Source organism: Bombina bombina, chromosome 3, assembly GCF_027579735.1.
Source record: "Bombina bombina isolate aBomBom1 chromosome 3, aBomBom1.pri, whole genome shotgun sequence".
Taxonomy (NCBI): Eukaryota; Metazoa; Chordata; class Amphibia; order Anura; family Bombinatoridae; genus Bombina; species Bombina bombina.
This window is the reverse complement of record NC_069501.1, coordinates 603527571-603671749: the sequence shown is the minus strand read 5'-3', so window position 1 is coordinate 603671749 and position 144179 is coordinate 603527571.

The window sequence follows — 144179 nt, the reverse complement described above, 5'->3', positions numbered from 1 at the left end:
ACGTTCACTTAACCTGTTAGCCCTCACTGAAACTTGGCTCTCCTCCTCTAACACAACTGCTGTAGCCTCTCTGTCCTATGGCGGCCTGCACTTCAGTCACACTCCCAGGCCTGGAGTCAAACAAGGAGGAGGAGTAGGAATTCTCCTGTCTCCACACAGTACCTTTCACTGCATTCCTTCGCCCCCCTCTCTTTCCTTCTCATCTTTGAAGTTCACGCTATCCGCCTCTTCTCCCCTATAGCTCTTCGTGTTGCAGTTATCTATCGGCCCCCTGGCCCAGCATCACAATTTCTGGACCACTTTGAAGCCTGGCTTCCACATTTTCTCTCTTCTAATGTCCCTTCTCTCATCTTAGGGGACTTCAACATACCCCTTGATAAGCCTAACACGCCTGCTGCCTCTAAACTTCTATCCCTTACCACCTCTTTAGGCCTGTCCCAGTGGACAACATCTCCAACACACTGTGAAGGCAACTCCATAGACCTGGTCTTCACAAATCTCTGTGCTGTTTCCAACTCTCTTAACTTCCCCTTTCCTCTCTCTGACCACCATCTATTAACATTCTCTCTCACTCTACCTGCTACATCTTTGCAAGCCCCCAAAAAACTGCTACCTCACAGGAATTTAAATGACTTGGATCTCACAGACTTTTCCACTCAACTGAGTCCTCTGCTCTCTGACATTTCATCCCTCTCCTGCCCAACCCTCGTGAGTCTACAGTATAATTCGGCACTAAAATCAACACTTGACAAAACTGCACCCTCCACTCTTCGGCGTACATCAATCACTCGACGGCAACCGTCGCACACTAAACAGACCAGATATCTTCAGCGATGCTCACGGGCCGCTGAACGGCAGTGGAGGAAATCACGCACCTTTGCTGATTTCCAACATTATAAATTCACCCTTAAGTCCTACAACTCTGCGCTCAGCCTGGCAAAACAAGTCTATTTCTCCTCCCTCGTGTCATCCCACGCATCCAACCCCAGAAAACTGTTCTCAACCTTTAACTCCCTTCTACGTCCGCCTGCCCCCCAGCCCACTACCAACCTCACTGCTCAAATTATTGCTGATCACTTCAAAAATAAAATTGACACCATTAGAAAAGAGATCTGCACCTCGCACCCCGCAAACCCAGCGATCCTACCCACCCCTTCTATTAACAAAAATCTATGCTATTTCCCTCCTGTAACAGAGGAAGAAGTCTCTGCACTCCTATCCTCGGCTCATCTCACAACCTGCCCACTTGACCCTATTCCTTCACGACTTATTCCCCTTCTCTCTGCTTCACTAACCCCTACCCTAACTCATCTCTTTAACCAATCCCTCACTGCTGGCACATTTCCTGACACATTCAAGCATGCGTCAATCATACCAATCCTAAAAAAGCCCTCGCTTGACCCCTCCACGCCTTCTAACTATCGACCGGTCTCCTTACTTCCCTTTGCTTCAAAATTATTGGAACGACTAGTCTATAATCGGCTAACTCAATTTCTCACAACTAACTCCTTACTTGATCCACTACAATCTGGTTTCTGCCCTAAACACTCAACAGAAACCGCTCTTGCTAAAGTAACAAATGACCTGTTATCAGCCAAAGCAAAAGGCCATTACTCATTACTAATTCTTCTTGACCTGTCCGCAGCTTTTGACACAGTTGACCATCCTCTCCTCCTAAAAATACTACATTCATTTGGCATCCGAGACACAGCCCTCTCCTGGTTTGCATCATATCTTTCAAACCACTCGTTTTCAGTTTCCTTTAACAACATATCTTGTGATCCTATGCCTCTCTCAGTTGGAGTACCGCAAGGCTCTGTCTTGGGTCCCTTGCTTTTCTCTCTTTATACATCCTGCCTTGGAAAACTTATAGCCTCCTTTGGATTCCAGTACCACCTATATGCTGATGATACCCAAATCTATCTTTCCTCTCCTGATATCTCTCCCTCTTTACTCAACCAGATTTCTGACTGCCTCTCTGCAATTTTCTCTTGGATGTCTTCACACTACCTCCAACTCAATCTGTCCAAAACTGAGCTGCTTCTTATTCCCCCCTCTTCGAGACATCCGACACCTGACATTTCTCTGATGGTTGGAGACTCTATTCTCAACACCTCACCCCAGGTCCGCTGCCTTGGGGTCACACTAGACTCAGAACTCACATTCAACCCACATATACAAACGCTTACCAAATCCTGCCGGTCACACCTACGCAACATTTCCAGAATTCGTCCCTTCCTTACTCAAAATACTACAAAAATACTTATTCATTCCCTCATCCTGTCACGCATTGATTATTGCAATCTACTCTTAAATGGCCTTCCAAAACACCGCCTCTCCTCCCTCCAATCTATTATGAATGCTTCTGCTAGACTCATCCACCTAAGTCGACGATCTACATCAGCTGCTCCGCTCTGCCAGTCTCTACACTGGCTCCCCATACACTCCAGAATACAATTTAAAGTATTAGCCCTAACCTACAAAGCACTCAACAGTCTAACTCCCAACTATATCTCCTCTCTCATCGTGAAATACTCCCCATCCCGTCCTCTTCGATCAAACTCTGACCTACGTCTCTACACTCCTGTTATCTCTACATCCCACTCCCGCCTCCAAGACTTTGCACGTGCTGCCCCTGTCCTCTGGAACTCTCTACCCCGCTCCATCAGACTGTCTCCAACCTTGTATAGCTTCAGAAGATCCTTGAAAACCCACCTATTCAGAGAGGCTTACCATCTCTCCTCCATCCCGCATCCGAACCAAGCTAATACATGTACATGAACTGCCTTACTCACTGCTGCAAATACAACCAATGTAACAAGCTACCCCAACCTTATGTCTCTGCACCCTAAACCTATAGACTGTGAGCTCTCCGGAGCAGGGTCCTCTTCCTCCTGTGCTAGATTTGTTTAGTCTTGTTATGTTTTGTATTGTATCACAGATCTTTGTCATTGTATACCCCCATCGTTGTACCCAGCACTACGGAATTTGGCGGCGCTATACAAATAAATGATAATAATAATAATAACAGACATAGCCTTCTATTTATCTAGTTTATTTGCTGTAAACTTGTGGTATCTGTTCCTCCAGCTGTTGTTTGTAATGAATGCCATGACAAACTTGTTAATGCAGATAATATTTCCTTTAGTAATAATACATTACCTGTTGTTGTTCCATCAACATCTAATACTCAGAGTGTTCCTGTTAACATAAGAGATTTTGTTTCTAAATCCATTAAGAAGGCTATGTCTGTTATTCCTCCTTCTAGTAAACGTAAAAGGTCTTTTAAAACTCATTTTTCAGATGAATTTTTAAATGAACATCATCATTCTGATAATGATTCCTCTGGTTCAGAGGATTCTATTTCAGAGGATTCTGTTTCAGAGGTTGATGCTGATAAATCTTCATATTTGTTCAAAATGGAATTTATTCATTCTTTACTTAAAGAAGTCTTAATTGCATTAGAAATAGAGGATTCTGGTCCTCTTGATACTAAATCTAAACGTTTAAATAAGGTTTTTAAATCTCCTGTAGTTATTTCAGAAGTTTTTCCTGTCCCTGATGCTATTTCTGAAGTAATCTCCAGGGAATGGAATAATTTGGGTAATTCATTTACTCCTTCTAAACGGTTGAAGCAATTATATCCTGTGCCATCTGACAGATTAGAGTTTTGGGACAAAATCCCTAAGGTTGATGGGGCTATCTCTACTCTTGCTAAGCGTACTACTATTCCTACGGCAGATAGTACTTCCTTTAAGGATCCTTTAGATAGGAAAATTGAATCCTTTCTAAGAAAAGCTTACTTATGTTCAGGTAATCTTCTTAGACCTGCTATATCTTTAGCGGATGTTGCTGCAGCTTCAACTTTTTGGTTAGAAGCTTTAGCGGAACAAGTAACAGATCATAATTCTCATAGCATTGTTTATCTTCTTCAACATGCTAATAATTTTATTTGTGATGCCATCTTTGATATCATTAGGGTTGATGTCAGGTATATGTCTCTAGCTATTTTAGCTAGAAGAGCTTTATGGCTTAAAACTTGGAATGCTGATATGTCTTCTAAGTCAACTTTGCTTTCCCTTTCTTTCCAGGGTAATAAATTATTTGGTTCACAGTTGGATTCTATTATTTCAACTGTTACTGGAGGGAAAAGGAACTTTTTTACCACAGGATAAAAAATCTAAAGGTAAATTTTGGTCTAATAATCGTTTTCGTTCCTTTCGTCACAATAAGGAACAAAAGCCTGATCCTTCCCCTACAGGAGCGGTATCAGTTTGGAAACCATCTCCAGTCTGGAATAAATCCAAGCCTTTTAGAAAGCCAAAGCAGCTCCCAAGTCCACATGAAGGTGCGGCCCTCATTCCAGCCCAGCTGGTAGGGGGCAGATTACGATTTTTCAAAGAAATTTGGATCAATTCAATTCACAATCTTTGGATTCAGAACATTGTTTCAGAAGGATACAGAATAGGCTTCAAGATAAGGCCTCCTGCAAGAAGATTTTTTCTTTCCCGTGTCCCAGTAAATCCAGTGAAGGCTCAAGCATTTCTGAAATGTGTTTCAGATCTAGAGTTGGCTGGAGTAATTATGCCAGTTCCAGTTCTGGAACAGGGGCTGGGGTTTTACTCAAATCTCTTCATTGTACCAAAGAAGGAGAATTCCTTCAGACCAGTTCTGGATTTAAAAATATTGAATCATTATGTAAGGATACCAACATTAAAAATGGTAACTATAAGGACTATTCTGCCTTTTGTTCAGCAAGGGCATTATATGTCCACAATAGATTTACAGGATGCATATCTGCATATTCCGATTCATCCAGATCACTATCAGTTTCTGAGATTCTCTTTCCTAGACAAGCATTACCAGTTTGTGGCTCTGCCGTTTGGCCTAGCAACAGCTCCAAGGATTTTTACAAAGGTTCTCGGTGCCCTTCTGTCTGTAATCAGAGAACAGGGTATTGTGGTATTTCCTTATTTGGACGATATCTTGGTACTTGCTCAGTCTTCACATTTAGCAGAATCTCATACGAATCGACTTGTATTGTTTCTTCGAGATCATGGTTGGAGGATCAATTTACCGAAAAGTTAATTGATTCCTCAGACAAGGGTAACCTTTTAGGTTTCCAGATAGATTCAGTGTCCATAACTCTGTCTCTGACAGACAAGAGACGTCTAAAATTGGTTTCAGCTTGTCGAAACCTTCAGTCTCAATCATTCCCTTCGGTAGCCTTATGCATGGAAATTCTAGGTCTTATGACTGCTGCATTGGACGCGATCTCCTTTGCTCGTTTTCACATGCGACCTCTTCAGCTTTGTATGCTGAACCAGTGGTGCAGGGATTATACAAAGATATCGCAATTGATATCTTTAAAACCGATTGTACGACACTCTCTGACGTGGTGGACAGATCACCATCGTTTAGTTCAGGGGGCTTCTTTTGTTCTTCCAACCTGGACTGTGATTTCAACAGATGCAAGTCTGACAGGTTGGGGAGCTGTTTGGGGGTCTCTGACAGCACAAGGGGTTTGGGAATCTCAGGAGGTGAGATTACCAATCAATATTTTGGAACTCCGTGCAATTTTCAGAGCTCTTCAGTCATGGCCTCTTCTAAAGAGAGAGTCGTTCATTTGTTTTCAGATGGACAATGTCACAACTGTGGCATATATCAATCATCAAGGAGGGACTCACAGTCCTCTGGCTATGAAAGAAGTATCTCGAATACTGGTATGGGCGGAATCCAGCTCCTGTCTAATTTCTGCGGTTCATATCCCAGGTATAGACAATTGGGAAGCGGATTATCTCAGTCGCCAAACGTTACATCCGGGAGAATGGTCTCTTCACCCAGAGGTATTTCTTCAGATTGTTCAAATGTGGGGACTTCCAGAAATAGATCTGATGGCTTCTCATCTAAACAAGAAGCTTCCCAGGTATCTGTCCAGATCCAGGGATCCTGAGGCGGAAGCAGTGGATGCATTGTCACTTCCTTGGAAGTATCATCCTGCCTATATCTTTCCGCCTCTAGTTCTTCTTCCAAGAGTAATTTCCAAGATTCTGAAGGAATGCTCGTTTGTTCTGCTGGTGGCTCCAGCATGGCCTCACAGGTTTTGGTATGCGGATCTTGTCCGGATGGCCTCTTGCCAACCGTGGACTCTTCCGTTAAGACCAGACCTTCTGTCGCAAGGTCCTTTTTTCCATCAGGATCTCAAATCCTTAAATTTGAAGGTATGGAGATTGAACGCTTGATTCTCAGTCAAAGAGGTTTCTCTGACTCTGTGATTAATACTATGTTACAGGCTCGTAAATCTGTATCTAGGAAGATATATTATCGAGTCTGGAAGATTTACATTTCTTGGTGTCTTTCTCATCATTTTTCCTGGCATTCTTTTAGAATTCCGAGAATTTTACAGTTTCTTCAGGATGGTTTGGATAAAGGTTTGTCTGCAAGTTCCTTGAAAGGACAAATCTCTGCTCTTTCTGTTCTTTTTTCACAGAAAGATTGCTAGTCTTCCTGATATTCATTGTTTTGTACAAGCTTTGGTTCGTATAAAACCTGTTATTAAGTCAATTTCTCCTCCTTGGAGTTTGAATTTGGATCTGGGGGCTCTTCAAGCTCCTCCGTTTGAACCTATGCATTCACTGGACATTAAATTACTTTCTTGGAAAGTTTTGTTTCTTTTGGCCATCTCTTCGGCTAGAAGAGTTTCTGAATTATCTGCTCTTTCTTGTGAGTCTCCTTTTCTGATTTTTCATCAGGATAAGGCGGTGTTGCGGACTTCATTTAAATTTTTACCTAAAGTTGTGAATTCTAACAACATTAGTAGAGAAATTGTGGTTCCTTCATTGTGTCCTAATCCTAAGAATTATAAGGAAAGATCATTGCATTCTTTGGATATAGTTAGTGCTTTGAAATATTATGTTGAAGCTACTAAGAATTTCCGAAAGACTTCTAGTCTATTTGTTATCTTTTCCGGTTCTAGGAAAGGTCAGAAGGCCTCTGCCATTTCTTTGGCGTCTTGGTTGAAATCTTTAATTCATCATGCTTATGTCGAGTTGGGTAAAACTCCGCCTCAAAGGATTACAGCTCATTCTACTAGGTCAGTTTCTACTTCCTGGGCGTTTAGGAATGAAGCTTCGGTTGATCAGATTTGCAAAGCAGCAACTTGGTCTTCTTTGCATACTTTTACTAAATTCTACCATTTTGATGTGTTTTCTTCTTCTGAAGCAGTTTTTGGTAGAAAAGTACTTCAGGCAGCTGTTTCAGTTTGATTCTTCTGCTTATAATTTCAGTTTTTTTCATTATAAGATTTAAACTTTATTTTGGGTATGGATTATTTTCAGCGGAATTGGCTGTCTTTATTTTATCCCTCCCTCTCTAGTGACTCTTGCGTGGTAGATCCACATCTTGGGTATTCATTATCCCATACGTCACTAGCTCATGGACTCTTGCTAATTACATGAAAGAAAACATAATTTATGTAAGAACTTACCTGATAAATTAATTTCTTTCATATTAGCAAGTCCATGAGGCCCACCCTTTTTGTGGTGGTTATGATTTTTTTGTATAAAGCACAATTATTCCAATTCCTTATTTTTTATGCTTTCGCACTTTTGTCTTATCACCCCACTTCTTGGCTATGCGTTAAAATGATTTGTGGGTGTGGTGAGGGGTGTATTTATAGGCATTTTGAGGTTTGGGAAACTTTGCCCCTCCTGGTAGGAATGTATATCCCATACGTCACTAGCTCATGGACTCTTGCTTATATGAAAGAAATTAATTTATCAGGTAAGTTCTTACATAAATTATGTTATCCCATACGTCACTAGCTCATGGACTCTTGCTAATATGAAAGAAATGAATTTATCAGGTAAGTTCTTACATAAATTATGTTTTTCCTTTATTAAGACACTCTCAGCTATGGTTTGGCACTTTATATGTAAAGTTCTAAATATAATGTTTGTACTTCTATTTGCCATGATTCAGGTTTATCAGTATATTTCCTTTTTGCAGACTGTCAGTTTCATTTTGGGAAATGCACATGAAAAAATAAAAAAAATTCTTATTTGAAATTTTCAAATTGACTTTCTTTTCTAAATTGCGGGCTGCAAAATGCTATAATTTATTGCGTCATTCTTGGCACGACTTTTTTGGCACGAGAATTACGTTTGTTGACGTAATTTCATCATTTCCGGCGTCTTAGTTGGCGCTGAGAATTTTCACGAAGTTGCGTCATCTATGACGCTCATGTTTGTTGCAGACGTTTTTAGCGCCAAAAATATTTTGTCAGTTGTGGGTGTCATACTTGGCGCCAGACTTTTGACATTATTTAAGTCTTCATTTATTTTTGCTTCTGGTTTCCAGAGGCTTATTTTGTTTGCATTTTTTCCCATTCCTGAAACTGTCTTATAAGGAAATTGAGAATTTTGCTTTATATGTTATTTTTTCTCTTACATATTGCAAGATGTCTCAATCTGATCCTGTTTCAGAATCCACTATTGGAATCCTGCTGCCTGATGTCGGTTCTACCAAAGCTAAGTGCATTTGTTGTAAACTTGTGGTAACTGGACCTCCGGCTGTAATTTGTGATAGTTGTTATGACAAACTTTTACATGCAGACAATATTTCCATTAGTAGTAATCCATTACCTGTTGTTATTCCTTCAACATCTAATGCTCAGGATATTCCTGTTAATGTGAGAGAAGTTGTTTCTAATTCTATTCAGAAGGCTTCTTTCTCTCACACATTCCAGTGAACCCAGAAAAGGCTCAGGCTTTCCTGAAGTGTGTTTCAGACCTGGAGTTATCTGGGGTAATTGTGCCAGTTCCTGTTCAGGAACGGGGTCTGGGGTTTTATTCAAATCTGTTCATTGTCCCAAAGAAGGAGAATTCTTTCAGACCAGTTCTGGACCTAAAAATTTTGAATCGTTATGTGAGAAAACCAACATTCAAAATGGTGACTATAAGGACTATTCTGCCTTTTGTTCAGCAAGGGCATTAAATGTCCACAATAGACTTACAGGATGCATATCTTCATATTCCGATTCATCCAGATCACCATCAGTTCCTGAGGTTCTCTTTTTTAGACAAGCATTACCAATTTGTTGCTCTTCCTTTTGGCCTAGCGACAGTTCCAAGGATCTTTTCAAAGAGTCTCGGTGCCCTACTCTCTATAATCAGAGAGCGGGGTATTGCAGTGTTTCCTTATTTGGACGATATCTTGGTACTTGCTCAGTCTTTACATTCTTCAGAATCTCACACGAATCGACTAGTGTTGCTTCTTCGAAAACATGGTTGGAGGATCAATTTACCAAAAAGTTCTTTGACTCCTCAGACAAGGGTAACCTTTTTAGGTTTCCAAATAGATTCAGTATCCATGACTTTGTCTCTAACAGACAAGAGATGTCTGAAATTGGTTGCAGCTTGTCGGAACCTTCAGTTTCAATTATTCCCTTCAGTAGCTATGTGCATGGAGGTTTTAGGTCTCATGACTGCAGCATCGGACGCGATCCCCTTTGCTCGTTTTCACATGAGACCTCTTCAGCTTTGTATGCTGAATCAATGGTGCAGGGATTATAAAAGGATATCACAATTAATATCCTTAAATCCCAATGTTCCACTATCTCTGACTTGGTGGTTAGATCACCATCGTTTAGTTCAAGGGGCCTCTTTTGTTCAACCTGGATCGTGATCACAACAGATGCGAATCTTTCAGGTTGGGAGCTGTCTGGGGATCTCTGACAGCGCAGGGTGTTTGGAAATCTCAAGAGGCGAGATTACCAATCAATATTTTGGAACTCTGTATGATTCTCAGAGCTCTTCAGTTTTGGCCTCTTTTGAAGAGAGAACCGTTTTTTTGTTTTCAGACAGACAATGTCACAACCGTGGCGTATGTCAATCATCAAGGTGGGACTCACAGTCCTCAAGCTATGAAAGAAGTATCTTGGATACTTGCTTGGGCGGAATCCAGCTCCTGTCTAATTTCTGCGGTCCATATCCCAGGTATAGACAATTGGGAAGCGGATTATCTTAGTCGCCAGACTTTACATCCGGGAGAGTGGTCTCTTCACCCAGATGTGTTTTTTCAGATTGTTCAGATGTGTGGGGGCTTCCAGAAATAAATCTGATGGCTTCTCATCTAAACAGGAAACTTCCCAGGTATCTGTCCAGGTCCAGGGATCTTTAGGTGGAAGCAGTGGATGCCTTGACACTTCCTTGGAGTTATCATCCTGCTTATATCTTTCCGCCTCTAGTTCTTCTTCCAAGAGTGATTTCCAAATGGAGCGTTCTTTTGTACTGCTGGTGGCCCCAGCATGGCCACACAGGTTTTGGTATGCGGATCTTGTTCGGATGTCCAGTTGCCAACCTTGGCCACTTCCGTTAAGGCCAGACCTTCTATTTCAAGGTCCATTTTTCCATCAGGATCTCAAATCATTAAATTTGAAGGTATGGAGATTGAACGCTTAGTGCTTAGTCATAGAGGTTTCTCTGACTCAGTGATTAATACTATGTTGCAGGCTCGTAAATCTGTGTCTAGAAAGATTTATTACCGAGTTTGGAAGACTTACATTTCATGGCGTTCTTCTCATAAATTCTCTTGCCATTCTTTTTTACAAATCTCTGCTCTTTCTTTTCTGTTTCACAGAAAAATTGCTAATCTTCCTGATATTCATTGTTTTGTACAAGCTTTGGTTCGTATCAAGCCTGTCATTAAATCAATCTCTCCTCCTTGGAGTCTTAATTTGGTTTTGAAAGCTTTACAGGATCCTCCGTTTGAGCCTATGCATTTTCTGGACATTAAATTACTTTATTGGAAAGTATTGTTCCTTTTGGCAATCTCTTCTGCTAGAAGAGTTTCTGAATTATCTGCTCTTTATTGTGAGTCTCCTTTTCTGATTTTTCATCAGGATAAGGCGGTCTTGCGGACTTCATTTAAATTTTTACCTAAGGCTGTGAATTCCAACAACATTAGTAGAGAAATTGTTGTCCCTTCATTGTGTCCTAATCCTAATAATTCTCTGGAGAGATCTTTACATTCTTTGGATGTGGTAAGAGCTTTGAAATATTATCTTGAAGCTACTAAAGATTTCAGAAAGACTTCTAGTCTATTTGTTATCTTTTCTGGTTCTAGGAAAGGTCAGAAGGCTTCTGCCATTTCTTTGGCATCTTGGTTAAAGCTTTTGATTCATCATGCTTATTTGGAGTCTGGTAAATCCCTGCCTCAGAGGATTACGGCTCATTCTACTAGAGCAGTTTCCACTTCCTGGGCTTTTAAGAATGAAGCTTCTGTTGATCAGATTTGCAAAACAGCATCTTGGTCTTATTTGCATACTCTTCTGAAGCAGTTTTTGGTAGAAAAGTACTTCAGGCAGCTGTTTCAATTTGATTCTTCTGCTTATAATTTCAGTTTTTTTCATTATAAGATTAAAACTTTTGATTTGGGTTGTGGATTAATTTTTCAGCGGAATTGGCTGTCTTTATTTTTATCCCTCCCACTCTAGTGACTCTTGCGTGGAGTGCCACATCTTGGGTATTTGCTATCCCATACGTCACTAGCTCATGGACTCTTGCCAATTACATGAAAGAAAACATAATTTATGTAAGAATTTACCTGATAAATTAATTTCTTTCATATTGGCAAGAGTCCATGAAACCCACCCTTTTTATGGTGGTTATGATTTTTTTTGTATAAAGCACAATTATTCCAATTCCTTGTTGATGCTTTCGCTCCTTTTTTTTATCACCCCACTTCTTGGCTATTCGTTAAACTGAATTGTGGTTGTGGTGGGGGGTGTATTTATAGGCATTTTGAGGTTTGGGAAACTTTGCCCCTCCTGGTAGGAATGTATATCCCATACATCACTAGCTCATGGGCTCTTGCCAATATGAAAGATAACCAACCAAGGATTTCCGTCAAACATATTCTCTGTTTGTTGTCTATTCTGGAAAGCGTAGAGGTCAAAAAGCTATGGCTACCTCTCTTTCTTTTTGGCTGAAAAGCATCATCCGTTTGGCATACGAGACTGCTGGACAGCAGCCTCCTGAAAGGATTACAGCTCATTCTGCTAGAGCAGTGGCTTCCACATGGGCTTTTAAAAACGATGCTTCTATTGAACAGATTTGTAAGGCTGCGACTTGGTCTTCCCTTCATACCTTTTCCAAATTTTACAAATTTGATACTTTTGCTTCTTCGGAGGCTATTTTTGGGAGAAAAGTTCTTCAAGCAGTGGTGCCTTCTGTTTAGGTATCTGTCTTGTCCCTACCGTTCATCCGTGTCCTGTAGCTTTGGTATTCTATCCCACAAGTAAAGGATGAATCCGTGGACTCGTCGTATCTTATAGAAGAAAAGTAAATTTATGCTTACCTGATAAATTGATTTCTTCTATGATACGATGAGTCCACGGCCCGCCCTGTCAATTTACGGCAGATTATATTTTTGATTTAAAACTTCAGTCACCTCTGCACCTTTTAGTTTCTCCTTTTTTTTCCTATACCTTCGGTCGAATGACTGGGGGGTGGAGTCAAGGGAGGAGCTATATAGACAGCTCTGCTATGGTGCTCTTTGCCACTTCTTGTTAGCAGGAGGATAATATCCCACAAATAAAGGATGAATCCGTGGACTCGTCGTATCATAGAAGAAATCAATTTATCAGGTAAGCATAAATTTACTTTTACATGAATAAAAGTGAATACATATGAATATGAAAGTGCATTGCGTGACACTAAATAAATTAATTGATCATAAATATTAAAAATGTGATCCTTAAATATAAGTGATACATATATAATATAAAAAATAGAAAAGATAGAAAAAATTGATAGAAAAAAATCCTCAGTCTAATAGAAAAGGTGAAATGTCTAACTCTGAATTGAGGCCAGCAGTTGGGCTCCATGTACTAAGCAGTCAGCGAGCTACCCGCAACAAATCTCGCGTCCAAACTCGCAAACTGATATGTACAAAGCCGTCAATTGTGTAAAAACTCGCATCTTTAAAATTGCGAGCGTACTTATCCGCCATACCTCGCTACCTCTCCATTTTTTACTGTAATTAGACACATTTGACCACCAACTCGCCAAAAACGAATGTACTAAAAAAATCTATTTGTCCGCTCGCGTCAATCTCCGCCCCCACCTCGTTATTTTTGCCTCGCCACCTTTTAGGTGGCGGGCAAGGTACAAAACAATAGGAAAGCCACTAGACGCCAGTCTATACATATATAAAAGGCAGTAATATCAGCATTGTACTTACATTGTTCATTTCAGCAGCTATGGAGAGAATTCTGTTTTTGTTTATTCTCCGTTTGATGCAAATCCGGGCTAGAAGACAGAATACTGGAAATGTAGCTAATCGTATCATTAGAAGAAGGAGAGTTCGTGTCCCCCGTGTATTCCTTCCACGGGTTGGTTTGCACGGCCTTTCTGACCGAGAGATCATACAAAGATTCCGGCTTGATCGTGAATCGATATTACACCTGTATCGAGAGATTGAAGATCATTTGGAGCCGATGACGGCTCGTTCACAAGCTATTCCGGGACTTCTGAAACTATTAGCTGCATTGCATTTTATGGCAACAGGCTCCTTTCAGGCAGTTTCTAGCGTCATTATTGGAATGAGTCAATCTGCTTTTTCACGACACTTATCCAAAGTAATAGGGGCTATGATGGTTATTTTTCATCGATATGTTTGTTTGCCATCTACCCCTGAAGAATGGCAATCTATCAAGTCAAATTTCTATAGGATGGCTGGGATGCCCAATGTCCTAGGTGCCATAGACTGTACCCATGTTGCTGTAAGACCACTTCAAGCTCGTGAGGAGATCTATAGGAATAGAAAGCATTTCCATTCCTTGAATGTCCAGATGGTCTGTGACCCCAACATGAGGATTATCAGTGTCCGTTCTAACTTTCCTGGCTCCTGTCATGATTCTTACATTTTAAGGCAGACTGGGTTATACCGGAAGTTCGAGGACGGAAATATGCCTGACGGATGGCTTCTAGGTAAGCATAACTGGCGTCTAATATGTCTCTCATTTCAATGTACCAAAATTGCGCCCAATTTGTCGACTGTAATCTGTATAGTTTAATTGTATTGTATAGTTCTGAATCTTTATAATTATTCTTATATTAATATTTATATTTATTATATCTTCTATTAGGAGATGGATGGTACTCATGTACAGAATGGCTGTTGACTCCCTATAACAACCCACAGACCAGAAGTCAAGTACGTTTCAATGAAGCTCACCGATCTACCAGGGGGATTATTGAGAGGACTTTCGGTCTTTTGAAAATGCGGTTTCGATGTCTTGATCGTTCTGGTGGTGCTATGCAGTATGCACCAGAGAAAGTTGCAAAAATTATATTGGTTTGCTGCATACTGCACAATATTGCAATTAAAAGAGGCTGTCCATTAGAAGATGAAGATCCAATAGATGCTGATGATTTACCAGAAGAAATATGTGTAGAACAAGCTAATAGGCGTGGAAATGCAACAAGGGACATGGTTTCAGAACAATATTTTGTGTTTGAGGATTAAAGTTTCAGTTGATCAATAAAAAACTTTCTTTATTAACTTGTCTCCATTTTTTTTTAAGAATTAAGGTTATTAAAAATCACTCATGATAAACAGTTAAATACATAACAGTTGTTGCTCTTCAATTATCAAAGGTTTCAAATAAATAAAGTTTATGATCAAAGTTATTACAGACAATATATTATAGGTAATACATTGTCTTTGTGACATCACACTAGTGTCTACAGCTGCTCTCACTCTTTTACATATGTGATTATTGTAATGTAATCCCTCCATAGCTGATGCTAATTCATTGTATTGTGTCATTGAATTGTAGCTGTAACAAGCGACAGTATATTCAACAGTGCTTTGTTATCAGATTGGATTTTTGAGTTAAAAAAGACTTGCTAATTTTATTTCTTTTATTCTAACCTCTATTTTTAACAGCTACTAGGTTTTCCCATATTCAAATAAATACCTTAAGGGCTTACTCTTAGCACTTATTTTCTTAACCTTTATAATATATTTTTGCATTCAAGATTTGTTAAAAGAATAGTGGCATATAGAAAATAATGGCAACATAAATTATTTTATTAAAAAATTATAATCTTTAAACATTATATATTAACAATTGTAAACCAAAGTAACTTTTTAATACATATAAACACATCTGAAAAAAAAGGAAATGTTTAGAAACCAAATAACAATTGTAAACCAAAATAAATTCTAATACATATACACACATATGAAACAAAGAAAATGTTTAGAAACAAAATAACAATTGTAAACCAAACAACATTTTAATACATATAAACACATCTTAAAAAAATTAAATGTTTAGAAACAAAATAAAAATTGTAAACCAAAATAAATTTTAATACATAAAAACACATCTGAAACAAATAAAATGTTTAGAAACAAAATAACAATTGTAAACAAAAGTAAATTTTAATACATATCAACACATCTGAAACAAAGAAAATGTATAGAAAACAAATATCATTTGTAATAACTATCAACATCGATATTTACAAACCTTCCTAAAATACATTAATCTACATATACATTATATTTTTCTCTATTTTTCGGGGATACATATCTATATCAATGCGCTAATGATTGACATAACGATTAATCACGTCATCGTCTAACATGTCGCGTCCTGAACCTTTTGGTGCTGGAGAATTGGTGATATTAGTTTATGCCATAGATAAATATTTCCCTAAACGGATTGGTGGTGTGAGGGGAGTGAGACAGGAATGCAGAGACAAAATTATATACGAGATGCTGAGAAGAATGCATCGTATTTCAAAAATTAAAAGAACAAGACGACAGTGTCTTAGAAAATATAGTGATTTGAAGAGAAGAGAACCGAAGTACTATAAATCGATTCGAAGATTGATAAGGACATGTAAGTTTCAAAATTATATATGAAATAATTTTTAATAATATAAAAAAAGGGTTTATTTTTGAACTGCGTCATCATTGACGAATCCAGGAAAATAATATTTGAGTGTTACTTTGACTATATTAGTATATACAATTGCAAAAAGTTACAAAAGTAAGCATGCAGAACTGAGTTAGTAGATTAAAATTTAACTATATTACTATATACACTTAAAAGGTTAGAAAACTTAGCATACAAAAATGAGTTAGTAGAGTAAAATATAACTATATTAGTATATACACCATTGAAACATGCAGAACTGAGTTAGTAGAATAAAATATAAATATATTACTATATAACATTGAAACATGTTAGAAAAGTAAGCATGCAGAACTGAATGTTTTGAAAACCAAAAATTACTTGGAATAATTAATTAAAAAATTTTTATTAAAATTTTTTATTATATATATGTTTATAGATATGAGAAGTAGGAGAATGAAGTGTGCACACCCACCACGCTACTTAAGGTCAATGTTAGTGCAAACACCCAGAAGTGAAGCTCTTTCTCCACCTTTGCCAATAACACTATTGGATATTGAATTATCTCCAAATCCATATGAAATTTGTCATAAAGAGACACAGACAGGTAATTACTTATTATTTAAATTTTAAATAATATATTTTAGGTTTTTGCTTAAAAAGTTTTAGCATGCAATATTAATCAAGTTGCTAATTGACTTCTATTATCATTTTTTTCCTCATTAACTTTCTATCTTTATTTGAAAAAGAAGGCATCTAAGCTAAGGAGCCAGCCAATTTTTGGTTGAGCACCATGGACAGCACTCTTTGATTGGTTCTGTCCAATTAGCAAGTACAACACAGTTGGTTCACCAAAAATGGGCTGGCATCTAAACTTAGATTCTTGCTTTTCAAATAAAGATACAAAAAGAATGAAGTAAAATAGAAAGTATATTTAAATTGCATGCACTATCTGAATCATGAAACTTAGAAATTGGTTTCTATGTCCCTTTTAATGATTATTATTATTATTGTTTTAAATAATATATACAAGGTTTTTGAATTAATAGTTTTCTATCTTTATCTTTGTAATTTCGTTCATAGATATTACCATGGAAGACATGGAAACTAGTATGGAAATGGAAGAATTTCAAAATCCTGATAGTGTGACAATATTTGAAGCATTGACTTCAGATGATACTCAACCAAGGATAGAAGTTTTACCAACAATGATGTTAGATAAAGGTATGTTTCATACTCAGTAATCTTAAATCTAAGAAAATCCAAGTTTTAACTAATACATATTGTATATTTCAAATAGGAGTTGGCTCAGATGAAAGCTTTAAAGGAGTGGACATAAGTGTAGAAGCTAATATAGTAGATAACTTAGATAACAGCACATCAGGAGGTAATATTTGTGATGAAAAACCCTATCATACATTGAATATGTATATGAAAATTGAATTAAAATTTGCTTTGCATTTATTTTTCTACAGATTTATCTTCAACATCAACTATTGAAACTGCAGACAAAAGTACTCAGAGTTGTCTAGAAGATCATGTTAAACTAAAAATTTCTAAAATTAGGGCAACTTTGGGAATGTTAATGGAGCAAGTAGATTTTTTATACCGTAAATATGTAATTTGATTTCATTTTTTGTTTTGTCATGATTAATAACTGAGAAAAACTTTTGTGTTGAAGAATCAAAAGTGAGTTTGAATTTATGTAAATAAACGTTTTTTTTGGCCATAAAAAAAATTTGTCTTTATTAAATAATAACATTTTAAACTTAAAGGGACACTGTATCCAAATTTTATCTTTTGTGATTCAGATAGAGCATGCAATTGTAAGCAAATTTCAAATGTACTCCTATTATCAAATTTGCATGCTCTATCTGAATCACAAAAGAAAAAATTTGAGTACAGTGTCCCTTTAAAATACACAAAAAATAACTTAGTAAACAATATACAGATTAAAAAAATGAACAGTGAGTAACATTTTAAACGTAAAGGGACACTGTATCCAAATTTTATCTTTTGTGATTCAGATAGAGCATGCAATTTTAAGCAACTTTCAAATGTACTCCTATATTATCAAATTTGCATGCTCTATCTGAATCACAAAAGAAAAAATTTGAGTACAGTGTCCCTTTAAAATACACAAAAAATAACTTAGTAAACAATATACAGATTAAAAAAATGAACAGTGAGTAACATTTTAAACGTAAAGGGACACTGTATCCAAATTTTATCTTTTGTGATTCAGATAGAGCATGCAATTTTAAGCAACTTTCAAATGTACTCCTATTATCAAATTTGCATGCTCCATCTGAATCACAAAAGAAAAAATTTGAGTACAGTGTCCCTTTAAAATACACAAAAAATAACTTAGTAAACAATATACAGATTAAAAAAATGAACAGTGACTAAATAATACAAAATGTTCACTCCAGACGTGGCCTCTTTGGGTCTGTTGTCGCCTCCCTTTCACTGACAATAGCCAACAGAGATTGTAATGTCCTTTCGCTGATGGTTAAAGCTCTGTTAATTTGATGGTTTTTCTCTTCATCCATCTGCCTCTGCCACTGGAACATCTCTCTTTGCAGCTGTAATTTCTGCATCTCTATCTCATTCCTTTGCATTTCTATTTCCACATTTTTTTCTGACAGAGCAGCCCAGCGTTCAATATTTGTGTTAATAATATTTTGCATTTCTCTGTGGTCCTCTCTGTATTGCCTTGCCAGTGTCAACATTTCCCTCAATGCAACATCGCCCAATAGTCCTTCTGCCGGTGTATTGTCAATATTTACACCACCTGTTTGCAGTGCAATTGGTGGTGCCTGTGTTTCAACAGGTTCCTCAATGTTTTCTGGTGTGTGAATTTCATCCGGTTGCGCATCTCCCAAATCTTCAAGAATATCCGGAGTCTCACTTCCATCATGCCCTCCTGGTGGTTCATCTTGAATGGGATTTTCCACTATCGGCATGAGATTGATAGTGATCTCCCTTGATGAGTTTTCTTCTTCTAGATCAAGACATAACAAATTGTTAGTAAATAAAAATAAAATGTTATAAAAACACTTGCAGAAATAGAATAGAAGGAGAGAGCAGATACAACCGTCATACACCAATTTAATTTATATTATATATTTATACATATGTGATACATTCCATCAAATAATGGAGATGAATGTCCAGTCAATCGCTGGAAAAGACGTCCCAAATCACCTATAAAAAAATAAATAACATAAAAATAAATAAATAAAATGTTTTTTTGTCAATGTAACGATATATTCAAAATTATTAATGGAAATGTATTTTGCAATTAACTGGACACTGAAGCAAAAATAATCTTTTTGAGAATAAGATATATTGCATGGAATTTCAATCAGCTTTCTTATGTAATAAGAAAAAAAAAATGTAAAAAAAAAAAAATGTAGATAAAAGAGATAAAACACACAACATTGAAATTATTCATTTGTAAAGTACTTACCAGTTGATCTACCAACACCAGTTTGTGGAGTGCTGGTCCTTAGATCAGGAAGTGTGTCCGCCGAGGAAGTTGTGTGTGTAACATTAGATGATGAGCGTATTAATTGTCCATGTGTAAAACTGGCCGAAGGTCTGGAAACAGCTGCACTGGGTGGTCTTGAAACCGCAGAAGATGACGTAGAACAAGTGGGCACTTCGTTACTCCTCACAGGCTCTGCTTGTGTTGTTGGCATCGCTTTAAAAAAAAAAATAAAAAAAAAATTAGGTTTATTTTGTATTTCTAGTTGAAACTGAAAGCTAAAAGTGTTAATAATAATAATTACATCAGTGAATGCAGGCTCAATCATTAAAGGGGCATGCCAACCACCTTTTTTTATGATTTGGAAAGAGAATGCAGTTATAAACATCTTTCTAATTTACTAATATTATCTAATTTGTTTTATTCTCTTGATATTCTTTTTTGAAAAGCATTTGATTAATGCACAAAGAAGCCTCGTGTGATTGGCTCAACATGTGTATTTATTTTTTTGGCGTCAACTATGTGCATAGCTATATCTGAAAAAAAGTATGTTTATAAAGCGGAGAACAATTTGGAAAGATGTTAACAATAATATTCTATAGTCAAATAACGCAACATGGAAGTCAATAGATCAGAAATTTAAGAAGGCATGTGATCTGGGGTTAGTCTCATGATTAATGTCGGACATACAATATTATTTTAATAGTTTCAAATTACATTATTTCTATTGTCATTATCTCTTTAAGGTTTCTATGCAATACTGGTTTGAAAATAAACACATGGGTGTTATCTTTAGGGATCACTATATTAATAATCAACAAATCTTTAGTTCCGTTTAGACCATTAAAAAAAAGGCAGTATAACAACACTATTATTGTACAATACCTTATACATATATGCGACATAAATGATTACAGTATTTGGGGCCTAAATGGCTTGTACAATCCCTTATACATATATGCAACATAAATGATTACAGTATTTGGGGCCTAAATGGCTTGTACAATCCCTTATACATATATGCGACATAAATGATTACAGTATTTGGGGCCTAGATGGCATATAGGATACTGAAGCGTAAGAAGTCAGATAATGTTATTTTAAAGAACTATATTTTGGAGACAATGACCTATCATAACTTTAAAAAAAACATTTACGTCAACTATGTTGTATATTTACCTCTTAAATCACTGTCACAATCATCGGTTATGCCAGTGATGATCTCCGGTCCCAGACGCTGAACAAGCTTCTGCTCATAATCATTGAGGTCTGCCACATATGCTGGTCCACCTCCGGTAGCACGTGCCGAATTTTTCTCTCTGGCCAATTTAGCTTTGGCGAAGCGTTTAATGTCGTTGTAACGCTTCTTCAGCTGATCGACATCCTTTTTTCCTAGACCCTGGGCACTAACAGCGTCGCTGATCCTTTGCCAGATCTGCTTCCTTCTAGAAAAATTTGTCTGTTTGACACGACATCCAAACAAATAATCATAAGAGTCAATAATCATATCAATCAAAACGACGTTTTGCTGATGAGAAAAGTGAGGATTCTTGGATTTTGAAGCGGTTTCAGATCCAGATGAAGCCATATCGAAATTGTAAATAAAGATCACAAAAACGAGCGCTCTGTAATTACTCTCCAAAAATTTTGGAACAATAATACAGTTGTTTAGAAAAGTTGTCCATTTATAGGAGCAAAATTCTATTCCCGCTTCTACTATGACGTTCATGACACCTTACATGTCACGTGTTAACAATTGGCCAGACAATTGAACTGAAAGTTAAGTACATCAGCTTATTCGCGGCGAGCGAGGCGTCAAATTTATCAATATTCCGCCACTGCTCGCGGCGGGTTAGACGTGTCTATTTATTGTGTGATTATTAGTACATAGCTACAGCGGACACCATTTCACCCGCGGCGAGTAACTGCGAGTTTAGCCGCGTCTAAAATGACGGATGAATTGACGGCTTAGTACATGGAGCCCTTAGTATCATTTATAAATATACTCTGCCTCCTTCAAACGTAAATATTTATCTATATTACCCCCTCCAATTTAGTTTAACATGCTGGATACCCCAATATTTCAGATCCTTAGTCCTCCCATTATGGACTTCTTTAAAATGTTTGTAAAGCCTCGTGTCTTCTACATTTTTTTCTATATATAGGAGATGTTCCCTAATCCTATCCCTAATCATCCTTTTGGTTTTCTACAAAATATAGCAAATTACAGGTGCACTGCAGTACATAAATCACCCCTTTAGTTGTACATCTAATGCAATCCTTAATTAAACTGTCTTCTCCTGTAGTGGGGACATTAAAAGGACACCTTTTATAGCTATGTTGACAGGCTTTACAGGAGTAATAGGGGAAGAAACCGGATGTCTTTTCCCCAAGTAAACCCTTTTGAGTTTGGATCTGTTTCTTATTGTCTTTTTATGCACTAGGTGCCAATATTGATTTCAAATTCCTTGATTTTCGGAATATTAATTTTGGTTTAGATGGAAGCTTGTCCCCTATCACAGGATCGGCTTTGAGTATGCCAATGCTTATTTAATATTTTTCTCATAAGGCCATGATCAGTACTAAAATCAGTAATGAAAGGTGTATTGATAAGATCCTGATTCCCTTCGGTGTCCTTTTGTCTATAAGAAAGTAAAGACCTTCTGTCAGTTCCCCTTGCCCTTTCTACTGCTTTATTAATGAGCTCCTCCTCATATCCTCTATCCTTGAATTTTTCAACTAGGACTCAAATTTGGCTCTCAGTCTGATAACCTCGAACAGTTTTTCCTAATCCTCAAACTCTGACCCACAGGGATATTGTCCTTCCATTGTTTCAGATCTGAAGAAAAGTGAGCCTTCCAAATTTAATAAATTGAATAAAGTAAATATGAGCAAGAAAGACAGATTGACTCTAGACACTTTAAAAAGGAATCATAATGTGACCATCAAGCCCACCGATAAGGGTGGCGGGATTGTGGTCATGGACACCAGGCCTTGATCTGATATGCAGCGTCGCCCGCAAAAGCGGGCGACGCCAAATTTTGCGCTGGTTTGGTATCACATATACGGCGTAACATAGAAGAAATCTTACTCCATTTTCACCTCGCCACAAATTGCAGGCGTAGTAAGCCTTACGCTGTCTATTGGAGCCCCGTAACTCCCTAAACTAGCTGCTAAATAAAACCTAACACCTAACGCATGCGCAATGTCTATCTACCTGTCAACCGCGATCCCCTGACGCAATCCCTAATAAAGTATTTAACCCCTAAACCGCCGCTCCCGGACCCCGCCTCCACCTACATTAAATGTATAACCCCCTAATGTGAGCCCCTTACACCACCGCCACCTACATTACCTACCCCCTAATGTGAGCTCCTACCCCGCCGCCAGCTATATTAAAATTATTAACCCCTAATTTAATCCCCCTACACCTCCATCAGCTATATTAAAATTATTAACCCCTAATTTAATCCCCCTACACCGTCGCCAGCTATATTAAATACATTAACCCCTAATCTAATCCCCCTACACCACCGCCAGCTATATTAAATGTATAAACCCCTAATCTAATCCCCCTACACCGCCGCCACCTATATTAAATTAACCCATAATATACTAAAATATCCCTACCACTAAACCTAAGTCTAACCATACAAATGGCCCTGAAAAGGGTTTTTTTTGTGTGGCATTGCCCTAAAGTAATCAGCTCTATTGCCAGCCCTTAAAAGGGCTTTTTGCGGGGCATTGTCACAAAGTAATCAGCTCTTTTGCCTCTAATCTAAATCCCCCTACACCGCCGCCACCTATAATTAATGTATTACCCCCTAATCTAATCCCCCTACACCGCCGCCACCTATATTAAATACATTAACCCCCTAATCTAATCCCCCTACACCGCCGCCACCTATATTAAATACATTAACCCCCTAATCTAATCCCCCTACACCGCCGCCACCTATATTAACTATATTAACCCTAATTATATTAGGGTTAATATCGTTAATATCGTTATTATATTTTATATATATATAAAGTATAATAACCCTATCTAACTCTAACACCCCTAACTAAATTCTTATTAAAATAAATCTAATTAATATTAATATTAATTAAAATATTCCTATTTAAATCTAAATACTTACCTATATAATAAACCCTTAGATAGCTACAATGTAATTAATAATTGCATTGTAGCTATTTTAGGGTTTATATTTATTTTACAGGTAACTTGGTATTTATTTTAACTAGGTACAATAGCTATTAAATAGTTAATAACTATTTAATAGCTACCTTGTTAAAAAAATTACCAATTTACCTGTAAAATAAATCCTAACCTAAGTTACAAATACACCTACACTATCAATAAATTAAATAAACTACAAATATCTAAACTAAAATACAATTAAATACACTAAACTAAATTACAAAAAAAAACCAAACACTAAAATACAAAAAATAAAAAAAGATTACAAGAATTTTAAGCTAATTACACCTATTCTAAGCCCCCTAATAAAATAACAAAGCCCCAACACCAAGCCCCAGAAGATCTCCCTACCTTGAGTCGTCTTCACCCAGCCGGGCCGAACTCTTCATCCAATCCGGGCGATGTCTTCATCCAAGCGGCAAAGAAGAAGTCTTCCATCCGGGCAATGTTTTCATCCAAGCGGCAAAGAAGAAGTCTTCCAAGCGGCATCTTCAATCTTCTTTCTTCGGAACTCTGACGCGGAACATCCAGCTGGCCCGACGACTGAAAGACGAATGAAGTTTCCTTTAAATGACGTCATCCAAGATGGCGTCCCTCGAATTCTGATTGGCTGATAGGATTCTATCAGCCAATCTGAATTAAGGTAAGAAAATCTGATTGGCTGATTCAATCAGCCAATCAGATTCTAGTTCAATCCGATTGGCTGATCCAATCAGCCAATCAGATTGAGCTTGCATTCTATTGGCTGTTAAGATCAGGGATAGGATTAGGGAACATCTCCTATGTATAGAAAAAAAATGTAGAAGACACAAGGCTTTACAAACATTTTAAAGAAGTCCATAATGGGAGGACTAAGGATCTGAAATATTGGGGTATCCAGCATGTTAAACTAAATTGGGGGGGATAATATAGATAAATATTTACGTTTGAAGGAGGCAGAGTATATTTATAAATATGATACTTTATATCCTGCTGGCCTCAATTCAGAGTTAGACATTTCACCTTTTCTATTAGACTGAGGATTTTTTTCTATCAATTTTTTCTATCTTTTCTATTTTTTATATTATATATGTATCACATTTTTAATATTTATGATCAATTAATTTATTTAGTGTCACGATGCACTTTCATATGTATTCACTTTTATTCATGTAAATTTAGTCATCTGATTATGATATGTACATATGACTTTAGTATATTCACACTGAACTATATTTCACTTGTAGGGAGTTTTTTCCCCCTTTCCTATCCCTCTATCCACTATGTATACATCAGTAATAATAAGTTGTTACACATCCCTAGTTTAGGAGTTATGAATTTTTTGATACTATTATCTGTTGCTTATATGACCACATTGTTGCTAAAACCACTATATCTACAATATACCACCTTTAGGATTCATCAATTTGGCTTAACCAATAAGAAAGCCGGATTACCTTTTAAAACACGCCTAGCTTCATCTTGAAAAAGCCGTGCAAAGGGAGAAACGCGTTGATGTGTTTGGCTTGCTGTATTGACTGTTTTTAACCTGTCTATGGACTTTTACTTATGACACGAAGTTGCCGTGGTGCGGATTGACAGCTCAACAGAGGCATATTGGAAGCCTAAGGAGCCAACAGAGTGATACTAACACCTGGCGCTTTGTATTGCATATAACTGCGGAATGGATTGCAGATAAGTTGTGCAGTGATCTGTTGTAATCGACACAGACCATCTTTTGGAGACTTACATATTTTCCCAAAACTTCAGGTATCCTGCGTGCTGTGTGCACTTAAAGAGTGGATACAATATCGACATCAGAATCGGCAGAATATACCATTCGGCTGAGAGCACTGACCGGACCAATAGGATTCAAGCTACGAGACAGCTCCCACATACTGTGACATTAAGCGGTCACGTGAGTGTGTTTGTATGGAGGTGCTACGGCTGTTAGCCATCAGAGTTTGATCATTATCCGGATAAGTAAGGTAGTAGACATTGTGTTACCTTGAATCTTTTCAGGAGTTCTTTCTTCATTGTTTGCTGGAACTTTTATTTATATTTTTATGTGGTGGCAACTTTTATAATGGAGACGTCCGTTTTTATTTCATTTATCCGATTTTATGCTATATGTATATTTCTTGAATGTGTAATTAAATTTGGCATAGCCATTGTTTATATATTTTTGGTTATAATTGATTCCCTCTGTGAGATTTGATAATTTATCTCTTACACTGACACACCCACCTTCAGCTGTAGCGCTCCTATTTTTTCATTTTTTTTAGTGGTCCCTCCATCCAGATGTGTTTTTTCAGATTGTTCAGATGTGGGGTCTTCCAGAGATAGATCTGATGGCCTCTCATCTAAACAAGAAACTTCCCAGATACCTGTCCAGGTCCAGGGATGTTCAGGCGGAAGCAGTGGATGCGCTGACACTTCCTTGGTGTTATCATCCTGCTTACATTTTCCCGCCTCTAGTTCTTCCAAGAGTGATCTCCAAAATCATCATGGAACAACCGTTTGTGTTGCTGGTGGCTCCAGTATGGCCACACAGGTTTTGGTATGCGGATCTTGTTCGGATGTCCAGTTGCCAACCTTGGCCACTTCCGTTAAGGCCGGACCTACTGTTTCAAGGTCCGTTTTTCCATCAGGATCTCAAATCATTAAATTTGAAGGTATGGAAATTGAACGCTTAGTGCTAAGTCATAGAAGTTTCTCTGACTCAGTGATTAATACTATGTTACAAGCTCGTAAATCTGTCTCTAGAAAGATTTATTATCGAGTTTGGAAGACCTTCATTTCTCTTGTAAGGTGTATCCAGTCCACGGATCATCCATTACTTGTGGGATATTCTCCTTCCCAACAGGAAGCTGCAAGAGGATCACCCACAGCAGAGCTGTCTATATAGCTCCTCCTCTCCCTGCCACTCCCAGTCATTCGCTTGCAGCTCTCGACAAGAAAGGAAGTAGTTAGAGAGATGTGGTGTAATTTAGTTATTTTTTCTTCAAATCAAAAGTTTGTTATTTTCAAATGGTACCAGCATTCTTTTATAATCCCTAGAATTTTACAGTTTCTTCAGGATGGTTTGGATAAGGGTTTGCCTGCAAGTTCCTTGAAGGGACAAATCTCTGCTCTTTCTGTTTTATTTCACAGAAAGATTGCTAAACTTCCTGATATTCACTGTTTTGTACAGGCTTTAGTTCGTATTAAGTCATTAAATAAATTTCTCCTCCTTGGAGTCTTAATTTGGTTTTGAAGGCGTTACAGGCTCCTCCATTTGAGCCTATGCATTCTTTGGACATTACACTTCTTTCTTGGAAAGTGTTGTTCCTTTTGGCTATCTCTTCTGCTAGAAGAGTTTCTGAGCTATCTGCTCTTTCTTGTGAATCTCCTTTTCTGATTTTTCATCAGGATAAGGCTGTTTTGCGGACTTCATTTAAATTTTTACCTAAGGTTGTGAATTCTAACAACATTAGTAGAGAAATTGTTGTCCCTTCCTTGTGTCCTAAGAATTGTTTGGAAAGATCCTTACATTCTTTGGATGTGGTGAAAGCTTTGAAATATTATGTTAAAGCTACTAAAGATTTCAGGAAGACTTCTAATCCTATTTGTTATATTTTCTGGTCCTAGGAAAGGTCAGAAGGCTTCTGCTATTTCCTTGGCTTCTTGGTTAAAATTTTTGATTCATCAAGCTTATTTGGAGTCTGGTCAGACCCCGCCTCAGGGAATTACAGCTCATTCTACTAGATCAGTCTCCACTTCGTGGGCTTTTAAGAATGAAGCTTCAGTTGATCAGATTTGCAAAGCGGCAACTTGGTCCTCTTTGCATACATTTACTAAATTCTACCGTTTTGATGTATTTGCTTCTTCAGAAGCAGTTTTTGGTATTAAAGTTCTTCAGGCAGCTGTTTCAGTTTGATTCTTCTGCTAATGTTTTAAGTTTTTCTTGTCATTAAAGAATAAACTTGTAATTTAGGTTGTGGATTATTTTTTCAGCGGAAAATGGCTGTTTTTTATTTTATCCCTCCCTCTCTAGTGACTCTTGCGTGAAGTTCCACATCTTGGGTATTGATATCCCATACGTCACTAGCTCATGGACTCTTGCCAATTACATGAAAGAAAACAAAATTTATGTAAGATTTTACCTGATAAATTCATTTTTCATATTGGCAAGAGTCCATGAGGCCCACCCTTTTTTATGGTGGTTATGATTTTTTGTATAAAGCACAATTATTTCCAAATTCCTTTGTTGTTGCTATTTACTCCTTTCTTTATCACCCCCACTACTTGGCTATTCCTTAAATTGAATTGTGGGTGTGGTGAGGGGTGTATTTATAGGCATTTTGAGGTTTGGGAAACTTTGCCCCTCCTGGTAGCAATGTATATCCCATACATCACTAGCTCATGGACTCTTGCCAATATGAAAGAAATGAATTTATCAGGTAAATTCTTACATAAATTGTTTTCTTAGACCTTGAAGGCCGCCACTAATCTGAATGCATTTTAACAGTTTTTCACCACTAGAGGGCAATAGTTCATGTGTTTTAAATAGATGACATTGAGATCATGCACATGAATTTACCATGGAGACAGCTCTGATTGGCTAAAATGCAAGTCTGTCAAAAGAACTAAAGAATAAATTATGTTCAAAGCGCCTCAGGTGGGCTAGGTGTCAATGGGATTGATAAAATGTAAAAAGCAAGTTAAATTTACAAACCTGTCAGTGCACAAATGGATTAAATTCCTGGTGGTGAGAATCCAACCGACGGTACTTGGGTGTCCGTCGGTTGAATTCTCACCACCAGGAATCACAAAAGAGTTTCATCATCAGGAATACAAGGTTACTTTAAAACTTCATATAAACTATTTTTTATTTTTCACCCGGACTAAGTGCAAGCCACTAGTCTTTTGGATTACAATCACTGACTTTGTTCTTTTTTCCACTTTTTAGTACTTTTTTAAAGTATTTTTTTTACATATTTTTCACACATTTTTCTATTTTTTTGACTTGTTTCAAGTGCAGCACTACTTCCCATCCTTATTTTGCGATTTTGTTGTGTTCCACAAATATACCACAATTTGTTTTATAACAATCCACACCATTTAGAGGTGCATACATAGCACAATTTCACATTATCACTCGAATTTTACAAGCTAACACTTGTAAGCCATCCAGCATAGGTCTCCTTTTTACCAATTGGAGTCTCAACCTTCACCACATATATACATTGCAGACACATTGTTTGCACCGTTCCAATTGATTTTAATTTATTGTTTATTCAAGATGTTTTATTTGTGAGATTGTGGATCCACATCTTATTGTATTAATTGTATTTTAACAGCATTTGCACTCACCATTGCTATGATTTTATTTAATTTGTGAACAGGTGTGTCAATTAAACTTGCTTGCATTTTACTACATTTTACTGCATTTGCACTCACTACTGTTAGAATTTAATCCATTTGTGCACTGACAGGTTTGTAAATTGAACTTGCTTTTTACATTTTATCAATCCCATTGACACCTAGCCCACCTGAGGTGCTTTGAACATAATTTATTCTTTATAACCTCTCTTTAGGCTAGCTAGTCAGCCTCTGTTCAGAGCCATAGGTGTTTTCTGTCTTTTGGCGCTAATCTCACCAACACACACTCTGTCAAAAGAACTGAAATATGGGGGCAGTGTGCTGAGGCTTAAATACAAGGTAATTATAGGTAAAATGTGTATAATTATAACTGTGTTGGTTATGCAAAACTGGGGAATTGGTAATTAAGAGATTTCTCTTGTAAGGTGTATACAGTCCACGGATCATCCATTACTTGTGGGATATTCTCATTCCCAACAGGAAGTTGCAAGAGGACACCCACAGCAGAGCTGTTATATAGCTCCTCCCCTAACTGCCATATCCAGTCATTCTCTTGCAACTCTCAACAAGCATGGAGGTAGTAAGAGAGAGTGGTGAAATATAGTTAGCTTTTTTTCTTCAATCAAAAGTTTGTTATTTTTAAATGGTACCGGAGTTGTACTATTTTATCCCAGGCAGTAAATAGAAGAAGAATCTGCCTGAGTTTTCTATGATCTTAGCAGGTTGTAACTAAGATCCATTGCTGTTCTCACATATGTCTGAGGAGAGAGGTAACTTCAGCGGGAGAATGGCGTGCAGGTTACTCTGCTATGAGGTATGTGCAGTTACAATTTTTTCTAGAAATGGAAATGCTAGAAAATGCTGCTGATACCGGATTAATGTAAGTTAAGCCTGAATACAGTGATTTAATAGCGACTGGTATCATGCTTACTCTCAGGGGTAATACCCTTATAAAATTGCAATATAAAACGTTTGCTGGCATGTTTAATCGTTTTTATATATGCTTTGGTGATAAAACTTTATTGGGGCCTAGTTTTTTTCCACATGGCTGGCTTAAATTTTGCCTAGAAACAGTTTCCTGAGGCTTTCCACTGTTGTAGTATGAGAGGCCTATTTTAGCGCTTTTTTGCGCAGTTAAAATTACAGACTGAGACATCCAGCTTCCCTCAGAAGTCCCCTGAATGCTATAGGACATCTCTAAAAGGCTCAAAGGCTTTCCAAAGTCGTTTATTGGGGAAGGTAGGGCCACAGCAGAGCTGTAGCAGTTTGTTGTGACTGTTAAAAAAAAGTCTATCGTTTTTTTGATCCGTTTTTTGAACTAAGGGGTTAATCATCCATTTGCAAGTGGGTGCAATGCTCTGTTAGCTTATTACATACACTGTAAAAATTTCGTTTGATTTACTGCCTTTTTTCACTGTTTTTCAAATTTTGACAAAATTTGTTTCTCTTAAAGGCACAGTACCGTTTTTTATATTTGCTTGTTAACTTGATTTAAAGTGTTTTCCAAGCTTGCTAGTCTCATTGCTAGTCTGTACAAACATGTCTGACATAGAAAAAACTCCTTGTTCATTATGTTTAAAAGCCATGGTGGAACCCCCTCTTAGAATGTGTACCAAATGTACTGATTTCACTTTAAGCAATAAAGATCATATTCTGTCTTTAAAAAAATTATCACCAGAGGAATCTGACGACGGGGAAGTTATGCCGACTAACTCTCCCCACGTGTCAGATCCTTTGACTCCCGGGACTCACGCTCAAATGGCGCCAAGTACATCTAGGGCGCCCATAGCGATTACTTTACAAGACATCACCCCAGTCTGTGGGTGATGTTTCTGACTCAGGAAAGATACCTGATTCTGATATTTCTACATTTAAATTTAAGCTTGAACACCTCCGCGTGTTGCTCTGCGAGGTTTTAGCTGCTCTGAATGACTGTGATACAATTGCAGTGCCAGAGAAATTGTGTAGACTGGATAAATACTATGCAGTGCCGGTGTGTACTGATGTTTTTCCAATACCTAAAAGGTTTACAGAAATTATTAATAAGGAATGGGATAGACCAGGTGTGCCGTTCTCTCCCCCTCCTATTTTTAGAAAAATGTTTCCAATAGACGCCACCACACGGGACTTATGGCAGACAGTCCCTAAGATGGAGGGAGCAGTTTCTACTCTAGCAAAGCGTACTACTATCCCTGTCGAGGACAGTTGTGCTTTTTTAGATCCAATGGATAAAAAATTAGGTTACCTTAAGAAAATGTTTATTCAACAAGGTTTTATCCTACAGCCCCTTGCATGCATTGCTCCTGTCACTGCTGCTTCGGCGTTCTGGTTTGAGTCTCTGGAAGAGGCTTTACAGGTAGCGACTCCATTGGATGACATACTTGGCAAGCTTAGAGCACTTAAGCTAGCCAATTCTTTTGTTTCTGATGCCATTGTTCATTTGACTAAACTAACGGCTAAGAATTCTGGTTTTGCTATACAGGCGCGCAGGGCGCTATGGCTTAAATCATGGTCAGCTGACGTGACTTCAAAATCTAAGCTGCTTAACTTTCCCTTCAAGGGGCAGACCCTATTCGGGCCTGGTTTGAAGGAGATTATTGCTGATATCACTGGAGGAAAAGGTCATGCCCTTCCTCAGGACAGGTCCAAATCAAGGGCCAAACAGTCTAATTTTCGTGCCTTTCGAAACTTTAAGGCAGGTGTGGCATCAACTTCCTCTAATGCAAAACAAGAGGGAACTTTTGCTCAGTCCAAGACGGTCTGGAGACCAAACCAGACTTGGAACAAAGGTAAGCAGGCCAAAAACCCTGCTGCTGCCTCTAAGACAGCATGAAGGAACGGCCCCCTATCCGGTAATGGATCTAGTAGGGGGCAGACTTTCACTCTTCGCCCAGGCGTGGGCAAGAGATGTCCAGGATCCCTGGGCGTTGGAAATTATATCCCAGGGATATCTTCTGGACTTCAAAGCTTCCCCCCCAAAAGGGAGATTTCACCTTTTACAATTATCTTCAAACCAGATAAAGAGAGAGGAATTCTTACACTGTGTACAAGACCTCCTAGTTATGGGAGTGATCCATCCAGTTCCAAAGGAGGAACAGGGACAGGGTTTTTACTCAAATCTGTTTGTGGTTCCCAAAAAAGAGGGAACCTTCAGACCAATTTTGGATCTAAAGATCTTAAACAAATTCCTCAGAGTTCCATCATTCAAGATGGAAACTATTCGTACCATCCTACCTATGATCCAGGAGGGTCAATATATGACTACAGTGGATTTAAAGGATGCTTATCTTCACATTCCGATACACAAAGATCATCGGTTTCTTAGGTTTGCCTTTCTAGACAGGCATTACCAGTTTGTAGCTCTTCCCTTTGGATTAGCTACAGCCCCAAGAATCTTTACGAAGGTTCTAGGGTCGCTTCTGGCAGTCCTAAGGCCGCGGGGCATAGCAGTGGCCCCTTTTTTAGACGACATCCTGATACAGGCGTCAAACTTCCAAATTGCCAAGTCTCATATGGACGTAGTACTGGCATTTCTGAGGTCGCATGGGTGGAAAGTGAATGAGGAAAAGAGTTCTCTATCCCCACTCATAAGAGTTTCCTTCCTAGGGACTCTGATAGATTCTGTAGAAATGAAAATTTATCTGACGGAGTCCAGGTTATCAAAGCTTCTAAATTCCTGCCGTGTTCTTCATTCCATTCCGCGCCCTTCGGTGGCTCAGTGTATGGAAGTAATCGGCTTAATGGTAGCGGCAATGGACATAGTGCCGTTTGCACGCTTACATCTCAGACCGCTGCAACTATGCATGCTCAGTCAGTGGAACAGGGATTACACAGATTTGTCCCCTCTACTAAATCTGGATCAAGAGACCAGGGATTCTCTTCTCTGGTGGCTATCTCGGGTCCATCTGTCCAAAGGTATGACCTTTCGAAGGCCAGATTGGACAATTGTAACAACAGATGCCAGCCTTCTAGGTTGGGGTGCAGTCTGGAACTCCCTGAAGGCTCAGGGATCGTGGACTCAGGAGGAGACACTCCTTCCAATAAATATTCTGGAACTGAGAGCGATATTCAATGCTCTTCAGGCTTGGTCTCAGTTAGCAACTCTGAGGTACATCAGATTTCAGTCGGACAACATCACGACTGTGGCTTACATCAACCATCAAGGGGGAACAAGAAGTTCCCTAGCGATGTTAGAAGTTTAAAAAATAATTCGCTGGGCAGAGATTCACTCTTACGAGCAGAGAAAGGAATATTTGAACCTTTTTATATTGATAGAGCTTTATGGTTACTCTTATAGTGTTTTGTAATATTGTCTGTTATATATATCAGTGAATCATATTAACCACTATAGGAGCAGTGCGTAAGCATAGGGATACAATTTAGTACTGTTTATGACTACTACTGCTGTTGAGGCAGGTTAGTCATTAGAAAAAAGAATGCTTATATGCACTGTTATAACAGTGCATATAGAGATTCACTCTTGCCACCTATCAGCTATCCATATCCCAGGTGTAGAGAACTGGGAGGCGGATTTTCTAAGTCGTCAGACTTTTCATCCGGGGGAGTGGGAACTCCATCCGGAGGTGTTTGCACAATTGATTCATCGTTGGGGCAAACCAGAACTGGATCTCATGGCATCTCGCCAGAACGCCAAGCTTCCTTGTTACGGATCCAGGTCCAGGGATCCCAAGGCGACGCTGATATATGCTCTAGCAGCGCCCTGGTCTTTCAACCTGGCTTATGTGTTTCCACTGTTTCCTCTGCTCCCTCGACTGATTGCCAAGATCAAGCAGGAGAGAGCATTGGTGATTTTGATAGCGCCTGCGTGGCCATGCAGGACCTGGTATGCAGATCTAGTGGACATGTCATCCTTTCCACCATGGACTCTGCCTCTGAGACAGGGCCTTCTACTTTAGGGTCCTTTCAACCATCCAAATCTAATTTCTCTGAGACTGACTTCCTGGAGATTGAACGCTTGATTTTATCAAAGCGTGGCTTCACCGAGTCAGTCATTGATACCTTGATACAGGCACGAAAGCCTGTCGCCAGGAAAATTTATCATAAGATATGGCGTAAATATCTTTATTGGTGTGAATCCAAGGGTTACTCATGGAGTAAGGTCAGGATTCCCAGGATATTATCCTTTCTCCAAGAAGGTTTGGAAAAAGGATTGTCAGCTAGTTCCTTAAAGTGACAGATTTCTGCTCTGTCTATTCTTTTACACAAGTGTCTGGCAGATGTTCCAGATGTTCAGGCATTTTGTCAGGCTTTAGTTAGAATCAAGCCTGTGTTTAAACATGTTGCTCCGCCATGGAGCTTAAATTTGGTTCTTAAGGTTCTTCAAGGAGTTCCGTTTGAACCTCTTCATTCCATAGATATCAAACTTTTATCTTGGAAAGTTCTTTTTTTTGTAGCTATTTCCTCGGCTCGTAGAGTCTCCAAGTTATTTGCCTTACAATGTGATTCTCCTTATCTGATTTTCCATACGGATAAGGTAGTCCTGCGTACCAAACCGGGGTTTTTACCTAAGGTGGTATCTAACAAGAATATCAATCAAGAGATTTTTGTTCCATCCTTGTGTCCTAATCCTTCTTCAAAGAAGGAACGTCTATTACACAATCTGGACGTGGTTCGTGCCTTAAAGTTTTACTTACAAGCTACTAAAGATTTTCGTCAAACATCTGCTTTGTTTGTTGTCTACTCTGGACAGAGGAGAGGTCAAAAAGCTTCGGCAACCTCTCTTTCTTTTTGGCTAAGAAGCATAATCCGCTTAGCCTATGAGACTGCTGGATAGCAGCCTCCTGAAAGGATTACAGCTCATTCTACTAGAGCTGTGGCTTCCACTTGGGCCTTTAAAAATTAGGCTTCTGTTGAACAGATTTGCAAGGCGGCGACTTGGTCTTCGCTTCATACTTTTTCAAAATTCTACAAATTTGATACTTTTGCTTCTTCGGAGGCTATTTTGGGAGAAAGGTTTTACAGGCAGTGGTACCTTCCGTTTAAGTACCTGCCTTGTCCCTCCCTTCATCCGTGTACTTTAGCTTTGGTATTGGTATCCCACAAGTAATGGATGATCCGTGGACTGGATACACCTTACAAGAGTAAACACAATTTATGCTTACCTGATAAATTTATTTCTCTTGTGGTGTATCCAGTCCACGGCCCGCCCTGTCATTTTAAGGCAGGTAATTTTTAAATTTAAACTACAGTCACCACTGCACCCTATGGTTTCTCCTTTCTCGGCTCGTTTTCGGTCGAATGACTGGATATGGCAGTTAGGGGAGGAGCTATATAACAGCTCTGCTGTGGGTGTCCTCTTGCAACTTCCTGTTGGGAATGAGAATATCCCACAAGTAATGGATGATCCGTGGACTGGATACACCACAAGAGAAATAAATTTATCAGGTAAGCATAAATTGTGTTTCTTTTAAAAACGACAAAAATTCTGGTGCTGACTGTCCCTTTAATGTTGCTTAAAGCTTTGTGATGCAGTTGTGAAAATGGTTTGCATTATATATATATATATATATATATATATATATATAATATATGTGTGTGTATTTATATATACACACTTTGGCCTTGATGCTGTCATAGCCACTATTACTGGAGGTGAGAGAGCTTGCTTGCCACAGGATAAGAAATCTAAGGACAAGCAGAACATTTTCACTTCCATTCTGCACTCCAGATCTCAAAAGCCTCTTCCTTAATCATGAAGATCCAGCTCCTCCTGGAGCAGACCAGAAAGTCAATTTCTTCTTCCAAGTCCATTCAGCATAAAGCTGTGTGACCCCGTCAGGATTCTCCTCCTGGGGGGGGGGGGGGGGACAGATTGCAGACTTTTCAGGATGGTCATTTTAAGATTCCTTTAAAATAGCTTACAAAGCAATCCACTTTTATGCCCCTATGAATATCAAATAGCCCTTAAAGGTAAAGTCTACACCTTAGATATCTTAAAGTACTACTTTAGATTAAGCTTCAAATATCCTCATGCACCCTTTCTATATCATGCAGCAGTAACAGTAAAAAAATTTTTTTAAAATGACTTGTTTCTGGTCACATTTGAAATGGCTGCCAAGCTCTGCCCACTGATTGCTTTGTGAGAGATTTTAAAGGGACAGTCAACACCAGAATTTTTTTTTTTAAAGGATAGGTAATCCCTTTTATTACCTATTCCCCAATTTTTCATGACCAACACAATTATAATATACGTTTTACCTCTGTAATTAAATTGTATCTATGCCTCTGCAAACTGCCCCATTATTTCAGTTATTTTGACAGACTTGCATTTTAGCCAATCAGTGCTGACTCCTATGTAACTCCATGTGCACAATGTTATCTATATGACACACATGAACTAATGCCCTCTTGTGGTGAAAAACTGTCAAAATGCATTCAGATTATAGACGGCCTTCAAGGTCTAATTAATTAGCATGAGCCTACCTAGGTTTACCTTTCAACTAAGAATACCAAGAGAACAAAACAAATTGGTGATAAAAGTAAATTGGAAAGTTGTTTAAATTACATGCCCTATTTGAATCATGAAAGTTTATTTTGGACTTGACTGTCCCTTTTAAGTGACTGAGGGAGTGTTAACATAGTGTATACGGCTATCTGCCAGGTGTTCTCTGTATTACTTCTTATATAGGGTGTCATTGCATACTTTATTATAAGTAACACTATTGTCAGGGTATCTGTGAGTAACATTAAAGGGACACTGAACAGATAGAGCATGCAATTTTAAGCAACTTTCTAATTAACTCCTATTATAAATTTTCTTCATTCTCTTGGTATGTTTATTTGAAAAGCAAGAATGTAAGTTTAGATGCCGGCCCATTTTTGGTGAACGTGGGTTGTCCTTGCTGATTGGACATCACCAATAAACAAGTGCTGTCCATGGTCTGAACCAAAAATTAGCTGGCTCCTTAGCTTAGATACCTTCTTTTTCAAATAAAGATAGCAAGAGAACGAAGAAAAATTAATAGAAGTAAATTAGAAAGTTGCTTAAAATTGCACGCTCTCTCGAAAGTATTTAAATCTTTGTCAAGAATTGATCTCATGTTAACAAGTTATAGTCTTTATCAAATTGGTGCTAAAGCTTCAATATCGGAAATCTGTATTTTGGATCACGCTCCCATAATGCTGGATATCCCATATGAGAAAATTTGCCCACAGGGGTCGTGTTTTTTTTACCCAAAATATCTTAGCAAAAATCTAAAATTTAAAAACTGGGTAAAAGATAAAATGGACGAATTCTTCCAATTTAACAGTGGATCAGTTCCAAGCGTCTCGATTATCAGGGAGACTGCGAAAGCGGTGATAAGAGGAGATATTGCGTACATGGCAAAAGTTAAGCGAGATTCTCGATTAAAAGAAAGACAGGTGATAGCCGCCATAACCAATGCGTATAATAGATATCTGTTTTCCTTCGGAGGATAATTGGAAAAGATACATCAATGTAAAGAGAGAACGAGATACCTTCTTAACCTACACAGTATGTGCAGATTTAAAATATCAAGCAAGATTATATAAATTCGGCAATGAATCAGGCAAACTATTATCCAAGTTAGTGAAAAATTCCAGATAATCTTCGACAATTGAATCCTTACAGGTTAATAAGAAGCTATTTACCTCACCTGAAGAAATTGCTGAATCTTTTTTTCAATATTATAAAACAATTTACTCTTCTTATTCGGAAATGTCCGCATGCGCAAGATTCTGGGATGACATGCCTATCACAAGCTGTAGCTCTGAATTTAATCTTAAACTAAACTCTCCAAAAATCAGAGATAGAAGTGAATCAAGCTATCCAAGCGCTAAAATTGGACAAAGCCTCAGGCCCGGACGCATTGCCAACTTAATTTTATAAGATTCTGGCGTCGTCACTTATTCCCCACTTAACTAAACTTTTTAACTATTTTTACAGTGAGAATGCTCAAATTCCTGTCAATTTCTTAGCGTCGCTTAAAATTCTTATACCTAAGTCAGGAAAAGATCTGTGCAACAGAGAATCTTATAGGCCTATTGCCCTCCTAAATACTGACTGCAAGCTTTTTGCTTCCATCTTGGCTAAGAGAATTCAGGAAGGGTTATCGGAGATTATCCACAGGGATCAGGTGGGGTTTCTTCTTAATCGCAGCTCAACATCCAAAATCAGACAACTCTTATTGCTTGTTGATTATTTTAAAAATGCAGAGAGAACTTCACTGAAAGACTATCCTGATGCTGCAGTGTCAGCGATCGACGCTGAAAAAGCGTTTGATCGCGTCTGCCATGAGTATCTGCTGGATACATTATATCATTTTGGGCTCAGGAATAACTTTCTCAATCTAGTTAAAAATATTTGCACCCAGTCCTCCACTAGCTTATTTATACATGGGCAGGAGTCAAATACAATTAAACTGGAAAAAGGTACCCGGCAAGGCTGACCGCCTTTGCCACCTTTATTTGATCTTGAACCTTTAGCCATTAAAATTAGAGAACAGATTGAAGGCATCAAAATATATACAAAAGAAGTGAAGCTTGCCCTATACACAGATGACTTACTGATATATATGTCTAATACCCATACAAATATTCCAAAGCTTATGGACATAATCAAATCATTCGGTCAATTTTCAGGTTACAAAGTGAATAAACTGAAGTCTGAGCTGCTATGGTTAAGAAAAACAAAGAATTTGCAGATAGACCACCCCTTTAAGACAGTCTCTAGCTCATTCAGATATCTAGGGATTTTAGTGTCAGACAACCCCAAAGACTGGTATGCTTTGAACATCTCTCCAATTCTTCTTCAAGCTATTTATTACTCATATGAAAAACTGGCAGAACCTTCCCCTTTCAATATCAGGTCGTATTGCCCTCTTTAAAATGGTGATCCTGCCTAAAATTCTTTATATATTACAAAATCTCCCTATTATGCTGAAATTTTACAATATCAAGAAATTTAACACCACACTTCGTTGTTTTATTTGGCAGTTAAAAAAAACCCTAGAATATTTCTTCAGAAACTGTCTCTTCCTAAGCAATTTGCTGGTCTTGCTCTTCCTGACTTATATTTCTATAACATAGTTTTTCTTGCCCGCACTGCAATTGACTGGATTACGGAGTCCGATTACTTTACAGATAACGGGCTAGAGTTTAATATGATATACCCATTTTCGCCAGTATCTTTGCTTCATGTTCCCTTTCACTCAATTCCTAAACAAGCGAAACTACTTAAAACAATCTACACGGTAATACAGGCATGGAGTAAGACTGGAGTACGAGCTGAAGTAAATATTAACATTCCCAGATTTCAAACCTTTCTAGGAAATCCAGAATACCAAGAAGGTACACAATCTTTATTACTGCAAAACTGGCATAGGCATGGGCTTTACTTGGTATCACAGCTCCTTGACTGAAGAGCTGAAACAAGAGTTTGATCTCAGCAATCGCAATTTTTTTGGTAAACTTGCAAGCCAGACACTATGCTATGCAGTTAATCAGTAAATTCCCCTGGAGATAGTCTTGGGGCAAACTTGATAACTGGCCAGTTTTTTCCAAAGCAGGGCATTTCTTTCATGTAATTAGCAAGAGTCCATGAGCTAGTGACGTATGGGATATACATTCCTACCAGGAGGGGCAAAGTTTCCCAAACCTCAAAATGCCTATAAATACACCCCTCACCACACCCACAATTCAGTTTTACAAACTTTGCCTCCGATGGAGGTGGTGAAGTAAGTTTGTGCTAGATTCTACGTTGATATGCGATCTGCAGCAAGTTGGAGCCCGGTTTTCCTCTCAGCGTGCAGTGAATGTCAGAGGGATGCGAGGAGAGTATGCCTATTTGAATGCAGTGATCTCCTTCTAAGGGGTCTATTTCATAGGTTCTCTGTTATCGGTCGTAGAGATTCATCTCTTACCTCCCTTTTCAGATCGACGATATACTCTTATATATACCATTACCTCTGCTGATTCTCGTTTCAGTACTGGTTTGGCTTTCTACAAACATGTAGATGAGTGTCCTGGGGTAAGTAAATCTTATTTTCTGTGACACTCTAAGCTATGGTTGGGCACTTTATTTATAAAGTTCTAAATATATGTATTCAAACATTTATTTGCCTTGACTCAGAATGTTCAACATTCCTTATTTTTCAGACAGTCAGTTTCATATTTGGGATAATGCACTTGAATTAATCATTTTTTTCTCTTTTTTCCCTGTGGGCTGTTAGGCTCGCGGGGGCTGAAAATGCTTCATTTTATTGCGTCATTCTTGGCGCTGACTTTTTTGGCGCAAAAAGCATTTAGGCGCCAAATAATGTGGGCGTCTGATTTGGCGCTAAAAAATATGGGCGTCTCTTTTGTCTCCACATTATTTCAGTCTCATTTTTTTCATTGCTTCTGGTTGCTAGAAGCTTGTTCTTTGGCATTTTTTCCCATTCCTGAAACTGTCATTTAAGGAATTTGTTCAATTTTGCTTTATATGTTGTTTTTTCTCTTACATATTGCAAGATGTCTCACGTTGCATCTGAGTCAGAAGATACTACAGGAAAATCGCTGTCTAGTGCTGGATCTACCAAAGCTAAGTGTATCTGCTGTAAACTTTTGGTAGCTATTCCTCCGGCTGTTGTTTGTATTAATTGTCATGACAAACTTGTTAATGCAGATTTCTTTCATGTAATTAGCAAGAGTCCATGAGCTAGTGACGTATGGGATATACATTCCTACCAGGAGGGGCAAAGTTTCCCAAACCTCAAAATGCCTATAAATACACCCCTCACCACACCCACAATTCAGTTTTACAAACTTTGCCTCCGATGGAGGTGGTGAAGTAAGTTTGTGCTAGATTCTACGTTGATATGCGCTCCGCAGCAAGTTGGAGCCCGGTTTTCCTCTCAGCGTGCAGTGAATGTCAGAGGGATGTGAGGAGAGTATTGCCTATTTGAATGCAGTGATCTCCTTCTAAGGGGTCTATTTCATAGGTTCTCTGTTATCGGTCGTAGAGATTCATCTCTTACCTCCCTTTTCAGATCGACGATATACTCTTATATATACCATTACCTCTGCTGATTCTCGTTTCAGTACTGGTTTGGCTATATGTAGATGAGTGTCCTGGGGTAAGTAAGTCTTATTTTCTGTGACACTCCTAGCTATGGTTGGGCACTTTGTTTATAAAGTTCTAAATATATGTATTCAAACATTTATTTGCCTTGACTCAGAATGTTCAACTTTCCTTATTTTCAGACAGTCAGTTTCATATTTGGGATAATGCATTTTAATTTAACATTTTTCTTACCTTAAAATTTGACTTTTTCCCTGTGGGCTGTTAGGCTCGCGGGGGCTGAAAATGCTTCATTTTATTGCGTCATTCTTGGCGCGGACTTTTTTGGCGCAAAAATTCTATTTCCGTTTCCGGCGTCATACGTGTCGCCGGAAGTTGCGTCATTTTTTGACGTTATTTTGCGCCAAAAATGTCGGCGTTCCGGATGTGGCGTCATTTTTGGCGCCAAAAAGCATTTAGGCGCCAAATAATGTGGGCGTCTTATTTGGCGCGAAAAAATATGGGCGTCACTTTTGTCTCCACATTATTTAAGTCTCATTTTTTTATTGCTTCTGGTTGCTAGAAGCTTGTTCTTTGGCATTTTTTCCCATTCCTGAAACTGTCATTTAAGGAATTTGATCAATTTTGCTTTATATATATGTTGTTTTTTCTCTTACATATTGCAAGATGTCTCACGTTGCATCTGAGTCAGAAGATACTACAGGAAAATCGCTGTCAAGTGCTGAATCTACCAAAGCTAAGTGTATCTGCTGTAAACTTTTGGTAGCTATTCCTCCAGCTGTTGTTTGTATTGATTGTCATGACAAACTTGTTAAAGCAGATAATATTTCCTTTAGTAAAGTACCATTGCCTGTTGCAGTTCCTTCAACATCTAAGGTGCAGAATGTTCCTGATAATATAAGAGATTTTGTTTCTGAATCCATAAAGAAGGCTATGTCTGTTATTTCTCCTTCTAGTAAACGTAAAAAATCTTTTAAAACTTCTCTCCCTACAGATGAATTTTTAAATGAACATCATCATTCTGATTCTGATGATTCCTCTGGTTCAGAGGATTATGTCTCAGAGGTTGATGCTGATAAATCTTCATATTTATTTAAAATGGAATTTATTCGTTCTTTACTTAAAGAAGTACTAATTGCTTTAGAAATAGAGGATTCTGGTCCTCTTGATACTAATTCTAAACGTTTAGATAAGGTATTTAAAGCTCCTGTGGTTATTCCAGAAGTTTTTCCTGTTCCTAATGCTATTTCTGCAGTAATTTCCAAAGAATGGGATAATTTGGGTAATTCATTTACTCCTTCTAAACGTTTTAAGCAATTATATCCTGTGCCGTCTGACAGATTAGAATTTTGGGACAAGATCCCTAAAGTTGATGGGGCTATTTCTACCCTTGCTAAACGTACTACTATTCCTACGTCAGATGGTACTTCGTTTAAGGATCCTCTAGATAGGAAAATTGAGTCCTTTCTAAGAAAAGCTTATCTGTGTTCAGGTAATCTTCTTAGACCTGCTATATCTTTGGCTGATGTTGCTGCAGCTTCAACTTTTTGGTTGGAAACTTTAGCGCAACAAGTAACACATCGTGATTCTCATGATATTATTATTCTTCTTCAGCATGCTAATAATTTTATCTGTGATGCCATTTTTGATATTATCAGAGTTGATGTCAGGTTTATGTCTCTAGCTATTTTAGCTAGAAGAGCTTTATGGCTTAAAACTTGGAATGCTGATATGGCTTCTAAATCAACTTTACTTTCCATTTCTTTCCAGGGTAACAAATTATTTGGTTCTCAGTTGGATTCCATTATTTCAACTGTTACTGGTGGGAAAGGAACTTTTTTACCACAGGATAAAAAATCTAAAGGTAAAAACAGGGCTAATAATCGTTTTCGTTCCTTTCGTTTCAACAAAGAACAAAAGCCTGATCCTTCATCCTCAGGAGCAGTTTCAGTTTGGAGACCATCTCCAGTCTGGAATAAATCCAAGCCAGCTAGAAAGGCAAAGCCTGCTTCTAAGTCCACATGAAGGTGCGGCCCTCATTCCAGCTCAGCTGGTAGGGGGCAGGTTACGTTTTTTCAAGGAAATTTGGATCAATTCTGTTCACAATCTTTGGATTCAGAGCATTGTTTCAGAAGGGTACAGAATTGGTTTCAAGTTGAGACCTCCTGCAAAGAGATTTTTTCTTTCCTGTGTCCCAGTAAATCCAGTAAAAGCTCAAGCATTTCTGAAATGTGTTTCAGATCTAGAGTTGACTGGAGTAATTATGCCAGTTCCAGTTCCGGAACAGGGGATGGGGTTTTATTCAAATCTCTTCATTGTACTAAAGAAGGAGAATTCTTTCAGACCAGTTCTGGATCTAAAAATATTGAATCGTTATGTAAGGATACCAACGTTCAAGATGGTAACTGTAAGGACTATCTTACCTTTTGTTCAGCAAGGGAATTATATGTCCACAATAGATTTACAGGATGCATATCTGCATATTCCGATTCATCCAGATCATTATCAGTTCCTGAGATTCTCGTTTCTGGACAAGCATTACCAGTTTGTGGCTCTGCCGTTTGGCCTAGCTACAGCTCCAAGAATTTTTACAAAGGTTCTCGGTGCCCTGCTGTCTGTAATCAGAGAACAGGGTATTGTGGTATTTCCTTATTTGGACGATATCTTGGTACTTGCTCAGTCTTTACATTTAGCAGAATCTCATACGAATCGACTTGTGTTGTTTCTTCAAGATCATGGTTGGAGGATCAATTTACCAAAAAGTTCTTTGATTCCTCAGACAAGGGTAACCTTTCTGGGTTTCCAGATGGATTCAGTGTCCATGACTCTGTCTTTAACAGACCAGAGACGTCTAAAGTTGATTACAGCTTGTCGAAACCTTCAGTCACAATCATTCCCTTCGGTAGCCTTATGCATGGAAATTCTAGGTCTTATGACTGCTGCATCGGACGCGATCCCCTTTGCTCGTTTTCACATGCGACCTCTTCAGCTCTGTATGCTGAAGCAATGGTGCAAGGATTACACGAAGATATCTCAATTAATATCTTTAAAACCGATTGTTCGACACTCTCTAACATGGTGGACAGATCACCATCGTTTAATTCAGGGGGCTTCTTTTGTGCTTCCGACCTGGACTGTAATTTCAACAGATGCAAGTCTCACAGGTTGGGGAGCTGTGTGGGGATCTCTGACGGCACAAGGAGTTTGGGAATCTCAGGAGGTGAGATTACCGATCAATATTTTGGAACTCCGTGCAATTTTCAGAGCTCTTCAGTTTTGGCCTCTTCTGAAGAGAGAATCGTTCATTTGTTTTCAGACAGACAATGTCACAACTGTGGCATACATCAATCATCAAGGAGGGACTCACAGTCCTCTGGCTATGAAAGAAGTATCTCGAATTTTGGTTTTGGCGGAATCCAGCTCCTGTCTAATCTCTGCGGTTCATATCCCAGGTGTAGACAATTGGGAAGCGGATTATCTCAGTCGCCAAACGTTGCATCCGGGCGAATGGTCTCTTCACCCAGAGGTATTTCTTCAGATTGTTCTAATGTGGGAACTTCCAGAAATAGATCTGATGGCGTCTCATCTAAACAAGAAACTTCCCAGGTATCTGTCCAGATCCCGGGATCCTCAGGCGGAGGCAGTGGATGCATTATCACTTCCTTGGAAGTATCATCCAGCCTATATCTTTCCTCCTCTAGTTCTTCTTCCAAGAGTAATCTCCAAGATTCTGAAGGAATGCTCGTTTGTTCTGCTGGTAGCTCCGGCATGGCCTCACAGGTTTTGGTATGCGGATCTTGTCCGGATGGCCTCTTGCCAACCGTGGACTCTTCCGTTAAGACCAGACCTTCTGTCACAAGGTCCTTTTTTCCATCAGGATCTGAAATCCTTAAATTTAAAGGTATGGAGATTGAACGCTTGATTCTTGGTCAAAGAGGTTTCTCTGACTCTGTGATTAATACTATGTTACAGGCTCGTAAATCTGTATCTCGAGAGATATATTATAGAGTCTGGAAGACTTATATTTCTTGGTGTCTTTCTCATCATTTTTCATGGCATTCTTTTAGAATACCGAGAATTTTACAGTTCCTTCAGGATGGTTTAGATAAGGGTTTGTCCGCAAGTTCTTTGAAAGGACAAATCTCTGCTCTTTCTGTTCTTTTTCACAGAAAGATTGCTATTCTTCCTGATATTCATTGTTTTGTACAAGCTTTGGTTCGTATAAAACCTGTCATTAAGTCAATTTCTCCTCCTTGGAGTTTGAATTTGGTTCTGGGAGCTCTTCAAGCTCCTCCGTTTGAACCTATGCATTCATTGGACATTAAATTACTTTCTTGGAAAGTTTTGTTCCTTTTGGCCATCTCTTCTGCCAGAAGAGTTTCTGAATTATCTGCTCTTTCTTGTGAGTCTCCTTTTCTGATTTTTCATCAGGATAAGGCGGTGTTGCGAACTTCTTTTGAATTTTTACCTAAAGTTGTGAATTCCAACAACATTAGTAGAGAAATTGTGGTTCCTTCATTATGTCCTAATCCTAAGAATTCTAAGGAAAAATCGTTGCATTCTTTGGATGTTGTTAGAGCTTTGAAATATTATGTTGAAGCTACGAAATCTTTTCGTAAGACTTCTAGTCTATTTGTTATCTTTTCCGGTTCTAGAAAAGGCCAGAAAGCTTCTGCCATTTCTTTGGCATCTTGGTTGAAATCTTTAATTCATCTTGCCTATGTTGAGTCGGGTAAAACTCCGCCTCAGAGAATTACAGCTCATTCTACTAGGTCAGTTTCTACTTCCTGGGCGTTTAGGAATGAAGCTTCGGTTGACCAGATCTGCAAAGCAGCAACTTGGTCCTCTTTGCATACTTTTACTAAATTCTACCATTTTGATGTATTTTCTTCTTCTGAAGCAGTTTTTGGTAGAAAAGTACTTCAGGCAGCGGTTTCAGTTTGAATCTTCTGCTTATGTTTTTCGTTAAACTTTATTTTGGGTGTGGATTATTTTCAGCAGGAATTGGCTGTCTTTATTTTATCCCTCCCTCTCTAGTGACTCTTGTGTGGAAAGATCCACATCTTGGGTAGTCATTATCCCATACGTCACTAGCTCATGGACTCTTGCTAATTACATGAAAGAAAACATAATTTATGTAAGAACTTACCTGATAAATTCATTTCTTTCATATTAGCAAGAGTCCATGAGGCCCGCCCTTTTTTTGTGGTGGTTATGATTTTGTATAAAGCACAATTATTCCAATTCCTTATTTCTTTCATGTAATTAACAAGAGTCCATGAGCTAGTGACGTATGGGATATACATTCCTACCAGGAGGGGCAAAGTTTCCCAAACCTTAAAATGCCTATAAATACACCCCTCACCACACCCACAAATCAGTTTTACAAACTTTGCCTCCAAGGGAGGTGGTGAAGTAAGTTTGTGCTAGATTCTACGTTGATATGCGCTCCGCAGCAGGTTGGAGCCCGGTTTTCCTCTCAGCGTGCAGTGAATGTCAGAGGGATGTGAAGAGAGTATTGCCTATTGAATGCAGTGATCTCCTTCTACGGGGTCTATTTCATAAGGTTCTCTGTTATCGGTCGTAGAGATTCATCTCTTACCTCCCTTTTCAGATCGACGATATACTCTTATATTTACCATTACCTCTACTGATTCTCGTTTCAGTACTGGTTTGGCTTTCTACAAACATGTAGATGAGTGTCCTGGGGTAAGTAAGTCTTATTTTCTGTGACACTCTAAGCTATGGTTGGGCACTTTATTTATAAAGTTCTAAATATATGTATTCAAACATTTATTTGCCTTGACTCAGAATGTTCAACTTTCCTTATTTTCAGACAGTCAGTTTCATATTTGGGATTATGCATTGAATTATCATATTTTTCTTACCTCAAAAATTTGACTTTTTCCCTGTGGGCTGTTAGGCTCGCGGGGGCTGAAAATGCTTCATTTTATTGCGTCATTCTTGGCGCGGACTTTTTTGGCGCAAAAATTCTTTTCCGTTTCCGGCGTCATACGTGTCGCCGGAAGTTGCGTCATTTTTTGACGTTATTTTGCGCCAAAAATGTCAGCGTTCCGGATGTGGCGTCATTTTTGGCGCCAAAAGCATTTAGGCGCCAAATAATGTGGGCGTCTTATTTGGCGCTAAAAAATATGGGCGTCGCTTTTGTCTCCACATTATTTCAGTCTCATTTTTCATTTGCTTCTGGTTGCTAGAAGCTTGATATTTGGCATTCTTTCCCATTCCTGAAACTGTCTTATAAGGAATTTGATCTATTTTGCTTTATATGTTGTTTTTTCTCTTACATATTGCAAGATGTCTCACGTTGCATCTGAGCCAGAAGATACTACAGGAAAATCACTGCCTGCTGGATCTACCAAAGCTAAGTGTATCTGCTGTAAACTTTTGGTAGCTATTCCTCCAGCTGTTGTTTGTAATAATTGTCATGACAAACTTGTTAAAGCAGATAATATTTCCTTTAGTAATGTACCATTGCCTGTTGCAGTTCCCTCAACATCTAAGGTGCAGAATGTTCCTGATAACATAAGAGATTTTGTTTCTGAATCCATAAAGAAGGCTTTGTCTGTTATTTCTCCTTCTAGTAAACGTAAAAAGTCTTTTAAATCTTCTCTCTCTACAGATGAATTTTTAAATGAACACCATCATTCTGATTCTTTGGACTCTTCTGGTTCAGAGGATTCTATCTCAGAGATTGATGCTGATAAATCTTCATATTTATTTAAGATGGAATTTATTCGCTCTTTACTTAAAGAAGTACTAATTGCTTTAGAAATAGAGGATTCTAGTCCTCTTGATACTAATTCTATACGTTTGGATAAGGTTTTTAAAGCTCCTGTGGTTATTCCAGAAGTTTTTCCTGTTCCTAATGCTATTTCTGCAGTAATTTCCAAAGAATGGGATAAATTGGGTAATTCATTTACTCCTTCTAAACGTTTTAAGCAATTATATCCTGTTCCGCCTGACAGGTTAGAATTTTGGGACAAAATCCCTAAAGTTGATGGGGCTATTTCTACCCTTGCTAAACGTACTACCATTCCTACGTCAGATGGTACCTCGTTTAAGGATCCTTTAGATAGAAAAATTGAATCTTTTCTGAGAAAAGCTTATCTGTGTTCAGGTAATCTTCTTAGACCTGCTATATCATTGGCTGATGTTGCTGCAGCTTCAACTTTTTGGTTGGAAACTCTAGCGCAACAAGTAACAAATCGTGATTCTCATGATATTATTATTCTTCTCCAGCATGCTAATAATTTTATCTGTGATGCCATTTTTGATATTATTAGAGTTGATGTTAGGTTTATGTCTCTGGCTATCTTAGCCAGAAGAGCTTTATGGCTTAAGACTTGGAATGCTGATATGGCTTCTAAATCAACTCTACTTTCCATTTCTTTCCAGGGAAACAAATTATTTGGTTCTCAGTTGGATTCTATTATTTCAACTGTTACTGGTGGGAAAGGAACTTTTTTACCACAGGATAAAAAATCTAAAGGTAAAAACAGGGCTAACAATCGTTTTCGTTCCTTTCGTTTCAACAAAGAGCAAAAGCCTGATCCTTCGTCCTCAGGAGCAGTTTCAGTTTGGAAACCATCTCCAGTCTGGAATAAATCCAAGCCTGCTAGAAAGGCAAAGCCTGCTTCTAAGTTCACATGAAGGTACGGCCCTCATTCCAGTTCAGCTGGTAGGGGGCAGGTTACGTTTTTTCAAAGAAATTTGGATCAATTCTGTTCACAATCTTTGGATTCAGAACATTGTTTCAGAAGGGTACAGAATTGGTTTCAAGATGAGACCTCCTGCAAAGAGATTTTTTCTTTCCCGTGTCCCAGTAAATCCAGTGAAAGCTCAAGCATTTCTGAATTGTGTTTCAGATCTAGAGTTGGCTGGAGTAATTATGCCAGTTCCAGTTCCGGAACAGGGGATGGGGTTTTATTCAAATCTCTTCATTGTACCAAAGAAGGAGAATTCCTTCAGACCAGTTCTGGATCTAAAATTATTGAATCGTTATGTAAGGATACCAACGTTCAAGATGGTAACTGTAAGGACTATATTGCCTTTTGTTCAGCAAGGGAATTATATGTCCACAATATATTTACAGGATGCATATCTGCATATTCCGATTCATCCAGATCATTATCAGTTCCTGAGATTCTCTTTTCTAGACAAGCATTACCAATTTGTGGCTCTACCGTTTGGCCTTGCTACAGCTCCAAGAATTTTCACAAAGATTCTCGGTGCCCTTCTGTCTGTAATCAGAGAACAGGGTATTGTGGTATTTCCTTATTTGGACGATATCTTGGTACTTGCTCAGTCTTTACATTTAGCAGAGTCTCATACGAATCGACTTGTGTTGTTTCTTCAAGATCATGGTTGGAGGATCAATTTACCAAAAAGTTCTTTGATTCCTCAAACAAGGGTAACCTTTCTGGGTTTCCAGATAGATTCAGTGTCCATGACTCTGTCTTTAACAGACAAGAGACGTCTAAAATTGATTACAGCTTGTCGAAACCTTCAGTCTCAATCATTCCCTTCGGTAGCCTTATGCATGGAAATTCTAGGTCTTATGACTGCTGCATCGGACGCGATCCCCTTTGCTCGTTTTCACATGCGACCTCTTCAGCTCTGTATGCTGAACCAATGGTGCAGGGATTACACGAAGATATATCAATTAATATCTTTAAAACCGATTGTTCGACACTCTCTAACGTGGTGGACAGATCACCATCGTTTAATTCAGGGGGCTTCTTTTGTGCTTCCGACCTGGACTGTAATTTCAACAGATGCAAGTCTCACAGGTTGGGGAGCTGTGTGGGGATCTCTGACGGCACAAGGAGTTTGGGAATCTCAGGAGGTGAGATTACCGATCAATATTTTGGAACTCCGTGCAATTTTCAGAGCTCTTCAGTTTTGGCCTCTTCTGAAGAGAGAATCGTTCATTTGTTTTCAGACAGACAATGTCACAACTGTGGCATACATCAATCATCAAGGAGGGACTCACAGTCCTCTGGCTATGAAAGAAGTATCTCGAATTTTGGTTTGGGCGGAATCCAGCTCCTGTCTAATCTCTGCGGTTCATATCCCAGGTGTAGACAATTGGGAAGCGGATTATCTCAGTCGCCAAACGTTGCATCCGGGCGAATGGTCTCTTCACCCAGAGGTATTTCTTCAGATTGTTCAAATGTGGGGGCTCCCAGAGATAGATCTGATGGCCTCTCATCTAAACAAGAAACTTCCCAGGTATCTGTCCAGATCCCGGGATCCTCAGGCGGAGGCAGTGGATGCATTATCACTTCCTTGGAAGTATCATCCTGCCTATATCTTTCCGCCTCTAGTTCTTCTTCCAAGAGTAATCTCCAAGATTCTGAGGGAATGCTCGTTTGTTCTGCTAATAGCTCCGGCATGGCCTCACAGGTTTTGGTATGCGGATCTTGTCCGGATGGCATCTTGCCAACCATGGACTCTTCCGTTAAGACCAGACCTTCTGTCGCAAGGTCCTTTTTTCCATCCGGATCTGAAATCCTTAAATTTAAAGGTATGGAGATTGAACGCTTGATTCTTCGTCAAAGAGGTTTCTCTGACTCTGTGATTAATACTATGTTACAGGCTCGTAAATCTGTATCTAGAGAGATATATTATAGAGTCTGGAAGACTTATATTTCTTGGTGTCTTTCTCATCATTTTTCTTGGCATTCTTTTAGAATACCGAGAATTTTACAGTTTCTTCAGGATGGTTTAGATAAGGGTTTGTCCGCAAGTTCTTTGAAAGGACAAATCTCCGCTCTTTCTGTTCTTTTTCACAGAAAGATTGCTATTCTTCCTGATATTCATTGTTTTGTACAAGCTTTGGTTTGTATAAAACCTGTCATTAAGTCAATTTCTCCTCCTTGGAGTTTGAATTTGGTTCTGGGAGCTCTTCAAGCTCCTCCGTTTGAACCTATGCATTCATTGGACATTAAATTACTTTCTTGGAAAGTTTTGTTCCTTTTGGCCATCTCTTCTGCTAGAAGAGTTTCTGAATTATCTGCTCTTTCTTGTGAGTCTCCTTTTCTGATTTTTCATCAGGATAAGGCGGTGTTGCGAACTTCTTTTGAATTTTTACCTAAAGTTGTGAATTCCAACAACATTAGTAGAGAAATTGTGGTTCCTTCATTATGTCCTAATCCTAAGAATTCTAAGGAGAAATCGTTGCATTCTTTGGATGTTGTTAGAGCTTTGAAATATTATGTTGAAGCTACGAAATCTTTCCGTAAGACTTCTAGTCTATTTGTTATCTTTTCTGGTTCTAGGAAAGGCCAGAAAGCTTCTGCCATTTCTTTGGCATCTTGGTTGAAATCTTTAATTCATCTTGCCTATGTTGAGTCGGGTAAAATTCCGCCTCAGAGAATTACAGCTCATTCTACTAGGTCAGTATCTACTTCCTGGGCGTTTAGGAATGAAGCTTCGGTTGACCAGATCTGCAAAGCAGCAACTTGGTCCTCTTTGCATACTTTTACTAAATTCTACCATTTTGATGTATTTTCTTCTTCTGAAGCAGTTTTTGGTAGAAAAGTTCTTCAGGCAGCGGTTTCAGTTTGAATCTTCTGCTTATGTTTTTCGTTAAACTTTATTTTGGGTGTGGATTATTTTCAGCAGGAATTGGCTGTCTTTATTTTATCCCTCCCTCTCTAGTGACTCTTGTGTGGAAAGATCCACATCTTGGGTAGTCATTATCCCATACGTCACTAGCTCATGGACTCTTGTTAATTACATGAAAGAAAACATAATTTATGTAAGAACTTACCTGATAAATTCATTTCTTTCATATTAACAAGAGTCCATGAGGCCCACCCTTTTTTGTGGTGGTTATGATTTTTTTGTATAAAGCACAATTATTCCAATTCCTTATTTTATATGCTTCGCACTTTTTTTCTTATCACCCCACTTCTTGGCTATTCGTTAAACTGATTTGTGGGTGTGGTGAGGGGTGTATTTATAGGCATTTTAAGGTTTGGGAAACTTTGCCCCTCCTGGTAGGAATGTATATCCCATACGTCACTAGCTCATGGACTCTTGTTAATATGAAAGAAATGAATTTATCAGGTAAGTTCTTACATAAATTATGTTTTTATATGCTTTCGCACTTTTTTATCACCCCACTTCTTGGCTATTCGTTAAACTGAATTGTGGGTGTGGTGAGGGGTGTATTTATAGGCATTTTGAGGTTTGGGAAACTTTGCCCCTCCTGGTAGGAATGTATATCCCATACGTCACTAGCTCATGGACTCTTGCTAATATGAAAGAAATGAATTTATCAGGTAAGTTCTTACATAAATTATGTTATTTCCTTTAGTAAAGTACCATTGCCTGTTGCAGTTCCTTCAACATCTAAGGTGCAGAATGTTCCTGATAACATAAGAGATTTTGTTTCTGAATCCATAAAGAAGGCTATGTCTGTTATTTCTCCTTCTAGTAAACGTAAAAAATCTTTTAAAACTTCTCTCCCTACAGATGAATTTTTAAATGAACATCATCATTCTGATTCTGATGACTCTTCTGGTTCAGAGGATTCTGTCTCAGAGATTGATGCTGATAAATCTTCATATTTATTTAAAATGGAATTTATTCGTTCTTTACTCAAAGAAGTACTAATTGCTTTAGAAATAGAGGATTCTGGTCCTCTTGATACTAATTCTAAACGTTTAGATAAGGTATTTAAATCTCCTGTGGTTATTCCAGAAGTTTTTCCTGTTCCTAATGCTATTTCTGCAGTAATTTCCAAAGAATGGGATAAATTGGGTAATTCATTTACTCCTTCTAAACGTTTTAAGCAATTATATCCTGTGCCGTCTGACAGATTAGAATTTTGGGACAAAATCCCTAAAGTTGATGGGGCTATTTCTACCCTTGCTAAACGTACTACTATTCCTACGTCAGATGGTACTTCGTTTAAGGATCCTTTAGATAGGAAAATTGAATCCTTTCTAAGAAAAGCTTATCTGTGTTCAGGTAATCTTCTTAGACCTGCTATATCATTGGCTGATGTTGCTGCAGCTTCAACTTTTTGGTTGGAAACTTTAGCGCAACAAGTAACAGATCATGATTCTCATGATATTATTATTCTTCTTCAGCATGCTAATAATTTTATCTGTGATGCCATTTTTGATATTATCAGAGTTGATGTCAGGTTTATGTCTCTAGCTATTTTAGCTAGAAGAGCTTTATGGCTTAAGACTTGGAATGCTGATATGGCTTCTAAATCAACTCTACTTTCCATTTCTTTCCAGGGTAACAAATTATTTGGTTCTCAGTTGGATTCTATTATCTCAACTGTTACTGGTGGGAAAGGAACTTTTTTACCACAGGATAAAAAATCTAAGGGTAAAAACAGGGCTAATAATCGTTTTCGTTCCTTTCGTTTCAACAAAGAACAAAAGCCTAATCCTTCATCCTCAGGAGCAGTTTCAGTTTGGAAACCATCTCCGGTCTGGAATAAATCCAAGCCTGCTAGAAAGGCAAAGCCTGCTTCTAAGTCCACATGAAGGTGCGGCCCTCATTCCAGCTCAGCTGGTAGGGGGCAGGTTACGTTTTTTCAAAGAAATTTGGATCAATTCTGTTCACAATCTTTGGATTCAGAACATTGTTTCAGAAGGGTACAGAATTGGTTTCAAGATGAGACCTCCTGCAAAGAGATTTTTTCTTTCCCGTGTCCCAGTAAATCCAGTGAAAGCTCAAGCATTTCTGAATTGTGTTTCAGATCTAGAGTTGGCTGGAGTAATTATGCCAGTTCCAGTTCCGGAACAGGGGATGGGGTTTTATTCAAATCTCTTCATTGTACCAAAGAAGGAGAATTCCTTCAGACCAGTTCTGGATCTAAAAATATTGAATCGTTATGTAAGGATACCAACGTTCAAGATGGTAACTGTAAGGACTAGCTTGCCTTTTGTTCAGCAAGGGCATTATATGTCCACAATAGATTTACAGGATGCATATCTGCATATTCCGATTCATCCAGATCATTATCAGTTCCTGAGATTCTCTTTTCTGGACAAGCATTACCAGTTTGTGGCTCTGCCGTTTGGCCTAGCTACAGCTCCAAGAATTTTTACAAAGGTTCTCGGTGCCCTTCTGTCTGTAATCAGAGAACAGGGTATTGTGGTATTTCCTTATTTGGACGATATCTTGGTACTTGCTCAGTCTTTACATTTAGCAGAATTTCATACGAATCGACTTGTGTTGTTTCTTCAAGATCATGGTTGGAGGATCAATTTACCAAAAAGTTCATTGATTCCTCAGACAATGGTAACTTTTCTGGGTTTCCAGATAGATTCAGTGTCCATGTCTCTGTCTTTAACAGACAAGAGACGTCTAAAATTGATTTCAACTTGTCGAAACCTTCAGTCACAATCATTCCCTTCGGTAGCCTTATGCATGGAAATTCTAGGTCTTATGACTGCTGCATCGGACGCGATCCCCTTTGCTCGTTTTCACATGCGACCTCTTCAGCTCTGTATGCTGAATCAATGGTACAAGGATTACACAAAGATATCTCAATTAATATCTTTAAAACCGATTGTTCGACACTCTCTAACGTGGTGGACAGATCACCATCGTTTAATTCAGGGGGCTTCTTTTGTGCTTCCGACCTGGACTGTAATTTCAACAGATGCAAGTCTCACAGGTTGGGGAGCTGTGTGGGGATCTCTGACGGCACAAGGAGTTTGGGAATCTCAGGAGGTGAGATTACCGATCAATATTTTGGAACTCCGTGCAATTTTCAGAGCTCTTCAATTTTGGCCTCTTCTGAAGAGAGAATCGTTCATTTGTTTTCAAACAGACAATGTCACAACTGTGGCATACATCAATCATCAAGGAGGGACTCACAGTCCTCTGGCTATGAAAGAAGTATCTCAAATTTTGGTTTGGGCGGAATCCAGCTCCTGTCTAATCTCTGCGGTTCATATCCCAGGTATAGACAATTGGGAAGCGGATTATCTCAGTCGCCAAACGTTGCATCCGGGCGAATGGTCTCTTCACCCAGAGGTATTTCATCAGATTGTTCAAATATGGGAACTTCCAGAAATAGATCTGATGGCGTCTCATCTAAACAAGAAACTTCCCAGGTATCTGTCCAGATCCCGGGATCCTCAGGCGGAGGCAGTGGATGCATTATCACTTCCTTGGAAGTATCATCCTGCTTATATCTTTCCGCCTCTAGTTCTTCTTCCAAGAGTAATCTCCAAGATTCTGAAGGAATGCTTGTTTGTTCTGCTGGTAGCTCCGGCATGGCCTCACAGGTTTTGGTATGCGGATCTTGTCCGGATGGCCTCTTGCCAACTGTGGACTCTTCCGTTAAGACCAGACCTTCTGTCTCAAGGTCCTTTTTCCATCAGGATCTGAAATCCTTAAATTTAAAGGTATGGAGATTGAACGCTTGATTCTTGGTCAAAGAGGTTTCTCTGACTCTGTGATTAATACTATGTTACAGGCTCGTAAATCTGTATCTAGAGAGATATATTATAGAGTCTGGAAGACTTATATTTCTTGGTGTCTTTCTCATCATTTTTCTTGGCATTCTTTTAGAATACAGAGAATTTTACAGTTTCTTCAGGATGGTTTAGATAAGGGTTTGTCCGCAAGTTCCTTGAAAGGTCAAATCTCTGCTCTTTCTGTTCTTTTTCACAGAAAGATTGCTATTCTTCCTGATATTCATTGTTTTGTACAAGCTTTGGTTCGTATAAAACCTGTCATTAAGTCAATTTCTCCTCCTTGGAGTTTGAATTTGGTTCTGGGGGCTCTTCAAGCTCCTCCGTTTGAACCTATGCATTCATTGGACATTAAATTACTTTCTTGGAAAGTTTTGTTCCTTTTGGCCATCTCTTCTGCCAGAAGAGTTTCTGAATTATCTGCTCTTTCTTGTGAGTCTCCTTTTCTGATTTTTCATCAGGATAAGGCGGGGTTGCGAACTTCTTTTGAATTTTTACCTAAAGTTGTGAATTCCAACAACATTAGTAGAGAAATTGTGGTTCCTTCATTATGTCCTAATCCTAAGAATTCTAAGGAGAAATCGTTGCATTCTTTGGATGTTGTTAGAGCTTTGAAATATTATGTTGAAGCTACTAAGTCTTTCCGAAAGACTTCTAGTCTATTTGTTGTTTTTTCCGGTGCTAGAAAAGGCCAGAAAGCTTCTGCCATTTCTTTGGCATCTTGGTTGAAATCTTTAATTCATCTTGCCTATGTTGAGTCGGGTAAAACTCCGCCTCAGAGGATTACAGCTCATTCTACTAGGTCAGTTTCTACTTCCTGGGCGTTTAGGAATGAAGCTTCGGTTGATCAGATTTGCAAAGCAGCAACTTGGTCCTCTTTGCATACTTTTACTAAATTCTACCATTTTGATGTATTTTCTTCTTCTGAAGCAGTTTTTGGTAGAAAAGTACTTCAGGCAGCGGTTTCAGTTTGAATCTTCTGCTTATGTTTTTCATTAAACTTTATTTTGGGTGTGGATTATTTTCAGCAGGAATTGGCTGTCTTTATTTTATCCCTCCCTCTCTAGTGACTCTTGTGTGGAAAGATCCACATCTTGGATAATCATTATCCCATACGTCACTAGCTCATGGACTCTTGCTAATTACATGAAAGAAAACATAATTTTTGTAAGAACTTACCTGATAAATTCATTTCTTTCATATTAGCAAGAGTCCATGAGGCCCGCCCTTTTTTTGTGGTGGTTATGATTTTATATAAAGCACAATTATTCCAATTCCTTATTTTATATGCTTTCGCACTTTTTTATCACCCCACTTCTTGGCTATTCGTTAAACTGAATTGTGGGTGTGGTGAGGGGTGTATTTATAGGCATTTTGAGGTTTGGGAAACTTTGCCCCTCCTGGTAGGAATGTATATCCCATACGTCACTAGCTCATGGACTCTTGCTAATATGAAAGAAATGAATTTATCAGGTAAGTACTTACATAAATTATGTTTTTTCTATCTCTCCTTGGTACTCTTATCTGGCTTAATATAAGGGAGGAATTAATTTAGGAAATTTAGCCGAAAAATGGACAAACCTAACTTTCGTTACTATCGATCAAGAGCTATACGTGTTGCGCTCCCTATCCTTGCTTTTCTGCGCTACTATAGCGGAGACCTGGAGGGAATCTCACATAAAATTAATATATCAAACTTATTATACCCCAGATAGAGGCTACAGATGGAACAATAATAATTTTAATGTCCAAAATGTAGTTTACCAGCTGCAGATCTAATGCATATGATTTGGGCATGTCCCAAACTATAGCAGTTTTGGAGTATATTAGAATTTCTCTTGTAAAGGTGTATCCAGTCCACGGGTTCATCCATTACTTGTGGGATATTCTCCTTCCCAACAGGAAGTAGCAAGAGGACACCCACAGCAGAGCTGTCTATATAGCTCCTCCCCTAACTGCCACCCCCAGTCATTCTCTTGCAACTCTCGACAAGAAAGGAAGTATCAAGAGATATGTGGTGACTTAGTGTAGTTTTACCTTCAATCAAAAGTTTGTTATTTTTAAACGGTACCGGCGTTGTACTGTTTTACTCTCAGGCAGAAATTAGAAGAATTCTGCCTGGAGGTTTGATGATCTTAGCGGTTTGTAACTAAGGTCCATTGCTGTTCTCACACATAACTGAAGAGTATGGAAAGAAAACTTCAGTTGGGGGGACGGTTTGCAGATCACCTGCTTTGAGGTATGTTCAGTATATTTTTTTCTAGAGAGATGATAAGGTCTAGAAAATGCTGACAGTGCCTGGTATATTTGAGGTAAGCCTGATACAGTGATTTAACAACGACTGGGATCATGCTTACAAGATAAGGGTAATATTTATGTTAATTCTCATATTACTTAGTGTAAAAACGTTTCCATGACTTACAGAAAAAAACGTTTTTTCTCTGAGGGTGATTAATCTTTATTTGGGGCCTAGTTTTCCACATGGCTTGTTAGATTACTCCTAGGAGTACATTTTTAAGGCCCTCTGACATTGAGTGCATGGTGGGAGGGGCCTATTTTCGCGCTCTTTATGTGCAGTTGATATTCAGACTGAGACATCCAGCTTCCCTAAAGGAGTCCTCTGGCATCTAGGACCACTATAGAGAGGGTTTTTTTCCTGCAAAAATCATGTTTAAGGGCAGGTAGGAGCCACAGCAGAGCTGTGGCAGTGTGTTTGACCGTTTAACGGTTTTACCGTTTTTCTAATCCGGTTTGGGGCCTAAGGGGTTAATCATCCATTTGCAAGTGGGTGCAATGCTGCTTTCGTCTCTTATACACACTGTAAAAATTTCATAAAGTTTTATACTTTTTAACACTGTTTTGCAGTTTATGTGGTAGTTTTTTTCTCTTAAAGGCACAGTACCATTTTTGTTTAATTGCTTTTTCATATTAAAGTGTTTTTCAAGCTTTCTGGTCTCATTACTAGTCTGTTAAACATGTCTGACATAGAGGAAACTCCTTGTTCATTATGTTTAGAAGCCACTTTTGAACCCCCTCTTAGAATGTGTACCAAATGCACTGACCTTTCTATAAGTTATAAAGACCATATTATGGCTTTTAAAGATTTATCACCAGAGGTTTCTCAGACTGACAAAAGGGAGGTTAAACCACCTAGCTCTCCCAATGTGTCAGAACCTATATCTCCCGCGCAAGTGACGCCAAATACATCTGGCGCGTCCAATGCGTTTACCTTACAAGACATGGCGGCAGTTATGAATCATACCCTCACAGAAGTATTGTCCAAACTGCCAGGGTTACAAGAAAAGCGAGACAGCTCTGGTGCTAGAACAAATACAGAGCTTTCTGACGCTTTAGTAGCTATGTCCGATATACCCTCACAATGTACAGAAGCCGAAGCAGGAGAGCTTCTATCTGTGGGTGACATTTCTGATTCAGGGAAGGCGTTACTTCAGTCTGACTCTGAAATGACAGCATTTAAATTTAAGCTTGAACACCTCCGCTTGTTGCTCAGGGAGGTTTTAGCGACTCTGGATGACTGTGACACCAGGTGTACCGTTCTCTCCCCCTCCTGCTTTTAAAAAGATGTTTCCCATAGATGCAGCTACACGGGACTCGTGGCAGACGGTCCCTAAGGTGGAGGGAGCAGTCTCTACCCTAGCTAAGCGTACAACTATCCCCATCGAGGACAGTTGTGCTTTCCTAGATCCAATGGATAAAAAATTAGAGGGTTTCCTTAAGAAAATCTTTATACAACAAGGTTTTATTCTCCAGCCTCTTTCATGCATTGCCCCAGTCACTGCTGCAGCACCTTTCTGGTTCGAGTCTCTTGAGGAGGCTCTACAGGTGGAGACCCCGTTGGATGATATCCTAGACAGGCTTAAAGCTCTTAAGTTAGCCAATTCATTTATTTCTGACACCGTTTTTCATTTAACAAAGCTAACGGCTAAGAATTCAGGTTTTGCCATTCAGGCGCGTAGGGCGCTATGGCTTAAATCCTGGTCAGCTGACGTTACTTCAAAATCTAAGCTTCTCAACATTCCCTTCAAAGGGCAGACCCTATTCGGGCCTGGACTGAAGGAGATCATTTCTGATATTACTGGTGGAAAAGGCCACGCCCTTCCCCAGGATAGGTCCAACAAAACTTCAAGAGTGGCGCAGCTTCAACTTCCTCTACTGCAAAAGAAGAGGGAAATTTTGCCCAGTCCAAGCCAGTCTGGAGACCTAACCAGGCTTGGAACAAGGGAAAGCAGGCCAAAAAACCTACTACTGCCTCTAAGACAGCATGAAGGAGTAGCCCCCGATCCAGGACCGGATCTAGTTGGGGGCAGACCAGGCTTGGGCAAGAGACATCCAGGATCCCTGGGCTCTGGAGATTGTTTCCCAGGGATATCTTCTGGATTTCAAAGTCTCATCTCCAAAGGGGAGATTTCATCTCTCACAATTATCTGCAAAGCACATAATGAGGGAGGCATTCTTACGTTGCGTTCAAGACCTTCTGGTTATGGGAGTGATACACCCAGTTCCAAGGGAGGAACAGGGGCAGGGATTCTATTCAAATCTGTTTATAGTTACCAAAAAAGAGGGAACTTTCAGACCAATCTTGGATCTGAAGATCCTAAACAAATTTCTCAGGGTCCCATCCTTCAAGATGGAGACTATTCGAACCATCCTACCTATGATCCAGGAGGGTCAATATATGACTACCGTGGACTTAAAGGATGCTTATCTCCACATTCCGATACACAAAGATCATCATCGGTTTCTCAGGTTTGCCTTCCTAGACAGGCATTACCAGTTTGTGGCTCTTCCCTTCGGGTTAGCCACAGCACCAAGAATCTTTATGAAGGTTCTAGGGTCCCTTCTGGCGGTTCTAAGAACACGAGGCATAGCGGTGGCTCCTTACCTAGACGACATTCTGATACAGGGGTCGACTTTTCAAATCGCCAAGTCCCATTCGGACATTGTTCTGGCATTCCTGAGGTCTCACGGGTGGAAGGTGAATGAAAAAAAGAGTTCTCTCTCCCCTCACAAGAGTTTTCTTCCTAGGAACTCTGATAGACTCAGTAGAAATGAAGATTTTTCTGACAGAGGTCAGGTTGTCAAAGCTTCTAACTTCCTGCCATGCTCTTTATTCCACTTCTCGGCCGTCAGTGGCTCAGTGTATGGAAGTAATCGGCTTAATGGTAGCGGCAATGGACATGGTTCCGTTTGCCCGCCTACATCTCAGACCACTGCAACTTTGCATGCTCAATCAGTGGAATGGGGATTACACAGATTTTTCCCCTCTGCTAAATCTGGATCAAGAGATCAGGGACTCTCTTCTCTGGTGGCTATCTCGGGTCCATCTGTCCAGGGGAATGAGTTTCCGCAGGCCAGAATGGACCATAGTGACGACAGATGCCAGCCTTCTGGGCTGGGGCGCAGTCTGGAACTCCCTGAAGGCTCAGGGTTCGTGGACTCAGGAGGAAGCCGTCCTTCCGATAAACATTCTTGAACTAAGAGCGATATTCAATGCTCTTCAGTATTGGTCTCAGCTAGCTGCGGTCAGGTTCATCAGATTTCAGTCGGACAACATCACGACTGTAGCCTATATCAACCATCAGGGGGGAACAAGGAACCCCCTGGCAATGTTGGAGGTTTCAAAGATAATTCTATGGGCAGAGGTTCACTCTTGCCATCTCTCAGCTATCCATATCCCAGGAGTAGAGAACTGGGAGGTGGATTTCCTAAGTCGGCAGACTTTTCATCCGGGGGAGTGGGAACTCCATCCGGAGGTATTTGCCCAGTTGATTCAACTATGGGGCAAACCAGAACTGGATCTCATGGCGTCTCATCAGAACGCCAAGCTTCCTCGTTACGGGTCCAGGTCCAGGGATCCCAAGGCAGCGCTGATAGATGCTCTAGAAGCGCCCTGGTCCTTCAGCCTGGCTTATGTGTTTCCACCGTTTCCTCTGCTCCCTCGTCCGATTGCCAAGATCAAGCAGGAGAGAGCTTCGGTGATTTTGATAGCTCCTGCGTGGCCACGCAGGACTTGGTATGCAGATCTGGTGGACATGTCATCCTTTCCACCATGGACTCTGCCGCTAAGGCAGGACCTTCTACTTCAAGGTCCTTTCAAACATCCAAATCTAATTTCTCTGCATCTGACTGCTTGGAGATTGAACGTTTGATTCTATCAAAGCATGGTTTTTCCGAGTCGGTCATTGATACCTTAATTCAGGCTCGAAAGCCTGTCACCAGGAAAATCTATCATAAGATATGGTGTAAATATCTTCATTGGTTTGAATCCAAGGGTTACTCATGGAGTAAGGTCAGGATTCGTAGAATCTTATCCTTTCTCCAAGAGGAATTGGAGAAGGGATTGTCAGCTAGTTTCCTTAAAGGGACAGATTTCTGCTCTATCTATTCTTTTGCACAAACGTCTGGCTGAGGTTCCAAACGTTCAGGTGTTTTGTTAGGCTTTAGTTAGAATCAAGCCTGTGTTTAAACCTGTTGCTCCGCCATGGAGTTTAAATTTAGTACTTAAAGTTCTTCAAGGGGTTCCGTTTGAACCTTTGCATTCCTTAGATATTAAACTTTTATCTTGGAAAGTTCTGTTTTTAGTAGCTATCTCCTCGGCTCGAAGAGTTTCGGAGTTATCTGCTTTACAGTGTGATTCCCCTTATCTGATCTTCCATGCAGATAAGTTAGTTTTGCGTACCAAACCTGGGTTTTTTCCTAAGGTAGTATCTAATAAGAATATCAATCAGGAGATTGTTGTTCCTTCTTTATGTCCTAATCCTTCCTCAAAGAAGGAACGTCTATTACACAATCTTGATGTGGTTCGTGCTTTAAAGTTTTATTTACAAGCTACAAAGGATTTTCGTCAGACATCTGCTTTGTTTGTTGTCTACTCTGGACAGAGAAGAGGCCAAAAGGCTTCGGCAACTTCTTTCTTTTTGGCTGAGAATCATAATCCGCTTATCTTATGAGACTGCTGGCCAGCAGCCTCCTGAAAGAATTACAGCTCATTCCACTAGAGCGGTGGCTTCCACATGGGCTTTTAAAAATGAGACCTCTGTTGAACAGATTTGTAAGGCGGCGACTTGGTCTTCGCTTCATACTTTTTCTAAATTCTACAAATTCGATACTTTTGCTTCTTCGGAGGCTATTTTTGGGAGAAAGGTCTTACAGGCAGTGGTGCCTTCCGTTTAAGTTCCTGCCTTGTCCCTCCCGTCATCCGTGTCCTAAAGCTTTGGTATTGGTATCCCACAAGTAATGGATGAACCCGTGGACTGGATACACCTTTACAAGAGAAAACAAAATTTACCTGATAAATTTATTTCTCTTGTGGTGTATCCAGTCCACAGCCCGCCCTGTCATTTTCAGGCAGGTGTTTTTTATTTCTTTCATGTAATTAGCAAGAGTCCATGAGCTAGTGACGTATGGGATATACATTCCTACCAGGAGGGGCAAAGTTTCCCAAACCTCAAAATGCCTATAAATACACCCCTCACCACACCCACAAATCAGTTTTACAAACTTTGCCTCCTGTGAAGGTGGTGAAGTAAGTTTGTGCTAGATTCTACGTTGATATGCGCTCTGCAACAGGTTGGAGCCCGGTTTTCCTCTCAGCGTGCAGTGAATGTCAGAGGGATGTGAAGAGAGTATTGCCTATTTGAATTCAATTATCTCCTTCTACGGGGTCTATTTCATAGGTTCTCTGTTATCGGTCGTAGAGATTCATCTCTTACCTCCCTTTTCAGATCGACGATATACTCTTATATATACCATTACCTCTACTGATTCTCGTTTCAGTACTGGTTTGGCTTTCTACTACATGTAGATGAGTGTCCTGGGGTAAGTAAGTCTTATTTTCTGTGACACTCTAAGCTATGGTTGGGCACTTTTATATAAAGTTCTAAATATATGTGTTTAAACATTTATTTGCCTTGATTCAGGATGTTCAACGTTCCTTATTTCAGACAGTCAGTTTCATATTTGGGATAATGCATATGAATAAATCAATTTTTTCTTACCTTAAAATTTGACTTTTTTCCTGTGGGCTGTTAGGCTCGCGGGGGCTGAAAATGCTTCATTTTATTGCGTCATTCTTGGAGCAAAAATTTTCTTGTCATTTCCGGCGTCATACATGTCGCCGGAAGTTGCGTCATTTTTTTGACGTTTTTGCGCTAAAAAATGTCGCCTTTACCGGATGTGGCTCCATTTTTGGCGCCAAATAATGTGGGCGGCTTTTTTGGCGCTAAAAAATTTGAGCGTCATTGTTGTCTCCACAATATTTAAGTCTCATTATTTATTGCTTCTGGTTGCTAGAAGCTTGTTCATTGGCATTTTTTTCCCATTCCTGAAACTGTCATTTAAGGAATTTGATCTTTTTTGCTTTATATGTTGTTTTTTCTATTACATATTGCAAGATGTCTCAGATTGACCCTGAATCAGAAGCCACTTCTGGAAAAACGCTTAACTGAGTTTCAGTTCTACCAAAGCTAAGTTCATTTATTTTAAATGTTATAAATGTTTATCTTTAGCTATGGTTTGTAATAAGTTATTATGATATACTTTTACATGCAGAATCCATTAGTGTTTATGCTTTATAGATTTCCATTCTTACATCTTATGTACAAGAAATATTTAGAAGATTTATAAGAAATATTTTTCTGATTCTATTTTAAAGGCTTTGTCTGACTTTGTGCCTTCTAATAAAATTTTTAGGTCTTTTTCACTTCTTTTTTAATTATTGAAGTTTCAAATGACCAACAACATACTGATTTATCCTTCTCTGATGATGTTTTTTTCTCTTTCAGAAATTTTCTTCATCAGATATTGACACTAACAAATCTACTTTTTTATTATTTTTCTATTATTAAAGTACATTTGTTCTTTGTTGAAAAGGTTTTGATTATTTTGGATATTAAGGTAACTAGTTCTTTAAGACTAGCTGACACTATTTCTGCCTATTTATTTCTTCTGTGTTTTCAGAGGTTTTCTTTCCGATTCCCCATTCTAGGGAATGGAATAGGCTGAGAATTTTCTTTTATTCCTTCTTCAAAGGTTTTAAACTATATTCTTTGCCAGCAGTTAAATTCAATTTGGAGGGTTCTCCAATTTATTGGGGCTATCTCTACTTCTACTAATTATGCTATTGTTTCTATAGCAAAATAGTATTTATTTTCCTTTAGATAGTTGTATCTTATTTATGGAAAATTATTTAGTTTCAGGTACTTTTCTTGGTCCTGTGATTTATTTGGATATTGCAATTGCTTCATTTTTTCTGTTTACTTTAAGATCAAGTATCAGATTATGATTTATTTTAGCATTGTTAAGGGACAACATTTACTAGACTAGGTGCTGTTGCATTTGTCTTGTTGTTTTGCATTTATTGATTATGCAAGTCCACTGTATTGACTGGTCCTTTAAACTGGACTATCATGCTAATAATTTCATTTGTGTCTTCATTTTATTGAATATTTTTGCAAATGAGGGTTAATCTATGTCTTTAGCTATTTTAGCTAGAAGAATTTTGTGATTTTTAAAAAAAAATAAAAAATAAAAAATCCATATTTCTTTTGTTCTAAGATAATCAATTATTTGTTTTATAATTGGATTCAATTCTTAACTGTTACTCTGGGCTTCAAGATTGAGTTCTAAGACTTAAACTTTAAGCTTATACTAGTTTGGTTGTTCTTATTAAGGGACGAATTCCTGAGTTCTTTCCCAAGTAACATGTTTTTAATTGGGGTTCGAAATCAGCTCCCTAATATTGCGATGTACGTGCCGTATTCCAGCTTGGCTGGTAAGGGGCAGGTTAAGACTTCTTTGAACATTATTTGGTTCTATTTTGTCCAAATTTCTTTGATTTTATTCCAGTAAGGCTAACACTTTCTTTAAGTGTGTTTCTGTCCTATATATTTTGGGTACTGTTGAAGCATGGCTGGGCACCCATGGGGTTCAAGCGCTGCTCAGACCTGGAATCTTCTGGGGTATTTCTTCCAGTTCCTTTTTTAGGAACCGGGTTTGGAGTTTTATTCAAACTATTTTGCCTTTTTATGGTCATTGATAGCATTATTTGTTTTCATTAGATACAATAAATGCATATTTTCATTTTTCTGTTTTCATTCAGATTATTTTCTGAGGATGCGGAATCTCATATGATTCACTTGCTCTTCAGGACATAGTTAGAGGATCTTTTTTTCGAAAGCTCTTGATTCCTCACACAAGGGTCACCTTTTTTAGGTTTCCAGATAGTTTGTGTCACTGTCTTTGTCTCTATCAGACAAGGGATAATTCTATTGGGTTCCGTCTGTCGGTACCTTTAGTCTCTTTTATTTCCTTCAGTTGCTATTTATGCATAGAAGTTTTAGGTCTTATGGCCACAGCATTGGATTCAATTCCCTTTGCTCATTTTCACTAGAAAGAACCTTTCCAGTCTTTCATGAGTGTTGTTTCTTCTAGAACATGGTTGGAGGATCAATTTACCAAAAAGTTTGTTGATTCCTCAGACAAGGGTAACCTTTTTAGGTTTCCTGATAGATTCAGTGTCCTTGACTCTGTCTCTGACGGACAAGAGATGTCTGAAATTGGTTTCAGCTTGTCGAAACCTTCAGTCTCAATCTTTCCCTTCGGTAGCCTTATGCATGGAAATTCTAGGTCTTATGACTGCTGCATTGGACGCGGTCCCCTTTGCTCGTTTTCACATGCGACCTCTTCAGCTCTGTATGCTGAACCAGTGGTGCAGGGATTATACAAAGATATCTCAATTAATATCTTTAAAACCGATTGTACGACACTCTCTGACGTGGTGGACAGACCACCATCGTTTAGTTCAGGGGACTTCTTTTGTTCTTCCAACCTGGACTGTGATTTCAAAAGATGCAAGTCTGACAGGTTAGGGAGCTGTTTGGGGGTCTCTGACAGCACAAGGGGTTTGGGAATCTCAGGAGGTGAGATTACCAATCAATATTTTGGAACTCCGTGCAATTTTCAGAGCTCTTCAGTCATGGCCTCTTCTAAAGAGAGAGTCGTTCATTTGTTTTCAGACGGACAATGTCACAACTGTGGCATATGTCAATCATCAAGGAGGGACTCACAGTCCTCTGGCTATGAAAGAAGTATCTCGAATTCTGTTATGGGCGGAATCCAGCTCTTGTCTAATTTCTGCGGTTCATATCCCAGGTATAGACAATTGGGAAGCGGATTATCTCAGTCGCCAAACGTTACATCCGGGCGAATGGTCTCTTCACCCAGAGGTATTTCTTCAGATTGTTCAAATGTGGGGACTTCCAGAAATAGATCTGATGGCTTCTCATCTAAACAAGAAGCTTCCCAGGTATCTGTCCAGATCCAGGGATTCTCAGGCGGAGGCAGTGGATGCATTGTCACTTCCTTGGAAGTATCATCCTGCCTATATCTTTCCGCCTCTAGTTCTTCTTCCAAGATTCTAAAGGAGTGCTCGTTTGTTCTGCTGGTGGCTCCAGCATGGTCTCACAGGTTTTGGTATGCGGATCTTGTCCGGATGGCCACTTGCCAACCGTGGACTCTTCCGTTAAGACCAGACCTTCTATCACAAGGTCCCTTTTTCCATCAGGATCTCAAATCCTTAAATTTGAAGGTATGGAGATTGAACGCTTGATTCTCAGTCATAGAGGTTTCTCTGACTCTCTGATTAATACTATGTTACAGGATCGTAAATCTGTATCTAGGAAGATATATTATCGAGTCTGGAAGATTTACATTTCTTGGTGTTTTTCTCATCATTTTTCTTGGCATTCTTTTAGAATTTTTAGAATTTTACAGTTTCTTCAGGATGGTTTGGATAAAGGTTTGTCTGCAAGTTCCTTGAAAGGACAAATCTCTGCTCTTTCTGTTCTTTTTCACAGAAAGATTGCTAGTCTTCCTGATATTCATTGTTTTGTACAAGCTTTGGTTCGTATAAAACCTGTTATTAAGTCAATTTCTCCTCCTTGGAGTTTGAATTTGGTTCTGGGGGCTCTTCAAGCTCCTCCGTTTGAACCTATGCATTCGCTGGACATTAAATTACTTTCTTGGAAAGTTTTGTTTCTTTTGGCCATCTCTTCTGCTAGAAGAGTTTCTGATTTATCGGCTCTTTCTTGTGAGTCTCCTTTTCTGATTTTTCATCAGGATAAGGCGGTGTTGCGAACTTCTTTTAAATTTTTACCTAAGGCTGTGAATTCTAACAACATTAGTAGAGAAATTGTGGTTCCTTCATTGTGTCCTAATCCTAAGAATTCTAAGGAAAGATCGTTGCATTCTTTGGATGTAGTTAGAGCTTTGAAATATTATGTTGAAACTACTAAAAATTTCTGAAAGACTTCTAGTCTATTTGTTATCTTTTCCGGTTCTAGGAAAGGTCAGAAGGCCTCTGCCATTTCTTTGGCGTTTTGGTTAAAGTCTTTGATTCATCATGCTTATGTCGAGTCGGGTAAAACTCCGCCTCAAAGGATTACAGCTCATTCTACTAGGTCAGTTTCTACTTCCTGGGCATTTAGGAATAAAGCTTCGGTTGATCAGATTTGCAAAGCAGCAACTTGGTCTTCTTTGCATACTTTTACTAAATTCTACCATTTTGATGTGTTTTCTTCTTCTGAAGCAGTTTTTGGTAGAAAAGTACTTCAGGCAGCTGTTTCAGTTTGATTCTTCTGCTTATAATTTCAGTTTTTTTCATTATAAGATTTAAACTTTATTTTGGGTGTTGATTATTTTCAGCGAAATTGGCTGTCTTTATTTTATCCCTCCCTCTCTAGTGACTCTTGCGTGGAAGATCCACATCTTGGGTATTCATTATCCCATACATCACTAGCTCATGGACTCTTGCTAATTACATGAAAGAAAACATAATTTATGTAAGAACTTACCTGATAAATTCATTTCTTTCATATTAGCAAGAGTCCATGAGGCCCACCCTTTTTTGTGGTGGTTATGATTTTTTTTTATAAAGCACAATTATTCCAATTCCTTATTTTTTATGCTTTCGCACTTTTGTCTTATCACCCCACTTCTTGGCTATGCGTTAAACTGATTTGTGGGTGTGGTGAGGGGTGTATTTATAGGCATTTTGAGGATTGTGAAACTTTGCCCCTCCTGGTAGGAATGTATATCCCATACGTCACTAGCTCATGGACTCTTGCTAATATGAAAGAAATGAATTTATCAGGTAAGTTCTTACATAAATTATGTTTTTTAAACTTCAGTCACCACTGCACCCTATAGTTTCTCCTTTTTTCTTGCTTGTCTTCGGTCGAATGACTGGGGGTGGCAGTTAGGGGAGGAGCTATATAGACAGCTCTGCTGTGGGTGTCCTCTTGCAACTTCCTGTTGGGAAGGAGAATATCCCACAAGTAATGGATGAACCCGTGGACTGGATACACCACAAGAGAAATAAATTTATCAGGTAAGCATAAATTTTTTTTTTGTCTACTTAAGTCACTGAAAGTAACTTCCTTCAAGCTTACGGTGACAGATATTTTCTTGGCAGACAAGAACTTATATTTCAATAATGCTAAAATAGTAAATCTGGTTATTCCCAAGGCCAGGAACCTGATTTTTATGAAGTGGAAGAGCAAATTCTTACCCTCAATTACGGAAGTAAGGAATTACCTTAAAAAACAACACTTAGTCAAGCAGTTAGCTACTGACTTGAACTCAGAACGAGAAATAGCATTCTTTTTCAAGAAATGATCTAAATTCATTAAAATATTTCCATATAGCAAAATTGACTATCTGATATTTCCATTTAGGAACACTGAAATAGTTCTGCTAGGCATCTGGTAGCAAGATGGAGGAACATACTTAACTACATTTCCTTTATATATTTTCTTTTATATTATCCCCCCTTTTTTATTTTATTTTTTATTATGGGGTTAAGCATTAATTCTGTGATATTTATAACGTAAGTCACCAGTTTCTGTTGATATTAGATTATAATTATAAAATTCCCAACAATGCACTTGTGGAGCTTAAGAGACGAAAATTCAGGACTATTATTTAAAGGGACATTTAACACCTGATGAAAAATGCTAAAACCTACTTTTTCTTATTAATAAAAATAAAATAATATCTGCTGTGTTGACAAAGATTGTTTTGAAGTACAATGTTGATCCAGTGCTTGATTCTATTATGTAAGCTACCATATTGTAACATACCTTACAGGGGCACAGCAGTCACATGACACACACAGCATATTATTTGTTGCATATACTTAGAGAATCACATCTGTTTGCAGTGTGTGAGCTGCAATGTCTGAAGATACTTATTTTTTTTGTCACTCACAGTATAAATGTATTAGCTTTCCCCATCTAATACACATATTATGCAGAACAATTGAAATAAAATTCTTTATAAGCACTATTTATGTTTTTAACACCCCCCACAGTTCTACTCTTCAAACTGCCCACAAGTTTTATGCTCTAAGCAAAAGTCGTTTCCAGTGAACTTCAGGCACTATTGTCGTAAATTATTTGTAAGCTCCGTGAGGGAGAGAGGGAGGGGGAGGCTCTCAGACACGCTGGATATACTGATATACTCCATGCAGAAGATTTTTGCTTCTTATGACCTCTCCTGCTTATGTACCAGCTAATGTGATCAGTTAGTAATGATCATCTGGTTTTATTTAGCAGTGTGATCTGCTCTTGTCACACCCTCTGCCAAGACACAGTCACTAGAGCAGAACTCTGTGATCATCAGAGGGTGTGACAGGAGCAGATCACACTGGTAAATAAAACAGACGATCATTACTAACTGATCACATTAGCTGGTACATAAACAGGAGAGATCACAAGAAGCAGAAATCTGCTCTGCACGGAGTATATCAGTATATCCAGCGTGTCTGACTCTGAGACCCTCCCTCTCCCTCTCTCCCTCACGGAGCTTCAGCTTACAAATGATTTACGACAATAGTGCCTGCCCTGAAGCCGTGCACTGGAAACGGCTTTTGCTTAGAGCATTAAACTTGTGGGCAGTTTGAAGAGCAAAACTGTGGGGGACTTTAAAAACACAAACAGTTCTTATAAAGCATTATATTTCAATTATACTGTATAATATGTGTGTTAGATAGGGAAAGCTAATACATTTATACTGTGAGTGACACATAAATATGTATGTTTAGAGGCTGCAGCTCACGCTGCAGCCAGATGTGATTCTCTAAGTGATATGCTGTGTGTCATGCAGTGGCGACTCTAGGAACAATATATAGGGGGGGCACATAAGATACCACAGTCAAAACTGGGGGGGCACTAATCATTCACCACTAAATCATGCCACTGAAAAAAAACTAAGGGGATAGTAGCTGTAGTGAGAGGATAGAGGCTTTAGTGGGGTATATGGTCTGTAGCGAGGGGATAGGAGCTGTACTGGGGTATAGGGGTTGTTGTGATGGGATACAGTCTGTAGTGGGGGAATAGGGGATGTAGTGGGGGGATAGGGGCTGTAGTGAGGGGATAGGGGCTGTATTGGGGTACTAAAAAAAAACTAAACGAAAATGTATTCCCCTCTCCCTGAGTCTTACCTTATACCAGGGAGGGGGGAATCCTGAACCCTAGTGGTGGTGGTCCTGTGGGATTTGGAGCTTATCTGTCCACAATAAAGGGATTATCTATCTTTTTAAACAATAACATTTCTGGAGTAGACTGTCCTTTTAAAAATAAAGAATTTTAGTTCTGACAGAGCATGCATTAATGTACTACGAGTAATTAAATTCACATTGTTCTCTTTGTATCCAGGAGCAGCAATGCACTACTGGAAGCTAACTGGTGATTGGAGGTCACACACACATATGCCTCTTGTCATTGGCTCACCATATGTTTTTAGTTAAGTTCCAATAGTGTTTTGCTGCTCTGGAGATGACTATCAGTTTGACCCTTTTGCAGAGTTAAACAAATAGGTGTATACAAGCACCAGTGTAATAATTAAATGCTCTAACATACAGCATGTTCTTTTTGCACGTTCTTTGTCCCTTTAATATAAGCATATAGTATATAGTTTTTTGTTAAAGGGACATGAAACTGAAAAATGTTCCTTCGTGATTCAGATCACCCATACAATTGTCCTCACATTTACTTCATTCTCTTTGTATACTTTGTTTAAGGATGGGGCAATGCACTACTGGGAGGTAGCTGAATACATTAAGTGAGCCAATGACAAGAGACATATGTGCAGCCACCAATCAGCTGCTGCCTTCCAGTAGTGTATTGCTGCTCCTGCTCCTACCCACGTTTGCTGTACCACAAAGGATTCCAAGAGAATTTAGCAATACATACATTATACACACATACATACATTTATACACATACATAATACAAATATACATACATTTATACACACATACATAATACACATATACATACATTTATACACACATACATAATACACACATAATACACATAAACATACATTTATACACACATACATAATACACATATACATACATAATACACACATACATAATACACATACATACATTTATACACACACATACATAATACACATATACATACATTTATACACACATACATAATACACATATACATAATACACATGCACATACATTTATACACACATACATAATACACATATACATACATTTATACACACATACATAATACACATGCACATACATTTATACACACATACATAATACACATGCACATACATTTATACACACATACATAATACACATGCACATACATTTATACACACATACATAATACAAATATACATACATTTATACACACATACATAAATACATTTATACACACAAACATAATACACATATACATACATTTATACACACATACATAATACAAATATACATACATTTATACACACATACATAATACACATATACATACATTTATACACACATACATAATACACATATACATAATACACATGCACATACATTTATACACACATACATAATACACATATACATACATTTATACACACATACATAATACACATGCACATACATTTATACACACATACATAATACACATGCACATACATTTATACACACATACATAATACAAATATACATACATTTATACACACATTCATAAATACATTTATACACACAAACATTATACACATATACATAATACACATATACATACATTTATACACATATACATAATACACATGCACATACATTTATACACACATACATAATACACATACATACATTTATACACACATACATAATACACATAAACATACATTTATACACACATACATAATACACATATACATACATAATACACATATACATACATTTATACACACATATACATAATACACATGCACATACATTTATACACACATACATAATACACATATACATACATTTATACACACATACATAATACACATATACATACATTTATACACACATACATAATACACATGCACATACATTTATACACACATACATAATACACATGCATATACATTTATACACACATACATAATACACATGCACATACATTTATACACACATACATAATACACATATACATACATTTATAAACACATACATAATACACATATACATACATTTATACACACATACATAATACACATGCACATACATTTATACACACATACATAATACACATATACATACATTTATACACACATACATAATACACATATACATACATTTATACACACATACATAATACACATATACATACATTTATACACACATACATAATACACATGCACATATATTTATACACACATACATACATATACACACACAATACACATATACATACATTTATACACACATACATACATATACACATACATACATTTATACACACACATAATACACATACATACATTTATACACACACATAATACACATATACATACATTTATACACACATACATACATATACACATACATACATTTATACACACACACATAATACACACATTTATACACACATACATTTATACACATAATACAAATATACATACATTTATACACACATACATACATTTATACACACATACATAATACACATATACATACATTTATACACACATACATAATACACATATACATACATTTATACACACATACATTTATACACACATACATAAATACAAATATACATACATAATACACATATACATACATTTATACACACATACATAATACACATATACATACATAATACCCACATACATAATACACATATACATACATTTATACACACATACATACATATATACACACACAATACACATATACATACATTTATACACACATACATAATACACATATACATACATTTATACACACATACATAATACACATATACATACATTTATACACACATACATACATATACACACACAATACACATATACATACATAATACACATATACATACATAATACACATATACATACATAATACACATATACATACATAATACACATATACATACATAATACACATATGCATACATAATACACATATACATACATAATACACATATACATACATAATACACATAAACATACATAATACACATAAACATACATTTATACACACATACATACATTTATACACATATACATACATTTATACACACATACATAATACAAATATTATACACATAACACACATATACATACATTATACACACATGCATACATAGAGAAGGAAATACATTTATTTACATATAACTCATGTTCTAGTTTTGCCCCATGCAAGCTGATTTTAGAGCAGTAAGCTTTATTTCAGGGGAAATAGGTTGTTTTTATTCTGTAGTTAGGCAGCATGGCATACCATAAAAATGTTTGAATTAATTAAATTAGTGACAAAAACAACAACTTACTTTTCACAGGAATGGCATGAAGAGTTTACAATGAAGAATACAAAATTATCTTCATTTCTAAACAACTTCTGCCTTTCTGAGCAGCCACAGTGTAAATGAAAAAAGGATTTATTACTTAGCTCTTTCCTCCTGAAGCTGCACTGCCTGTCAGCAGCACGATGTGCAGTGTGAGGCTTGAGCCCGGGCTGCTTGCTGATGGTTGGATGATGCAGCTGTCAGTCAGCACAGAACTCCTGTTAGAGCACTCAGGCAGGAACACAGCAAATTCATGACATCATGGTTGCCATGGTTAGTTTGCAATTTCTTCCTGGTTTCGGAAGGCAAACTTTGAAAGCATGGTGCTGCTTGTAAACAGTCACTGCTCACTCTCTCTGACTTGATCAACTCTCTGCTGCATTATATTAGCGCAGCAGCCGAGTGTTTAAGCAGCACATTGGAGGAGATTAGATTGAGTAAGCAGTGAGTGGTGTGCTGTTCCTATGTCTATGAGCCCCATCTGCAACAGTGATTGTTCCACCCCTGCAGCTACTCACCGTAAATTAAGTAGATCTCTTTGGGGGGGCAAATAGGGGGGCAAAATATTTTCCAGGGGGGGCGGTTGCCCCCCCTCGCCCCCCTGTAGTGACGCCTATGGTGTCATGTGACAGCATAATGAGCATGTGACTGCTGTGCCCCTGAAACGCACGTTACAATATGGCAGCTTAGATAGGAAATTAAGCACTGGATCAACATTGTACTTCAAAGCAATTTCCTTCAACAGTTTGGGGTAAGAGGAACAAATAAAATAGAAACAGTGATTATTTTATTTTTACTGATAAGAAAATGTAGGTTTAAGGGATTATTAGAAGACAGGTGTTAAGTGTCCCTTTAACTGACATAACTCGCGATATTGGTGTAATATTTTTAGTTTCATTTTCTTTTTGCTTATTTGGCTTGTGTGAAATTAACACTGTCCTGTCGTTTCAATCTACTCTTTCTTTCAATTATGTTCTACTATTGTTTATGTTGCATGGTTGGTATAAAATATTAAAAGAAATTTAAAAAAAAAATGCATGCTCTATCTGAATCACAAAAGAAAAAATTTGGGTTCAATGTCCCTTTAAATAAACTACAGATGTATGATAGAATCTAATATTTCATTTTGAAGTGAATTGGTCTCATAGCAGACCAGCCCCAACCCACCTTTTTTCCTGATTACAATACATCCAAATGAGAACAAAGGAATAAACATTTGGTTCAATTAGAATAAGGCAATCTATTTCAACAAGATGTTCACTATATGGCTCTGTTTAAAGTTTATTTCCTGCCCAAGATGGGTAATAAACTTATCAGACCCCTGTAAAGAACAGTTGCTAGGTCTGGGAAAAATCTCTTTAAGGCTTAAGCATATTAAAAAATGAATTACCCCTGCTCTGTTTTAATACAAGAAGCACAGACATACAACTTGTATGGTTTTCAATCCTGTATAAAAATGTATAATTCTATGGATCTGAGAATTGCATTTCAGGTTTGTAATAAATTTAATGGATAACATATTCTTATATTTTTCAGGCATCTAATAAGTACATATGTGGTTTGTGTTTTATATAGTGTCATGTGTTTTAGACACTCAGCAAGAAATATGCAGATATGAAATATTTATATGGGATAGTAATAAATATGAAACCACATGATTGCTGATCTCAAGGTATGTATTTGATATTAAGATGATGGCGGAGATATTAATTGGATCCATGCTAAAAGTATTAAAATCCTTTTAAATACCCATATATTTTAAATGTATAAGAATTACTTTGTATTACAAGAAATATATCATATCTGGTCTTGAAATGCTCAGGATGAGTGGTGTGACGTGGTCCACTACACATGGAACATGTGACTTATTAATACTAGATAATATAATACATTGTAAAAATATATATGAATCTATACTAAACTGTAGCAGCATTGGTGGTAAAACTGCATTTCTGGTTATCTGCTATCACATACTCTAAGACAGGGATGTCCAAACTTTGCTCTCCAGAGGTTTTGGAACTACATCTCCCATGATGCTCAGCTAGATAAAATGCTGGCTGAGCATCATCGGAAATGTAGTTCCAAAACCTCTGGAGAGCAAAGTTTGGACACCCCTGCTCTAAGACAAAAGGATACAGACAGACTCAAAGAAGCATTAACTTTTGTAGAGAAACATACAGTTGTGCTCATAAGTTTACATACCCTGGTAGAAGTTATAATTTCTTGGCCATTTTTCAGAGAATATGAATGATAACACAAAAACCTTTTCCACTCATGGTTAGTGTTTGGCTGACGCCATTTATTATCAATCAACTGTGTTTACTCTTTTTGAATCATAATGACAACAGAAACTACCCAAATGACCCTGATCAAAAGTTTACATACCCTGGTGAATTTGCCCTGATAACATGCACACAAGTTGACACAAAGGGGTTTGAATGGCTATTAAAGGTAACCATCCTCACCTGTGATCTGTTTGCTTGTAATGTGTGTGTATATAAAAGGTCAATGAGTTTCTGGACTCCTGACAGATCCTTGCATCTTTCATTCAGTGCTGCACTGACGTTACTGGATTCTAATTCATGGGGAAAGAAAAAGAATTGTCAAAGAATCTGTGGGAAAAAAGGTAGTTGAACTGTATAAAACAGGAAAGGGATATAAAAAGATATCCAAGGAATTAAGAATGCAAATCAGCAGTGTTCAAACTCTAATCAAGAAGTGGAAAATGAGGCGTTCTGTTTGATAGCATACTGCATTCATCTTGCCATCAATTCTGACCAAATTTCCTGTGCCTTTGTAGCTCACACATCCCCAAAACATCAGGGATCCACCTCCATGTTTCACAGTAGGAATGGTGTACCTTTCATCATAGGCCTTGTTGACTCCTCTCCAAATGTAGCGTTTATGGTTGTGGCCAAAAAGCTCAATTTTGGTCACATCACTCCAAATGACTTTGTGCCAGAAGGTTTGAGGCTTATCTGTGCTATTTGGCGTATTTTAAGTATGTAAACTTGTGAGCACAACTGTACATAGGCTTTGGTGCCAAGTATATTCTCTGCCATTTGTGGGGACACTTTCTTGAACAAAGAAAGATTAACAATTCTTGAGGTCTATACCTTTGCATATTGTGAGTAAACCCTCCATAGATGACCCAACAAGAAATTCTGGAAGCTGAATAATCATTTGGTTATGTGGTGATGTATGCATGTTCTATATTGTTAATATTTTAAACAAAAGTATTCTAAGACTATAGTCAGATTGCAGCTATACAGATATATTTTAGGATTTACCTTATTGTAGATAAATAAGAATTTATTTCAGCTCAGATAAATTGGCTGTTTGCATTAATAATATATATAACTTCTGGTGTTTTAATTAGTTATATAGAATCATTTGTGGGCTAAGTAGCTTAATTATACTTGTCTGGAAGTTAACAATCCATACCTTGGTATCTCATTGTGGTATTTCAATACAACTCTGATTTGGGAGATTATTGTGAATAAGGTAATTTGTAAAGGTATATTTGTATGATCTTTGTATAGAATATTGTAACAGTTTAAGCTTGTTTGATTCATAATCTGGTTTTCTATAAATATAATTCAATGTGTTTATAACTTTAACTAATATAAAGAATTTAGGAATTGATATTAATTTTAATTGTTTTTGTATATGCATTTTATTGGGGGTTTGTTTTAAAGAATAATTATTAAATAATTTGTATTATAACCCGGCTATATACTGACACTATGAAACAAAATGACTACCCCCACTGATATTTCTATAGAGGAGTCAGTTTCTGATATCCCTCTAGCTACATCTGTTTATTTTGCAAATCTGTTGTAGTATGCCAGGTCAACCAAATCTGTAAGAATTGTGTACCTTAGATTTTGCATGCAAACCAGACATAACCATCTACTTCTCAGAGCGAAGTTTTCCCAATCCTTGTCACTCAGGGGAATTCTACTGAATTCAAAAACGGCATGTACAAAATTTTGACAGTAAGCATAGGGGATTTATCTCCGTCTCATGAGGTTAGTGTGCAAAATCCCTTTCCCTCAACCCCAAATCCCTGCTCTCTTACAGTGCTCTGACTCTGAGGACACAAACATTCCTAGTTCTGATGGGGAAATATCATCAGATGAACAGGAACCATTTAAAAAATTCCACAGGTATTCTGGTCCCTGGTTTAGTCTCGTCTCTTACTATATTGCCAAGGAATGGAAAAGCCAAGATTTAGAAAAATGTACCCAATTCCTAAGGTTGATGGGGCCATTTACACTCTTGCCAAACGTACCACTATCTCTATGGAAGATAGCACTTAATTTAGAGATCCATTGGACCACAAATTGGAGTCTTTCTTAAGGAAGCTCTTTCTCCAAAAAGTCTCTCTCACCTGTGTGGCTGCAGCAGAAACACTATGGTGTGACTCCCTAGCCAAAATGGTGGCGGACAGATCTTCTACTGAGGATTTACAAAATTGCATTAAGGGCCCTTAAAATGGTTCAAGCATTTGTGTAATGCTGTGATGGACATTATTAAGATCACCGTCAAAAACATGTCTATGGCAGTGCTGGCAAGGAGAGCCTTATAGTTCAAAATCTTGGTCAGTTTTGAACTATAAGGCTCTACTTGCCAGCACTGCCATAGACATGTTTTTGACGGTGATCTTAATAATGTCCATCACAGCATTACACATAAATATAAGAATAGATTGATGTCTCTTTCCTTCAATTGGAAGATTCTATTTGGTTCAGATTTGGACTCTATTATTAAGATGGTTACTGGTGGGAAAGGAGCCTTTCTTCATGATAAAAAAATCCAAAGCAAAAGAACAGATGAAGGAATCGGTTTGGTTCCTCAGGGGAGCCCTCCTCTTCCCCGAAACCTGAGCCCTCCAAGTCAGTCTGGAAGCCTGGCTCTTTCGTGGACAAAGAACAAGCAATTCAAAAAGTCCAACACCACTAAATCAGCATGAAGGTGCGATCCCCGTACCAGATTCTCTTCTGGTAGGGGCAGACTGAGTCTTTTTCAGGAGGCCTAATTTGGGTCAGGCTCGGACCTGGGTTCAAAATATTTCACAGGGTTACAGGATTGGCTTTCGGTCCAGACCACCTGTATTCCTTCTGTCTCATGTTCCCAAACTTCAGTCTAAGGTGGCTGCCTTTCTACACTGTGTTCAGGAATTAGAGGATATGGGGGTAATTATCCCAGTACCTGTATCTTAACAGGGTTAAGGGTTTTACTCCAATCTGTTCATTGTCCCAAAGAAGGAAGGGATTTACAGCCCTGTCTTATATTTAAAGATTTTAAAACTGTCATGGTTCCCACTTTCAAGATGGAAACCATTCGCACAATCCTTCCCTTAATTTAACAGGGTCAGTTTCTGACTACTATAGACCTCAAGTATGCATACCTGCAAATTCAATCCACAGGGATCACTATCAGTTCCTGCAGTTTACATATATGGACAAACATTACCAGTTTGTTGCTCTTTTGTTTGGTCTGGCTACAGCTCCCTGCATCTTCAATTGCACTGGATGACATACTAGTGCAAGCTACTTCCCTGGCAACAGTGATCACTCATACTCGCAAGCCTCTATTATTCCTCCAGAATCATGGTTGGAAAATCAGTGTTCCCAAAAGCTGATTATATACTGCTACAAGAGTAACATTTCTAGGAGTCATAATAGATTCAATCTTTATGCATCTGTTCCTGATGGAACTGCGCAGGTTAAAACTTCAGAAAGCACGTCTCTCCCTACAGAGTACTCTATTGCCATCTGTAGTTTAGTGCATGGAGGTGGTGGGTCTTATGGTAGCTGCTTCCGACATAGTTCCTTTTGTCCGCTTTAACTTTTTCCCCTTCAACTATCCATGCTCAGTCAGTGGTCAAAGAATTATCTGCATTTGGAGCAACAAATCAATCAGGATTAATCCGTCAGACAATCTGTCTTGGTGGACACAAAGTCCCTCTTTGACCCTTTGTGCTTCGTCTGTCATGGGCCATTGTAACAACAAATGCCAGTCTATTAGGCTTGGGGGCAGTCTGTAATTATTGAAGAGTGCAAGGAGTTTGGTCACATTTAGACAATGTTACAAATAAACATTCTGGAAGTAAGAGTGATTCTTCAAGCTCCTTCAGGCCTGGCCACTGTTGAGGGAGAAAAAATGTATCCGCTTCCAGTCGAACAACATCACAGCAGTGGCCTATATAAATCAAGGAGGTGCCCCCCAGTCCACTAGCCATGCAGGAAGTCCCCCTGTCCACTAGCCCTGCAGGAAGTGTCTAAAATTCTGTTGTGGCAGAGAGGAATCCGTGCTCCCTGTTACCTCAGCCGTCAATCGGTTTATCCAGGAGAATGGTCTCTCCATGAGAACGTATTCAATCAATTAGTGAACATTGATCTGATGGCTTCCCATTTAAATCACAAGTTTCAAAGTATTGTAAAAGATCCAAGGGCTCACATGATAGATGCCTTTGTATGTCCATGGGAGTTTTATTTAGCATACCTATTTTCCCTGTTTTTTCTTCTTCCAAGAGTCATTGTTTGGATCAAACCGGAGTCAAACTCAGTAATATTAATTGCTCCAGCCTGGCCACCCAGAGCATGGAATGCAGATGTCCTCATCTCCTCCAAGGCCTCTTCCTCTGAGACAAGACCTGTTATCACAAGGTCCTCTTGTCCTCTGCATGGAGATTCCATGATTGAAACTGATACAGGCTAGGAAACCTGTAACTCAAAGGATTTACCACAAGAGGTGGAAAACATTTTCTATGGTGCTCTTCTGTAGGATTCTCTTTGGGTTCCTTGCGGATCGCTAGAATTCTTCCGTTTTTACAGGATTGCCTTGACAAGGGTTTATCGGCTAGTTCCCTGAAAGATCAGATTTCAAATTTCCGCTTTAGCTGTTCTTTTTCATAGGAAGTTGGCTAAACTTCCTGATGGTTCAGACCTTTGTCCAGGCATTAGAATTAGACCATTTGAAAAATGTATTTCTCCTCCCTGGAATTTTAAACCTAGTTTCTTTCCAATGGCATGGAGAGTCCACAATTCCAACAGTTTAACTAGTGGGAAATCAATTCCTGGCCACCTAGAGGAGGCAAAATACGCCCCAGCAAAGCTTAAGTATCCCTCTCACTTCCCATACACCCCAGTCATTCTTTGCCTTCATAACTAGGAGGAGTGCAAAGAAAAATTTAACTAAGTCCTGTAATGGGTAACTTCCCTGCAAGAAGGACTGGGGTAATGCTGTGTCTTGAGTAAGAGTTTTGTTAGCTATTGGAGCTCACTCCTTCTGACCCAAGCAGCGTGGAGAGCAGGGAAGTTTTTCCTGTATCAGCGATCTGCATTGTTAATTAGGAGAACGGCAATCATCGTCGTCCATTGAGTGTGGAGGGCGACGATCAACGTTGTCAGTGCTTATCAGGAGGTGGTGAGTTTGATCCAGCAGCGGTTGGGGAAATAGAGGTGCCGTTATTTTTTTTTTTATAAATTACTGGAGTGGGAATATTGAAAGTAATCTTACTTATTAGAGGTCCTCATATAATCAAAAAAAGCTTTTTCCGAGGTTACATTTGGGCTCAATTTAAAGTTATATCCTTTTTGTCTGTGGGGACATAGTTTACTGCCATATTATCATTATCATTTATTTGTATAGCGCCAAAAGATTCCGTAGCGCTGAATACAAAGATATGCGTATACAATGACAAGGATTTGTGATAAAATACAAAACATAACTAAACAAATCTAGTACAGGAGGAAGAGGGCCCTGCTCCGCAGGGCTTACATTCTACAGGTTGAGGGTGCAGAGACATAAGGTTTGGGGTAACTTGTTACATGGATTGTAGTTGCAGCAGTGAGTCATGGAGTTGAAGAATTACTTTGGTTCGGATGAGAGATGGAGAGATGGTAAGCCTCTCTGAATAGGTGTGTTTTCAAGGAGCGTCTGAAGATATACAAGTTTTGAGACAGTCTTAAGTAGCAGGGTAGAGAGTTCCAGAGCACAGGAGTAGCACGTTAGAAGTCATGGAGGCGGGAGTGGGATGTAGAAATAATAGGAGTTGAAAGACATAGGTCAGAGGTTGATCGAAGAAGACAGGTCGGAGAGTATTTGGAGATGAGAGAGGAAATATAGTTGGGAGTAAGGCTGTTGAGTGTTTGTAAGTTAGGGTTAATACTTTAAATTGTATTCTGGAGTGTATCGGGAGCCAGTGTTGAGACTGGCAGAGCGGAGCTGCTGATATTGATCGGTGACTTTGGTGGATGAGTCTAGCTGTAGCATTCATAATAGATTGGAGGGAGGAGAGGCGGTGTTTTGGAAGGCCATTTAAAAGTAGATTGCAATAGTCAATGCGTGACAAAATGAGGGAATGAATTAGTATTTTCAGAGTTTTTTGTGAGAAAGGAAGGGACAAATTATTGAAATGTTGCGTAGGTGTGAACGGCAGGATGACCCCAAGACAGCTGACCTGGGGTTTGGTGTTGAGAATAGAGTCTCCGACCTCCGAATGTCATATGGAGGACACTATGGAAAAGGCTTCAATTTTATCTCTTAACTTTGACAAGTGTCTATAGGATGCCCACGTGACTCCTCCTGTGCAGTTTTGCTCCACGTGTTTAGCTGTCATGTTGCAGTCAAAAAATAAAGATTCCCTCATCCCCAAGAGGAGGGTTAACCCCTCAGAGACTTCTACCTCTCAGGACTCTGTTGCCCTAGACATGCCTCAACTTTCTCCTCAGTCCCCGTCCCTAGTAGTTACACAAGCAGTGCCCTGTAGCTCAGTCTGGGGTGTATTTCTTTCATGTAATTGGCAAGAGTCCATGAGCTAGTGACATATGGGATATACAATCCTACCAGGAGGGGCAAAGTTTCCCAAGCCCTCACCACACCCACAATTCAGTTTTACAAACTTTGCCTCCTATGGAGGTGGTAAAGTAAGTTTGTGCTAAGATTTCTACGTTGACATGCGCTTCTCAGCATTTTGAAGCCCGATTCCTCTCGGAGTACAGCGAATGTCAAAGGGATGTGAAGGGAGTATCACCTATTGAATGCAATGGTTTTCCTCACGGGAGATCTATTTCATAGGTTCTCTGTTATCGGTTGTAGAGATTCATCTCCAACCTCCCTTTTCAGATCAACGATATACTCTCATATACCATTACCTCTACTGATAACTGTTTCAATGCTAGACTTTATTGCGTCGTTTGTCATTTCCGGCGTCATAGTTGACTCCAAGTTCCTTTCACAAGGTTGCGTCTTTAGTGACGCGAGTATCCGGACGTTGTTGGCGGCAAAAAAATTCAGTTACTCTGTGCGTCATACTTGGCGCCAAATTTTTCATTTTGTCACCCCATTGCTATTTGCCTCTTATCTTTTTTCTGTGTCAGAGGGCTATGCTATTTGCATTTTTTCCCATTCATGAAACTGTCATATAAGGAAATTGATCATTTTGCTTTATATGTTGTTTTTTCTTTTACATTTTGCAAGATGAGTTTTTTGCCTCAGGATTAAAGACCTATGGGTAAATCTAAGGCTTCTAACTGTTTTTGTTCCTTTCATCAAAATAAGGAACAAAAACCTAATCCTTCCACCAAGGAATCTGCTTCCAATTGGAAGCCTTCCTCAAATTGGAATAAATCCAAGCCATTTAAGAAACCAAAGTCAGCCCCTAAGTCCGCATGAAGGTGCGGCCCTCATTCCAGCTCAGTTGGTAGGGGGCAGATTAAGGTTTTTCAAGGATGTTTGTATAAATTCTGTCTCAAATCAATGGATTCAGAGCATTGTCTCTCAGGGGTAATGAATAGGATTCAGAGTAAGACCTTCTGTGAGAAGATTTTTCTCTCTCACGCATCCCAGCAAATCCAGTAAAAGCTCAGGCTTTTCTGAAGTGTGTTTCAGACCTGGAGTTTTCAGGGGTAATCATGCCAGTTCCTTTTCAGGAACAGGGTCTGGGGGTTTATTCAAATCTATTCATTGTCCCAAAGAAGGAAAATTCATTCAGACCAGTTCTGGATCTAAACATTTTGAATCATTATGTAAGAGTACCAACTTTCAAGATGCTGACTATAAGGACTATTCTGCCTTTTGTTCAGCAAGGGCATTATATGTCTACAATAGACTTGCAGGATGCATACCTTCATATTCCAATTCATCCAGATCATTATCAGTTCCTGAGATTCTCTTTTCTAGACAAGCATTATCAATTTGTTGCTCTTCCATTTGGCCTAGCAACAGCTCCAAGAATCTTTTCAAAGGTTCTCGGTGCCCTGCTCTTTGTAACAAGAGAGCAGGGTATTGCGGTGTTTCCTTATTTGGATGATATCTTTGTACTAGCTCAGTCTTTATGTTCTGCAGAATCTCACACGAATCAACTAGTGTTGTTTCTTTGAAAACATGGTTGGAGGATCAATTTACCAAAAAGTTTCTTGATTCCTTGGACAAGGGTCACCTTTTTAGGCTTCCAGATAGATTCAGTGTCCATGACTCTGTCTCTAACAGACAAGAGACGTTTAAAATTGGTTGCAGCCTGTCAGCACCTTCAATCTCAGTCATTCCCTTCAGTGGCTATGTGCATAGAAGTTTTAGATCTCATGACTGCAGCATCGGACGCGATTCCCTTTGCTCGTTTTCACATGAGACCTCTCCAGCTTTGTATGCTGAATCATTGGTGCAGGGATTATACAAAGATATCACAATTAATATCCTTAAATCCCAATGTTCGACACTCTCTGACGTGGTGGTTAAATCACCAGCGTTTAGTTCAAGGGGCTTCTTTTGTTCGGCCTACCTGGACTGTGATCACAACAGATGCGAGTCTTTCAGGTTGGAGAGCTGTTTGGGGATCTCTGACAGCACAAGGGGTTTGGAAATATCAATAGGCGAGATTACCAATCAATATTTTAGAATAGAATTCTCTGAGCTCTTCAGTTTTGGCCTCTGTTGAAGAGAGAACCATTCATTTGTTTTCAGACAGACAATATCACAACAGTAACATATGTCAATCATCAGGGTGGGACTCACAGTCCCCAAGCTATGAAAGAAGTATCTCGGATACTTGTTTGGGCGGAATCCAGCTCCTGTCTAATTTCTGCGGTACATATCCCAGGTGTAGACAATTGGGAGGCGGATTATCTCAGCCGTCAGACTTTACATCCGGGGGAGTGGTCCCTCCATCCAGATGTGTTTTCTCAGATTGTTCAGATGTGGGGTCTTCCAGAGATAGATCTGATGGCCTCTCATCTAAACAAGAAATTTCCCAGATACCTGTCCAGGTCCAGGGATTTTCAGGCAGAAGCAGTGGATGCGTTGACACTTCCTTGGTGTTATCAACCTGCTTATATTTTCCTGCCTCTAGTTCTTCTTCCAAGAGTGATCTCCAAAATCATCATGGAGCAATCGTTTGTGTTGCTGGTGGCTCCAGCATGGCCTCACAGGTTTTGGTATGCGGATCTTGTTTGGATGTCCAGTTGCAAACCTTGGCCACTTCTGTTAAGGCCGGACCTATTGTCTCAAGGTCCATTTTTCCATCAGGATCTCAAATCATTAAATTTGAAGGTGTGGAAATTGAACGCATAGTGCTAAGTCATAGAGGTTTCTCTGACTCAGTGATTAATACTATGTTACAAGCTCGTAAATCTGTCTCTAGGAAGATTTATTATCGAGTTTGGAAGACTTACATTTCATGGTGTTCTCATAAATTCTCTTGGCATTCTTTTAGAATTCCTAGAATTTTACAGTTTCTTTAGAATGATTTGGATAAGGGTTTGTCTGCAAGTTCCTTGAAGGGACAAATCTCTGCTCTTTCTGTTTTATTTCACAGAAAGATTGCTAAACTTCCTGATATTCACTGTTTTGTACAGGCTTTGGTTCGTATCAAGCCTGTAATTAAATCAATCTCTCCTCCTTGGAGTCTTAATTTGGTTTTGAGGGCTTTACATGCTCCTCCATTTGAGCCTATGCATTCTTTGGACATTAAACTATTTTCTTGGAAAGTGTTGTTTCTTTTGGCCATCTCTTCTGCTAGAAGAGTTTCTGAGCTATCTGCTCTTTCTTGTGAATCTCCTTTTCTGATTTTTCATCACGATAAGGCGGTTTTGCGGACTTCATTTAAATTTTTACCTAAGGTTGTGAATTCTAACAACATTAGTAGAGAAATTGTTGTCCCTTCCTTGTGTCCTAATCCTAAGAATTCTTTGGATGTGGTGAGAGCTTTGAAATATTATGTTGAAGCTACTAAAGATTTCAGGAAGACTTCTAGTCTATTTGTTATATTTTCTGGTTCTAGGAAAGGTCAGAAGGCTTCTGCTATTTCCTTGGCTTCTTGGTTAAAGCTTTTGATTCTTCAAGCTTATTTGGAGTCAGGTCAGGCCCCGCCTCAGAGAATTACAGCTCATTCTACCAGATCAGTCTTCGTGGGCTTTTAAGAATGAAGCTTCAGTTGCTCAGATTTGCAAAGCGGCAACTTGGTCCTCTTTGCATACATTTACTAAATTCTACCGTTTTGATGTATTTGCTTCTTCAGAAGCAGTTTTTGGTAGAAAAGTTCTTCAGGCAGCTGTTTCAGTTTGATTCTTCTGCTGATGTTTTAAGTTTTTCTTGTCATTAAGAATAAATTTATAATTTGGGTTGTGGATTATTTTTTCAGCGGAAAATGGCTGTTTCTCTTGTAAGGTGTATCCAGTCCACGGATCATCCATTACTTGTGGGATATTCTCCTTCCCAACAGGAAGCTGTAAGAGGATCACCCACAGCAGAGCTGTCTATATAGCTCCTCCCCTAACTGCCCACCTCCAGTCATTCTCTTGCTGCTCTCGACAATGGAAGTAGCATAGAGAGATGTGGGAGCGGTAGCTTCCATATGGGCTTTTAAGAATGAGGCTTCTGTTGAACAGATTTGTAAGGCGGCGACTTGGTCTTCGCTTCATACTTTTTCTAAATTCTATAAATTTGATACTTTTGCTTCTTCGGAGGCTATTTTTGGGAGAAAGGTCTTACAGGCAGTGGTGCCTTCCGTTTAAGCGCCTGCATTGTCCCTCCCTTCATCCGTGTCCTATAGCTTTGGTATTGGTATCCCACAAGTAATGGATGATCCGTGGACTGAATACACCTTACAAGAGAAAACAAAATTTATGCTTACCTGATAAATTTATTTCTCTTGTGGTGTATCCAGTCCACGGCCCGCTCTGTCATTTTAAGGCAGGTGTTTTTTATTTTTAAACTACAGTCACCACTGCACCCTATAGTTTCTCCTTTCTCTTACTTGTCTTCGGTCGAATGACTGGAGGTGGGCAGTTAGGGGAGGAGCTATATAGACAGCTCTGCTGTGGGTGATCCTCTTGCAGCTTCCTGTTGGGAAGGAGAATATCCCACAAGTAATGGATGATCAGTGGACTGGATACACCACAAGAGAAATACATTTATCAGGTAAGCATAAATTTTGTTTTTTTATTTTTATCCCTCCCTCTACATCACTAGCTCATGGACTCTTGCCAATTACATGAAAAAAACATAATTTATGTAAGAATTTACCTGATAAATTCATTTCTTTCATATTGGCAAGAGTCCATGAGGCCCACCCTTTTTATGGTGGTTATGATTTTTTTTGTATAAAGCATAATTATTTCCAAATTCCTTTGTTGATGCTTTTTACTCCTTTCTTATCACCCCACTACTTGGCTATTCGTTAAACTGAATTGTGGGTGTGGTGAGGGGTGTGTTTATAGGAAATTTGAGGTTTGTGAAACTTTGCCCCTCCTGGTAGGATTGTATATCCCATACTTCACTAGCCCATGGACTCTTGCCAATATGAAAGAAATGAATTTATCGGGTAAATTCTTACATAAATTATTTTTCTTGCTGCCGCTCCAGTTCTGGCTCATCCTAACCCTGTCCTGGCTTTCGTTCTTGAGGTCGATGCATCTGAAACTGGAGTAGATGTTCTCTTGTCTCAACGTCCTACGCCTGACAGTTCCTTGCATTCATGCGGTTTCTTCTCTAAGAAATTGTCTCCAGCGGAGTGCAATTATGAAATTGGCGACAGGGAATTACTGGCCATAATTTTGGCACTCAAGGAATGGAGGCATCTTCTCGAGGGTACTAGTGTGCCAGTGCTCATTCTTACTGACCACAAGATTTTAACTTATCTATCTTAATCAAAACGTTTGTCGCCCCGACAGGTCAGATGGGCGTTATTTTTGTCTCGGTTTAATTATGTGGTCTCCTCCCTGCCTGGTAGTATGAATGTTAGGGCTGATTCTCTCTCTCAATAATTTTCGCCTCTGTCCAAGGAGGAGTCTGCACCTACTCCAGTTATACCTCCTGACCATATTTTGGGTACCATACGTACTAATTTGACTTCTCCCTTGGGGGAGGAGATCCTGGCTGCACAAACCAATACACCTCCTGAGAAACCTAGTGGTAAGTGTTTTGTTCCTGAGCATATTCGAACTAAAATTTTGCACACTTACCACTATCCTAAAGCCGCAGGTCACCCTGGCAAGAACCATATGATTTGGTCTGTCACTCGACAATTCTGGTGGCCAGCTCTTCGTTCTGATGTTGATGCATATGTTGCCTCCTGCTCAGTTTGTGCACAGAATAAGACTCCTCGACGTCTTCCTGTGGGTCTTCTTCAACCTATTGCTAATGGTGAGCGTCCTTGGACACATCTTTCCATGAAATTCATTGTCGTGCTCCCTGTCTCCAATGGCAATACTGTTATCCTTATGGTGGTTGACCATTTTTCTAAAATGTCACATTGCATTCCCTTGAAGAAGTTGCCTACCGCTCAGGAGCTTGCTTCAATTTTCTCTTGTTAAGTGTGTTCAGTCCACGGGTCATCCATTACTTATGGGATATATTCTCCTTCCCAACAGGAAGTTGCAAGAGGATCACCCAAGCAGAGCTGCTATATAACTCCTCCCCTCACATGTCATATCCAGTCATTCTCTTGCAACCCTCAACAAAGAAGGAGGTCACGAGAGGAGTTGGAGTTTTTACTTAATTATTCTTCAATCAAAAGTTTGTTATTTTAAAATGACACCGGAGTGTGCCGTTTTTTGTATCTCAGGCAGTATTTGGAGAAGAATCTGCCTGCGTTTTTCTATGATCTTAGCAGACGTAACTAAGATCCGCTGGCTGTTCTCGACATTCTGAGGAGTAGGGTAACTTCAGAAAGAGGGGAATAGCATGCGGGGTCCCCCGCAAATGAGGTATGTGCAGTACATTATTTTCTGGGAATGGAATTGACTAAGAAAATACTGCTGTTACCCATATGATGTAAGTACAGCCTTAAATGCAGTAGTAGCGACTGGTATCAGGCTGATAAATGTATGCGCAGTTGAGATATTTTCTAGGGACTAGAATTTGACTGAGAAAATACTGTTAATACTGAAATAATGTTTAAGCCTTATCTGCAGTGGAAGCGACTGGTAGCAGGCTTAGTGACAACTTTGCATGACATTCAAAATGTTGTTTTTAAAACGTTTACTGGCATGTTATTCGTTTTGTGAGGTACTTTGGTGATAAATCTTTTTGGGCATGATTTTTTTCCACATGGCTAACGTATTTTCTGCATAGAAACCGTTATATCAGGTCTCCCACTGTTGTAATATGAGTGGGAGGGACCTTGTTTTAGCGCCTTGTTGCGCAGTTAAAATTCTAGCACAGTCTTCCTGTTTCTTCCTCCTTGATTCAGGACGTCTCTAGAGAGCTCAGGGGTCTTCAAAATTCGTTTTTCAGGGAGGTAATCAGTCACAGCAGATCTGTGACAGTGTGTTTGACTGTGATAAAAGCGTTAAATCTTAATTTGATATCCGTTTTTGGGTATTGAGGGGTTAATCATCCTTTTGCTAATGGGTGCAATCCTCTGCTAATTAATACATTTCTCGTTAAGAATTGTTGACTATAACTGAATTAGTTTTCTTTGTTATTCAACTGTGTTTTTAAAAGCGCTGCAGCGTTTTTTATATTGCTTGTAAACTTATTGAAAGTGATTTCCAAGCTTGCTAGCTTCATTGCTAGTCTGTTTAAACATGTCTGATACAGAGGAATCTGCTTGTTCATTATGTTCAAAAGCCAATGTGGAGCCCAATAGAAATATGTGTACCAATTGTATTGATATTACTTTGAATAAAAGTCAATCTGTACCGATAAAGAAATTATCACCAAACAACGAGGGGGAAGTTATGCCGTCTAACTCTCCTCACGTGTCAGTACCTGCGTCTCCCGCTCGGGAGGTGCGTAAGATTGAGGCGCCAAGTACATCAAGGCCCTTACAAATCACTTTACATGATATGGCTAATGTTATGAAAGAAGTATTATACAATATGCCCGAATTAAGAGGCAAGCGCGATAGCTCTGGGTTAAGGACAGAGCGCGCTGATGACACGAGAGCCATGTCTGATACTGCGTCACAATTTGCAGAACATGAGGACGGTGAGCTTCATTCTGTCGGTGACGGTTCTGATCCGGGGAGACCGGATTCAGAAATTTCAATTTTTAAATTTAAGCTTGAGAACCTCCGCGTGTTACTAGGGGAGGTGTTAGCGGCTCTGAATGATTGCGACACGGTGGCAATCCCAGAGAAATTATGTAGGTTGGATAGATACTATGCGGTACCGGTGTGTACTGACGTTTTTCCTATACCAAAAAGGCTTACAGAAATTATTAGTAAGGAGTGGGATAGACCCGGTGTGCCCTTTTCCCCTCCTCCGATATTTAGAAAAATGTTCCCTATAGACGCCACCACACGAGACTTATGGCAGACGGTCCCTAAGGTGGAGGGAGCAGTTTCTACTTTAGCCAAACGTACCACTATCCCGGTGGAGGATAGCTGTGCTTTCTCAGATCCAATGGATACAAAATTAGAGGGTTACCTTAAGAAAATGTTTGTTCAACAAGGTTTTATATTGCAGCCTCTTGCTTGCATTGCGCCTGTCACGGCTGCAGCGGCATTCTGGTTTGAGTCTCTGGAAGAGGTGATTCGCACAGCACCATTGGATGAGACTTTGAGCAAAGTTAGAACGCTTAAACTGGCTAATGTGTTTGTTTCGGATGCCGTAGTGCATTTAACCAAACTTATGGCTAAAAATTCCGGATTCGCCATACAGGCACGCAGGGCGTTATGGCTTAAATCCTGGTCAGCAGATGTAACTTCTAAGTCTAAACTACTTAACATTCCTTTCAAAGGGCAGACCTTGTTCGGGCCCGGCTTGAAGGAAATTATTGCTGACATTACGGGAGGTAAGAGCCACACCCTTCCTCAGGACAGGGCCAAATCAAAGGCCAAACAGTCTAATTTTCGTGCCTTTCGTAACTTCAAGTCAGGAGCAGCATCAACTTCCTCTGCTCCAAAACAGGAAGGAACTACTGCTCGTTACAGACAGGGTTGGAAAGGCAACCAGTCATGGAACAAGGGCAAGCAGGCCAGAAAGCCTACTTCCGCCCCTAAGACAGCATGAAGACAGGGCCCCCTCTCCGGAGACGAATCTAGTGGGGGGCAGACTTTCTCTCTTCGCCCAGGCCTGGGCAAGAGATGTACAGGATCCCTGGACGTTGGAGATTATATCTCAGGGATACCTTCTGGATTTCAAAACTTCTCCTCCACAAGGGAGGTTTCATCTGTCAAGGTTATCAACAAACCTAGTAAAGAAAGAGGCATTTCTACAATGTGTACAAGACCTCTTAGTGATGGGAGTGATCCACCCAGTTCCGCGAACGGAACGAGGACAAGGGTTTTACTCAAATCTATTTGTGGTTCCCAAAAAAGAGGGAATCTTCAGACCAATCTTAGACTTAAAAATCTTAAACAAATTCCTAAATGTTCCATCGTTCAAGATGGAAACCATTCGGACCATCCTGCCCATGATCCAAGAGGGTCAATATATGACCACAGTGGACTTAAAGGATGCCTACCTTCACATACCGATTCACAAAGATCATTATCGGTACCTAAGATTTGCCTTTCTAGACAGGCATTACCAGTTTGTAGCTCTTCCCTTCGGGTTAGCTACGGCCCCGAGAATTTTTACAAAGGTTCTGGGCTCACTTCTGGCGGTACTAAGACCACGAGGCATAGCGGTGGCTCCGTACGTAGACGACATTCTGATTCGAGCGTCAAGTTTTCAAAATGCAAAGTCTCATACAGAGATAGTTCTAGCATTTCTGAGGTCGCATGGGTGGAAAGTGAACGTGGAAAAGAGTTCTCTGTTGCCGCTCACAAGGGTTCCTTTTCTAGGGACTCTTATAGATTATGTAGAGATGAAGATTTACCTGACGGAGTCCAGGTTATCAAAGATTCTCAATGCTGCCGTGCCCTTCACTCCATTCCAAGCCCATCAGTAGCTCAGTGTATGGAAGTAATCGGCTTGATGGTCGCGGCAATGGACATAGTGCCATTTGCGCGCCTGCATCTCAGACCGCTGCAACTATGCATGCTAAGTCAGTGGAACGGGGATTACTCAGATCTGTCCCCTTTGCTAAATCTGGACCAGGAGACCAGAGATTCTCTTCTCTGGTGGTTGTCACGGGTTCATCTGTCCGAAGGAATGACCTTTTGCAGACCAGATTGGACGATTGTAACAACAGATGCCAGCCTTCTAGGCTGGGGAGCAGTCTGGAACTCCCTGAAGGCTCAGGGATTGTGGACTCAGGAGGAGAAACTCCTACCAATCAACATTCTAGAATTAAGAATTAGAAGCAATATTCAATGCTCTTCTAGCTTGGCCTCAGTTAGCAACACTGAGGTTCATCAGGTTTCAGTCGGACAACATCACGACTGTGGCTTACATCAATCATCAAGGGGGAACCAGGATTTCCCTAGCGATGTTGGAAGTCTCGAAGATAGTTCGCTGGGCAGAGTCACACTCTTGCCACCTGTCAGCGATCTATATCCCAGGTGTGGAGAACTGGGAAGCGGATTTTCTAAGTCGCCAGACTTTTCATCCGGGGGAGTGGGAACTACACCCGGAGGTATTTGCTCAACTGATTCGTCGTTGGGGCAATCCGGATCTGGATCTTATGGCATCTCGCCAGAACGCCAAGCTTCCTCGTTACGGATCCAGGTCCAGGGACCCAGGAGCGGTGCTGGTAGATGCACTTGCAGCCCCTTGGGTTTTCAACATAGCTTATGTGTTTCCACCTTTTCCGTTGCTACCTCGACTGATTGCCAGGATCAAACAGGAGAGAGCATCTGTTATTCTGATAGCGCCTGCGTGGCCACGCAGGACCTGGTATGCAGACCTAGTGGACATGTCGTCCTGTCCACCATGGTCTCTACCTCTGAGGCAGGACCTTCTAATTCAGGGTCCTTTCAACCATCCAAACCTAATTTCTCTGAGGCTGACTGCTTGGAGATTGAACGCTTGATTCTATCAAAGCGTGGGTTTTCGGATTCGGTTATTGATACATTGATACAGGCTCGGAAACCGGTTGCCAGAAAAATTTACCATAAGATATGGCGTAAATATTTATATTGGTGTGAATCCAAGAGTTACTCATGGAGTAAGGTTAGGATTCCTAGGATATTGGCTTTTCTACAAGAGGGTTTAGAAAAGGGCTTATCCGCTAGTTCACTAAAGGGACAGATTTCTGCTCTGTCTATTCTTTTACACAAGCGTCTGGCAGAGAATCCAGACGTCCAGGCTTTTTGTCAGGCTTTGGCCAGGATTAAGCCTGTGTTTAAAACTGTTGCTTCTCCGTGGAGCTTAAACTTGGTTCTTAAAGTTCTTCAGGGTGTTCCGTTTGAACCCCTTCATTCCATTGATATTAAGCTTTTATCTTGGAAAGTTCTGTTTTTGATGGCTATTTCCTCGGCTCGAAGAGTCTCTGAGTTATCTGCCTTACATTGTGATTCTCCTTATCTGATCTTTCATTCAGACAAGGTAGTCCTGCGTACTAAACCTGGGTTTTTACCTAAGGTTGTTTCTAACAAAAATATAAATCAAGAGATTGTTGTTCCATCGTTATGTCCTAACCCTTCTTCAAAGAAGTAACGTCTTTTGCATAATCTAGACGTGGTCCGTGCCCTGAAGTTCTACTTACAGGCAACTAAAGATTTTCGACAAACTTCTTCTCTGTTTGTCGTTTACTCTGGACAGAGGAGAGGTCAAAAGGCTTCGGCTACCTCTCTCTCTTTTTGGCTTCGTAGCATAATACGCTTAGCCTATGAGACTGCTGGACAGCAGCCTCCTGAAAAAATTACAGCTCATTCAACTAGAGCTGTGGCTTCCACCTGGGCCTTTAAGAATGAGGCCTCTGTTGAACAGATTTGCAAGGCTGCAACTTGGTCTTCACTTCATACTTTTTCCAAATTTTACAAATTTGACACTTTTGCTTCTTCGGAGGCTGTTTTTGGGAGAAAGGTTCTACAGGCAGTGGTTCCTTCTGTTTAATGTTCCTGCCTTGTCCCTCCCATCATCCGTGTACTTTAGCTTTGGTATTGGTATCCCATAAGTAATGGATGACCCGTGGACTGAACACACTTAACAAGAGAAAACATAATTTATGCTTACCTGATAAATTTATTTCTCTTGTAGTGTGTTCAGTCCATGGCCCGCCCTGTCTTTTTGAGGCAGGTTCTAAATTTTAAATTATAACTCCAGTCACCACTGCACCCTATAGTTTCTCCTTTCTCGTCTTGTTTCGGTCGAATGACTGGATATGACATGTGAGGGGAGGAGCTATATAGCAGCTCTGCTTGGGTGATCCTCTTGCAACTTCCTGTTGGGAAGGAGAATATATCCCATAAGTAATAGATGACCCGTGGACTGAACACACTACAAGAGAAATAAATTTATCAGGTAAGCATAAATTATGTTTTTGCCTGGGAGGTCTTCTGTTTACATGGGTTACCCAAGGAGATAGTGTCGGACCAGGGTAGCCAGTTTGTCTCCAGATTTTGGCGTTCCTTTTGTGCTCAAATGGGGATCCAGCTTTCCTTCTCGGCATATCACCCTCAATCCAATGGGGCTGCGGAACGGTCTAATCAAGCTCTGGAACAGTTCCTCCATTGCTATGTCTCAGATCACCACAATAATTGGTCTGAACTGTTACCTTGGGCAGAGTTTGCTCATAATAGTGCTATTAATGCTTCCGCCAAGTTATCCCCGTTCATGGCGAATTATGGGTTTCAACCATCTTTGTTGCCCGATTCATTCATGTTTCAGGGTATTCCGGCTTTGGAGTAGCATCTCCGGCAACTCCGTTCCACGTGGGTGCAGATTCAGGATTGCCTTCATCGTTCTATGCAGTGCCAAAAGTTCCAGGCTGATCGTAGGTGTCTGCCCGCGCCTTCCTACCAGGTTGGTGAAAGAGTTTGGCTGTCCTCCCGCAACTTGAACCTTCGTGTGACTTTCAATAAACTGTCTCCTCGTTATGTTGGTCCTTTTCGAATACTCCGACGGGTCAATCCTGTGGCCTACGCTCTTGACCTTCCTCCTGCAATGCCTATCTCCAATGTTTTTCATGTCTCCCTCTTGAAACCATTGGTTTGTAATCGGTTTACCACTGTGTTGCCTCGTCCCCGCCCTATCTTTGTTGACAACCATGAGGAGTATGAGGTCAGCAGCATTATTGACTTTCGTATGTCCAGGGGCCACGTACAGTAACTGGTTCACTGGAGGGGCTACGGTCCGGAGGAGCGTTCATGGGTTCCCTCCTCTGATGTTAAACTGTTGATAACACCTAGCTGTCCAACCTTAGGGGGCGCTAAAGGATAACTAATAATGTAGGGATCAATTCTAATTAAAAACAATGTTATAGGTCTATATAAATCAGTAGATAGTATATACTACTAATACTAATAATAAGTGGTCAGATTGTCAGTATATTTATAAGAATCGTAGCATTTACTCTCCAAATAATATGTTAATATATGGCCGGGTTATAACTGATATATTTAACAATCTTTCTTTAAACTAAAACCCACAATCAAATATACATTTGCTAAGACAATAAAATTAATATAAATACCTGAATTATTTTTTTATTAGTAAATATTTATGAGCACATTGAAATATATATATTTGTAAGAATCAGAATAAGAGTCAATATTATATGCGTTTAAACAGAACTTTTTAAAATATGCTATGCCAAATTCATAAAATGTTTACCTTTTAAAACCAGCCTTACTCGCAATTGAATTTCATTCAGTTAAAGGATTACTTTCTGTTATAATTTTTAAGCTAAACAACTAACATATTAAAGTTAATAAACATTAATTAAAACCTACTGACCTATATTTTCTCTAAAACGAAGTTTCATAACGTTCTAAAAGTTATATCTTTTATTCGCCGATGATGTCACGTTATCCTGCCCACTATTTTCAGCACTGCATGTTCAAAATACTTAAAAGGAGGATGTCCCTGTACGGTGTGTCGAGAGTTAAAAAGGAGCTATAGTCACTGTAGTAAGCAGAAACTTCACAGACCCAATCGGTAGAAATATAACCAAACAGTCGTTAGTGGTGGAATTATGACCCCCTCCTCTCACCTCTGTTACATCCGGTCCTGGGGGCAGGATCACTGAAACCTGTAAGCGGTATGCGCGGTGTGCCGGTAGCTCTTCTCCTTCAGCCTGTCCGGTGTGGCTTTCAAACTGCGTCCGCTGTTGGTGCCTGTACTCCCTCATCAGACGTTTCTGGAGGTAGGGGGGCGGGAACCACCTAACACTTCCCTGTATTTTTCCTTTGCGGTGATTGGTTGGTAGACGTCCTCTGTTCAGACGCTCCCTCCTGATTGGAGTAAAATCGATCTCAACCAATCCTCTTGCGGATAGGGGAAGCTCAGCTGCAGGGTCTGTTCAGCAGTGTGGAAGTTAGGGATAGTGCGAGGAGCAGTCTCCTCTCTCAGTGCTCACGCTGGTAGGTCACAGAAACAGAACAAAAGAGGAAGCGGAGCACTGAGTAAAATAAAAAGTTCTCTTTATTAAAGCAATGTTTAAAAAAACGAAAAATGAAAACTACAAGGAGTCAAAGGGTGCTATTCCTTGCAATGGGTTCAGCTCAAACAGCTGCTTGAGCTGAACCCATTGCAAGGAATAGCACCCTTTGACTCCTTGTAGTTTTCATTTTTCGTTTTTTTAAACATTGCTTTAATAAAGAGAACTTTTTATTTTACTCAGTGCTCCGCTTCCTCTTTTGTTCAAAATACTTAAACCAATAACTTTGTGTTTAAAGCGCCATTTTGAAAACTAGGTATTGTAAACGGATTGGTACAGAGCAAAGGATACCCACGGAGTGGGTTTGGAAAACAATTAAATTTGCACACAAGATTTCTGATATACGGTAGAGATATGTTAATGAAATGCTATTGATAAAAAGCGTATTTGGGGTAGTTAGTAACAGGCATAGAAAATATTTACTTACAGTGGCCCTTTAACACAATGAGGCTAAATATAAACCACTAAACATTCAGACTGGCTCAATTCTAAACAGTGCTTAAATTAAACAATAGGTCAATATATCTATACTCAGCTATTTAGATAAAATTTGGTTCTAATACAATTCTAATTTGGATACTAAAGTACATATATTCTATATTTTGCACTAATGAATTATTTAGCATACAAAAAATAAGATTTATCCTACACAGGGCTATGTATATAAGCAAAAATACAGACTGCTCCCTTTAAATCTATTTACTACAGCAATCTTTTAATACATTACCAAGATGAACACCAACCGATATCCAATATCTCTTAACAGGAATGATCTAACCATAGAATACCAAAATTGGGGATATCTGCATATGGAGTATATAGATAGCCGTTTGCTTTGTAATAACTATCGCAGTTATTTTCCTTCAGGGATAGCCAGCAGCCTCCTTGCAGCCTCTATGCTTGTTAAATCATCTGATCTCACCCCTCCCCTTTTTTTGATCATTACCCATCATTGGTTAGATTGGAAACGCCCAAAACGGAAGCTTGTCTCGGATTGGATATCTGGAATATCTAATCGGATTGGCCCTTAATGGAGCTGAGCATGTTCACCATGGAAATGCATCTTTTGAACAGTTAATTCCCTTAACTGTCCTACTGGATTTTGGCCCTCTGGTGGCAGCATGACAAACACAAAACAGATTCACCTAACCAACATTTTTAAAACAATTCAGTATTTCTATGAAATGGCTATTCATTTGATCATAACTTCCTGCATCAATCACTCACAATATTAATTTTAGATAGGGTAGTATCTTATGAATTTTCTGATCATTTCTATACCAAACACCATTATATTAAAGCAATTTATACGGCTACCTATTCAAGATTGATAATATTTAAATCCTGACATTGTATTCATGTAAATACAGCATGCTTCACATTTTACAATTTCTGCATATATGAATTGATGCCTGCAAATAGAAAGGGAAATAATTGTTAGAAATGATTCAAGCATTCATATGTCTATTTGCAATATTGTTGATGTAGTTATTATTCGAATATAGCAATTATTTATTTAATATATGTTGTCTGAATATATGTACATGTGTGTGTGTATATATATATATATATATATATATACACACACACATATTAATTTCTCTGCTGTCTTTTAACAATGGGTTTATTGCAATTGCATTTTAATTTATTACAACATTTTAATTCATCTCCCACATATATATATATTCAAGTGTTAATATTTAAAGGGCCACTGTAAGTAAATATTTTCTATGCCTGTTACTTACTAACTACCCCAAATACGCTTTTTATCAATAGCATTTCATTAACATATCTCTACCGTATATCAGAAATCTTGTCTGCAAATTTAATTGTTTTCCAAACCCACTCCGTGGGTATCCTTTGCTCTGTACCAATCCGTTTACAATACCTAGGTTTCAAAACGGCGCTTTAAACACAAAGTTATTGGTTTAAGTATTTTGAAAATGCAGTGCTGAAAATAGTGGGCAGGATAACGTGACATCATCGGCGAATAAAAGATATAACTTTTAGAACGTTATGAAACTTCGTTTTGGAGAAAATATAGGTCAGTAGGTTTTAATTAATGTTTATTAACTTTAATATGTTAGTTGTTTAGCTTAAAAATTATAACGGAAAGTAATCCTTTAATATCACATAAATAGACAGTCTCATATCCATTAAAACATATATTTCCTAGAAGTGTATTTTACTATAAATCTAAATACAATTGTTTGGAACAGTGAGATTTGAAATTACAATGTAAGCCATGTGCTTTCACTGTGTGTTATCCTAACCCAGACATCATGTCTTCATTACGTGTATATAAGAGTTAGAGCCACACAGCAGGGTTTATTTGCATTTGAAATGCACAGGTTTACTTTCTCGCAAGATATGTCGCCTGAGTCAGACTTTTAGGCAACATTATGAGGGGTAAGAGATTTTATCTCACAATTCCAGGCAGTCACACATATGGTCTCCTGAAATGGTTGTTAAATTTTAATTAAACCAAATGCTCTATTGTTCACACTTCTATGCCCTTTTAACTTTTGCATCATGAGTGGGGGAGAACTAAACATGATTGAAGTCAGTTTTTTTTTTTTTTTAAATGAAATGAATCATTTTCTACTGACCAGCCAAATATCTTATTAAATATATATATTTATTAACCTTGAAATATATGATTAAAATATATATATTTATTAATCTTACATATACCTTGACATAAATCCCCCTTCCAATTTTAAATAGATGTAGGACACATGTATTTAAATTGGCTCAAAGTCAATGGTATTTGGTGAGGATGTTGATTGCATGCATTATAGACAGTCTCTTATGCAGAGAGTCCGTCATTTTTGAGCCTTCATGTTTATCAGTTAGGCATCTTTAAGCTACATTGTCTTTATTTCATTTGGGGATATGACACTTCATTCTCCCTCTATGACTTGTAGTTGGAACCTAGGATGACATGCTCGCAATTGATTGATATGGACCCATTTATCTATGAAACTTTCATTTTTGGGGATCCTTATTTTATAGGCCACCGGAGATATTTTGTCAGTAACGACAAAATGACCTTTCCATGAGGGAAGAAATTTCTTTTCCCTAACCTGATCTCTTCCAAAGTTATAAAGATAAACTTTATCATTTATTTCATATTCCTTTTTGGACATTTTGAGATCATAATAGGTTTTAGTGGCAGTTGCGCCTCTTTCCAAGTTCCTTTGAGCAAATGCAAAGGCATATTGCAGGTGCTTTCTTAGGTTCTCCACATATTGATGTGTATTGGCAGCGTTTATCAAATTTTGGTCTGATGTACGGTATAGCAGATGCTGAGGTAGAACCATTCTTCTACCAGTCATCAGTTCAAAAGGTGGCATCTTGGTAGCACTACTTGGAGTTGCTCTTAATGCTATTAGGACTAGAGGTAGTTTTACATCCCAGTCGTTACCCGTTTCACTCACAAATGTTTTGAGGATTTTAACAATGGACTGGTTGTAACGCTCTACACCACCACTTGAGGCAGCTCTATAAGCAATATGGAGCTTTCTTTTTACCCCTAGTATTTTCCACATTTTTGTCATCACTTCGCTAGTGAAGTGGGTTCCCCGATCTGATTCGATTCTTTGGGGTAAACCAAATCTGGAGAATACGTGGCTGATGAGCAACGCTGCACATGTTTCAGCACTATTGTTAGGTGCACTGATGCACTCTACCCATCATGGTTAACATGTATTTGTTACCTCTTGATGATCTAGTTACTGGACCAATAAAATCAATTTGTATATCTGACCATGGCATTACCAGATTAGACACCCTTGACAGTAGGTTTGAACATCGTTCAACATGTGTGGCCAAAAAGCATAATCACGTAATATTTCATACGTGAGTTTGGCACCACGATGACCAAATGTGGGAGCATCATGGGCATGTTGAAGCATTAGACCTCTGAACTTGGTGGGTACTACCCATTGCTGAATGCCAGTTTTGGAGGTTCTAATTAACAAACCATCCTGTAACTTGAATAGTGATCTAGATTTCTTTCATGTAATTAGCAAGAGTCCATGAGCTATTGACGTATGGGATATACATTCCTACCAGGAGGGGCAAAGTTTCCCAAACCTCAAAATGCCTATAAATACACCCCTCACCACACCCACAAATCAGTTTTTACAAACTTTGCCTCCTATGGAGGTGGTGAAGTAAGTTTGTGCTAGATTCTACGTTGATATGCGCTCCGCAGCAGGTTGGAGCCCGGTTTTCCTCTCAGCGTGCAGTGAATGTCAGAGGGATGTGAGGAGAGTATTGCCTATTTGAATTCAATGATCTCCTTCTACGGGGTCTATTTCATAGGTTCTCTGTTATCGGTCGTAGAGATTCATCTCTTACCTCCCTTTTCAGATCGACGATATACTCTTATTTATATACCATTACCTCTGCTGATTTTCGTTTCAGTACTGGTTTGGCTTTCTACAACATGTAGATGAGTGTCCTGGGGTAAGTAAATCTTATTTTCTGTGACACTCTAAGCTATGGTTGGGCACTTTTCTTTCATGTAATTAGCAAGAGTCCATGAGCTAGTGACGTATGGGATATACATTCCTACCAGGAGGGGCAAAGTTTCCCAAACCTCAAAATGCCTATAAATACACCCCTCACCACACCCACAAATCAGTTTTACAAACTTTGCCTCCTATGGAGGTGGTGAAGTAAGTTTGTGCTAGATTCTACGTTGATATGCGCTCCGCAGCAGGTTGGAGCCCGGTTTTCCTCTCAGCGTGCAGTGAATGTCAGAGGGATGTGAGGAGAGTATTGCCTATTTGAATGCAGTGATCTCCTTCTACGGGGTCTATTTCATAGGTTCTCTGTTATCGGTCGTAGAGATTCATCTCTTACCTCCCTTTTCAGATCGACGATATACTCTTATATATACCATTTCCTCTACTGATTCTCGTTTCAGTACTGGTTTGGCTTTCTACTACATGTAGATGAGTGTCCTGGGGTAAGTAAGTCTTATTTTCTGTGACACTCTAAGCTATGGTTGGGCACTTTTTATATAAAGTTCTAAATATATGTATTCAAACATTTATTTGCCTTGACTCAGGATGTTCAACATTCCTTATTTCAGACAATCAGTTTCATATTTGGGATAATGCATATGAATAATTCATTTTTTTCTTACCTTAAAAATTTGACTTTCCCTGTGGGCTGTTAGGCTCGCGGGGGCTGAAAATGCTTCATTTTATTGCATCATTTTTGGCGCAGGCTTTTTTGGCGCAAAAATTATTTTCTGTTTCCGGCGTCATACGTGTCGCCGGAAGTTGCGTCATTTTTGACGTTCTTTTGCGCCAAAAGTGTCGGCGTTCCGGATGTGGCATCATTTTTGGCGCCAAAAGCATTTAGGCGCCAAATAATGTGGGCGTCTTTTTTGGCGCGAAAAAATATGGCCGTCACTTTTGTCTCCACATTATTTAAGTCTCATTGATTTTTTGCTTCTGGTTGCTAGAAGCTTATTCACTGGCATTTTTTTCCCATTCCTGAAACTGTCATTTAAGGAATTTGATCAATTTTGCTTTATATGTTGTTTTTTCTATTACATATTGCAAGATGTCCCACGTTGAAGCTGAGTCAGAAGATACTTCTGGAATATCCCTGCCTGGGGCTGGAGCTACCAAAGCTAAGTTTATCTACTGTAAACTTATGGTATCTGTTCCTCCAGCTGTTGTTTGTACTGTTTTGTCATGACAAACTGTTTATGCAGATAATATTTCCTTTAAGTACTCTTACATTACCTGTTGCTGTTCTGTCAACATCTAATACTCAGAGTGTTCCTGATAACATAAGAGATTTTGTTTTTAAATCCATTAAGAAGGCTATGTCTGTTATTCCTCCTCCTAGTAAATGTAAAAAGTCTTTTAAAACTTCTCATTTTCAGATGAATTTTTAAATGAACATCATCATTCTGATTCTGATAATGGTTCTTCTGGTTCAGAGGATTCTGTCTCAGAGGTTGATGCTGATAAATCTTCATATTTATTTAAAATGAAATTTATTCGTTCTTTACTTAAAGAAGTCCTAATTGCATTAGAAATTGAGGATTCTGGTCCTCTTGATACTAAATCTAAACGTTTAGATAAGGTTTTTAAATCTCCTGTAGTTATTCCAGAAGTTTTTCCTGTCCCTAGTGCTATTTCTGAAGTAATTTCCAGGGAATGGAATAATTTGGGTAATTCATTTACTCCTTCTAAACGTTTTAAGCAATTATATCCTGTGCCATCTGACAGATTAGAGTTTTGGGACAAAATCCCTAAAGTTGATGGGGCTGTCTCTACTCTTGTTAAGCGTACTATTCCTACGGCAGATGGTACTTCCTTAAGGATCCTTTAGATAGGAAAATTGAATCCTTTCTAAGAAAAGCTTACTTGTGTTCAGGTAATCTTCTTAGACCTGCTATATCTTTAGCGGATGTTGCTGCAGCTTCATCTTTTGGTTAGAAGCTTTAGCGCAACAAGTAACAGATCATAATTCTCATAGCATTTTTATTCTTCAACATGCTAATAATTTTATTTGTAATGCCATCTTTGATATCATTAGAGTTGATGTCAGGTATATGTATCTAGCTATTTTAGCTAGAAGAGCTTTATGGCTTAAGACTTGGAATGCTGTTATATCTTCTAAGTCTACTCTGCTTTCCCTTTCTTTCCAGGGTAATGATCGTTTTCGTTCCTTTTGTCACAACAAGGAACAAAAACCTGATCCTTCATCCTCAGGAGCGGTATCAGTTTGGAAACCATCTCCAGTCTGGAATAAATCCAAGCCTTTTAGAAAATCAAAGCCAGCTCCTAAGTCCACATGAAGGTGTGGCCCTCATTCCAGCTCAGCTGGTAGGGGGCAGATTACGTTTTTTCTAAGAAATTTGGATAAATTCCGTTCACAATCTTTGGATTCAGAACATTTTTTCAGAAGGGTACAGAATTGGCTTCAAGATAAGGCCTCCTGCAAAGAGATTTTTTCTTTCCCGTGTCCCAGTAAACCCAGCGAAGGCTCAAGCATTTCTGAAATGTGTTTCAGATCTAGAGTTGACTGGAGTAATTTTGCCAGTTCCAGTTCTGGAACAGGGACTGGGGTTTTATTCAAATCTCTTCATTGTACCAAAGAAGGAAAATTCCTTCAGACCAGTTCTGGATCTAAAAATATTGAATCGTTATGTAAGGATACCAACATTCAAAATGGTAACTGTAAGGACTATCCTGCCTTTTGTTCAACAAGGGCATTATATGTCTACTATAGATTTACAGGATGCATATCTGCATATTCCGATTCATCCAGATCACTATCAGTTTCTGAGATTCTCTTTCCTAGACAAGCATTACCAGTTTGTGGCTCTGCCGTTTGGCCTAGCTACAGCTCCAAGAATTTTTTACGAAGGTTCTTGGTGCCCTTCTGTCTGTAATCAGAGAACAGGGTATTGTGGTATTCCTTATTTGGACGATATCTTGGTACTTGCTCAGTCATCATATTTAGCAGAATCTCATTCGAATCGACTTGTGTTGTTTCTTCAACAACATGGTTGGAGGATCAATTTACCAAAAAGTTAATTGATTCCTCAGACTTAGGTAACCTTTTTAGGTTTTCAGATAGATTCAGTATCCATGACTCTATCTTTGATAGACATGAGACATCTAAAGTTGATATCAGCTTGTCGAAACCTTCAGTCACAATCTTTCCCTTCGGTAGCCTTATGCATGGAAATTCTAGGTCTTATGACTGCGGCATCGGACGCGATCCCCTTTGCTCGTTTTCACATGCGGCCTCTTCAGCTCTGTATGCTGAACCAGTGGTGCAGGGATTATACAAAGATATCTCAATTAATATCTTTAAAACCGATTGTACGACACTCTCTGACGTGGTGGACAGATCACCATCGTTTAGTTTAGGGGGCTTCTTTTGTTCTTCCGACCTGGACTGTAATTTCAACAGATGCAAGTCTTACACGTTGGGGAGCTGTGTGGGGGTCTCTGACAGCACAAGGGGTTTGGGAATCTCAGGAGGTGAGATTACCGATCAATATTTTGGAACTCCGTGCAATTTTCAGAGCTCTTCAGTCTTGGCCTCTTCTGAAGAGAGAATCGTTCATTTGTTTTCAGACAGACAATGTCACAACTGTGGCATACATCAATCATCAAGGAGGGACTCACAGTCCTCTGGCTATGAAAGAAGTATCTTGAATTCTAGTTTGGGCGGAATCCAGCTCCTGTCTAATCTCTGCGGTTCATATTCCAGGAATAGACAATTGGGAAGCGGATTATCTCAGTCGCCAAACGTTGCATCCGGGCGAATGGTCTCTTCACCCAGAGGTATTTCTTCAGATTGTTCAAATGTGGGAACTTCCAGAAATAGATCTGATGGCTTCTCATCTAAACAAGAAACTTCCCAGGTATCTGTCCAGATCCTGAGATCCTCAGGCGGAGGCAGTGGATGCATTATCACTTCCTTGGAAGTATCATCCTGCCTATATCTTTCCGCCTCTAGTTCTTCTTCCAAAAGTAATCTCCAAGATTCTGAAGGAATGCTCGTTTGTTCTGCTGGTAGCTCCAGCATGGCCTCACAGGTTTTGGTATGCGGATCTTGTCCGGATGGCCTCTTGCCAACCGTGGACTCTTCCGTTAAGACCAGACCTTCTGTCGCAAGGTCCTTTTTTCCATCAGGATCTCAAATCCTTAAATTTAAAGGTATGGAGATTGAACGCTTGATTCTTGGTCAAAGAGGTTTCTCTGACTCCGTGATTAATACTATGTTACAGGCTCGTAAATCTGTATCTAGAGAGATATATTATAGAGTCTGGAAGACTTATATTTCTTGGTGTCTTTCTCATCATTTTTCCTGGCATTCTTTTAGAATTCCGAGAATTTTACAGTTTCTTCAGGATGGTTTAGATAAAGGTTTGTCCGCAAGTTCCTTGAAAGGTCAAATCTCTGCTCTTTCTGTTCTTTTTTACAGAAAGATTGCTAATCTTCCTGATATTCATTGTTTTGTACAAGCCTTGGTTCGTATAAAACCTGTCATTAAGTCAATTTCTCCTCCTTGGAGTTTGAATTTGGTTCTGGGGGCTCTTCAAGCTCCTCCGTTTGAACCTATGCATTCATTGGACATTAAATTACTTTCTTGGAAAGTTTTGTTCCTTTTGGCCATCTCTTCTGCCAGAAGAGTCTCTGAATTGTCTGCTCTTTCTTGTGAGTCTCCTTTTCTGATTTTTCATCAGGATAAGGCGGTGTTGCGAACTTCTTTTAAATTTTTACCTAAGGTTGTGAATTCCAACAACATTAGTAGAGAAATTGTAGTTCCTTCATTATGCCCTAATCCTAAGAATTCTAAGGAGAAATCATTGCATTCTTTGGATGTTGTTAGAGCTTTGAAATATTATGTTGAAGCTACTAAGACTTTCCAAAAGACTTGTAGTCTATTTGTCATCTTTTCCGGTTCTAGAAAAGGCCAGAAAGCTTCTGCCATTTCTTTGGCATCTTGGTTGAAATCTTTAATTCATCATGCCTATGTTGAGTCGGGTAAAACTCCGCCTCAGAGGATTACAGCTCATTCTACTAGGTCAGTTTCTACTTCCTGGGCGTTTAGGAATGAAGCTTCGGTTGATCAGATTTGCAAAGCAGCAACTTGGTCTTCTTTGCATACTTTTACTAAATTCTACCATTTTGATGTGTTTTCTTCTTCTGAAGCTGTTTTTGGTAGAAAAGTACTTCAGGCAGCTGTTTCAGTTTGAATCTTCTGCTTATAATTTCAGTTTTTTCATTTAATCTTTATTTTGGGTGTGGATTATTTTTCAGCGGAATTGGCTGTCTTTATTTTATCCCTCCCTCTCTAGTGACTCTTGCGTGGAAAGATCCACATCTTGGATAGTCATTATCCCATACGTCACTAGCTCATGGACTCTTGCTAATTACATGAAAGAAAACATAATTTATGTAAGAACTTACCTGATAAATTCATTTCTTTCATATTAGCAAGAGTCCATGAGGCCCACCCTTTTTTGTGGTGGTTATGATTTTTTTTGTATAAAGCACAATTATTCCAATTCCTTATTTTTTATGCTTTCGCACTTTTTTCTTATCACCCCACTTCTTGGCTATTCGTTAAACTGATTTGTGGGTGTGGTGAGGGGTGTATTTATAGGCATTTTGAGGTTTGGGAAACTTTGCCCCTCCTGGTAGGAATGTATATCCCATACGTCACTAGCTCATGGACTCTTGCTAATATGAAAGAAATGAATTTATCAGGTAAGTTCTTACATAAATTATGTTTTTTATAAAGTTCTAAATATATGTATTCAAACATTTATTTGCCTTGACTCAGGATGTTCAACATTCCTTATTTCAGACAGTCAGTTTCATATTTGGGATAATGCATATGAATAAATCATTTTTTTCTTACCTTAAAAATTTGACTTTTTCCCTGTGGGCTGTTAGGCTCGCGGGGGCTGAAAATGCTTCATTTTATTGCGTCATTCTTGGCGCGGACTTTTTTGGCGCAAAATTTTTTTTTCTGTTTCCGGCGTCATACGTGTCGCCGGAAGTTGCGTCATTTTTGACGTTCTTTTGCGCCAAAAGTGTCGGCGTTCCGGACGTGGCGTCATTTTTGGCGCCAAAAGCATTTAGGCGCCAAATAATGTGGGCGTCATTTTTGGCGCTAAAAAAATATGGGCGTCACTATTGTCTCCACATTATTTAAGTCTCATTTTTTATTGCTTCTGGTTGCTAGAAGCTTGTTCACTGTCATTTTGAGGAATTTGATCAATTTTGCTTTATATGTTGTTTTTTCTATTACATATTGCAAGATGTCCCACGTTGAAACTGAGTCAGAAGATACTTCTGGAAAATCGCTGCCTGGGGCTGGAGCTACCAAAGCTAAGTGTATCTGCTGTAAACTTATGGTATCTGTTCCTCCAGCTGTTGTTTGTACTGGTTGTCATGACAAACTGTTAATGCAGATAATATTTCCTTTAGTACTGTTACATTACCTGTTGCTGTTCTGTCAACATCTAATACTCAGAGTGTTCCTGATAACATAAGAGATTTTGTTTCTAAATCCATTAAGAAGGCTATGTCTGTTATTCCTCCTTCTAGTAAATGTAAAAAGTCTTTTAAAACTTCTCATTTTTCAGATGAATTTTTAAATGAACATCATCATTCTGATTCTGTTAATGGTTCTTCTGGTTCAGAGGATTCTGTCTCAGAGGTTGATGCTGATAAATCTTCATATTTATTTAAAATGAAATGTATTCGTTCTTTACTTAAAGAAGTCCTAATTGCATTAGAAATTGAGGATTCTGGTCCTCTTGATACTAAATCTAAATGTTTAGATAAGGTTTTTAAATCTCCTGTAGTTATTCCAGAAGTTTTTCCTGTCCCTAGTGCTATTTCTGAAGTAATTTCCAGGGAATGGAATAATTTGGGTAATTCATTTACTCCTTCTAAACGTTTTAAGCAATTATATCCTGTGCCATCTGACAGATTAGAGTTTTGGGACAAAATCCCTAAAGTTGATGGGGTTGTCTCTACTCTTGTTAAGCGTACTACTATTCCTACGGCAGATGGTACTTCCTTAAAGATCCTTTAGATAGGAAAATGGAATCCTTTCTAAGAAAAGCTTACTTGTGTTCAGGTAATCTTCTTAGACCTGCTATATCTTTAGCGGATGTTGCTGCAGCTTCATCTTTTGGTTAGAAGCTTTAGCGCAACAAGTAACAGATCATAATTCTCATAGCATTTTTATTCTTCAACATGCTAATAGTTTTATTTGTAATGCCATCTTTGATATCATTAGAGTTGATGTCAGGTATATGTCTCTAGCTATTTTAGCTAGAAGAGCTTTATGGCTTAAGACTTGGAATGCTGTTATGTCTTCTAAGTCTATTCTGCTTTCCCTTTCTTTCCAGGGTAATAATCGTTTTCGTTCCTTTCGTCACAACAAGGAACAAACACCTGATCCTTCATCCTCAGGAGCGGTATCAGTTTGGAAACCATCTCCAGTCTGGAATAAATCCAAGCCTTTTAGAAAATCAAAGCCAGCTCCTAAGTCCACATGAAGGTGTGGCCCTCATTCCAGCTCAGCTGGTAGAGGGCAGATTACGTTTTTTCTAAGAAATTTGGATCAATTCCGTTCACAATCTTTGGATTCAGAACATTGTTTCAGAAGGGTACAGAATTGGCTTCAAGATAAGGCCTCCTGCAAAGAGATTTTTTCTTTCCCGTGTCCCAGTAAACCCAGCGAAGGCTCAAGCATTTCTGAAATGTGTTTCAGATCTAGAGTTGACTGGAGTAATTTTGCCAGTTCCAGTTCTGGAACAGGGACTGGGGTTTTATTCAAATCTCTTCATTGTACCAAAGAAGGAAAATTCCTTCAGACCAGTTCTGGATCTAAAAATATTGAATCGTTATGTAAGGATACCAACATTCAAAATGGTAACTGTAAGGACTATCCTGCCTTTTGTTCAACAAGGGCATTATATGTCTACTATAGATTTACAGGATGCATATCTGCATATTCCGATTCATCCAGATCACTATCAGTTTCTGAGATTCTCTTTCCTAGACAAGCATTACCAGTTTGTGGCTCTGCCGTTTGGCCTAGCCACAGCTCCAAGAATTTTTTCGAAGGTTCTCGGTGCCCTTCTGTCTGTAATCAGAGAACAGGGTATTGTGGTATTCCTTATTTGGATGATATCTTGGTACTTGCTCAGTCTTCACATTTAGCAGAATCTCATTCGAATCGACTTGTGTTGTTTCTTCAACATCATGGTTGGAGGATCAATTTACCAAAGAGTTCATTGATTCCTCAGACACAGGTAACCTTTTTAGCTTTTCAGATAGATTCAGTATCCATGACTCTATCTTTGATAGACATGAGACGTCTAAAGTTGATATCAGCTTGTCGAAACCTTCAGTCACAATCTTTCCCTTCGGTAGCCTTATGCATGGAAATTCTAGGTCTTATGACTGCGGCATCGGACGCGATCCCCTTTGCTCGTTTTCACATGCGGCCTCTTCAGCTCTGTATGCTGAACCAGTGGTGCAGGGATTACACAAAGATATCTCAATTAATATCTTTAAAACCGATTGTACGACACTCTCTGACGTGGTGGACAGATCACCATTGTTTAGTTCAGGGGGCTTCTTTTGTTCTTCCGACCTGGACTGTAATTTCAACAGATGCAAGTCTTACAGGTTGGGGAGCTGTGTGGGGGTCTCTGACAGCACAAGGGGTTTGGGAATCTCAGGAGGTGAGATTACCGATCAATATTTTGGAACTCCGTGCAATTTTCAGAGCTCTTCAGTCTTGGCCTCTTCTAAAGAGAGAATGGTTCATTTGTTTTCAGACAGACAATGTCACAACTCTGGCATACATCAATCATCAAGGAGGGACTCACAGTCCTCTGGCTATGAAAGAAGTATCTCGAATTCTGGTATGGGCGGAATCCAGCTCCTGTCTAGTTTCTGCGGTTCATATCCCAGGTATAGACAATTGGGAAGCGGATTATCTCAGTCGCCACACGTTTCATCCGGGCGAATGGTCTCTTCTCCCAGAGGTATTTCTTCAGATTGTTCAAATATGGGGTCTCCCAGAAATAGATCTGATGGCTTCTCATCTAAACAAGAAACTTCCCAGGTATCTGTCCAGATCCAGGGATCCTCAAGCAGAAGCAGTGGATGCGTTGTCACTTCCTTGGAAGTATCATCCTGCCTATATCTTTCCGCCTCTAGTTCTTCTTCCAAGAGTAATCTCCAAGATTCTGAAGGAATGCTCATTTGTTCTGCTGGTGGCTCCAGCATGGCCTCACAGGTTTTTGGTATGCGGATCCTGTCCGGATGGCCTCTTGCCAACCGTGGACTCTTCCGTTAAGACCAGACCTTCTGTCACAAGGTCCTTTTTTTCCATCAGGATCTCAAATCCTTAAATTTAAAGGTATGGAGATTGAACGCTTGATTCTTAGTCAAAGAGGTTTCTCTGACTCTGTGATTAATACTATGTTACAGGCTCGTAAATCCGTATCTAGGAAGATATATTATAGAGTCTGGAAGACTTATATTTCTTGGTGTCTTTCTCATCATTTTTCCTGGTATTCTTTAAGAATTCCGAGAATTTTACAGTTTCTTCAGGATGGTTTGGATAAAGGTTTGTCTGCAAGTTCCTTGAAAAGACAAATCTCTGCTCTTTCTGTTCTTTTTCACAGAAAGATTGTTAATCTTCCTGATATTCATTGTTTTGTACAAGCTTTGGTTCGTATAAAACCTGTCATTAAGTCAATTTCTCCTCCTTTGAGTTTGAATTTGGTTCTGGGGGCTCTTCAAGCTCCTCCGTTTGAACCTATGCATTCTTTGGACATTAAATTACTTTCTTGAAAAGTTTTGTTCCTTTTGGCCATCTCTTCTGCCAGAAGAGTTTCTGAATTATCTGCTCTTTCTTGTGAGTCTCCTTTTCTGATTTTTTATCAGGATAAGGCGGTGTTGCGAACTTCTTTTAAATTTTTACCTAAGGTTGTGAATTCTAACAGCATTAGTAGAGAAATTGTGGTTCCTTCATTATGTCCTAATCCTAAGAATTCTAAGGAGACATCATTGCTTTCTTTGGATGTAGTTAGAGCTTTGAAATATTATGTTGAAGCTACTAAGAATTTCCGAAAGACTTCTAGTCTATTTGTTATCTTTTCCGGTTCTAGGAAAGGTCAGAAGGCTTCTGCCATTGCTTTGGCATCTTGGTTGAAATCTTTAATTCATCATGCTTATGTCGAGTCGAGTCGGATAAAACTCCGCCTCAAAGGATTACAGCTCATTCTACTAGGTCAGTTTCTACTTCCTGGGCATTTAGGAATGAAGCTTCGGTTGTTCAGATTTGAAAAGCAGCAACTTGGTCTTCTTTGCATGCTTTTACTAAATTCTACCATTTTGATGTGTTTTCTTCTTCTGAAGCAGTTTTTGGTAGAAAAGTACTTCAGGCAGCTGTTTCAGTTTGATTCTTCTGCTTATATTTTCAGTTTTTTTCATTATAAGTTTTAAACTTTGTTTGGGTGTGGATTATTTTCAGCGGAATTGGCTGTCTTTATTTTATCCCTCCCTCTCTAGTGACTCTTGCGTGGAAGATCCACATCTTGGGTAGTCATCCCATACGTCACTAGCTCATGGACTCTTGCTAATTACATGAAAGGAAACATAATTTATGTAAGAACTTACCTGATAAATTCATTTCTTTCATATTAGCAAGAGTCCATGAGGCCCACCCTTTTTTGTGGTGGTTATGATTTTTTTGTATAAAGCACAATTATTCCAATTCCTTATATTTATGCTTCGCACTTTTTGCTTATCACCCCACTTCTTGGCTATTCGTTAAACTGATTTGTGGGTGTGGTGAGGGGTGTATTTATAGGCATTTTGAGGTTTGGGAAACTTTGCCCCTCCTGGTAGGAATGTATATCCCATACGTCACTAGCTCATGGACTCTTGCTAATATGAAAGAAATGAATTTATCGGGTAAGTTCTTACATAAATTATGTTTTTATTAAGATTCTAAGATCTTCTTTGCCAATACAATCATCTTTTGAGATGGGGTTGCTTTCAGGATCTTTTATGTGTTTATAAAAAATGCCTACAATGGGGGTCTTCTTTTTGACTAGTGATCAGGTCCTCACTAGGAGATTCCTGACTCCATTGTACCAAGTTAGGCTCACTCTGTTGTTTTGCTTGGTTTCTGGTAATGGCTTCTACCTGAATTGCACCCATTAAGTGGTCGATATTTAGGAGTTCTCCAGTTATGGCTCCCTGTTTGGCTAATGAATCCACTAGATCATTGCCTTCCTTATCTGGACCTAGAACCCTGGAATGACCCTTGGTCTTTTTCCAGTGTATGGTTAAATCATTGGATACCACCAGATTATCAATCTCACAGAACAACTTGCCATGCTTGACTGGTTTGTTATTGCTTTTCTGCATGCCATTTCTTTTTCAAGTTGGCAGGTATTCAACAAAACTGTCACGCACATAATTTGAGTCAGTTATGATCACAAATTCATGAATATCATGTTCAAAAGCCATTTCAATGGTTTTTAGAACAGCAGTGAGTTCTGCAACTTGACTGGATCTTGGTCCAATGTTGAAACCTATAGATATATTTGAGAATCCATGTGCCCAAGTTATACCAATGCCAGCGACTAATCTGTGCTCATTTTCAATAGTGGCATGGTAGGAACAACCATCAACATATACCCAAGGTAATGTTTGACAATGGTCCTCATTGTATATTTTATATGGGGAAAGCAATTGTTCCTCCAGGAAATCATTTTCTGATAATTCTTCCCCAGGATCTCTAGCAGTACAGTCGTGGAGCTCAGCAAGCACCTGTGCAACTGGATTCTTTTTATTCTGCGAATTTCTAAGGGCCAGCCTTGTAAGGAAAGAGTCCATGCTGTTATGCGGCTATTTGACAAATTCCCATCTCTTATTCTCTCACTTTGCAAATATAGCAAAGGTTGGTGGGCCATTTCTGCAATAATTTTCTCGCCCTGTATATAGCTGCAGAAATTTTGTAGAGCCCATACAGTAGATAAGAGGGCTTTCTTTCATGTAATTGGCAAGAGTCCATGAGCTAGTGACATATGGGATATACAATCCTACCAGGAGGGGCAAAGTTTCCCAAAACTCAAAATGCCTATAAATACACCCCTCACCACACCCACAATTCAGTTTTACAAACTTTGCCTACTATGGAGGTGGTGAAGTAAGTTTGTGCTAAGATTTCTACGTTGATATGCGCTTCTCAGCATTGTTGAAGCCCGATTCCTCTCAGAGTACAGCGAATGTCAGAGGGACGTGAAGGGAGTATCACTTATTGAATACGATGATTTCCCTAACGGGGGTCTATTTCATGGGTTCTCTGTTATCGGTCGTAGAGATTCATCTCCTACCTCCCTTTTCAGATCGACGATATACTCTCAATTTACCATTACCTCTACTGATAACTGTTTCTGTACTGGTTTGGCTATCTGCTATATGTGGATGGGTGTCTTTTGGCAAGTATGTTTTTTTATTACTTAAGACACCTAAGCTATGGTTTGGCACTTTATGCATTTATATAAAGTTCTAAATATATGTATTGTACTTATATTTGCCATGAGCCAGGTTCATGTATTTCCTTCTGCAGACTGTCAGTTTCATATTTGGGTAATATAAACATCTTTTATAGAAAAAAATTTCTTACCTGGGGTTTAGTCTTTTTTTCAATTGACTACTTCTTGCAAATTGCGGGTGGCATTAGGCCCGGGGGGGGGGCAAATGCTAAACTTTATTGCGTCATTCTTGGCGTGAAAATATTGTTGGCGCGGAAAAATACGTCTGACGCAACTTCGTCATTTCCTTTCACACGGTTGCGTCAGTTTTTTCTCTTACATTTTGCAAGATGTCTTTATCTGATCCTGCCTCAGAAGTTTCTGCTGGAACATTGCTGCCTGACATCGGTCCTACCAAAGCTAAGTGCATTTGCTGTAAAATTGTTGAAATTATTTCGCCGAATGTCATTTGTAATAGTTGTCATGATAAACTTTTACATGCAGTTAGTGTATCTATCAGTAATAGCACATTGCCAGTTGTAGTTCCTTCAACTTCTAATGTGCATGATATACCTGTACATTTTAAAGAATTTGTTTCTGATTCTATTTTGAAGGTTTTGTTTGCATTTCCACCTTCTAATAAACGTAAAGGTCTTTTAAAACTTCTCATTTAGTTGATGAAATTTCAAATGACCAACAACATAATTTATCCTCTTCTGATGAGGATCTATCTGATACAGAGGATCCTTCTTTAGACATTGACACTGACAAATCTACTTATTTATTTTAAATAGAGTATATGCATTCTTTATTAAAAGAAGTGTTAATTATTTTGGATATTGAGGTAACCAGTCCTCTTGACGTTCAGTCTAATAAACGTTTAAATGCTGTTTTTAAACCTCCTTTGGTTTCTCCAGGGGTTTTCCTATTCCTTATATGATTTCTAAGGAATGGAATAAGCCCAGGTACTACTTTTATTCCTTTTTCAAGGTTTAAAAAATTGTATCCTTTACCAGCAAAATCTATAGAGTTTTGGGAAAAAATCCCCAAAGTTGATGGGGCTATTTCTACTCTTGCTAAACGTACCACTATTCCTATGGAAGATAGTACTTCCTTTAAGGATCCTTTAGATAGGAAGCTTGAATCTTATCTAAGGAAGGCCTATTTATATTCAGGTCATCTTCTCAGACCTGCAATTTCTTTGGCTGATGTTGCGGCTGCATCAACCTTCTGGTTGGAGAATTTAGCGCAACAGGAATTGGATTCTGACTTATCTAGCATTATTCGCCTATTGCAATATGCTAATCATTTTATTGTGATGCAATTTTTGATATTATCAAAATTGATGTTAGATCCATGTCCTTAGCTATTTTAGCTAGAAGAGCTTTGTGGCTTAAATCTTGGAATGCTGATATGTCATCTAAATCTAGATTATTGTCTCTTTCTTTCCAAGGTAATAATTTATTTGGTTCTCAGTTGGATTCTATTATTTCAACTGTCACTGGGGGAAGGGAGTTTTTCTGCCTCAGGATTAAAAACCTAAGGGTAAATATAAGGCTTCTAACCATTTTCGTTCCTTTCGTCAGAATAAGGAACAAAAACTCAATCTTCCTCCCAAGGAGTCTGCTTCCAATTGGAAGCCTTCCTCAAATTGGAATAAATCCAAGCCATTTAGGAAACCAAAGTCAGCCCCTAAGTCCGCATGAAGGTGCGGCCCTCATTCCAGCTCAGCTGGTAGGGGGCAGATTAAGGTTTTTCAAAGATATTTGTATAAAATCTGTCCAAAATCAATGGATTCAGAGCATTGTCTCTCAAGGGTATCGAATAGGATTCAGAGTAAGACCTCCTGTGAGAAGATTTTTTTCTCACACGTATCCCAGTAAATCCAGTAAAAGCTCAGGCTTTCCTGAAGTGTGTTTCAGACCTGGAGTCTTCAGGGGTAATCATGCCAGTTCCTCCTCAGGAACAAGGTTTGTGGTTTTATTCAAATCTATTCATTGTACCAAAGAAGGAAAATTTATTCAGACCAGTTCTGGATCTGAAAAATGTTGAATCGTTATGTAAGAGTATCAACTTTCAAGATGGTGACTATAAGGACTATTCTGCCTTTTGTTCAGCAGGGATATTATATGTCCACAATAGACTTGCAGGATGCATACCTTCATATTCCGATTCATCCAGAACACTATCAGTTTCTGAGATTCTCTTTTCTAGACAAGCATTACCAATTTGTTGCTCTTCCATTTGGCCTAGCAACAGCTCCAAGAATCTTTTCAAAGGTTCTGGGTGCCCTACTCTCTGTAATCAGAGAACAGGGTATTGCGGTGTTTCCTTATTTGGATGATATCTTGGTACTAGCTCAGTCTTTACGTACTGCAGAATCTCACACAAATCAACTAGTGTTTCTTTGGAAAGATGGTTGGAGGATCAATTTACCAAACGTTTCTTGATTCCTCAGACAAGGGTCACCTTTTTAGGCTTCCAGATAGATTCAGTGTCCATGACTCTGTCTCTAACAGACAAGAGACATTTAAAATTGGTTGCAGCATGCCGGCACCTTCAGTCTCAGTCATTCCCTTCAGTGGCTATGTGCATGGAAGTTTTAGGTCTCATGACTGCAGCATCGGACGCGATCCCCTTTGCTCGTTTTCACATGAGACCTATACAGCTTTGTATGCTGAATCAATGTACGACACTCTCTGACATGGTGGATAGATCACCATAGTTTAGTTCAAGGGGCTTCTTTTGTTCGGCCAACCTGGACTGTGATCACAACAGATGCGAGTCTTTCAGGTTGGGGAGCTGTTTGGGGATCTCTGACAGCACTAGGGGTTTGGAAATCTCAAGAGGAAAGATTACCAATAAATATTTTAGAACTCCTTGCAATTCTCAGAGCTCTTCAGTTTTGGCCTCTGCTAAAGAGAGAACTGTTCATTTGTTTTCAGACAGACAATATCACAACAGTGGCATATGTAAATCATCAGGGTGGGACTCACAGTCCCGAAGCTATGAAAAAAGTATCTTGGATACTTGTTTTGGCGGAATCCAGCTCTTGTCTAATCTCTGCGGTGCTTATCCCAGGTGTAGACAATTGGGAGGCGGATTATCTCAGCCACCAGACTTTACATCCAGAGGAGTGGTCTCTCCATCCAGATGTGTTTTCTTAGATTGTTCAGTTGTGGGGTCTTCCAGAGATAGATCTCATGGCCTCTCATCTAAACAAGAAACTTCCCAGATACCTGTCCAGGTCCAGGGATGTTCAGGCGGAAGCAGGGGATGCGCTGACACTTCCTTGGTGTTATCATCCTGCTTACATTTTCCCGCCTCTAGTTCTCCTTCCAAGAGTGATCTCCAAAATCATCATGGAACAATCATTTGTGTTGCTGGTGGCTCCAGCATGGTCACACAGGTTTTGGTATGCGGATCTGGTTTGGATGTCCAGTTGCCCGCTTTGGCCACTTCCGTTCGGCCAGACCTACTATATCAAGGTCCATTTTTCCATCAGGATCTCAAATCATTAAATTTGAAGGTATGGAAATTGAACGCTTAGTACTAAGTCATAGAGGTTTCTCTGACTCAGTGATTAATACTATGTTACAAGGCCGTAAATCTGTCTCTAGAAAGATTTATTATAGAGTTTGGAAGACTTACATTTCATGGTGTTCTTCTCATAAATTCTCCTGGCATTCTTTTAGAATTCCTAGAATTTTACAGTTTCTTCAGGACGGTTTGGATAAGGGTTTGTCTGCAAGGACAAATCTCCACTCTTTCTGTTTTATTTCACAGAAATATTGCTATACTTCCTGATATACACTGTTTTGTACAGGCTTTAGTTCTTATTAAGCCTGTTATTTAATCAATTTCTCCTCCTTGGAGTCTTAATTTGGTTCTGACGGCTTTACAGGTTCTTCCATTTGAACCTATGCATTTTTTTGGACATTAAACTACTTTCTTGGAAAGTGTTGTTCCTTTTGGCCATCTCTTCTGCTAGAAGAGTTTCTGAGTTATCTGCTCTTTCTTGTGAGTCTCCTTTTCTGATTTTTTCATCAGGATAAGGCAGTTTTGCGGACTTCTTTTTAATTTTTACCTAAGGTTGTGAATTCTAACAACATTAGTAGAGGAATTGTTGTCCCTTCCTTGTGTCCTAATCCTAAGAATTCTTTGGAAAGGTCCTTACATTCTTCAAGAGCTTTGAAATATTATGTGGAAGCCACTAAAGATTTCAGGAAGACTTCAAGTCTATTTGTTTTATTTTCTGATCCTAGGAAAGGTCCGAAGGCTTCTGCTATTTCCTTGGCTTCTTGGTTTAAACTTTTGATTCATCAAGTTTATTTTGAGTCGGGTCAGGCCCTGCCTCAGAGAATTACAGCTCATTCTACTAGATCAGTCTCCACTTTGTGGGCTTTTAAGAATGAAGCTTCAGTTGATCAGATTTGCAAAGCGGCAACTTGGTCCTCTTTGCATTCATTTACTAAATTCTACCGTTTTGATGTATTTGCTTCTTCGGAAGCAGTTTTTGGTAGAAAAGTTCTTCAGGCAGCTGTTTCAGTTTGATTCTTCTACTTTTGATTTAAGTTTTTTTCTTTCAAATGAAATAAACGTATAATTTTGGGTTGTGGATTAATTTTTTTCAGCAGATTATGGCTGTTTTTATTTTATTCCCTCCCTCTCTAGTGACTCTTGAGTGTTGATCCACAACTTGGGTATTGATATCCCATATGTCACTAGCTCATGGACTCTTGCCAATTGCATGAAAGAAAACATAATTTATGTAAGAACTTACCTGATAAATTAATTTCTTTCATATTGGCAAGAGTCCATGAGGCCCACCCTTTTTATGGTGGTTATGATTTTTTGTATAAAGCACAATTATTTCCAAATTTCCTTTGTTGATGCTTTCTACTCCTTTCTTTATCACCCCACTGCTTGGCTATTCGTTAAACTGAATTGTGGGTGTGGTGAGGGGTGTATTTCTAGGCATTTTGAGGTTTGGGAAACTTTGCACCTCCTGGTAGGATTCTATATCCCATATGTCACTAGCTCATGGACTCTTGCCAATATGAAAGAAATGAATTTATTAGGTAAGTTCTTACATAAATTATGTTTTTTGGCAGTCGCTAAATTTTATTTCTACTGGCGATAGAGTTTTGCTCGCATAAGCAATGGCTTTGCTTAAATTATCATGCTTTTGGTATAAAACAGGACTCATGCTTACATCTGTGTAACCTGTCTCTAAGAAGAAAGGTTTACCACCTTCAGGGTATGCTAAGCAAGGTGCTTGTGTGAGTTTCTCTTCAGCTCTTTGATGGCTGTCTCTTGAGACTCACTCCAGTGCCATTTCACATCTTTCTTTAGAAGAAGTAGTAGTGGTTTAGCTGATTCTGCATAATTATCAATGAATTTTCAAGAATAATTTGTCATACCCAGGAAGGATCTTAATTCCTTTAAGTTAGTTGGGTTTTTAGAATTTACTATAGCTTCCACCTTTTTCTTCTGAGGATTTAGTCCTTCAGAAGTAACTTCATGTCCCAAGAAGTTTACACGAGTGCTGCACCATTGAGCTTTTTGTAGGGATAATTTGACACCTGCCCTTTTAAGTTGGCTGAGGACGTGTTTAAGCTCTGCGATGTGTTTTTCAAAGTCTGTGCTTTTGATTAAAACATCACCAACATAAGATAAGGTCCCCCTTTCCAGTGCATCAGGCATAGCCTTATGCATGAATACAGCAAATTCATGTCCAGAATTTATGTATCCAAAAGGAAGTCTCTGAAATGCATACTGGATCTTTTGGAAAGAGAATGCCAGCTTATACTGGTCCTCCTCATGTACCTTTATGGTCCAATACCCCTGTGCACAATCAATGGCAGTGAATATTTTGGATCCCTGCATCTGTGCTAGGCATTGGTCAATGTATGGTACAGGCCAGCCAGACATGTACACTCGTTTGTTTAGCTGTCTTAAATCAGCACACAAATGCCATTGTCCATTAGGCTTAAGAACACCTAGAATAGGATTATTATAAGAGCTGTGCACCTGTCGTATGATACCCCTTTCTTCCAAGTTCCTTATGATTTCTGGAAGAGAATCATATGAGGTTAAAGGAAGTCTGTATTGTTTAACAAAGACAGGTGGTGCATCGGGATCTGTTTGTATTCTTGCAATGTGCAAGTCTGTAGTACCACATTCATAAGAATCCCTAGCAAAAATATCCTTGTACTCCATCAGGAGTTCTCGCAGCAGTTGGTGTTCATCATCGCTGGAACAGCCATTAGCTAAGGATATTTGCTCTTCAACTATTTGCTGAAATCCTGGAAAGATTTCAGGCTGTCCTATCTCTTAGACTTTTTCCAATCTAGAGGTGAGATCCCCTTGATTATAATTTACATTGCCCCCCTGACTCTGGGTATTGGGGTATTCTTGCTGTTTGATCGGCTGATCAAACACTAGAGAGGTTTCTTCAATTTTACAGATGCCTTCCTCTGAGCTGAAGGGATAAATAGACTGAATATTAAATAGACCCTCTGGCATAGATGCAAAGGATTGTTCTATTAACTATTCTTCAGTTAAGTATCCTTCAGGTATTAGCCCAATTACATTATTCTGGAATCCAAAAGTGTAATAACTTGATTCCAGCGCGTATCCTATGGTAGTCCCCTTGGATAAGTTTATATCCTGTGGGGTCATGTTATGCACAATAACAGGTATTGGAATAGTTCCAATATTTACCAAAGGAGTGTAGGTCACTGTGACACCCAGATTTTGTATTCTAAGGGAGAGGCAAATTAGTGTTTCAGAAGTTTTTAATTTCTGGCCTCTCTTTACCTGTAGTGGTAAAAGAAATTTATCAGCTCCGGCAGGAATTACAACATCGCTAGACACCTGCATGTTCACAGCATATGGCAATTTCTGGTTTGATTTCAGGGCTGCATTTTCATCCTGAAATACTTCAGGGTCCCCCTTTAACCTGCTCCAGAGGCAATAGTTAATCAAATCTATTTGTATGGCATATCTATGTAAGATATCATTGCCAATGTATATTTGATTGTGGGGAGTATTTAAAACTAAAAACAGGTGCTTCACTGACTTATTTCCTATAGATACAGATAATAAGCACTTAGCGGTGATGTTATAGCTTTCAAACCTGTTATCCAGGTTGTGGACATAGTGGTCTTGGGGAGAAAGATATTTAATCACTTTATGTTCAGCTATCTGTGCTAATAAGCCTTCGCTTATATAGCTAGCTTCCTGTTTTAAGTTCAATTTGGCATATTTTGTTGTACCAAAGTCATGCACTTGTATAGGGATAAATAGATCCTCTTTAACTCTCTCAATCCCTGCGAGGTATTGAGCGTGCCCCCCCCCCTTAGGGATTTTATGATCCCCCTTGTGGAGAGATATGGTTAATACATCGCCAACTAAGGAAATATTCGCTATCTTTCCAGGCAAAATTTTAAAAGTATTACCATCAGAGCCACTTAAAGGAGTCTGATTATCTATCTGTAAAATAGTGATTTCAGGTACAGAGTTATTCCTGAAATGAATCTCCACAGTATCTGGTTTCTCTTCCACCACGTGACAGTTATGTCGGGGGCGAGATATACTAGATTTCTCATAATTGATAGGTCTTGAATTGTGACCAAATTACATTATTTATGCAATCAATTATGGTGCTTAATCGCTTTAGGAGATCACTACCAATAATTAAACGATCAGTTGGCAGATCCACTATAATGACAGGGTGTCTTATGACCCTGTTCCCCAGTTTAAATTTTAACCATGCAATACCTTAAACTTTTAGGAAGTCACCCCCAACTCCTATTAGAGAACCATCAAATTCTTTTATTTTAGGTTTGTGGGGTGTTAGCTCGTTTAGCTGCGTGTAGTACCTGTGGGATAAAATAGTTGCCTGAGACCCAGTATCAATTAATCCCATGATAGGGTTAGAGACTGAATCTTGCAGCTCAGCTAATACATAATATCTCCCTGCAGTTTCTATCATTTCATACATAAAATTGGCATTATCATACATCTGTGGGCTTCGCCACGTGTTACCTGAATCCGCCATGTTTTCCCGTGCAGAAGGAAATTCGTACCTACCGTTTCCCTCCATGATAGGGTTGGCTGGATTTTTGTGTACCGCATCTGTGGAAAGAAGGTTAAGAGAGTGGTGCAAAGGAAGAGATTGTTAATTTTTCCCGGATGAGGTTGCTTGTCATCACAACTAAATCGTTCGTTTCCGGTCTGTGGGGAGAGAACATGATTAGTACCATTTTTGATATTTATTATTACATTTTGCATATCTCTCCCCTCCCTTTCAGGTGATACTGCAGTGTCTATGACTGTGCCTGTGGCCCACTGCTGGCCACTGGCTGTACCCCTAAAAAAGTATTGTTTGGTTGCTGAGCCGTAAGTTTTTGACTCATATTAGCGACTTGTTCGCTCAACCAAATTAGCTGGGTACTAAACTGATCTTCTTGATTGTACAAGTTACCCCTACTCCTGGGCCTATCCCTTGATGCCCCATAATAATGGTTCCTGGACTATTGGCTCCCCTCAGAATCAGAGCCACTATTTCTATCGTGGCGTGGTTGCCCCGGGGTTCAATTTGTTCTGCATTATTATTTTAGGGAGCATTATTTATTTGGGGTGTCTGGTTATCCTGAGAATATCTTCGCCATCTATTGTACATACCTTTGCGTGGGTACCAATTGTTCTGTGGGTATTCTCTTTGGGAGTAACTATTCGCCTGAGTATGCCCCCCACTTTGATTATAGTCTCTCTGCGCCTCAGCCTGTGTTGGGGGAGGGGTAGAGTTAAACCTCAGTGGAGATGGCCTGTTTTCTCTGGCCACTTCCGGATAGGTTTTCTTTTTAGACTCCAAATTTGGGGGGTTAGGTGACACCCTAGTTTCGGCCACTATTTTAGGATTGGGCTTTTTCTCCCTTGTATCCCCCTGTTCACCGGACTGCTGAATAGAGTATAACTTTGTACTCTCTTTGATCAGCCATTCCAATGAGCAGTTCTCATCAAAATCTCTAGCTAAGTTAATTTTGATGGGTGTGTGCAGTGGGCAGTGCTTCAAAAAATAGATTCACAAATTCTGAGCCTTCAAATATGGGATCATCTTCAGCCATGCTGTACGCATTCTTCAATACAGAAAGGAACTCGATTGGACTTGATTTGCACTACATTTTAAACCATATACAGCTATTTTCGCGGCAGTTTTAGTGCGATGTTGCCCAAATTCTTTCCTGCATTGTCATTTTATTTCACCCCAGGAATGAATATTCATATCCTTTAGTGAAGCAAATAATTTGTGATGTTTACTTTCAAATACCCAGGGTAGAAATTCAATTTTTAACTGCTCACTTGTAACACTCATTTTTTTATTTTTCAAAGGCCTCTAAGTGGTCAATTATGGAAGTGGACCCCCTTTTGGAAAATGGGAATTTAATTATTGTGGGGGTGTCATACACTTTATTTGGTATATCACTGGATCTTACTGGGGACTTATTGTTTGAGTTAGGGTGCCTTTCATCTGAGGCGTAATAATTTTCTGGTCCCCCAGAGTTAGGTAATTGCCTAGGGGAAAAAGTTACCTCTGGGCCTAAATTAGGGCTATAGTTTGGGTATCTTTGTCTATCTTCCCGCCTGGTATCTTGAAACTCATTTCTGTCCCAGTCCTTATAACTGCTAATTTGTCTCTTTAATTTATCTATTGCCTGTTCATACCCTCTTTCAGCCTCACAGAATCTAATTTTTAGAGTTTTATTTTCATCTTAGCATTTTTCATATTCTTCTTCGAAAGCTTTAAAATCAGCCACTAATTCCTGATTATATTTATTTAAGTCAGAAGCCTTTTGGCTAGCGTGGAAAACCTCTACCTTTGCCTGAATAAAAGCATCTTGAAATTCTCGTAATGAATCATTTTCATCCCTTAGCCGTCCTAATTGTCTGTCTTGTCCTGCCATTTGGTTAGACATCTCACAGCTCAAATACATTAGGATCGGCCAAGTTTTGAAAATTAATTCATCACGCCCCCTAAGTTCCGTGCATTTATTAAGTTGCAGTAACATTTGGTATAATTCCCCATCTTCAAACCACATCTCTCTAACTAAATCTTTGGCCTTATCTTTACACCCATTAATATACATGGAGACATCATCCCCAATGTCAAGTCTATTCATGATGTGGTTCATGGCTTCTAATTTGAGCGTTTTTTCCTGAACCACTTCTTGGACAGAGTATTTTGGGGAGGGCACAATTTACAGAAACGCTAGCATTACTTTTTGCTGAAGACATTGTTATTTGAGTGTTGTACTTAATAAGATAAAAAACGCAAATACAATTTTGACTAAGAAGAGAGAGGAAAAACTTTTTTTTATATATATATTTTTAAAATATCTATCAATTTTGAAATATGACAAAATTAATATGTTTATTAATTTTGAAATATGAAAAATGTATATTTCTGATTAATTTTGAAATATGAAAAATTAATATTTTTATGAATTTTGAAATATGAAAAATCAATATTTTTATGCATTTTGAAATATGAAAAATGTATATTTTTATTAATTTTTCAAAAATTAATTTTTAATAATATTTCAAAATATTTATATCAATCTTGAACATGAAAATCAATATTTAAATTTTCAAAAAAAATTCTATATTTTCAAAATATCAATTCGAAATATGAAAATTTTTCTCTCTTCTATAATAATTTCTATTTACCACAAATATACTATATCAATATGATAATTATTTATAATTCTCACGCAATGCCTCCATATAATATGTCAGTATATTTATAAGAATCTTAGCATTTACTCTCCAAATAATATGTTAATATATGGCCGGGTTATAACTGATATATTTAACAATCTTTCTTTTAACTAAAACCCACAATCAAATATACATTTGCTAAGACAATAAAATTAATATAAATACCTGAATTCTTTTTTTATTAGTAAATATTTATGAGCACATTGAAATATATATGTTTGTAAGAATCAGAATGAGAGTCAATATTATATGCGTTTAAACAAAACTATTTAAAATATGCTATGCCAAATTCATAAAATGTTTACCTTTTAAAACCAGCCTTACTCACAATTGAATTTCATTCAGTTAACACAATGAGGCTAAATATAAACCACTAAACATTCAGACTGGCACAATTCTAAACAGTGCTTAAATTAAACAATAGGTCAATATATGTATACTCAGCTATTTAGCTAAAATTTGGTTCTAATACAATTCTAATTTGGATACTAAAGTACATATATTCTATATTTTGCCCAAATGAATTATTTAGCATACAAAAAATAAAATTTATCCTACACAGGGCAATGTATATAAGCAAAAATACAGACTGCTCCCTTTAAATCTATTTACTACAGCAATCTTTTAATACATTACCAAGATGAACACCAACCGATATCCAATATCTCTTAACAGGAATGATCTAACCTCAGAATACCAAAATTGGGGATATCTGCATATGGAGCATATAGATAGCCGTTTGCTTTGTAATAACTATCGCAGTTATTTTCCTTCAGGGATAGCCAGAGATAGCCAGCAGCCTCTATGCTTGGGGTTAAATCATCTGATCTCACCCCTCCCCTTTTTTGATCATTACCCATCATTGGTTAGATTGGAAACGCCCAAAATGGAAGCTTGTCTCGGATTGGATATCTGGAATATCTAATCGGATTGGCCCTTAACGGAGCTGAGCATGTTCACCATGGAAATGCATCTTTTGAACAGTTAATTCCCTTAACTGTCCTACTGGATTTTGGCCCTCTGGTGGCAGCATGACAAACACAAAAAAGATTCACCTAACCAACATTTTTAAAACAATTCAGTATTTCTATGAAATGGCTATTCATTTGATCATAACTTCCTGCATCAATCACTCACAATATTAATTTTAGATAGGGTAGTATCTTATGAATTTTCTGATCATTTCTATACCAAACACCATTATATTTTATTAAAGCATTTTATACGGCTAACTATTCAAGATTGATAAAATTTAAATCCTGACATTGTATTCATGTAAATACAGCATGCTTCACATTTTACAATTTCTGCATATATGAATTGATGCCTGCAATAGAAAGGGAAATAATTGTTAGAAATTATTCAAGCATTCGTATGTCTATTTGCAATATTGTTAATGTAGTTATTATTCAATATAGCAATTATTTATTTAATATAATATGTTGTCTGAAAATATGTACGTGTGTGTGTATATATATATATACATATATATACACACATATTAATTTCTCTGCTGTCTTTTAACAATGGGTTTATTGCAATTGCCTTTTAATTTATTACAACATTTTAATTCATCTCCCACATATATATATATATTCATGTGTTAATATTTAATATCACATAAATAGACAGTCTCATATCCATTAAAACATATATTTCCTAGAAGTGTATTTTACTTGAAATCTAAATACAGTTGTTTGGAACAGTGAGATTTGAAATTACAATGTAAGCCATGTGCTTTCACTGTGTGTTATCCTAACCCAGACATCATGTCTACATTACGTGTATCTAAGTGTCAGAGCCACACAGCAGGGTTTATTTGCATTTGAAATGCACAGGGTTACTTTCTCGCAAGATATGTCGCCTGAGTCAGACTTTTAGGCAACATTGTGAGGGGTAAGAGATTTTATCTCACAATTCCAGGCAGTCACACATATGGTCTCCTTAAATGGTTGTTAAATTTTAATTAAACCAAATGCTCTATTGTTCTCACTTGTATGCCCTTTTAACTTTTGCATCCTGAGTGGGGGAGAACTAAACATTTTTTTTTTTAATGAAATGAATCATTTTCTACTGACCAGCCAAATATCTGATTAAATATATATATTTATTAACCTTGAAATATATGATTAAAATATATATATTTATTAATCTTACATATACCTTGACAAGATTATGACCTTATAAACACAGGAATAAAAACAGAAATATATGAACATGTACAAAAAGATTGAATCTAAACAAACAATAACCGGTAAGCAGTCATATACTACAATTTGGTTAATAACTTAGCTGAATCCTTATCCAAGGGTCTAAGTCCAGAGTTCAAAGATATCCAGGTTTGTTCATCAGTTGTAGTAACTCATCCGTGTATGACCTCCAAATGTAGCCGACAGTATGTATGATGGGCAGCTCATCTCGTGAGATACAAAGGAAGAGACAGAAATCTGTGAAAGGAATCACAAAAAGAGAGGGTGCCTCCTAGTGCAACTCTGCTAGAGTAATGGTGATAACAAATCAAATTGATGAAATAATACTCACAAAATGAGCAGCACCAGTGTGCTAATTGGTACAGGCTGGGGAATCACAGTGACCCAGCTACACCGATCCTTCACAGGCTTCCATGTGGTAAACAATTTATTAAAATAATTGTTTATTAAAATCAAGGGATGTATACAGTTCGCCCCAAATGAGTTAAAACAAATGTTAAAAAAAGTCGCAACGCGTTTCTCAGCCAGACTGGCTGTTTCATCAGGCATCTGTCTTGCTAATGGAAGCTCTGGCTTTTTATACAACATTGAACTTAGTAACCCCTCCCCATGTTCACGCAATTATACATAATTAACAATTCACTAGTAACAGCATATCTTATATATGATAAATTTTCAAATTTCATGCCTATGGTACATATCTACATAATGTTCATAATGAAAAGAACACGTATCAATAAGCTAAACCATTAATGCAACATTGACTCGACTATGCATCACATATAAAGTAAAGGAAACATAGCAAAAAACAAAAGCTGCAACATAAGGTGTAAACCTCCCACAACCTCATGCAGGTAATGGGCTCTAAAGGAGTGAATACATGTAGACATCTTGACAAGGAATGCTTAAATTCTCTCTCTTAAAATAAGTCAACGCCTTAACATTGTGTGATGATCACATTAAAATGTATTACTTGGTGAAATTATTATTACTATCCGGAATCACCGGATCTTATAAATTATAATGCCTAGAAATGTTCAGTATCGAATTGGCATATAAATACCTTGCTTGGGATATTGATAGATATACCATTGCTGCCATAATAAAATAACCCCTATCAGGAGATGTATTGTTACTAAATAGGATTGTGTCTGGGAGGTATGTATATCAGCTTTACATACAACTAAAAAATGACTTGTGAGGGATAAATATAATTATAATGGAACTGCTATTATATAAACCAAGAAAAATGCGTAATGCCATCGCTTTAACAGATGTGATTAAACTGTGGATGTGTTAGATAGGAGAGCTATGCAGTGAGGTGGGGATGATTGGCTGATGATTGGATGATGGGGTAGGGGGAGTGAACAACGTGGGGATAACATATAAAGCGTGATTGGATGTAAGGGTAAAGGGAGTGAACAACGTGAATGGGTTCGGAAGACAGATGGAGAGTGATTGGATCATGGGGTACAGGGGAGTGTCTTGCCCTAATCTGAAAATGTACATACTATTGGATGAGACGAGGGAAGGTGTGTAGTGTCATTACTATGACAGGGTATAATGTAGTAATAATATATTTAAATGGGACGTGATTGGATATTGTGGTAAGGGGGAATGTATTACCCTAATCTGGAAAATAAACATACTATTGGATAAGAAAAGAGAAGGTGTGTAGTGTCATCATCATGACGTGAAATGGGGAGCATGATAATCGTGTAAGGTTATGCCACTATTGTATTAGATAGAAATATATGTGAAGTATTAAGTGAAAGAGTATGTAAATGTGTATAATACAAATTGTAATGTTAGTAAGTACTAAGTGAATAAAAAATATATTAGAACTATTAGATTGTGAAAGATTGAAGTGATCAATAAAACTAGGAATATGCTACATTAATATCAATTTAATAGACTGGTTATGTTATACACAATAAAATATGAATATTTCTGAAAATGATGGCAATGCTTTGTATACCTTTGCCCAGATTCTCTAATGGGACAGGACCTTCATACAGAAGTCATATATATCCATCTTCATGCCTTTCTAAGTGGTAACTAACAGGGTTTCATACTGAAGTTATATATACACTACTGCATGACTTTCTAAGTGGCAGCTAATGAAATTAAATTGCACTATATTATCTATAGTAATACTAAAAAAGCAATTTCATAGATATAAAATTACAGCACTAAAAACGGGGGGGCTAGAATTAGTCGTTAATACTATATTGCTGGTTTGTGGCGATAATCCTAAAAAATGTTAATATAATATTATAGAATTATAAAGAACAAATAAGGGTAAGTGACGTTACTAGCCTACCCAAGGTGAACTGTACCAACATATCTATGAGTTGGCTACACCACTCTATTATATTGGTAAAACTGGTGTAATATGTCTTATTAATGTCGATAATGATAATATCTGCATGCCTAATTGTCAAAAGCGTTAACTCATCCTTAAGAGAAGAGGCTTTCCCAACTCATGTTTTATAAATCATTTAACAAAAATCAAAACGCTGCCATTTCCAGATTTTCAATTAGTCCTCCCGGAAAGAGGCTCCCAAATTTAAAAATCCAATAGGTCTCTTTCTGTCGGAGTCTAGTATATCTATTGGACCCTCTAACATAAGGGATACTCTAAAGGGGGGTTATGTGAAAATTGCATTTACCATGATATTTACATGTCCTGTGATGTCTGGATACACTGTTTGGTGCTATTCTTAGCGATATTCCTAAAATGTTCTCCTCACCTCCTTCTGAGCTTTCTGATGGTACGCCCTAAGTATTGCACCCCACATTTGCAAGTTAATACGTAAATAACGAAGGTGGAACTACAATCTAATTTTCCTAGTTGAATAAGAGTTCACACTTGTGGCCCCGTGCGTGATGTATTGGCACATGTTGCATCTTTTAATATTGCACCTGTATGCTCCTTTTGTGTTTAGTTTAATTCCTTGTGGCCCCGCTCTTGTATTGGACTTTTTATTCATTGCAACTTTGCTGGGTGCCAATTTTTGTTTTAAAGAGGGGGCCCTTCTAAATGTGATACTAGGTTTATTATCTATTATACTTTTGAGTATAGGATCATTCAGTAAAAGGTACCAGTGTTTATGATTTTCTTGATTATTTTGTGATTGGAATTATAATTAGTAATAAATGACATTCTTATATTTCTTTCATGTAATTGGCAAGAGTCCATGAGCTAGTGACATATGGGATATACAATCCTACCAGGAGGGGCAAAGTTTCCCAAAACTCAAAATGCCTATAAATACACCCCTCACCACACCCACAATTCAGTTTTACAAACTTTGCCCCCTATAGAGGTGGTGAAGTAAGTTTGTGCTAAGATTTCTACGTTAAAATGCGCTTCTCGGCATTGTTGAAGCCCGATTCCTCTCAGAGTACAGCGAATGTCAGAGGGATGTGAAGGGAGTATCACTTATTGAATACGATGATTTCCCTAATGGGGGTCTATTTCATGGATTCTCTGTTATCGGTCGTAGAGATTAATCTCCTACCTCCCTTTTCAGATATACTCTCAATTTACCATTACCTCTACTGATAACTGTTTCTGTACTGGTTTGGCTATCTGCTATATGTGGATGGGTGTCTTGGTAAGTATGTTTTTTATTACTTAAGACACCTCAGCTATGGTTTGGCACTTTATGCATTTATATAAAGTTCTAAATATATGTATTGTACTTATATTTGCCATGAGTCAGGTTCATGTATTTCCTTCTGCAGACTGTCAGTTTCATATTTGGGTAATATAAACTTCTTTTATAGACATTTTTTTCTTACCTGGGGTTTAGTCTTTTTTCAATTGACTATTTCTTGCAAATTGCGGGTGGCATTAGGCCCGCTGGTGCGTCAAATGCTAACCTTTATTGCACGCAATCTAGATAGAGAATTAATCTTTAAAAAAGTCCAAAATAGCACCAACAATCAAACCAAAAAGAAATCCACAAACAACGTTGTTTGTGAACCACTTTTCATTACACAATACAATAACAACCACTACAAAATTCGAAACATACTACATAAACATTGGAATATTATCCAAAAGGATCCTTTCCTTAAAGATATAGTCGGTGAAAAACCCAAAATTGTATATAGACGAGCTCCCACTTTAAGGAATCAATTAGCCCCCAGTAAAAGAGTAAAACATTGCCAATTTCGGTCCAATAAACAAACCAAAACTTTAAACTTTTTAGCTTCCCATGGATCATTTAAATGTGGCAAAAGAGGTTGCAACATGTGCAAATTTACAATTTCACAAAAATCTTTTAAATCCAATATTACTGGTTTAACTTATCAAATCACACATCGTCTCAATTGCGAATCTAAATATATAGTGTATCTCCTTAATTGTATTTGTGGCGTCCAGTATGTAGGGCGCACTATTAGAAATCTCCGTACCCGTTGGGGTGAACATCATCGAAATTGTAAAAATTGTAAAAAAACTAAAACCAACCGTGTCCCCAACCATTGTGAAACGATACACGACGGGAGTTCAGATATCTATAAAATTATCCCTATTGATCATGTACCACCTTCCACAGATTATGATCGTCTGATTAAACTCAGGCAATTAGAAACATATTGGATACATAAACTCAAAACCTTGTATCCATTAGGCTTAAATGCCAATGTAGACTTGTCAGCCTTCACATAAATTATTACTTTTATACAGGTTACATTTGTATCTAACATGAGATTTAGCTTTTAGGGTCTAGTACATCATATTTTCTTATGTTTTTTGATATACATTAACAAACACTACCATACGTCGATACCACTACATTATATCTCTCTTATTTCTTTTTCTCTTCTTTGTCAGTCTTCAATAACATATTGCATTAATGCAATTTAGACACATATAGAATATGTTATATTTCCATACACTTATATTTATGTGTATATGCCCATGACGAGCATGTCCACATAGTTGTGTATATGTATGCACTTGTCTATCCGGTTCTAAACCTAATAGTCCAAGCACCTATATAGTTTCATATTATATTATATTTTACATACCTGATTTATATTATTTTTTACGATACACCATTTTGCACATTTCATCTTTCTTTCATGTAATTAGCAAGAGTCCATGAGCTAGTGACGTATGGGATATACATTCCTACCAGGAGGGGCAAAGTTTCCCAAACCTCAAAATGCCTATAAATACACCCCTCACCACACCCACAAATCAGTTTTACAAACTTTGCCTCCCTTGGAGGTGGTGAAGTAAGTTTGTGCTAGATTCTACGTTGATATGCGCTTCGCAGCAGGCTGGAGCCCGGTTTTCCTCTCAGTGTGCAGTGAATGTCAGAGGGATGTGAGGAGAGTATTGCCTATTTGAATTCAATGGTCTCCTTCTACGGGATCTTTTTCATAGGTTCTCTGTTATTGGTCGTAGAGATTCATCTCTTACCTCCCTTTTCAGATCGACGATATACTCTTATATATACCATTACCTCTACTGATTCTCGTTTCAGTACTGGTTTGGCTTTCTACTACATGTAGATGAGTGTCCTGGGGTAAGTAAATCTTATTTTTGTGACACTCTAAGCTATAGTTGGGCACTTTTATATAAAGTTCTAAATATATGTGTTTAAACATTTATTTGCCTTGATTCAGGATGTTCAACATTCCTTATTACAGACAGTCAGTTTCATTATTTGGGATAATGCATATGAATAATCAATTTTTCTTACCTTAAAATTTGACTTTTTTTCCTGTGGGCTGTTAGGCTCGCGGGGGCTGAAAATGCTTCTTTTTATTGCGTCATTTTTTTTACGTTTTTGCGCCAAAAATGTCGGTGTCACCGGAGGTGGCGTCATTTTTGGCGCTTAAAGCATTTAGGCGCCAAATAATGTGGGCGTCTTTTTTGGCGCTAAAAAATTTGGGGGTCATTATTGTCTCCACATTATTTAAGTCTCATTGTTTATTTGCTTCTGGTTGCTAGAAGCTTGTTCATTGGCATTTTTCAGATCGACGATATACTCTTATATACCATTACCTCTACTGATTCTCGTTTCAGTACTGGTTTGGCTTTCTACTACATGTAGATGAGTGTCCTGGGGTAAGTAAATCTTATTTTTTGTGACACTCTCAGCTATGGTTGGGCACTTTTATGTAAAAGTTCTAAATATATGTGTTTAAACATTTATTTGCCTTGATTCAGGATGATCAATATTCCTTAATTCAGACAGACAGTTTCATTATTTGGGATAATGCATATGAATAATCAATTTTTTTCTTACCTTTAAATTGACTTTTTTCTCTGTGGGCTGTTAGGCTCGCGGGGGCTGAAAATGCTTCATTTTATTGCGTCATTCTTGGCGCTGACTTTTTTGGCACAAAAATTTTTTGTCATTTCCGGCGTCATACTTGTCGCCGGAAGTTGTTCGTGATTGCGTCATTTTTTTGACGTTTTGCACCAAAAGTGTCGGCGTCACCGGATGTGGAGTCATTCTCGGCGCCAAAAGCATTTAGGCGCCAATAATGTGGGCGTCTTTTTGTCTCCACCTTTTTTTCTCATTATTTAAGTCTCATTTTTCTTTTGCTTCTGGTTACTAGAGGCTTGTTCATTGGCATTTTTCCCATTCCTGAAACTGTCATTTAAGGAATTTGATAGATTTTGCTTTATACGTTGTTTTTTCTCTTACATATTGCAAGGTGTCTCAGATTGACCCTGGATCAGAAGCTACTTCTGGAAAAACACTGCCTGATGCTGGTTCTACCAAAGTTAAGTGCATTTGTTGTAAACTTGTGGTATCTGTTCCTCCGGCTGTAGTTTGTGATGAATGTCATGATAAACTTGTTAATGCAGATTCAATTTCCATTAGTAATATTCCATTACCTGTTGCTGTTCCATCAACATCTAATACTCAGGATGTTCCTGTTAATATAAGAGATTTTGTTTCTAAATCTATTAGGAAGGCTATGTCTGTTATTCCTCCTTCCAGTAAGCATAAAAGGTCTTTTAAAACTTCTCATTTCTCAGATGAATTTTTAAATGAACATCATCATTCTGATTTGTCTGTTTCTGATGAGGATTTTTCTGGTTCAGAGGATTCTGTCTCAGATATTGACACTGATAAATCTTCATATTTATTAAAAATTGAATTTATTCGTTCTTTACTTAAAGAAGTTTTAATTGCTTTAGAAATTGAGGATTCTAGTCCTCTTGATACTAAATCTAATAAGCGTTTAAATTCGTTTTTTAAACCTCCTGTAGTTATTCCGGAAGTTTTTCCTGTCCCTGATGCTATTTCTGAAGTAATTTCTAGGGAATGGAATAATCTGGGTAATTCTTTTACTCCTTCTAAAAGATTTAAGAAATTATATCCTGTGCCATCTGACAGATTAGAGTTTTGGGACAAAATCCCTAAGGTTGATGGGGCTATCTCTACTCTTGCTAAGCGTACTACTATTCCTACGGCAGATAGTACTTCCTTTAAGGATCCTTTGGATAGGAAGATTGATTCCTTTCTAAGGAAAGCTTATTTATGTTCAGGTAATCTTCTTAGGCCTGCTATTTCTTTGGCTGATGTTGCTGCAGCTTCCACTTTTTGGTTGGAGGCTTTGGCGCAACAAGTGTCAGATCATAATTCTCATAGCATTGTTAAACTTCTTAAACATGCTAATAACTTTATTTGTGATGCCATTTTTTATATCATCAGAGTTGATGTCAGGTATATGTCCTTTAGCTATTCTAGCTAGAAGAGCTTTATGGCTTAAAACTTGGAATGCTGATATGTCTTCTAAGTCAACTTTGCTTTCCCTTTCTTTTCAAGGTAATAAATTGTTTGGTTCTCAGTTCGATTCTATTATTTCAACTGTTACTGGGGGAAAGGAACTTTTTTACCTCAGGATAAAAAATCTAAGGGTAAATATAGGGCTGCTAATCGTTTTCGTTCCTTTTGTCAGAATAAGGAACAGAAGCCTGATCCTTCCCCTAAAGGAACGGTTTCTGTTTGGAAACCGTCTCCAGTCTGGAATAAATCCAAGCCTTTTAGAAAGCCAAAGCCAGCTCCCAAGTCCACATGAAGGTGCGGCCCTCATTCCAGCGCAGCTGGTAGGGGGCAGATTACGATTTTTCAAAGAAATTTGGATCAAATCGATTCACAGTCTTTGGATTCAGAACATTGTTTCACAAGGGTACAGAATAGGTTTCAAGGTAAGGCCACCTGCAAGAAGATTTTTTCTTTCTCGCATTCCAATAAATCCAGTGAAGGCTCAGGCATTTCTGAAATGTGTTTCAGATCTAGAGTTGGCTGGAGTAATTGTGCCAGTTCCAGTTCTGGAACAGGGGCTGGGGTTTTACTCAATTCTCTTCATTGTGCCAAAGAAGGAAAATTCCTTCAGACCAGTTCTGGATTTAAAAATATTGAATCGTTATGTAAGGATACCAACATTCAAAATGGTAACTATAAGGACTATTCTGCCTTTTGTTCAGCAAGGGCATTATATGTCCACAATAGATTTACAGGATGCATATCTGCATATTCCGATTCATCCAGATCACTTTCAGTTTCTGAGATTCTCTTTTCTAGACAAGCATTACCAATTTGTGGCTCTGCCGTTCGGCCTAGCAACGGCTCCAAGGATTTTTTCAAAAGTTCTCGGTGCCCTTCTATCTGTAATCAGAGAACAGGGTATTGTGGTATTTCCTTATTTGGACGATATCTTGGTACTTGCTCAGTCTTCACATTTAGCAGAATTTCATACGAATTGACTTGTGTCGTTTCTTCAAGAACATGGTTGGAGGATCAATTTACCAAAGAGTTCATCGATTCCTCAGACAAGGGTAACCTTTTTGGGTTTCCAAATAGATTCAGTGTCCATGACTTTGTCTCTGACGGACAAGAGACGTCTGAAATTGATTTCAGCCTGTCGAAACCTTCGGTTTCAATCATTCCCTTCGGTAGCCTTATGCATGGAAATTCTAGGTCTTATGACTGCTGCATCGGACGCAATCCCTTTTGCTCGTTTTCACATGCGACCTCTTCAGCTCTGTATGCTGAACCAGTGGTACAGGGATTATACAAAGATATCACAGTTAATATCTTTAAATCCGATTTACGACACTCTCTGACGTGGTGGACAGATCACCATCGTTTAATTCAAGGGGCTTCTTTTGTTCTTCCAACCTGGACTGTGATCTCAACAGATGCGAGTCTGACAGGTTGGGGAGCGGTATGGGGGTCTCTGACAGCGCAGGGGGCTTGGGAATCTCAGGAGGCGAGATTACCAATCAACATTTTGAAATTCCGTGCGATTTTCACAGCTCTTCAGTCGTGGCCTCTTCTGAAGAGAGAATCGTTCATTTGTTTTCAGACGGACAATGTCACAACCGTGGCATATATCAATCATCAAGGGGGGACTCACAGTCCTCTGGCAATGAAAGAAGTATCTCGAATACTTGTATGGGCGGAATCCAGCTCCTGTCTAATTTCTGCGGTTCACATCCCAGGTATAGACAATTGGTAAGCGGATTATCTCAGTCGCCAGACGTTGCATCCGGGCGAATGGTCTCTTCACCCAGAGGTATTTCTTCAGATTGTTCAAATCTGGGGTCTTCCAGAAATAGATCTGATGGCTTCTCATCTAAACAAGAAACTTCCCAGGTATCTGTCCAGATCCAGGGATCCTCAGGCGGAGGCAGTGGATGCATTGTCGCTTCCTTGGAAGTATCATCCTGCCTATATCTTTCCGCCTCTAGTGCTTCTTCCAAGAGTGATTTCCAAGATTCTAAAGGAGCGTTCGTTTGTACTGCTGGTGGCTCCAGCATGGCCTCACAGGTTTTGGTATGCGGATCTTGTTCGGATGGCCAGTTGCCAACCTTGGACTCTTCCGTTAAGACCAGACCTTCTATCTCAAGGCCCATTTTTCCATCAGGATCTCAAATCATTAAATTTGAAGGTATGGAGATTGAACGCTTGATTCTTAGTCATAGAGGTTTCTCTGACTCCGTAATTAATACTATGTTACAGGCTCGTAAATCTGTGTCTAGGAAGATATATTATCGAGTCTGGAAGACTTACATTTCTTAGTGTTCTTCTCATCATTTTTCCTGGCATTCTTTTAGAATTCCTAGAATTTTACAGTTTTTTCAGGATGGTCTGGATAAAGGTTTATCTGCCAGTTCCTTGAAAGGACAAATTTCTGCTCTTTCTGTGCTGTTTCACAGAAAGATTGCTAATCTTCCTGATATTCATTGTTTTGTACAGGCTTTGGTTCGTATCAAACCTGTCATTAAGTCAATTTCTCCTCCTTGGAGTTTGAATTTGGTTCTGGGAGCTCTACAAGCTCCTCCCTTTGAACCTATGCATTCTCTAGATATTAAATTACTTTCTTGGAAAGTTTTGTTTCTTTTGGCCATCTCTTCTGCTAGAAGAGTTTCTGAGTTATCTGCTCTTTCTTGTGAATCTCCTTTTCTGATTTTTCATCAGGATAAGGCAGTGTTGCGGACTTCATTTAAATTTTTACCTAAGGTTGTGAATTCTAACAACATTAGTAGAGAGATTGTGGTTCCTTCATTGTGTCCTAATCCTAAGAATTCTAAGGAAAGATCATTACATTCTTTGGATGTAGTATGAGCTTTGAAATATTATGTTTAAGCTACTAAGGATTTCCGAAAGACTTCTAGTCTATTTGTTATCTTTTCTGGTTCTAGGAAAGGTCAGAAGGCCTCTGCCATTTCTTTGGCGTCTTGGTTAAAGTCTTTGATTCATCATGCTTATGTTGAGTCGGGAAGAACTCCGCCTCAAAGGATTACGGCTCATTCGACTAGGTCAGTTTCTACTTCCTGGGCATTTAGGAATGAAGCTTCGGTTGATCAGTTTTGCAAAGCAGCAACTTGGTCTTCTTTGCATACTTTTACTAAATTCTACCATTTTGATGTGTTTTCTTCTTCTGAAGCAGTTTTTGGTAGAAAAGTACGTCTGGCAGCTGTTTCAGTTTGATTCTTCTGCTTATAATTTCAGTTTTTTTCATTATAAGTTTAAAACTTGTTTGGGGTGTGGATTATTTTTCAGCGGAATTGGCTGTATTTATTTTATCCCTCCCTCTCTAGTGACTCTTGCGTGGAAGTTCCACATCTTGGGTATTTATTATCCCATACGTCACTAGCTCATGGACTCTTGCTAATTACATGAAAGAAAACATAATTTATGTAAGAACTTACCTGATAAATTCATTTCTTTCATATTAGCAAGAGTCCATGAGACCCACCCTTTTTTGTGGTGATTATGATTTTTTTGTATAAAGCACAACTATTCCAATTCCTTATTTTTTATGCTTTCGCACTTTTTTTTTCTTATCACCCCACTTGTTGGCTATTCGTTAAACTGATTTGTGGGTGTGGTGAGGGGTGTATTTATAGGCATTTTGATGTTTGGGAAACTTTGCCCCTCCTGGTAGGAATGTATATCCCATACGTCACTAGCTCATGGACTCTTGCTTATATGAAAGAAATTAATTTATCAGGTAAGTTCTTACATAAATTATGTTTTTTGAATGTTTGATTTTTCATCAATACATACACCTACAATTGTTTATATACATTCTGGATACACTTTTTAGTCTATTTGGTTGTTGTATATGATTGGAAACAATTAATAACATAATTCCTAATATATTTTTGCCCCAATATATAACATAAACTTTCAAGATAGCCTTACCAATTTCATGTTCGCCTAACATACAGAAGGTCCCAAGTTCGAGTCCAGTGGAGTCCCAAATATATATATATACATATTATTAATAACATAATTCCTAACATATTTCTGCTCCAATATATAACACAAAAATAGGCCTTCAAGATAGCCTTATTAATTTCATGCTCGCTTAACATACAGAAGGTCCCAAGTTCGAGTCCAGTGGAGCCATAAAATATATATATATACACATATATTTCTTTCATGTAATTAGCAAGAGTCCATGAGCTAGTGACGTATGGGATATACATTCCTACCAGGAGGGGCAAAGTTTCCCAAACCTCAAAATGCCTATAAATACACCCCTCACCACACCCACAAATCAGTTTTACAAACTTTGCCTCCCATGGAGGTGGTGAAGTAAGTTTGTGCTAGATTCTTCGTTGATATGCGCTTCGCAGCAGGCTGGAGCCCGGTTTTCCTCTCAGTGTGCAGTGAATGTCAGAGGGATGTGAAGAGAGTATTGCCTATTTGAATTCAATGATCTCCTTCTACGGGGTCTATTTCATAGGTTCTCTGTTATCGGTCGTAGAGATTCATCTCTTACCTCCCTTTTCAGATCGACGATATACTCTTATATATACCATTACCTCTACTGATTCTCGTTTCAGTACTGGTTTGGCTTTCTACTACATGTAGATGAGTGTCCTGGGGTAAGTAAATCTTATTTTTGTGACACTCTAAGCTATAGTTGGGCACTTTTATATAAAGTTCTAAATATATGTGTTTAAACATTTATTTGCCTTGATTCAGGATGTTCAACATTCCTTATTACAGACAGTCAGTTTCATTATTTGGGATAATGCATATGAATAATCAATTTTTCTTACCTTAAAATTTGACTTTTTTCCTGTGGGCTGTTAGGCTCGCGGGGGCTGAAAATGCTTCTTTTTATTGCGTCATTTTTTTTACGTTTTTGCGCCAAAAATGTCGGTGTCACCGGAGGTGGCGTCATTTTTGGCGCTTAAAGCATTTAGGCGCCAAATAATGTGGGCGTCTTTTTTGGCGCTAAAAAATTTGGGCGTCATTATTGTCTCCACATTATTTAAGTCTCATTGTTTATTTGCTTCTGGTTGCTAGAAGCTTGTTCATTGGCATTTTTCCCATTCCTGAAACTGTCATTTAAGGAATTTGATCAATTTTGCTTTATATGTTGTTTTTTCTATTACATATTGCAAGATGTCTCAGATTGACCCTGAATCAGAAGATACTTCTGGAAAATTGCTGCCTGATGCTGGATCTACCAAAGTTAAGTGTATTTGTTGTAAACTTGTGGTAACTGTTCCTCCGGCTGTTGTTTGTAATGAATGTCATGACAAACTTGTTAATGCAGATAATATTTCCTTTAGTAATGTTCCATTACCTGTTGCTGTTCCATCAACATCTAATATTCAGGGTGTTCCTGTTAACATAAGAGATTTTGTTTCTAAATCTATTAAGAAGGCTATGTCTGTTATTCCTCCTTCCAGTAAACGTAAAAGGTCTTTTAAAACTTCTCATTTTTCAGATAAATTTTTAAATGAACATCATCATTCTGATTCTGTTTCTGATAATGATTTTTCTGGTTCAGAGGATTCTGTTTCAGAGATTGATACTGATAAATCTTCATATTTATTTTAAATGGAATTTATTCGTTCTTTACTTAAAGAAGTCTTAATTGCATTAGAAATAGAGGAATCTGGTCCTCTTGATACTAAATCTAAACGTTTGAGTACGGTTTTTAAACCTCTTGTAGTTATTCCGGAGGTTTTTCCCGTCCCTGATGCTATTTCTGAAGTAATTTCCAGGGAATGGAATAATTTGGGTAATTAATTTACTCCTAAACGGTTTAAGCAATTATATCCTGTGCCATCTGACAGATTAGAGTTTTGGGACAAAATCCCTAAGGTTGATGGGGCTATCTCTACTCTTGCTAAACGTACTACTATTCCTACGGCAGATAGTACTTCTTTTAAGGATCCTTTAGATAGGAAAATTGAATCCTTTCTAAGAAAAGCTTACTTATGTTCAGGTAATCTTCTTAGACCTGCTATATCTTTGGCGGATGTTGCTGCAGCTTCAACTTTCTGGTTGGAAGCCTTAGCACAACAAGTAACAGATCATAATACTCATATCATTGTTAATCTTCTTCAACATGCTAATAACTTTATTTGTGATGCTATCTTTGATATCATTAGGGTTGATGTCAGGTATATGTCTTTAGCTATTTTAGCTAGAAGAGCTTTATGGCTTAAAACTTGGAATGCTGATATGTCTTCTAAGTCAACTTTGCTTTCCCTTTCTTTCCAGGGTAATAAATTGTTTGGTTCACAGTTGGATTCTATTATTTCAACTGTTACTGGGGGGAAAGGAACTTTTTTACCTCAGGATAAAAAATCTAAAGGTAAATTTAGGTCTGCTAATCGTTTTCGTTCCTTTCATCACAATAAGGAACAAAAGCCTGATCCTTCCCCTACAGGAGCGGTATCAGTTTGGAAACCATCTCCAGTCTGGAATAAATCCAAGCCTTTTAGAAAGCCAAAGCCAGCTCCCAAGTCCACATGAAGGTGCGGCCCTCATTCCAGCCCAGCTGGTAGGGGGCAGATTACGATTTTTCAAAGAAATTTGGATCAATTCGATTCACAATCTTTGGATTCAGAATATTGTTTCACAAGGGTACAGAATAGGCTTCAAGATAAGGCCTCCTGCAAGAAGATTTTTTCTTTCCCGTGTCCCAATAAATCCTGTGAAGGCTCAAGCATTTCTGAAATGTGTTTCAGATCTAGAGTTGGCTGGAGTAATTGTGCCAGTTCCATTTTTGGAACAGGGGCTGGGGTTTTACTCAAATCTCTTCATTGTAGCAAAGAAGGAGAATTCCTTCAGACCAGTTCTGGATTTAAAAATATTGAATCATTATGTAAGGATACCAACATTCAAAATGGTAACTATAAGGACTATTCTGCCTTTTGTTCAGCAAGGGCATTATATGTCCACAATAGATTTACAAGATGCATATCTGCATATTCCGATTCATCCAGATCACTATCAGTTTCTGAGATTCTCTTTTCTAGACAAGCATTACCAGTTTGTGGCTCTGCCGTTTGGCCTAGCAACAGCTCCAAGGATTTTTACGAAGGTTCTCGGTGCCCTTCTATCTGTAATCAGAGAACAGGGTATTGTGGTATTTCCTTATTTGGACGATATCTTGGTACTTGCTCAGTCTTCACATTTAGCAGAATCTCATACAAATCGACTTGTATTGTTTATTCGAGAACATGGTTGGAGGATCAATTTACTAAAGAGTTTGTTGATTCCTCAGACGAGGGTAACCTTTTTAGGTTTCCAGATAGATTCAGTGTCCATGACTCTATCGCTGACGGACAAGAGACGTCTGAAATTGGTTTCAGCTTGTTGAAACCTTCAGTCTCAATCATTCCCTTCGGTAGCCTTATGCATGGAAATTCTAGGTCTTATGACTGCTGCATCGGACGCGATCCCCTTTGCTCGTTTTTACATGCGACCTCTTCAGCTCTGTATGCTGAACCAGTGGTGCAGGGATTATACAAAGATATCACAATTAATATCTTTAAAACCGATTGTACGACACTCTCTGACGTGGTGGACAGACCACCATCATTTAGTTCAGGGGGCTTCTTTTGTTCTTCCGACCTGGACTGTGATCTCAACAGATGCAAGTCTGACAGGTTGGGGAGCTGTATGGGGGTCTCTGACAGCACAAGGGGTTTGGGAATCTCAGGAGGCGAGATTACCAATCAACATTTTGGAACTCCGTGCGATTTTCAGAGCTCTTCAGTCGTGGCCTCTTCTAAAGAGAGAGTCGTTCATTTGTTTTCAGACGGACAATGTCACAACCGTGGCATATGTCAATCATCAAGGAGGGACTCACAGTCCTCTGGCTATGAAAGAAGTATCTCGAATACTTGTATGGGCGGAATCCAGCTCCTGTCTAATTTCTGCGGTTCATATCCCAGGTATAGACAATTGGGAAGCGGATTATCTCAGTCGCCAAACATTACATCCGGGCGAATGGTCTCTTCACCCAGAGGTATTTCGTCAGATTGTTCAAATGTGGGGACTTCCAGAAATAGATCTGATGGCTTCTCATCTAAACAAGAAGCTTCCCAGGTATCTGTCCAGATCCAGGGATCCTCAGGTGGAAGCAGTGGATGCATTGTCACTTCCTTGGAAGTATCATCCTGCCTATATCTTTCTGCCTCTAGTTCTTATTCCAAGAGTGATTTCCAAGATTCTAAAGGAGCGTTCGTTTGTTCTGCTGGTGGCTCCAGCATGGCCTCACAGGTTTTGGTATGCGGATCTTGTCCGGATGGCTACTTGCCAACCATGGACTCTTCCGTTAAGACCAGACCTTCTATCGCAAGGTCCTTTTTTCCATCAGGATCTCAAATCCTTAAATTTGAAGGTATGGAGATTGAACGCTTGATTCTCAGTCATAGAGGTTTCTCTGACTCCGTAATTAATACTATGTTACAGGCTCGTAAATCTGTATCTAGGAAGATATATTATCGAGTTTGGAAGGCTTACATTTCTTGGTGTTCTTCTCATCATTTTTCTTGGCATTCTTTTAGAATTCCTAGTTTCTTCAGGATGGTTTGGATAAAGGTTTGTCTGCAAGTTCCTTGAAAGGACAAATCTCTGCTCTTTCTGTTCTTTTTCACAGAAAGATTGCTAGTCTTCCTGATATTCATTGTTTTGTACAGGCTTTGGTTCGTATAAAACCTGTCATTAAGTCAATTTCTCCTCCTTGGAGTTTGAATTTGGTTCTGGGGGCTCTTCAAGCTCCTCCGTTTGAACCTATGCATTCATTGGACATTAAATTACTTTCTTGGAAAGTTTTGTTTCTTTTGGCCATCTCTTCTGCTAGAAGAGTTTCTGAATTATCTGCTCTTTCTTGTGAGTCTCCTTTTCTGATTTTTCATCAGGATAAGGCGGTGTTGCGAACTTCTTTTAAATTTTTACCTAAGGTTGTGAATTCTAACAACATTAGTAGAGAAATTGTGGTTCCTTCATTATGTCCTAATCCTAAGAATTCTAAGGAGAGATCATT